Source organism: Gordionus sp. m RMFG-2023, chromosome 1 (assembly GCF_954871325.1).
Source record: "Gordionus sp. m RMFG-2023 chromosome 1, tfGorSpeb1-WG-v2, whole genome shotgun sequence".
Taxonomy (NCBI): domain Eukaryota; kingdom Metazoa; phylum Nematomorpha; class Gordioida; order Chordodea; family Parachordodidae; genus Gordionus; species Gordionus sp. m RMFG-2023.
The window spans coordinates 21,006,657-21,150,835 of record NC_088775.1 but is presented as its reverse complement, the minus strand read 5'-3'; the positions used below and the strand labels follow the sequence as shown (position 1 = coordinate 21,150,835).

The window sequence follows — 144,179 nt, the reverse complement described above, 5'->3', positions numbered from 1 at the left end:
TCTGGAGAGGAAATAATTAATATATAATTTTATATCATTTAGGGTTGTAGATGAAAATAATGACCGATTAACATAGCAGTGTACAAAACACATTGCGTCCGGATAAAGATGATATGTCTATGCCTTGGGATACTGGTAAAAGAAGAACGCAAAACGATAATTCTGTCAATGTCAGCATTGGTATCCCCTTCTAAAATAGAATCCTGAACGACAATGTTAACTCAACCATAAAACGGTCGTAAGTATTGTTATAAAAGCCACGACAGAACTACTGCTTATTTTTTCATTAAAGTTAATGAAATTGGCTGTACTGTACATTCAAGTTTGAACATTCCTCTAAATATTCATGAAAGTTTCTCAGAGAATCGGATAAAGTAATCTTTATATTAACTCCTGTGAAATGAATGCTAGTACAGAATTAAATGTTTATATTTGTTAAAAAATAGGCGGAGGTGGCATAGGGATTGTGGTAGTGGTGATAGAAATATCATTTGGAGAACTGGATGAAAATAAAATAAACATAGATATAAAACATAAGATAAGAAAAAAATAAACCTCCAGATGAGTTCATTTCAAGCGTAGTTCTTTATTATTTTTTCTACCAGTAACTCTAGAACGGGTAAGGCGTTTGTTTAACGTCATTATTTTCTTTGCTTATCTTTAATAATAGATTCATCATGTTTTGTAGCAATGTGAGGGATTAGGGTTAGCAGACAAATAAAGAAATCAGGCAAAAATATAAATAAACTATTGTTGAAATTAAACAAACATTAAAATAATGTAACTGGTAGATGGGTCAATATTAGATGCATATTTCTAGTAGTTGGAGGGCTATCATGAAAAAAAATTTTTGGGGGACTTATCAAGCCTATTATGATATTTTAAAAGTTAAAAAATAACATGATGAATGTAATGTTATTAAGATTAAGTTTAATTAATTGTAAGGTACTAAAAAAATAAGATTAAAAAAGGGGGAAAAAAGAAGGTATAAATTATTATATTATAAAAATAATAAAAATTAAATTAAATTAAAGGAATTGATAAGGTTTTGAGAAATAGTGGTTAATAGATAATAGAGATTGAAAGAAAAGAATGAGATAATAAAATTTAGTGATAAATAAAAATGTTTATATTTGTTAAAAAATAGGTGGAGGTGGCATAAAGATTGTGGTAGTGGTGATAGAAATATCATTTGGAGAACTGGGTGAAAATAAAATAATATATAAAACATTAGATAAAAAACATAAGATAAAAAAAACAAAATAAACCTCCAGATGAGTTCGTTTCAAGCGTAGTTCTTTATTATTTTGTCTACCAGTAACTCTAGAACGGGTAAGGCGTTTGTTTAATCGTCATTATTTTCTTTGCTTATCTTTAATGATAGATTCATCATGTTTTGTAGCAATGTGAGGGATTAGGGTTAGCCTAGACAAATAAAGAAATCAGGCAAAAATATAAATAAACTATTGTTGAAATTAAACAAACATTAAAATATGTAAAACTGGTAGATGGGTCAATATTAGATGCATATTTCTAATAGTTTGAGGGCTATCATCAAAAAATTTTTTTAGGGGATTTATCAAGCCTATTATGATATTCTAAAAGTTAAAAAATAACATGATGAATGTAATGTTATTAAGACTAAGTTTATTTAATTCTAAGGTAATTAAAATATAAGATTAAAAAAGGGGGGAAAAGAAGGTATAAATTATTATATTATAAAAATAATAAAAATTAAATTAAAGGAATTGATAAAGTTTTGAGAAATAGTGGTTAATAGATAATAGAGATAGAAAGAAAAGAATGAGATAATAAAATTTAGTGATAAATAAAAATGTTTATATTTGTTAAAAAATAGGTGGAGGTGGCATAGGGATTGTGGTAGTGGTGATAGAAATATCATTTGGTCAACTGGGTGAAAATAAAATAAACATAGATATAAGACATAAGATAAAAAAAAAACTAAATAAACCTTTAGATGAGTTCATTTCAAGCGTAGTTCTTTATTATTTTGTCTACCAGTAACTCTAGAACGGGTAAGGCGTTTCTTTAATCGTCATTATTTTCTTTGCTTATCTTTAATAATAGATTCATCATGTTTTGTAGCAATGCGAGGGATTAGGGTTAGCCTAGACAAATAAAGAAATCAGGCAAAAATATAAATAAACTATTGTTGAAATTAAACAAACATTAAAATAATGTAAAACCGGTAGATGGTTCAATATTAGATGCATATTTCTAGTAGTTGGAGGGCTATCGTCAAAAAAAAATTTTGGGGGACTTCTCAAGCCTATTATGATATTCTAAAAGTTAAAAAATAACATCATGAATGTAATATTATTAGTATTAAGATTAATTAATTGTAAGGTAATTAAAAAATAAGATTAAAAAAGGGGGGAAAAAGAAGGTATAAATTATTATAATACAATAATAATAAAAATTAAGTTAAAGGAATTGATAAGGTTTTGAGAAATAGTGGTTAATAGATAATAGAGATAGAAAGAAAAGAATGAGATAATAAAATTTAGTGATAAATAAATTCATTAAGGGATGGTAAAAAAATAAAGAAAGAGTTATTTATAAGGATTGGAGATTATAAATAAGTTAGGATAAGAATATTTAAATATACTTGATTATCTTCTTAATTATTGGTTATGAAAGAAAAATATGAGTATAAAAAGTTGTAATGTAAGTACTGACAAAAATTGTGAGTATGTTCAAAATAAATATACAAGTTGAGTATCTTGTAGAGATTTCATTAATGTGTAATTGATAATATGAGATGAAAATTGATAAGGTAATCTAAAAAATAAAGAAAGGATTAAGTCAAATATTGAATCTTTTTATTCACATCATTTATTTCATTCATATTTGGAAAGTTGAGGGAATATTGTTTATATCAATTCAAAGATGATTTTTCAAATCTCTCAATTCATGTTAGGTATGTGTACACCAGGGACGAAGCGTCCATGGAAGCAAGGGAAGCATTGTTTCCCTTGAAATTTTTTTTACAAAATTCTTAGATAAACTAAATATAATCTTTATACTATGCTAAAAAAAAATAAAATTACTTCCTTAAAATAATTAATATATTTTTTATAACGTTAAAAAGATTTATAATATTTTACTACGATAAAAAATTTACGTTGATTACTACGTAAAAAAATTTACTATTATATTTACTATGTTAAAAAATGATGGAAGCAAATTTAATATTGCTTATTTTCCTATAATAAATATACTAATAAATCATGATTCAAACGATATTTTTTTGGTGTAATTTTTTTATTACGTTAAAAAAAATTTACAAGAGGGAAGCAAATCTAATATTGCTTATTTTTTCAATAAATAAATAGAAAATCATGTTATGATATTGTTTAATTTTACGATTAAAAAATAAGCATTGGGGAAGCAAATAAAAAATTGCTTATTCTTTTATAAAAGAAAAATAAATTTTTTATATTAAATTTAAAAAAAAATTTTTTTTTCTTTAAATTAATGTTTAATAATTGTAATTGTATTATTGAAAATTTATTAATATTATCATTTAGCTCAAGAAATTTTGATACCAAAAAATTAATTATTGAAAAAGGAAGACCAAAGCCAATTTTAAGAAATTTAAAAAAAGAAATAAAATCTTGCATTCGTAATTTTTCTATCGATAAATATGATAAATATGAATGGCTCACTGGATGTGAATTTTCTAATTCTCTATATTGTTGGTCATGCTTATTATTCCCAAAGGAAAAATATGTTTGGAATGATAGAGGATTTTCGGATATGAATAATTTTTCAAAGGCAGTTAAACGACATGAAGAATCAACAGCTCATTTGCAGTCGATGATTCAATTAAAAACATTTGGCGAAATTCGTATTTAAAATATGATAGATTCGATACGCAAAATATCAATCGAACAGCATAATTCGAAAGTTAAATCAAATAGAGAAATATTGAAAATTTTAGTTAATTTTATATGTTTTCTTGGAGTTCAGCAGCTCGCATTCCGTGGTGATGATGAATCACCTAATTCAGTAAATAGAGGAAATTATATTGAATTAATTTATTTACTCGCGGAAGAAAATTTGCTATTAAAACATCATTTAGAAAATAGTACAACTTTTATTGGACTATCAAGTGATATCCAAAATGATTTAATTAATTCCATTTCATATGTCTTACACCAAAAAATATTAGATGAATTGGGAGAAACGGAATTTATAACAATAATATTAGATGAAACAATTGATATAAATAATAAATCCCAACTGGCTGTAGTTCTTCGATATGTTTTAAATAACGGGACATTATATGAAAGATTTATTGAATTCTTTGATGTTACAATGCATCGTGATGCTAATTCTTTATCAAAATTTGTCATTAAATTTTTGAATGATAAGAAAATTATGAAAAAATTGATAGATCAAAGTTACGATGGCGCAGCTGTTATGTCAGGTGATTCACATGGACTGCAAGCAAAAATTAGAGACGTCAATCCTTCTGCACTTTATATTCATTGTTTTGCCCACAAGTTAAATCTTATATTATCAAAATCTTGCAGCAAAATTAAAGAATGTAAGGTTTTTTTGCAACTTTATCTGGTTTAGCCAGTTTTTTTAGTACATCATCTAAGCGTACAGCAGAATTTAATAAATATGTTAAAAAAAGATTACCACGAGTAGCCCCAACAAGATGGGAATACAATGGTCGGCTGGTTCAAACAGTTTTCAATTATTTAAAGGATCTAGTCGTTTTTTTTGAAAGTATGATTGATGAAGAATCTGATATTGTTTGGGATAATGATGTTCTAATAACATCTCGTGGCTATTTAAATATATTAAATGATGCAAATTTTCTGATTTTGTTATATTTTTTTCAAGAGGTTTTTCCAGAATCTGATTTATTATTTGATATACTTAAAACTAAAATTAACGATGTATCATATTGTCTTAAAAGTATTTACGATTTCAGAAATTCAGTTAAATCTAGCATAGAAAACTTTGATGTTTTTTGGAGAAATTTAAATGTAAAGGAAAATATTGAAGACAATTTAGATAAAAAACATAATAGATCCGGATTGCCTAATACAAGAGAATTTTATAAAAATTTGATAATTAAAATAATAGATACTATAATCAATGAAATTGATTTTCGGTTTGATATTAAAAAATATCAAATTCGTCGAATTGTTAGATATTAGTAAATTTCAAATATTTAATCAAAATTTCCCAAAATATTTATTAGACAATTTAAATGACACTTATTCTCAATTTTTCGACTTACACAAGCTGGAAACCGACGATGAATTTAGAAAGAGAAAAAATGTTTATGAAATACTTGAATTTTTAATTAATACCGATTTGATGAAAAGTTTTAAAGAGTTTTTTAAATTATGCAAATTCATTTTAACTTTGGCTGCAACAACAGCAAGTGCAGAACGGGGGTTTTCATCTTTAAAAATAATCAAATCTTATTGTAGAAACAGAATGAGTCAAAATCGATTATCGAATCTAGCTTTGATTTCTATTGAAAAAAAATTATTGAAAAATTTAAAATCTAGTAATAACTTTTATAATTCAGTACTTGACCACAAAGACGAATTCCGCTTATTTATAAATCTTAATTTTTTATGGTTTGACTAATAAATAAAATAAAATTTTTTGATTGCTTCCCTAGTAGTAAACTTGACGCCTCGTCACTGGTGTACACCATCAATTCTCTAAATTCCATTCATCTGTTTGTATAAAGTATATAAATAAAATCAACAAATAAAAAAAATAAAAATAAATACGTAGCGATGACATGACGTCACGATGTAGTGAGGACATCGGATAATTATAATATAGATGTATACTTACTTTTTATAAATAAATCTCTTATACTTATTTGGATTAAGACCTTGAAAATAATTTTAGGAAGAGACATGATAATTAAATTTAAAAATCAATATATTTGATTAGAGATTTTGAACTCGGCTAAAATATTAAATTATTAATTTTCAATTAATAAATAATTATATTTATTTAATTAGGGTTATATATTAATTTAAATAATAAAAGTCAATTAAGCTTCAACTGTTAATGTTAAATTAATATTTAGTTATTGTTATATTTTTAACATAGAATTTGATTGCAAGCGGACATAGCATAATTTATATGTAATAATCGAATCTAATATTTAAAATAGTATTCATTTAATAAAAATTAAGATAGTCTTATTAGTTTTTTAATAAAATTAAATCTATATATTACTCATTAGAATTATAAAAGAAATTATTCAGAGGGCAATTAAAAACATTTATTTTTAGCTCAAGGGGATATTAAGGAGCCATTAAAAAAAATTTTTTGCTTCAGGGGGCTATTCAAACTTTTCAGGGGGCTCGAGCCTCTGCGCGCCCCACCCCCTAGCGACGCCACTGCCTTTCATTTAATTTCTCTTATTACCTCTTTCTTCTCTTTTCCTTTTCCTTTCCTTTCCCTTCCATTTCTTTTTTATCCTTTCCCCTTTTCTCTTTTAGTTTATTTTTCAAATTTCTTTTTCTTTCTCTTTTCCTTACTTTCCCTTTTAATTCCTCTTATTAAATTCCCCTTTATTCCCTTTCATTTTTCCATTCTCTTGTCTTTTACATATATATTTCATTTTTTAAAATTATTTTATATAATAACGAAATCCTTTATTAAAAGTAAAAAATTTAATAAATTAAATAATTAAATTTTTGATCTTTTGATTTTTACCTTCTTAATATTACTTTTTATACTAATTTTAAATAATAAAAGCATCCTAAAAAACCCTTCAATTATCATATAATCAATTTACATTTTATAAAATATGACAATCGATAATCTATTTACATTTATTTTTTACGAGATGGCAATCACGGCAATTTATTTATATTATATAATACTCCGATTCATTGTTTAATATCCCACTCAATTCCCTTTGAAGCTGAAATGGTTACATTAAATTGAACATAGACTATGATTACTGTATTGTATGGGTTGAATTTAAAAAAATAACAGTATATCTACTGTTCAGGCAAATTTTTTTTCTTTATATCATATTTATTTACAGATTCTATGAACATTAAATCTCAATAGTGATAGTAATCATCAAAATTTACATTAAAGAATTTTAACTTAAAATCAGCCACCACCCACCTTTAAAGTAATTAAATCATACTGTAGTTCTCGGGTATAGGCTCTTTTTTATCCCACTCCTTTTTACTAAGCCTATAGAGGTTTAAGAAACTTTTTTCTAAATGTTGTGCCTACAAGTACGTGCGGCTTGCCCACAAACGTGTGAATAGTGTTGTTAATCGACTGTCAAGTCGACTTAGTCGAAAACTGAGTCTAAGTTTTGGGTCGAAAAAATTGACCCAAACTGACTTGAGTTATGAACTCAAGTCGTGAACTCAAGTCGACTCAAGTTGTGAACTCAAGTCGACTCAAGTCGTGAACTCAAGTCGTCAAGTCGTGAACTAAAGTCGACTCAAGTCGTGAACTCAAGTCGACTCAAGTCGTGAACTCAAGTTGTGAACTCAAATCGTGAACTCAAGTCTATATACTTGAGTCGACTAGAGAACGAATATTTTTATAAACTTGAGTCGTTGACTAGAGGACGAATATTTCAAATTAATTATTAATAATTAAGATTTGTTCTGTTTTTTACATTTTTTTATTTTAGACTTCCAACTTGAGATTTAAATAGGAATTATATACTTTAGGTAGTCAACTAGAGGACGAATAGTTCTATGAACTTGGTTCGACTAGAGGACGAATATTTCAAATTAGTTATTATTAATTAAGATATTTGTTTATTACTTTTTTTTTATTTTAGACTTCCAACTTGAGTTGCAAATAGGAATTATATACTTGAGTCGACTAGAGGACAAATAGTTATACTTATATGAACGTGAGTCGACTAGAGGACGAATATTTCAAATTTTATTAATTAAGATATTTGTGATCTATTTTTTACATTTATTTACTGTAGACTTTCAACTCAAGACCATGAATACGATATATATAATTGAGTCGACTAGAGGACGAATATTTCATATTTGTTATTATTAATTAATTTATTTATTTGCTCTGTTTTTACACATTAGCTGTTTTAATTTTCCACCTATTAAAATAAGCTTAAAGTTTTAATGTAATGTGCAGATACACATGGTATGTGTACCTGGACCACCTGCTAAAACACAGTTTTTAGGTAGTAAGAAAGCAAATCTACTCAGATCTAACTGTATATCGTTATGAATCTCTCTAAAGTGAATGAAAAGTTCTTTAATAATACATAAAATTAGCCTTTTCTGCACTTGATATTTTCCTAGTTACATATAAAATTATTTTTGCCTGTATAAGTAATGTTGTTAATTGGTTGGTTGTGTAGAGCCCAGATCCGGGGTTTGGGTCTAAAATATCGACAAAACCAGCTCTGAGCACGAACCCCGAGCACAGACCCGGCGTTCAGACCTAAAGTCCAGATCTGGATAGATGGCACAAAGGTTTAGACATTATCGAAAACTCGATGCTTAGATAATTGTTTTCTGGTTAAAATATTGATTTAGCTGTTTTTAGAAATCTGCTCAAAAATAGCCGTTTAACAACATTAATAGAAATCCTGATCAAATTATTTAATAAATATATATTTTATTATATCATTGAAAACAAACTCCCTTTTTTGCTTAAAAATACAGGTAAAGCATTATAGGTAAACCGAATGTTAAAGACTCCATTTGGCGCCAATTTTTATTATTTTTTGATAGCCCTTTAGAGAATATTTTTACTTACAATATGATATATAATTAGTTTTTGAGATATAAGCATTTTAAAAATTTTACAGATTTGAGCCCCTATATCTCAAGAACCAGGTGTTATAGCGAGCTAAAATAAACGGCTTTCTCATTTATTTACCCTTCTAAATAATTCCAGAAAAAAAATGAAATAAAGGCGTGGATAAAATTTATTTTTAACTATTATATATAATTATTTTTACTTTTTGCAAAGTCCTGTCTGATACATTTTTTATATTTTATATTTATTTTATAAACAGACAAAGTTAGATCATGTTTTTTTTAAAATAATATTTTATTTTTTGTTTATTTACATAAAAATATAAAAAATTCTTTGAATCTCCTACAAAAATACGAATCAAATCATATATTTACATAATTCTTGTTTTCGAATCGAATAATTATATTATTCGTATTAGTACGAATTAAATAATTCCTTATTCGTATCGGTTCGAATAATGAAAACATTATTGGATTTGATTCATCGAATATTCGATGCCAAAAATTAAATTCTTCAGAAATATATTCAAAAATGATATTAAAAATTAATAAGTGATTTATAGATGTTGAAAAAAAAAGTAAAAACTTTTCAAGGAACTTTTAAATACTTAAGAATCATGTCAAATACTTCTGGGTTTGAAATCTGAATAATTTGAAATATTAACAAATAATTTGAAATATTTATTTACGAATAATTTATAATATTTATAAATTATTTCAAATAATAAGAATAATTCGATCGAATAATAAATAGATAAAAAAAAAATATTCCACAGATAATATATTTTCTTTATTCGATTCGAATAAAATAATTTTTTTATTCATAAAATACGAATCTTATGAAATAAAATCGTAGAGTGAATAATTCGTTTTAGGTATAATTTTATTTTTTGTTAAATTTTACTCAATTTTCTACAAAAGAAAATGATGAAATTAAAGTTCGAATCAAATATACTAATACAGAATTTTATTTAAAAAAAATAGTTTCTCGTTTTAGAATCATAAAGACCCCAATATTGTCGTAATTTTTAATAGGATCAAAACTATCCGGGATCATCGCGGGTTTTTAAGGGATCCCTTTATACAATGAATTATTTTAATAAAAATATAATCAATTATCTTCATTTGAACATTATGATATTTTTTTTGATTTTATACAATTTGTGAAACCTTAGATAAAAGCTGTTAAAAAGCTTATAATCTTATATTAAATAGATTTTTACCACATATCTTCAAATTATTATATAAATTACACATTATTTATTTATTTTGTAAACATAAAATAACTTTTTAACATAATACAATAAATAAGATACAATATAGATAATAAATAAAATATTTTATATTATATCTCTAACATCCCAGTTATTAAGGCACATACAATATTTAACGGTTGTCCCCGACATCCTATTTCGTTTCTTCGTTAAAAAATCAACGGCCTTGCTAAAGACTCTTTCACTAGGAACGCTTGTTGTTTGTTGTGCGAAGAAATCTTTAGCTATGAGCGACAACGTTGGGTAAAAATCACTATTTTTGGCCCACCAATCAAGTATATTGGTTGAAGCTGGTGCAACCGGTTCTTTGATGTAATCTATAAATTCATCTCTACTGAGATCTAGATATTCATAAGCCTCCCTAAAAATTATAAATTAATATATCAAACATTTATAATTACTTTCTCATTTCGTTATGCATGCAAACCGAATAGGGGTGTGTTTCCATATCATCTTTTGAGAAGTCATAAACATTCGCTTTTTGCGATGGCCAACCATAGCTTTTATATAATGATTTAAATTTTTCATTATAATCCTCCTTTGCTATAAATTTAGGCATATATTTTAATTTAGTTTTAGGATCTAATAGTGTAGATACAAAATTGCTAAATGAACTCATCAAATTTTTATATGTTGCACATTTTATCAACATTTTACTAGCCGCATTTTTAAGATCGCTATCGGGATGATTTTTCGAAGTTTCGTCTAAAATCTGCTCTATCTTTGTCATAAATAAAACTGAGGTTCCAATAGTAGAAGTATCTGACGATATTTCAAGTGTTATTTTATAAAAAGGTTTTAAAAAATTTTCAATTTCGTTTAAAGATCTCGCCTCACTATCATTTATATCGAAAGGCGCCATATATTTTTTCCCAAGGTCTTTAATTGCATCTAAATTCTATATAAATTAAATATATTATTATGCAATGTTATATCTCTAAAATTTCAAAATTGTAAAACTATTATCTTTGAATATTATTGAATAAAATAATTATATTATGGTTTAAAAGGTAGGGAAGACTGGGATTTGTAAAAAAATGGTTCGACTAGACCTAGTTCCCTTTATATATAGTCAAAATTTTGAAAAATTAATTACCATTGACCATATATCTTTTAGTAGAATGTAAAAGACATTATAAAAAAATTATATTATAATTTACTTTGTTCACTGTTGATAGCATTATATATTTTGAATTCCATCTGGTTATCACATCCAACGGAATCCTCGTTCCACCAGATAGCTGCATGTATTTTTGTAAAAGTTTGGGGGAAGAATGTAGTTTCTTTACAACGTCAGTTATTTTAATTAGCTTTTTGTCTAGGTATGAAAATCCCTCTTTTACTATCAAATTTATAACATGTGCTAAACATCGGTGGCTGTATACGCCTGTTTTATATTTTTCCTGATAAATTGTATTCATTTTTTCAACAGCTTTTATTACGTTTAGTGCATTATCATGCGTAATTGAGATAATTTTGTCCTGAATCTCAAAATCATCAAGAGATTCTAATAAACATTGTGATATATCCTCACCACTATGAGGATATGGTAACTCAATTAAATCTAAAAGGAAACTTTCCATTTTCCATTTTTTATTAATATAATGGCATGTTATTGCGCAAAACGATGACGAATTAATTGAGGTCCACATATCAGTGGTGATGGCTATCTTGCTATCAATATTTTTTAACTTAGTGATAAGATTTAATTTGGAACTTTTATATAGCTTTTCAATATATTTACAGGCCGTTTGACGAGTCCAAATTTTTTCATTTTTAAATATATAAGAAAATATTCCTCTGAAAAAATCACTATTCAGTGAATGGAAAGATATATTATTCTTTATTATATACCTGAGAATTGATTTGTTTAGATGTATGATCACCTCGGGTAAAAGTTTCTTTATGCCCACTAGATTTTTTGGCATTTCTGTCTTCTCAATCCGTATCATATCAGTATGATGTCTTTTTACATGATTTTTTAAATTCGCTGTTAAAATAAATGAATTTTTACTTTTCTTTATAAAATTAAAACATAATAGTTTTTAACCCTCAGTCGCACAAGTGGGAAAAAAATTAGGGGAGACCGAACAACGATAATTACTTTTTAACCCTTGAGCACAAAGATTTTAAATTTGGTGTGAAGATGCATTTTTATATCTAATTTCCTACCTATGTTCATCTGTTAAAAAACTTACCTGGTTTTATATATTTTGTCAAAAAACTATTTTTACCCAAAAAATATAAAACACATGGATGAGAAATCATGTGGGGCAAAATTGAAGATTATGATATTCCAGGAGTCTTAAAAAATGTATACCGAGGACAGTGACACCAAATAATATATTAAATGGATTCTCAGCTTGTGGCATATATCCTTTAAACCCAAATATATTTACAAATCAAGATTATATCTGCTATACTAATATTTCAAATGCTAGTTTAAATATTGAAATTGAAAATAATGAGGAAAATCATACAGTGAATAATATAGAACTTATGACTCAAATAATGACAGTAATTTATCTGTATTAATGATCGAAAATGTCATAAATGATATTGATGAACCCAATAATACCTATTCCGAAATTGTTCAACATTTCATCCGATAAAATGTCTAAAAAAAGAACTCAGAAATACTAACATCTACTCCTTTATTAAATAAAATTATTAATTCAGAAAAGAAAAAAGAAATCAATAAAGAATTGTTTATGTGTTATTTGCAATAAAAACTATAAAAATAGTCGCGAGGGCGATGAATGGTTAAAATGTACAATGTGCCTTGAATGTACACATTCTAAATGTGCTAATTATGATAAATACTTTACATGTAATATTATAGATATAGAGTTACACTTTTTTTTATCTTATAGATGAAGGATAGGATGGCTACAGGTAAATATGCACAATACCTATCGTTTTACCCCGGTCTCCCCTATCTAGCTCACATTGCCTAAAATTTTATATATAATATGAAAAAAATTCCAAAATTTAGGGGCTATTTATATTTTTCAGGGGACTAGAACCCATACTTATGCTACTGTTAAAGTGACTGAGGTCTACAATGTTCCACCACTTATGCAACAAAGGGTTTAATTTATGTATTAAGATACAAATATTTTGGGGAAAAAATGACGAAAATTTTTGTAAATTTATAGAGTACTATAAAATTTAAAATATTACTTGATGCGGTGTGTATACTGAATATTTTAAAATATTGTGCATCTTCTTTTTGTTTTTTTTGGTGATAATTCAAAAATCGTTTTTATATTAATGCAACTATTATTTTGAGATGTGAGGTAGTATTAGTAGATATATCTGACATTTGGCTTATATTTAACTCTTCTTCAGCCATAAAATCCTGGCTTAAGTCCGTCTACATGTATTTTAAATATACAAATAAACGGGAAAAATATATAATTTTACCTCCGAATCACGGTCTATCTCTATATCATCAGGCACGTCTTCATCACTTTGGTTATTTTCAGAATTTATCGTGTTAAATAAAAAATTCATATAAGAAGAATCCATATTTAAAAAATTTAAATTATTTAATAAAATTATATTTGTATATTTAAATAAAATAAAAATTATATTTAGAAGAAAATAAATAACCAATCCCTCCTTCCTCCGTCTCTCTCTCCCATTATTGTTATTATTCTTATTCTTAAGCTTATTTTTTTTGAAATATTATATTTCTTATTGTTATTTATTAGTTTTTTTAAAAAAAACACAAATCAATCTTAAAATTTACCCGCCAAAAAAATGAAATAGGTTTACCGTCTCATCCAAAAATTTTTTACAGACTTATCCTAGCCCACAATAGGAGTATCCAGGATTTTTCAAAGTTCAAAGTTAGCGGTGGGTTGTAGGGTAATAATTATTATATAGCAGCTTAAGTCAATTTTTAGCAGGCTAAAAAAAATCGGCTAAACCTAGTTTTTAGCCTAAAGCTATCACTTTGACCTTGGGATAATCCTTTGCTAACTGCTAGTGCCGGCTAGTTTCAGAAAAATGGGATCCCTAAAAACAGTTTCTGACGGAACTCACTACCTACCAGATGTCAATTAAATAACAACTTTTTTGTATATCTTTTTTATTAATTATTTATCAAACTGCAAAAAATTTTCATTGGGTTGTGTCCTAAATTATCAAAAATTAAATTCACAAACTTTCGAAACTTTATTGAAAATATATAAATAAGATAAGTCTATATTTTTAAACATAAAAATAAAAACATTTACAAAACATACTTGACAATTTTCTAAATTTTAATACTTAAACATACAATTTTAAAATTTTTTTTAAAAATTTTGGATTATAGCCTTTAAAACGAGTTTTATTTTGTAGTCACAAACTTTAAATAACAATATCCCATTAATTCACATATGTGAACCATCTTTAAAAACCAGCGAAAACTGCTACAACTTATTAACCAAATATTTTTTTTTAGTGAATGTATGGAATTTTTTTTAAACTTTCCCTTTTTCTTAACATTTAAAAAAAATGATTAAATGGTGTCTTTTTTGTCCAAGAGTCTTTACTCTTTATTTTATATTAGAAAAAATCTATTATATGCCATTATTTTTTAATAATATCATATTTGCTACAATTTATATAAAGTAATTAATGAGAATGAGACAGTCAAAAAAAAATCTAAGAATTTATTAATATTCTTTTTATTTTTACGGTTTATATTTTTTAAAATATATTTAGCCTTTTCAATATTAAAATTTATTTAATTCATAAGGCAAAACATTAAATAAAAATAAATAAAGGAGGGAGAGAAATAGACAATGGGAAAAACGAAAAGAAAAGAAAATGAAATGCATTTTTTATACTTGATTTTTTATAAATATAAATAAAAAAAACATTAAATAAATATATCCCACCCAAATTTATAAATGGGGGTTTTATTATAAAACAATTATTTTATTCATTTTTTTTATTTTATTTAATGTTTTGCCTTATGAATTAAATAAATTTTAATATTGAAAAGGCTAAATATATTTTAAAAAATATAACCGTAAAAATAAAAAGAATATTAATAAATTCTTAGATTTTTTTCTGACTGTCTCATTCTCATTAATTACTTTATATAAATTGTAGCAAATATGATATTATTAAAAAATAATGGCATATAAAAAATAAAGAGTCGACTAGATAACGAATAATTTTATGAACTTGAGTCGACGACTAGAGGACGAATATTTCAAATTAATTATTAATTTTAATTAAGATATATGTTTATTACATTTTTTTATTTTAGACTTCCAACTTGAGTTGTAAATAGGAATTATATACTTGAGACAATTAGAGGACAAATAGTTCTATAAATTTGATCGACTAGAGACTAGACTAGTATATTTCAAATTAATTAGTTATTTTTAATTACGATATTTTTGTTTATTAATATTAAATTTAAAATTAGATAGTCGAGTAATCCTGACTCCGTGTCGAAGTAGCAATAACTAGAGTCATTTTTACTACTCTAGTTCTGAACTTGAGTCGTGAACTCAATAAATAGGTTAATTTAAATTTTATGAAACTTTATTACTTATTATATAAGTGTTATTTATTGGTTGTTTTTGTAGGGGCTTGGATCTTAAAATCGACTTAACTTATGAGCACGAACCCCTTGCACAGATTAATATATCTTAAGTTGATTTTTCTTGACCTTATTAATATATATAAATATATGGTTATTAGAGGTATCAATCGCTAGCTAATTAGATCTATTGAATAGGTTGCAAACCATGTCTAGATGAGTGAAGCTATTTCTACGTAGGTCAGGAATTATTTTATCAGCACCAAATATTGATATGATAATGGGTGGGTATCAAATAAGTATAGTTCTACCTTTATATGGTGTATTTGACATGTCTATATCTTAACATTTAATTATTAAAAGATAAAAATATCTGCAAGATTACCAAAAATTAGGGTTTAATTTAGGTTCAGGATTTTTAAATTCTATATAACGTAAATTTTGATAACGTGAATTTAATCGAAAAAATCAATTCCTATATAATTATTGGAAATAAAAAAATGTTGCTCGTAACATCAAAAACCGTTTGAAAAAACGTTATGTATGTAAATTGTCGTATTTATTATTACCTCTGTTTGAAATTGAAATATAAAAGATTATAATCTTCAAGGATGAGGTAATAAGAGGCAAATTTTGAGGTCAAATACTCCTCCGGTCAATTGACTGATTTTGACCGGTCAATTGACCGACTAAAAAGTATTCAAAAATCATCTTTAAAACCTAGGTTTTTAATTAATTTATGACGATTTACAAAGTTAGGAATTTATTGAATCCTTTGGATGTGCAGCACATGGCTAGAATCTGTTTATTAAAAATTTATGCCAAATACGTTTTATTGAAAGAAGATCATCAAAAAAGCCAAACATATAATTAAATTATAAAATTTAATGATATTTTATTGGTAACTTTAAAAAAAAGGCAAATATTGAAAGGATATAAGTCTTCCTTAACCCTTCACTACAAAGGTGGGGTAAATAATACCCCACGGCTTTTATAATGTTGGTAATAAAAAAACCTGAAGATATTTTGACCTAGTTTTTATAGTAGTTTAATATTTTCTTATAAAGAATATATCTACCAAATTTCAAGATAATTGATTTGATATTTTTTAAAATATTTGCAGTAGTATAGGTCCCACCTTTGTACTTGAGTAATTTTTTTTTTTCACAATTTTTTTTTATTGATAAATATTATTGTATATTACAAACTAAATTTTATTTAGTGATAATACCATAATTAAAGGAAGTACTCAAAAAGAAAATTTTATTTTAGTAACTTTAGGAAAATTTGTCTAACTTTTTTTTGGAGGTAAATATTAATCTAAGATTTAGTATTTATTATCTCCTATATTTTTTAAATATATACTCATAATTTTAGATCTCAATTTTTTATATGTTCTGAGATATAGCTATTTTTATTATAAATTTTACATTTTTACAAAATTTTAAATAAAAATATGGGTATTGTATTATATATATTCTAAAAATAAAAATTAATGTCTTTTCTTTCCTTAGGTGGTCTCTGGTATATTCTAAAAATTAATAACTTTTCTTTCCTTAGGTGGTCTCTGGTATATTCTAAAAATTAATAACTTTTCCTTTCCTTCATCATTATGCTGGAACGAAGTAAAATAAAAATACACCGCCTCCCCCCCCCCTTCCCCCTTTGTTAACTAAAATAAATTTATATTTAACAAAAAACATCTGGGGCTGGGCATATAAAAAATAATTTTAATAATAAACAACATTAAATTTGATACAAAAAAATAAAATTATTCCTCCGCTTCTAAATGATGAGGTGCCAGCAAGGCGTTAATGAATTTAAATTTATTTTTCAGAGAATTATTTAGTATATAATAATTTTTTATAATTATAAAAAAAGCTTTTTTCTTTACTTATTTTTTTGGATTATATTTTTTCTTCAATATGATGATAATGGAAACAGAAATAGAACAAGTAATAACAAAAAATACTATTAAGTAATATAATAATAAGTTTGAGGTGTTTAAAAAAACAGAAATACCACATTTATGTAATAGGAAAAAAATAGTTAAAGTGAATATTTTTTCAAATTTTTACAATAATTTTTTTTAAAAAATATAACATAAGAATTTACCTATGAAATGTTTATAGAATATCGTATGTAATTGGAAAATTAATTTTTTGGAAGTGTAATACTGTATTGTTAATGATCTTTATTTCAGATTCTATCCTTAAATAATAATCTATAATTACAAATACAAAAATAATAATTTACATAATGATTTAATTTTGTAAGAAAATATTATATTTTAAATTGCATTCTCGTTTAGTTTTGAGTGTTCCGAAATTGGCATCTTTATTTTTATATTTTTATTTTTTCCATTTCAGGCTGGGACAGCAATTTGGTTACTATGTCAATTTTCTCTTTATTCCAGCAATTAAATTTTCTTTTTTGGTTTTGAATTGCCGGTGAGTTTATAGGGTTTATTATAGTAAAATTGGCACTTATAGCAGATTGCGAAAATGATGTGGAAAAGGAATGATTAGATAAAAAGGAATTATTATTATATAAAGAAGAATTTCTAAAACTATTATTGGTATTATTGGATAATATATTAGGGGAGAAGTGCCATGAATGGCCATGTTTTTGCTTTTTTGAAAAAAAGGTATTAAGAATAGGGTTTAACCAAACAATTTGATATCAATGTGTAGCCAAATTATTAATCTTTAAAATAAAATTTGAATTAAAGCTCTATCTATAATTGTTTATGAGCTAGATGAGGTTATGTGAAAGTTATTTTTCTGGCCAGTCAATACATATATGTATTGACTGGCCATATACTATGTGTTAACTGGCCATAATATATTAATTAAGAATTTTATTATAAATATGAAATATTACAATATGAAATATTACAATATGAAATACTTGCAAAAGACCTATCTTATATATTTTTCCATTTTAGGTATATAAAAATTTAATTATACACTAATTTAATAAGTATAAGCATCTAAATTTTTCATCATCCATTTAATGATACTTTATAAATTAATAACTTAATTATCTTTTTGTTAAAAAGTTTAATTTCAATATAAAATTAACCACTCTATTTAATGACTTTATAAATTATTATCTTAATTATCTACATGTTATAGACTATTTTAATAATTTAATCATTCATCAATTTATAAATTTATGTTTAATAAACTTAGTTAAACAATATTTTATTTAGAATTTTATTATAAATATGAAATATTACAATTAGAAATACTTTATGTTAATATTTCTTAATTTTTAGGCAATAAAAATTTAATTATAAGTATTAACATCTAAATTTATCATCATCTATTTAATGATAATATTTTATAAATTAATATCTTAATTATCTTTTTGTTAAACATTCTTATTTCAATATAAAATTAATCACTATCTATTTAATAATTTTATAAATTATTATCTTAACTATCTACATGTTAAAGTGATTTTTAATAATTTAATCATTCATGATGTTTAATAAACTTAATTAGGCAATTATTAATACACAACAATAATGAAAACCATTTTATTAATTTATAAATGAAACAATTATAGTATCTTTATTTACATACATAACAAACAAATAAATCATTGTTATTAATACATTGAGTATGGGCCCATTCTTCACATTGCAGGCATTTAATCCACTCTTCACCTTTCTTGCTTTTTGAATATGCCTTCTTGCATATTATGCAAAGCCACTCATCATTAGTTTTTTTTAGATTTTTTTTTTATTGTTTTTTTTTAATATTTGTTAATTTATGTTTTTTATAAGGTGATGAGGTTAAAATTTCTGATTTCTTTCTCCTCTTGTCTTTTTTGATAATATTATTGCTATATAAAATTGGATGTGATAGAATAGATTGTGAATTCAAATTACACTGCCAGAGGAATTGGATAATTCTGACATATCATCATCATTAGATATTAAATAACTATCTTCAGAGAATATATCAGGATTGAAGGGATATATCCCACAGGATAAAAATCCATTCTGAATATTTTTGGGGGTTGTAGCTTTAGGAAGCTCCATTTTAATAATTGATGGTATTTCATATATGGTAAATGATTTGCCTACATGGTTTCTCATCCAATTGTCAATTGTCAATGCTGTTATTATAAAATTTTTTAAATGGTCCAAAGACTGATTTATCTAGTGGTTGTAACTTGTGGTGGTAGGGTGAGCAGGATAATTCCATTGTCTTGGCAAAAATTTATTGATCTTAGTGAGCAATGTGAACAATGATTGTCTAATATTAATAAATTTTTATTTGTTTTGGATGCTTTTGTTAGTTTGTAAAAATTTCAATATGAATGAATGATTTTGGCCAGTCAATGCCTGGCCAGACAATACTCACCTGTCTATTATTAATAAGCGCCTCTATATGTCTATTAAATAAAATTTTTAAAGTCTTATTTTTTGTGTGAATAATGCTAAATGCCTAAGGATAATATTTATATAAAATATCAGTAATCTTAATTAGTAATTTTTTCACCAAACAAAAAAATGTGTAACGTGATTTTTCCAGAAAGAGGTACCAAAAACAGTTTTTATAAAATATTTTAATATTGGATTGCTCTATTCAATAAATGAACTTAGGTAAGGTAAATATCATAAATATACACATTTTGACTAATTTTGAGAGAAATCGGTCCAATAGAAAAAAAGTTAAAGGGTGGTGGCCAGTCTTCAAACATGGCCATTTATGGCACTTCTCCCCTATTAATATTAAACATTTTAAATTTAAAAAATTATTTTTTTGTAATTAAAAATTTTTTATTAATTGTTAAATTTTTTTCCTAATACATAAATGTGGTATTTCTGTTTTTTTAAACACTTCAAACTTATTATTATACCACTTAATAGTTTTTGTTTTTATTATATCACCAAATAAAACACATGCAACCCTGTAAATTAAATGATCTATCCAAATATTTATAATCTTTTATTAGCTTTTAAAAGTAATAAATTTGTTAGGCCCGGCCTGGCCCGGATCTATTAAAAAATTTTATAGGCCCGGTCCCATATATTTAAAAAAATTGAAATACGGCCCGGCCCTAAGCTCGGCAGGTCTATGATATTTTATTTATTACTAAAAACATAATTTTTATTAGGATCAAGAGGACAATGACTTGAGTCAAACTCAAAGCTCTTTTTCAGAAGCTAATACGTCTTCTTCTTCAATAATACAAAATAATAATTTCAATATTAAAGATATGTTTATAAACACACCTAACAAATCTCGACGGAAATGTGTCTACTGTGATAAAATCTACAGTCTTCATACGGCTACAAGTATTATATAAATCCTTTATTAAAAATTTTTAATATTTTTTAGCCAACCTTAAAACATATAAAGATATGCCATCCTGATTTAATTTTCCAAGCTAAAAAAATAATGCCCAAACATTTATCGGGTATCAGAAAACTACAACCCGAGGAAAACAAACAATTGAATAAGCTTATACTAAGATATATTATAAAAAACAATCTACCATTTAATCTATTTGACTCGGAAGAATTCAAGGATATCTTTAAATTTATATTTAAAAGTGAAAAAATCTGGTTAAGACAAACTGCCAGAATTTATTTGCATTCTATATATGAAAATGCTAAATTCAAACTTATAGCTAAACTAAAAAATATAGACGGAAAAATATCCCTCTCTACTGATATTTGGACAGGGATTAATTCCCTGTCGTATTGTGCAATCACAATACATTATATTTCCAAAGATTGGAAATTAAAAAACCATCTACTAGATCTTATAGAATTGCCGCACCCTCACAGTGGGCAAGATATATGTTATTATTTAATAAAATCTATAGAAACATTTGAGATTGAAAATTTTTTTTTAGCATTAACGCATGATAATGCTAAAAATATGATTAGTGCATCAGATTTAATCATTAAACATTACATGGAAAAATATAGTATACCATTTTATAGCCATAGATGCCTGGCTCACGTTATTAATATTATAGTTAAAGAAGGACTAAATATTTTTGATGCAAAATTAGAAAAAATTCATAAATTGGTGAAATCACTTCACCTTTCTCCCAAGCTAATGCAAAGATATATCAAAATCTCGGGTGGCACTCGATTACCACTCGACGTGGTCACTAGGTGGAATTCTAAGTATCTTATGATTTCTACTATAAATAAAGTAATTTAAGCAATATCTTAAATGTTATTTTTATAATATATTTTATTTTATAGAATTTAGATTTTATTAAACGATTGGGGGAAGAATGTCTTCCCAAAGATGAATTTTACATAAATGTCAATGAGGCAAAATATTTAAAGGAAATTGAAATCTTCCTTAAACCATTTTTCCAGATTACATGTGAAGTTTCATCGGAAAGTACAACTATTGGGACGGCGGTTTTATTCGTCGCTTCGATGGGGAATTTTTTAGAAGAAACATCTAATTCACATGATAATGAGGATATCAAAAAAGCAGCTAAATTGATGCTGACTAAATGTGAGGCATACGAAGGCTTTTTTTGTACCCTAACAAATTACATATCTAGCTTTCTAGATCCTAAAACAAAACAAAAATATATGCCAAAATGCATATTAAATAAAAAATATGACAAAGAATTCAAAGAAATTCACAAAGTTTATGCCTGGTCAACATACCAAGCAACGGCTTATGAGTTTACTGAAGATATTGACTCGCAACCTTACTCAGTTATTATTCATAATAAGCTGCGAAAGTAAATATAAATACTTAGAAATATAATTAACCTTGTATTTTTATATTTATTTTCAGAGAAGCTATTGATAACCCAAATCCCACGAGAGATGAAATCGTGGAATATCTCAAGGAGCCCGTTGCGCCTGCATCAACAAATATATTGGATTGGTGGGCAAAGAACGCCGAAACATATCCCACTTTGTCGTTAATGGCTAGGGATTATTTAGCTCAACAAAGTACAAGTGTTGCAAGTGAGAGGACTTTCAGCAGGGCAGTTGATTGTATGACAAAAAAAGAAACAGGATGGCTTCACAAACCCTAAAACAATGCCTGTGCCTGAGTTATTGGGACGTAGATCTTTTGGAATAAATGTAAATATTAATGTATACTTTGTTGTGATTGTGTTTTTAGACCATTTTAACATATATTTAGTCCGAATAATATTTTTTTAAACTTTAAACAATAATTTTTTTACCTTCTCTCCCCTCTCCCCAAAAAATTAGTAAAATTTAATGATTATTTAATTCTATATTTATTTTTAAGCTTTCCGGAAGAAAAAGATTTGGCAAATGAAGATGAACAAGACGATATTTTTATATATTTTATTCGATTTTATTCGATTTTTTAATATATTTTATTCGATTTTTTAATATATTTTATTCGATTTTTTTATTGTAATTGTATAATTTTATTTACCATGATTTATAAAGATTTAATTAAATAAAATGAAAAAATTTCAAAGCGTAGTGAACTAAATTTGAGTTATAATTTTTTTTAATAGACAAGCCCTTACTGTTTTGAAGAAATCGATAAATTACTAAATTTGAGTTATAATTTTTTTTAATAGACAAGCCCTTACTGTTTTGAAGAAATCGATAAATTACTAAAATTCAGGTCATTATTTCAGGAAAAAAAAGAAGATAGTTTGGGGTTCATAAATTCTATGAGTTTTTTAAAAAAATATATATCAATATTAAACATCTTAATCCTCAAAATTTGCCTCTTATTACCTCATCCTTGAAGATTATAATCTTTTATATTTCAATTTCAATCAGAGGTAATAATAAATACAACAATTTACATACATAACGTTTTTCCAAACGGTTTTTGATGTTACGAGCAACCTTTTTTTATTTCCAATAATTTTATAGGAATTGATTTTTTCGATTAAGTTCATGTTATCAAAATTTACGTTATATAGAATTTAAAAATCCTGAACCTAAATTAAACCCTAATTTTTGGTAATCTAGCAGATATTTTTATCTTTTAATAATTAAATAAATAGATATAGACATGTCAATTTTTTTCACGAACAAATTTGAGATCATATTTTTTACCCCGCTCCCAGGTCAAAATTATATACACCATATAAAGGTAGAACTATATTTATTTGATACCCACCCATTATCATATCAATATTTGGTGCTGATAAAATAATTCCTGACCTACGTAGAAATAGCTTCACTCATCTAGACATGGTTTGCAACCTATTCAATAGATCTAATTAGCTAGCGATTGATACCTCTAATAACCATATATTTATATATATTAATAAGGTCAAGAAAAATCAACTAAAGATATATTGATCTGTGCTAGGGGTTCGTGCTCATAGCTAGTTAAGTCGAATTTAAGATCCAAGCCCCTACAAAACCAACCAATAAATAACAGTTATATGATAAGTAATAGAGTTTCATAAAATTTAAATTAACCTATCCTATTTATTGAGTTCACGACTCAAGTAGTAAAAATGATTCGAGTTATTGATACTTCGACACGGAGTCATGATTACTCGACTATCTAATTTTAAATTTAGAAAACAAAAATATCGTAATTAAAAATAACTAATTTGAAATATATTAGAGTCTAGTCGATCAAATTTATATAACTATTCGTCCTCTAATTGACACAAGTATATCTATTTACGACTCAAGTAGGAAGTCTAAAATAAAAAAATTATATCTTATATAATAATTAATTTGAAATATTCGTCCTCTAGTCGTCTACTTAAGTTTATAAAACTATTCGTCCTCTAGTCGACTCAAGTTCATAAAACTATTCGTCCTCTAGTCGACTCAAGTTCATAAAACTATTCGTCCTCTAGTCGACTCAAGTATATAGATATGAGTTCACAACTTGAGTCGACTTTTATTCACGACTTAAGTTCATAATTTAAGTCGCGACTTAAGTTCACGACTCAAGTTCATAACTCAAGTTCATAAGTTCACGATTCAAGTTCATAACTCGAGTCGCGACTTGAGTTCACGAATCAAGTTCATAACTTAAGTTCATAACTCGAGTCGCGACTCAAGTTCATAACTCAAGTTCATAAGTTCGCGACTCAAGTTCATAACTCGAGTCGCGACTTGAGTTCACGACTCAAGTTCATAACTCGAGTCGCGACTTGAGTTCACAACTCAAGTTCATAACTCGAGTCGCGACTTGAGTTCACGACTCAAGTTCATAACTCGAGTCGCGACTTGAGTTCACGACTCAAGTTCATAACTCGAGTCGCGACTTGAGTTCACGACTCAAGTTCATAACTCGAGTCATAAAAACAAGTCGACTTATCAACTCAAAACTCGACTTGAGTTTTGAGTCGATTTTTTGACTAAAAACTCGACTTGAGTCGTAGTTAAGTCGACTCGGCTGAGTTGTTTAACAACACTAACTCTTGGACAAAAAAGACACCATTTAATCATTTTTTTTTAAATGTTAAGAAAAGGGGAAATTTTAAAAAAAATTTATTAATTTTTTCCATACATTCACTAAAAAAAATATTTGGTTAATAAGTTGTAGCAGTGTTCGCTGGTTTTTAAAGATGGTTCACATATGTGAATTAATGGGATATTGTTATTTAAAGTTTGTGACTACAAAATAAAACTCGTTTTAAAGGCTATAATCCAAAATTTTTAAAAAAAATTCGAAAAATTTTAAAATTGTATGTTTAAGTATTAAAATTTAGAAAATTGTCAAGTATGTTTTGTAAATGTTTTTATTTTTATGTTTAAAAATATAGACTTATCTTATTTATATATTTTCAATAAAGTTTCGAAAGTTTGTGAATTTAATTTTTGATAATTTAGGACACAACCCAATGAAAATTTTTTGCAGTTTGATAAATAATTAATAAAAAAGATATACAAAAAAGTTGTTATTTAATTGACATCTGGTAGGTAGTGAGTTCCGTCAGAAACTGTTTTTAGGGATCCCATTTTTCTGAAACTAGCCGGCACTAGCAGTTAGCAAAGGATTATCCCAAGGTCAAAGTGATAGCTTTAGGCTAAAAACTAGGTTTAGCCGATTTTTTTTAGCCTGCTAAAAATTGACTTAAGCTGCTATATAATAATTATTACCCTACAACCCACCGCTAACTTTGAACTTTGAAAAATCCTGGATACTCCTATTGTGGGCTAGGATAAGTCTGTAAAAAATTTTTGGATGAGACGGTAAACCTATTTCATTTTTTTGGCGGGTAAATTTTAAGATTGATTTGTGTTTTTTTTAAAAAAACTAATAAATAACAATAAGAAATATAATATTTCAAAAAAAATAAGCTTAAGAATAAGAATAATAACAATAATGGGAGAGAGAGACGGAGGAAGGAGGGATTGGTTATTTATTTTCTTCTAAATATAATTTTTATTTTATTTAAATATACAAATATAATTTTATTAAATAATTTAAATTTTTTAAATATGGATTCTTCTTATATGAATTTTTTATTTAACACGATAAATTCTGAAAATAACCAAAGTGATGAAGACGTGCCTGATGATATAGAGATAGACCGTGATTCGGAGGTAAAATTATATATTTTTCCCGTTTATTTGTATATTTAAAATACATGTAGACGGACTTAAGCCAGGATTTTATGGCTGAAGAAGAGTTAAATATAAGCCAAATGTCAGATATATCTACTAATACTACCTCACATCTCAAAATAATAGTTGCATTAATATAAAAACGATTTTTGAATTATCACCAAAAAAAACAAAAAGAAGATGCACAATATTTTAAAATATTCAGTATACACACCGCATCAAGTAATATTTTAAATTTTATAGTACTCTATAAATTTACAAAAATTTTCGTCATTTTTTCCCCAAAATATTTGTATCTTAATACATAAATTAAACCCTTTGTTGCATAAGTGGTGGAACATTGTAGACCTCAGTCACTTTAACAGTAGCATAAGTATGGGTTCTAGTCCCCTGAAAAATATAAATAGCCCCTAAATTTTGGAATTTTTTTCATATTATATATAAAATTTTAGGCAATGTGAGCTAGATAGGGGAGACCGGGGTAAAACGATAGGTATTGTGCATATTTACCTGTAGCCATCCTATCCTTCATCTATAAGATAAAAAAAAGTGTAACTCTATATCTATAATATTACATGTAAAGTATTTATCATAATTAGCACATTTAGAATGTGTACATTCAAGGCACATTGTACATTTTAACCATTCATCGCCCTCGCGACTATTTTTATAGTTTTTATTGCAAATAACACATAAACAATTCTTTATTGATTTCTTTTTTCTTTTCTGAATTAATAATTTTATTTAATAAAGGAGTAGATGTTAGTATTTCTGAGTTCTTTTTTTAGACATTTTATCGGATGAAATGTTGAACAATTTCGGAATAGGTATTATTGGGTTCATCAATATCATTTATGACATTTTCGATCATTAATACAGATAAATTACTGTCATTATTTGAGTCATAAGTTCTATATTATTCACTGTATGATTTTCCTCATTATTTTCAATTTCAATATTTAAACTAGCATTTGAAATATTAGTATAGCAGATATAATCTTGATTTGTAAATATATTTGGGTTTAAAGGATATATGCCACAAGCTGAGAATCCATTTAATATATTATTTGGTGTCACTGTCCTCGGTATACATTTTTTAAGACTCCTGGAATATCATAATCTTCAATTTTGCCCCACATGATTTCTCATCCATGTGTTTTATATTTTTTGGGTAAAAATAGTTTTTTGACAAAATATATAAAACCAGGTAAGTTTTTTAACAGATGAACATAGGTAGGAAATTAGATATAAAAATGCATCTTCACACCAAATTTAAAATCTTTGTGCTCAAGGGTTAAAAAGTAATTATCGTTGTTCGGTCTCCCCTAATTTTTTTCCCACTTGTGCGACTGAGGGTTAAAAACTATTATGTTTTAATTTTATAAAGAAAAGTAAAAATTCATTTATTTTAACAGCGAATTTAAAAAATCATGTAAAAAGACATCATACTGATATGATACGGATTGAGAAGACAGAAATGCCAAAAAATCTAGTGGGCATAAAGAAACTTTTACCCGAGGTGATCATACATCTAAACAAATCAATTCTCAGGTATATAATAAAGAATAATATATCTTTCCATTCACTGAATAGTGATTTTTTCAGAGGAATATTTTCTTATATATTTAAAAATGAAAAAATTTGGACTCGTCAAACGGCCTGTAAATATATTGAAAAGCTATATAAAAGTTCCAAATTAAATCTTATCACTAAGTTAAAAAATATTGATAGCAAGATAGCCATCACCACTGATATGTGGACCTCAATTAATTCGTCATCGTTTTGCGCAATAACATGCCATTATATTAATAAAAAATGGAAAATGGAAAGTTTCCTTTTAGATTTAATTGAGTTACCATATCCTCATAGTGGTGAGGATATATCACAATGTTTATTAGAATCTCTTGATGATTTTGAGATTCAGGACAAAATTATCTCAATTACGCATGATAATGCACTAAACGTAATAAAAGCTGTTGAAAAAATGAATACAATTTATCAGGAAAAATATAAAACAGGCGTATACAGCCACCGATGTTTAGCACATGTTATAAATTTGATAGTAAAAGAGGGATTTTCATACCTAGACAAAAAGCTAATTAAAATAACTGACGTTGTAAAGAAACTACATTCTTCCCCCAAACTTTTACAAAAATACATGCAGCTATCTGGTGGAACGAGGATTCCGTTGGATGTGATAACCAGATGGAATTCAAAATATATAATGCTATCAACAGTGAACAAAGTAAATTATAATATAATTTTTTTATAATGTCTTTTACATTCTACTAAAAGATATATGGTCAATGGTAATTAATTTTACAAAATTTTGACTATATATAAAGGGAACTAGGTCTAGTCGAACCATTTTTTTACAAATCCCAGTCTTCCCTACCTTTTAAACCATAATATAATTATTTTATTCAATAATATTCAAAGATAATAGTTTTACAATTTTGAAATTTTAGAGATATAACATTGCATAATAATATATTTAATTTATATAGAATTTAGATGCAATTAAAGACCTTGGGAAAAAATATATGGCGCCTTTCGATATAAATGATAGTGAGGCGAGATCTTTAAACGAAATTGAAAATTTTTTAAAACCTTTTTATAAAATAACACTTGAAATATCGTCAGATACTTCTACTATTGGAACCTCAGTTTTATTTATGACAAAGATAGAGCAGATTTTAGACGAAACTTCGAAAAATCATCCCGATAGCGATCTTAAAAATGCGGCTAGTAAAATGTTGATAAAATGTGCAACATATAAAAATTTGATGAGTTCATTTAGCAATTTTGTATCTACACTATTAGATCCTAAAACTAAATTAAAATATATGCCTAAATTTATAGCAAAGGAGGATTATAATGAAAAATTTAAATCATTATATAAAAGCTATGGTTGGCCATCGCAAAAAGCGAATGTTTATGACTTCTCAAAAGATGATATGGAAACACACCCCTATTCGGTTTGCATGCATAACGAAATGAGAAAGTAATTATAAATGTTTGATATATTAATTTATAATTTTTAGGGAGGCTTATGAATATCTAGATCTCAGTAGAGATGAATTTATAGATTACATCAAAGAACCGGTTGCACCAGCTTCAACCAATATACTTGATTGGTGGGCCAAAAATAGTGATTTTTACCCAACGTTGTCGCTCATAGCTAAAGATTTCTTCGCACAACAAACAACAAGCGTTCCTAGTGAAAGAGTCTTTAGCAAGGCCGTTGATTTTTTAACGAAGAAACGAAATAGGATGTCGGGGACAACCGTTAAATATTGTATGTGCCTTAATAACTGGGATGTTAGAGATATAATATAAAATATTTTATTTATTATCTATATTGTATCTTATTTATTGTATTATGTTAAAAAGTTATTTTATGTTTACAAAATAAATAAATAATGTGTAATTTATATAATAATTTGAAGATATGTGGTAAAAATCTATTTAATATAAGATTATAAGCTTTTTAACAGCTTTTATCTAAGGTTTCACAAATTGTATAAAATCAAAAAAAATATCATAATGTTCAAATGAAGATAATTGATTATATTTTTATTAAAATAATTCATTGTATAAAGGGATCCCTTAAAAACCCGCGATGATCCCGGATAGTTTTGATCCTATTAAAAATTACGACAATATTGGGGTCTTTATGATTCTAAAACGAGAAACTATTTTTTTTAAATAAAATTCTGTATTAGTATATTTGATTCGAACTTTAATTTCATCATTTTCTTTTGTAGAAAATTGAGTAAAATTTAACAAAAAATAAAATTATACCTAAAACGAATTATTCACTCTACGATTTTATTTCATAAGATTCGTATTTTATGAATAAAAAAATTATTTTATTCGAATCGAATAAAGAAAATATATTATCTGTGGAATATTTTTTTTTTATCTATTTATTATTCGATCGAATTATTCTTATTATTTGAAATAATTTATAAATATTATAAATTATTCGTAAATAAATATTTCAAATTATTTGTTAATATTTCAAATTATTCAGATTTCAAACCCATAAGTATTTGACATGATTCTTAAGTATTTAAAAGTTCCTTGAAAAGTTTTTACTTTTTTTTTCAACATCTATAAATCACTTATTAATTTTTAATATCATTTTTGAATATATTTCTGAAGAATTTAATTTTTGGCATCGAATATTCGATGAATCAAATCCAATAATGTTTTCATTATTCGAACCGATACGAATAAGGAATTATTTAATTCGTACTAATACGAATAATATAATTATTCGATTCGAAAACAAGAATTATGTAAATATATGATTTGATTCTTATTTTTGTAGGAGATTCAAAGAATTTTTTATATTTTTATGTAAATAAACAAAAAATAAAATATTATTTTAAAAAAAACATGATCTAACTTTGTCTGTTTATAAAATAAATATAAAATATAAAAAATGTATCAGACAGGACTTTGCAAAAAGTAAAAATAATTATATATAATAGTTAAAAATAAATTTTATCCACGCCTTTATTTCATTTTTTTTCTGGAATTATTTAGAAGGGTAAATAAATGAGAAAGCCGTTTATTTTAGCTCGCTATAACACCTGGTTCTTGAGATATAGGGGCTCAAATCTGTAAAATTTTTAAAATGCTTATATCTCAAAAACTAATTATATATCATATTGTAAGTAAAAATATTCTCTAAAGGGCTATCAAAAAATAATAAAAATTGGCGCCAAATGGAGTCTTTAACATTCGGTTTACCTATAATGCTTTACCTGTATTTTTAAGCAAAAAAGGGAGTTTGTTTTCAATGATATAATAAAATATATATTTATTAAATAATTTGATCAGGATTTCTATTAATGTTGTTAAACGGCTATTTTTGAGCAGATTTCTAAAAACAGCTAAATCAATATTTTAACCAGAAAACAATTATCTAAGCATCGAGTTTTCGATAATGTCTAAACCTTTGTGCCATCTATCCAGATCTGGACTTTAGGTCTGAACGCCGGGTCTGTGCTCGGGGTTCGTGCTCAGAGCTGGTTTTGTCGATATTTTAGACCCAAACCCCGGGTCTGGGCTCTACACAACCAACCAATTAACAACATTACTTATACAGGCAAAAATAATTTTATATGTAACTAGGAAAATATCAAGTGCAGAAAAGGCTAATTTTATGTATTATTAAAGAACTTTTCATTCACTTTAGAGAGATTCATAACGATATACAGTTAGATCTGAGTAGATTTGCTTTCTTACTACCTAAAAACTGTGTTTTAGCAGGTGGTCCAGGTACACATACCATGTGTATCTGCACATTACATTAAAACTTTAAGCTTATTTTAATAGGTGGAAAATTAAAACAGCTAATGTGTAAAAACAGAGCAAATAAATTAATTAATTAATAATAACAAATATGAAATATTCGTCCTCTAGTCGACTCAATTATATATATCGTATTCATGGTCTTGAGTTGAAAGTCTACAGTAAATAAATGTAAAAAATAGATCACAAATATCTTAATTAATAAAATTTGAAATATTCGTCCTCTAGTCGACTCACGTTCATATAAGTATAACTATTTGTCCTCTAGTCGACTCAAGTATATAATTCCTATTTGCAACTCAAGTTGGAAGTCTAAAATAAAAAAAAGTAATAAACAAATATCTTAATTAATAATAACTAATTTGAAATATTCGTCCTCTAGTTAACCACAACCAGAGGGCGAAAACGCTTTTATCACGTATCACGTATATAATACCCCATCTAAATTGACATCTATTCAGATTACTTTCTGACATGCCAGATGGCAAGATGATAATATCATCGAAGAAGTTCTGATATTATGAAATCGATTTTTAGCAGATGATATTTTTTTTAAAACTCATATAAAATGCATATTTATAAGATCTTAACAATTATAATTTGCCTTTTAATTAATATTGTTTATATTAACGCACTATCCTCTCTATTGGTTAAGCGTTGGGCAAAATTGTTAGGTGAAGAAATAGAAAAATTAATGGAGAATGGATTAAAGTACAAAGAAATACAAAAACTTTATGATGATGCATTTTATCAACAAATAAATGTAAATTGGCTGGAAAAGGCAAAGGAAATCTATGGCAAACTTGGTATATTTTTATTTAATAAACAATTCTAATAGTTTTTGAAGGTATGAGTTTTGTTAAAAAACGTGCAGCATTAGAGTTATTGGCACAACAAGCAGCAAATTATCATGATAATGCCGAATCTACAGGTATACCAAAAACAGCAACTAAATTAGAAGATTTAGATTCATCTATATATCTAGATTCAGATAAAATCAAAACATTTTTTAATATTTCAGAATCAAAGTTAAAATTAATAATGATTATGTACAATATTTAATATTTAGGTACTCACATGATCATAGTCATTCTGTTTTTAATCATAGCTCTGTTAAGTTTCCAACCTTAGTGCCTAAAACTAATAAAAAAGTTATTCAAACAGTATGGTGGTCTTCTAATTTAGAAAAAGTATTCCATGATAATTTTAGAAGAGACCATGATATAAGGTACTATATATAATTATGTGAAAACATGAAATATTTTTATCATGATTATTTGTATTAAAAATTTTAAGGTTGGGTTGGGAAATACTTTTGCTTAGATTAATCAAACTTATTCAAAAAAAGAGTAATGGACACATTTTTTTTCTCTCTTTAGCTTTCACTTTTTATAGTGGTAAGCTCCTTCATTATCTCTCCCCACTTTATGTTATTCATACTATCTCTTTTATCTAATTTATACTTCTACATATTGGCTCTAACTTTATGGTCTCATTGAAGTTTTGGCCTTCCTCTTTCATCACTTCCAAACTCTCAACCTTATTTCCTATGTAGTTCATAGGCCTTCTGATTGTGTGCCTATAACACCTAAGTCTGTTTACCATTATCTTAGTCTTAATGGGCACTACCTTTAAACTTCCTAGTATAAAGAGGTAGTGCCCATAAAATATTAATGTTATATTTCCTCCTATTTTTCCTTAGCCTTTGATTGTCATAATTATATAGTTTTAAAAGAAGCAAAGGTGGGAAGTACGAATTATATCTTCATATCATATTTTGTAATAAATAGTATAAAATTTATGAATAATAAATTATCAAAGATATTGATAAATATTACATCTATATTAATTTTTTTATATATATTCTATTTATACAAACTATATATTAAAGAACATACAAGAGGTTATAATTTAATAAAATTTATTGCTTATAATTTTAAATCAGTATTCTGATTATATTTTTACATTATGATTTTTTTAAAATTTTATTAGTTATCAACTATTATTATTGAAGATATTATGCAAAGGCTCTGCTGGTTGTTAAATGTTATTAAATCATGAAATTTTTTTGCTGAAAAACCATCTGGTGGAATATTTAAGCTGTCTCAAAGGTTTTTTATTACCATCTCTACAATATCTAGACAAGATATCTTCTAGAGATGCTAAATATAATTCTTGGCTTTTGAAAGTTTAATCCTGTTTGAGCATTCTCAATTACACCTTTTTAGAGTTTAAAAGTACTATTATATGTACCTATATTATATTTTATACACTGCTTGATTTCATCATAAAGATTTTTTTTACAAGAATAATTTGGAATTATAGGTAATTTAACATTCTCAAAAAAACGTAATAAAAATTTTCAGATATTGAAGATTTTTTATCTTTGAGCAATTGTAATAGTTTTACTCTACCTTTTTTAAACAAGCTTTTGGATGACAATACAGTGTATACTCTGGCTGCAAAATGTTTTCCTATATAAATTCTGTAAAAATATAATAGAAATAATCTTTAATGAATGGTTATCTTAATCCAAAACACCCCCAAATATAGATGATAGTTTTTAAAAAAATGCATTAGGAAAAGAAACAAGAATATAGGAAATATAAAAATATCACTGAAGATTCAGAGAAGAGAAATTCAAGTATTAGATTATTTGATTTGGGCAAATACTAGACTCATGCTTAAAAATCCTACATTTTAAGTTTGGAAATACCTGATGCCTATTTTGGGAAAGTTTTTAATATTATAATTTTTTTTATATTTTCTGTCTTTATATAAATATGTAGAAAACCGATAAACGCCAAGTCTAGTATAAACGCTTATTATAAGATAGGAAAATCTTCCATAATTAACAAAGGATAAAATTCTGATTCACCCATCATTATTGACAGATCGTTATAAATAATTATTTTGTAGGATGAGGCTACCCATGAAACTAATGTAATTAGCCTTATGAATAGCAATTGTTAGCCTTTACCTCGAGAAAAGGCTTTCACGAGGTTCATCCGAGAGTATACGAATGGGAGAAGTTCTTTAAATATCATAAAGCGCGCGAAGGTTGTTAAAGTAGTGCAATCGGAACGAATGTGTAATCTTGTGAAATTTCTGAATTTTTTGATATTTTTAATTGCTCCTTTTCTCGATGTTAAGAACTTGATTGGAGGGAGCCAATACATAATCTCTGGCCAGGAATTGTCATCTTTTTTAACCATTTGACACCCAATTTTCAATATTATTTTTATAAATTATTTATTTATACATTCCATAGATGCCTAAAATTTTTTCCATCTTTATTTTTAAATACACAAGTAAAAAAAAATGATGATTGACATCAAGACGCATATTGTAATACAAAGAAATACAAATATCTATTTATTATGAAAATCTCGAAAACAATTTCTATATTGATTAAAGCATAAATATATATTACATTTTGCACATTTTGTTCTAAAGTATGCCTATATGCATAACTTGCATCTTTGCCTCGTTTCGCAGGCATCCGTCCGATCAATGTTGTCATATATGATATCAGATATAGGAGCCATTATAAGAGAATTTTTTTTTAATTATCGGCATTCAAAGATCTCTCTGATTTTCTTTTACTAATTTTGCCTGCCAATAACAATGCGATGACAATATGTGTTTTAAATTTGATAAGTTTCATGAATTTAATCTCTTTTTCAAGGCATATTTGCCGCCTATACAAAAGCCATGGATTTACTACACACATATTAATGAGATGAAAAATTATTCTCAGTAGAACCTTTTACCTTTAATACCTTCTCGATAGCATTCAACAAGCATATCATGTAAATTAACTCCTCCCATACCTTCATTATATATTTTTAATATATTTGGTTTTGGTACTTCAATATATTCTTTGCTATTTAATGATCATCTTTTTACATTTTCAATTGGATGAACACCAACAAAGGATGAAATGACGGCACAAACTTATTGTCATACCATTTGACAATTATATTTTCTTTCTTATCAACTTTATATACATAGCTCCCGCGACATTCTTTTTTTAAAAGTCTCTATCGCATTTTAACTTGCAATCTTTTATCCGATTGCTTCTAGTAGTCGCAACCATAAATATACCGATTTCTTTTAATTTTTTAGCCAATGCTATTGAAGAAAAGTAGTTATCGCAAAAGAGTTTATGATTTTGATATTTCGGGAAATTTTTTGTCAATTGGAGGACTATATCACGACTTATCCATAATTCAGATGGTGTTGGATTAGTTTGCTTTCCCGCATAAATCTTAAAATCATATACCGGATCTGATTAATGCAAAAACTTTGATGCCCCATTTATGAAGCTCCAATTTTATATATTGTTTTAAACCTTTGAACGGGATGATTATTTTATCAACACATTCTTTCCTTCATTTCTAATTTTCGCATATTGTTTTGAATCCCTGAAATAAAGGGTATAATTTTAAAACATTTATCATATTCATCTTGATTTCTTTGGATAAGTTGAGAATTATCGTTAAAATGTAAATATTTTCGCAATATTTGAAACCTGCTACGAACATAGTTTCCGTAACCTGAGGAAACGCCAATTTCATAGACCAATATTGTCTATACGAAGGAACTCTAGCTAAAGAAGTAAAAAGGTGTATGCCTAAAAATTGTCCCAATTCATTTATATCAAGATTTAGCGATCTATTTATTTACTGAAAACTGTATAAATTACTTTGTTCACATATATTATTTAGTATATTATCTGAAATAAATAATTTAAAGTATTGATATGGAGTTAATATATTGGTTGAAGTGGAAAATTTATTAGTATAATTTGTGTCCAATTGATGGATATCACCTGCTCTGCATTTCATATTATTTTGGATGAAAATATTATCATTATTTTCTGTATCTTCTATCTCGACTTGAAGATTATTATATGTCGGAGTTGATGAAGTTGTAGGAGAATTATCTTAAAGATTGTGTAAAATATATTCTTCATTGTCTGATTCATCGATCGAAATGTCTATGACTTATTTTGACATCATACACTTTAAGTTGATATAAAAAAGAGCATATTCATTTTTAATAAAATAATTATTTATAATATTATACTCTTACCTTTAATAATGAATAAAAAATTTAGAATAAAATCATATAATTCGGTAAAAAGGTAAAGATAAATTATGAAAATATAATGCGTTAATAATTTTAATAAAATACGAAAGTATTTTTATTATATTTATATCATATGATGTTAAATTAAATCTATAAGCTTTTATAAATTTAAAATATATAACTATATTATATGATGTCAAAACAAATCGTGAGACGTTAAAGAGTTAAGAAATTTGGGAAATCTCATATGGACGTTTCCATCAAGAATAGATGGAATTTGAGCTTATCTCAAAGCTCTTAAGATGATCGAGTTACATAATCCCTAACAATTCGACCTTTACAAGTACGACAATAAAGGCTACGTATTCCATTACTCTTGTTAGGTTATTAAACAGTTTAAACGAATACCAATGGCGTGAGTGAGCTCATATTGGTTAATTTATAACTAGGTTAACTGGAGAATAGTTTCAAGAAACTAATAACCAGATCCATTAAGCAGCGAAGAAAATAATTGATTGTCAGATAATTGCATTTTCGAAAGGAGTGATTTAACGCAGCTTACAATTATAGGCCTATCCCAACCTTTCTGCCTATTTGTTTCTGGAAGAGGGTGATCAGCAGTAATTTGAGATTTCTAATCGACAATAGCACCATCAAAGGAAGGATCAAGTTTTATAAAATGGGAGTTTACTATATTTTCTTTAGTAAATAACTAGTTTGAAAGCAGTTAAGGTAAGATCGGAAAGATATCTGATGCCTAATCCACCATTCTTGGTAGGTCCATAAGCTTGAATCCAAGCCATTTTATTGAACTTATGGTTTACAATGTTTTCAATCAGAACTTTGACCCCATTTTCATAAACGCCAAGGGGTATAGGATATTTAAAATAGGAGTCGACCTTAATCCGATGAATATTAAAGAAATTTTTCAAGAGGAAGGTTTATAGGAGAGAAGTAGGAAAATAAATCCGCTACCTCAAAAAAAGCCTCAAGAATGGTACATGAGAAGGAAGAGATTGCTGCGTTACCACCAACAATGGAGTCTAAACGATTTAGTTCCTCTTGGGTGGTAAGTTTGAAGTTGTGTGAATTATGTTCAATAATTCAGATTTCTCAAATCGATAGAGAATCCAACAGCAGTCCCAGTCTCCATTATTAAATTTTCATGGATTCATCGATGATACCATCATTAATATACCAGGCATGCAAGAATAAGGAACACGTCGAAATAATAGATTTAGCGATGTCATTGAGAGATCCAAGCTGATTACCTGTTGAATACCCTCAATAGATGGAATTTTATAAATATCGAATTGTAGGATAGAGGGCACATTAATAAGTATGAAAATTTAGTGTAACCCTAAAAAAGTGTACAAGAGGAACTTCCGAGAAAGTCTATTATAAGTATTGGAGAAGTCAATTTTGATAAGACTTGTTGGCAGGCATTTTGTATTATAGTTTAATGTACAGCAACTTCACAGACACCAGAGATCCCAACATCTAGTTCGAAAGGACTGAGAAACATGATGCTTCATCTTTTATTCTTTTGAAGATATAATTTTAGTACTAAGCATCAAAAGATAGAACGTACCGCAATAGGCCAAATATCATCAATGGGCTTCTTAAGTGTAATCAACCTAGTCCCAAAAATGATTGGAGAAACGAATCTAGGTACTTTACTTTAAACAAACATAAAAAAAAGAAATCAAGAGTTATTTACATCTGGCGACAGCCAGGAATCTTTAAATAATTTAAAATTATATCGTAAAATTTCGAAACTGATTGATTGTTTGATCAAAAAAGCTCTCGAAATTGTTGTTTTATGACTCTTTTGATTGATTCGTTTGACGAGAGATATAGCCTGTTTTCCGAGTTATGATAATAATATATTTTTTTTAGGATAGATATGAATATTTTTGTCATTTTCTTTTCTCGGCAATACCTAATAGATTATGATTATTATTAGAGAGGGCAAAAAAATTTATACACATATAATTCCATTATCCTAGGGAATTAATGTATGTCCAACAGGTCGTGAAATATATAACATAACATTAAAATTGAAGTTAATTTAATATTTTGAGTTTGAGATTTCTTCCCTATATTTAAAAAAAAATTTATCTGCCATATGCCAGGCTATCTAAGACTATTTTGTAATTGACCATTGGTTTCATCTATTTTTTTTCTTACCTCGTGCGGCGATGAAGTAATGCGGAATCTTAATGGTTCAAGCCCTGGTTGTAAATCTGCTAATATTTACTTGGTTTAGTTTGTTTAAGGCGATAAATTGAAAGGGTAGTAAAAAAAATGTTTAAAAAAATACTGGGCCTGCATTGATGGCGCTAGTTTTTATCCTATTTTTCAGAAAATAAAAACAGAAAAATAAAATAATTTTTTGTTTTTCCAAGTTTTAGTATTCTTTTATTTATATTAATATTTATTTTTCAGCTAGATTAAATTGCGATATAAAATTTCAACATGTTATAAAAAAATTAAATAGGTTATCTCAATCATTTTAACTATTTAAATTTAAACCTAAATTTTAGATTAGATGAAAATTGATTATATCAAATAATTATGGTTTCAAGGTTAATCAAAGCATCCATAATTTTAAAGATATAATATATTCTTATTGTATTAATTCCAATTTACAAATTGATGGATATTATTAATAATTAATAAAAAATATTAATCTATAAATTTAGACTATAACTTGGAAGAAAAACAAAGTGATCTACAATTACTTGCCTTGTTTCTAAATAGCCGTTTTTATTTTTGATTAATATTTTCGAATATTCATAAAAAAATTGAGCCTGATTATATGTAGAATTGTTTTTTTTTTCAAGAGTTTATTGATGGAACCTAATACTAGCCGAACCTCGCGTTTTAAAATCGGCTTGATATAGATAATTCTTAGCAATAAATTAGAGGTTAAGTATAATATATTAAATTAGTATCATGGAAAATCAGTTTTAGAATCTCAAGTTAGATAATAGCAAATAATCAATTTCTTACACGAAATATATTTCTTAAACCAGTTTTAAGAGTTAATTTGCAATTTAGGTTAGAGGTCTGCATTGGGCGGGGTTTCAACCCGCCCGATCATGCTCGTTCATCAAAGAGGGCGGGCAAAAAATCTTTTAAGAACGGGCAGGCTGGCTGGCGGGTTAAAAAATTTTAAACTATGGGAGGGTGGATGGACGGGTTAAGAAATTTAAACAATGGGCGGACGGGTTAAAAAAATATAAAATCATTTAAGTAAATATTAATAAAAAATTGCTCCTATGAACTTTTTGGATATTAAAAATTAAAATGTCCATTTTTGGTATCATAAAAACTTTTTTCTTAAAATAAATAAACTTTTTTGTACATTTAAAACTACTTTGGTGGAAACGACAAGAAAGAGATTTGCCAAAGCTATCAAGATTAGCAAGAAAAATATTGGCAATTCCTGCAACTAGTTCTTCTTCTGAACGAGGATTTAGCATTGCTGGAAGGTTTTTAGAATAAAGAAGAACGTGTTTGAATCCAGAAAATGTCGATTCATTATTATTTTCGCATTAATATCAATTTTATATTTATATTATTTTCATATTCATAAATATTTTATATGATCAAATAAATTATCCATAATTTAAATTGAATATTTTTTTAAGCTTAATATAGTAATTTCCTAAAAATTTTTGCAGAGGTGTAATGCTGAATTTTTTTTTATTAGATGCTTAAAAAATTGAAAGAATGGCCATAATTAGATTTTATAATAACGGGCTTGGGTTAAATTTTTTTTATAAATAATGGGTAGGCAGGTAAAAAATTTTAGACGGCAGGCGGGCTTATTTGTTTTGAAAACTATGGGCGGGCTGGGCGGGTGGGTTTAAAACATTGGGTGGGCGGGCTTATGGTCCAAAAACCCGCCCAATGCAGACCTCTAATTTAGGTTTTCTTTATAAAATATCATTTTACTTATAATCTAACGCCAACCAACTTATTTGTTTTAGGTTATTTTTAAATAACTTTTGGGACATTTAGAAATGATTTATTACACAGGTTAATAAAAGAATCCCGGACCTAAATGTCCTGGGCACAAAGACCCTGACAAAAAGATACTGGACATAAATACCTCAATTTTAATAATTCATTTAAATGCTTGGAAACGGGCATTAAATTTTTTATTAACACCGAATATAGTGGGTTTGGTCTTTAATAAAATTAGTATTTCTCATCATATAATATAAACATTGATCCTCATTGCATAGCCCTAAGCTAACGCGGTTCACGGGCTTGGTATCAGACTTTAACTTGAACCGTGTAATTTGTTAAAAACGTTAACACTAGCTAGTGTTGATAAACGGTTCGATTTTTAAAACCGGCTAATCCAATATTTTGGCCAAACAAATTACGCAAGCTTCGAGAATTCATAGATGTCTAAACCTTTCTGCCATCTATGAGCAAAATATCTAGGCTTGCGTAATACTTTTGGCTAAAATATTCAGTTAGCCTTTTTTAAAAATCGAGATGTTTAACAACTCTAACACTAATATCTTTGTTGCAAAGCCCTAAGCTAACGTTGATGCGCTTTACGGTCGTATTAAGCCTTACCTTGAATAGCGTAGTTCGATGAAAACAATAAATTTATTGACTTCCAAGTATCTATTAGATTTTGCCGAATGTATAATACAATTAATATTTTTCCTCATCTATATAAACACCAACCCTTATCTTTGTTGCATAGGCCTCAGCTAACCGCTAACATGGTCCATGAGCTCGATATCAGGAATTAGTCTTGTGTAGTTCGGTTAAAACTAAAAGAAACTTATTGGCTGCTTCACGCTGCTCAACAGCCATAAGTATATATTAGATTTTACCGAATATAGTGCTTTTAGTTTAATAAAATAAGTATTTTCCACATCTAAAATAAACACCAATCTTTATCTTTGTTAAATAAGCTTAAGCTAACCGCTAACATGGTCAATGAGTTCGTACCCGCCCTTATGAACCCAGTAGTTAGGTAAAAGTGAAAACTTATTGGCTGCTATTACCGAATGTAATGGGTTTAGTATAATAAAATTAAGTATTTCTCATAACTACTTTTATGTTTATATTTACCCTAGCCCACTACAGTCCTTGCCATAAACTGCTTAGCAATACAAGCCAGCATCTAAACATTTTCCCAATACATGGTTTTTTGTAAAACAGCAGCTATGTATGATTATTAGTTAAATATTTTTTAATGAAGAATGAAATATATATGAGGAAGAAATGAATGTTTTTTAAAAAACTTTCTTCATTTGAAAAATTTTTTAAAATTTGGGTACATTTGTCCGAGGTATTTGACCGATGTCTTTTTGCCAGGGGGTATTTTTCTAGGGATTTATGTTAGAGGTCTGTGATGGGCGAGTTTTTAAAAAGTTCGCCCACTCTTTTTGAAATTTTTTTAACCAGCCCGCCCACTTATAATTTTTTTAAATAATTTACGCCCGTCCATTTATCTATAAGTTTTGTTTAACCAGCCTGCCCGCTTAATTATTTTAGGTTAGTTTGGCTCTTTATTTATTTGTTTTAATTAATATAATTTTTAATTAAACATATATAAACATGATGAAATAAAATAATTTTTTTAAATAAATTGAGGTCTGTTCTGCTCATGTCGCCTGATAAATATTAAAAACTCACCTGCCCATTACTTAAAATTTTTTTAATCCGCCCGCTACCCGCTTAATGTTTAAAATATTCTAAAAAACCCCTCAACGTCCGCCCGAAGTATGGGCTGGCGAGGGCGCAGACCTCTATCCAATATCTTTTTGTCCGGCTGCTTTTGTCCAGGAGACTTCTGGCCGACCTTAATTAAACGAGAAAAAGAAACAAAAACGAACTTTTAAAAACATAAAAAAATGGAACAATAAGCAGACTCAAATAAGATTTTTAAAAATTTTGAAATGCAAAAATTAAATTTATAAATTAAATAAAGAATTTTGTTTTTAATTTTTATCAATGACCTGCAGAAGTCAAAATTTTAGACCTGGTCTGAATTCTGAAAAAAACTTAATTTCAAACCCGGACCAGTTCGAGTTTGGGATTTTTTTTGTAAGTTTTTTGGCCTGACCCGGAATTTTTAATAATTTTGGCTCTATTTTTCAAATTGCTTTTAAGGGAAATGGAAAGTAGCAGTAAATAAATATTGAACGCGCCATAAGACATGTAATTAATTTATATAATTTTTTTTTAAAAATTATAAACGACTCGGCCCAGATTTTAAAATTTTAAGCTAGACCTGGATTTTGGACATCGACTACGACTGAATCGAGTGTCTCCTTTTCGAGCTCTTCCGCTTAAAGCGGTTTCCATCACGGTACTTGTTCGCTATCGGTTTCATATCGATAATTGGTCATGGAGCTAACCATCCGATTTAGGCTGCAATCCCGAGCAGCTCGACTGCCAAGAACCTATCCGTTCAACACTTCCATATATCCTACACAGGTATGAGTCGCTATCTAACGAATAAAATGCTGGTTGAATATCGTTTTCCTTCACACCACATTTCTCGCTACTCGTTACGAATGGGAGATTCGGTGCTGGATTTTTCCAATTTTATTCGCCATTACTTTAGGAATATTTTTGGGCTTATAAAAAGTTATGATGATGAAGTATTTACAACAAAACATTGATAGATTATATCATAAGGAATATATAGTAGTAAAATAAATACGTTTGCTTTTTTCTCCTTTCACCTTAAATAAAACAAATATTCTAATCTACACAACCCAATATTTGTCGCCATTGTCACCAATAGTTTAGGAATTTTATTCAAAACGCTAGGGGAAAAATAGCTACTAATAAGGGAAATTCCCAATGAGGAGTTTTACCTCTTCCAAGTGATGATCTTGGAGATTTGTCACTCCAATTTCCTAAACTTAATGGTCTGTTATAAAATAATGGATGAATCATAAATTTCTCCCTAATTTGATGAGTTGTATCAGATAATTTCCCTTAATTTGATGAGCGGAGAACAGAAATTTATATTTATTTTGGTGAAATATTTAAATATGTTTATCATTTTAATAATATAATATGTATAACCTTCCCTAACGGGATATACATTTTAGATCCTTACTATAAAAATGCTTAAATGAAAATATAGTTGGAAAAAGTTTATACTGTACTTGTAATAACAATTTTTTGAGATATAATGAAATCGATATCTTAAAAATAGGTTTGAAGGATAATTTGTGCATAGTTTAAACTAGGGAAATCCGGAGCACGATAAGTACAGGGGAACGTTAGTCCACTCCAATTATAATTAAAACCATTAATTTATAAGATTGGAAATTTAAGCCTAATATAGATAATTACATCATCTATGATTGGCTAAAAAAGATTTGGATTTTTATAAAATTAACTAGTTCTTTTTCATATGAAATATTTGAAAACATGAAAATTCCAGAGTTTTACTATTCAAAACAGTTTAGTATATGCCTCTATATATTTAGATCCTCGATATCAAGTTCTATTGCATATTAAGCAGAAACAGATGGCTAAAGACTATCTTAAAGAATTATAGTATATGCAACTCCATTCTTTGCAATATATTGGAAGCTACCAACGCATCTACGGTTGTATTGATAATAATGATGTTTATGACTTTGAAAATTTACTTTTAGAGAGACAAAAAAAAATTATCATCAGACAAAAAGGAGGAACCACAAATTTCTATTACATCTTTAATCGAAAAGTTCTCACAGGTTAAGAAAATAAATAAGGACCCAAATATTTTAAAATTTTAGGAAGAATATTCTTCAATATATCCACAACTATATATCCTATTTAGACTGGCGACACATTTATAGTGTATTATAAAGATAGCTATTAACTTTAGGTCAGAATAGATTGTGCATATTATTCTTTATAATACATATTGTCAGATTTGCATGGAAATCTCAAAGGTGTTATTTTAGAAGATGTTATGATTATGCGATTAAGTCAAACATTTATTTAATTAATTATACATGAATGAAAAAAAAATGTAAATTTGAATCAATATTTTTTTATGTTCTCCAAACTCTGAACCTGGACCTTTTTTTTGTCGAAGGGTTCACATCTCTGGTTTAAGTCCTATTTTCTATTCTGACAATTTTTCAGAAATATAAAATATGAATTAATATGATTCTAGATGATATTTATAATATAAAGTTAGTGGGCTGGATCATGGTTGGTCATAATATAATTTGTCCTCTTAATTATTGTACATTTATTTTCTATTTTGAATAAAACAAATGCGAATAATTTTAAATGAATATTTATCAATCAATATTTAATATAATATAAAGAAATAATATTTTTTTTGCAAAATCCTAAAATCTCTAAATTCAATTTAATATACCTAATTATAGTGTAATATTACCAATAAATTAATATACTTTAAAGCCTCTAGTATTATAACAATATTTTAAAAAAAATTAATTTTATATTTAAATCTCTATTTTATTAGTGGTCCTCTACTAGCACATATAGGTTTTCCAACGTACCAGAGTATAGCATGATTGGAACAGGAATATATTTTTTTAAGTTTCAATTTTCTAAAAATTTATATTTTATATAAAATATTTATATTAATTATTTCAAATAGTCTATATCTTTGGGCTTTAGAAGATGTTTTATTTATTCAAATTAGTCTAATATTATCGAAATTATATAAGTTTAAACGAAAAGAGTCCTAATCATCCCTGGTTTTCCCTACTATCCTTAATATTTGACCAAGATAAATAAAAATTTCTGATTCGTCGTAACGAATTATCTAATTCATTCCTAAAGGAAAATTTATGACTCACTCACTCTTCATCTTTGACACGTTATTTGCTAGTTAATTAAATAAATTTCGTTTCTTATTCATCTATAACAGATCGTTATTTGAAATTCTTTTAACGAGATTAAATTAGAAAGATGAAGCGAACAGTGTGCAAAAATTGTAATAATGAATTAGAAGGACTTATATCTCAGGAAACATTTATATACAATATAAACCAAAGAGTAGATGATGCTATTGAAATAATAAATCACTAAATACCAGCTGAATTCCCTTATTATTGTTTAAGTTTGAAAATCAAATAATACTAAAACAATCACCATATCTAAATATATAATAAAAACCAGAGACCTGCAGAGGTACCATTTGCACGGCCCGGTTTTAAATTTTTTAGGTCCGGCCCGGCCCGGATATTTAAAAAAAATTTTTTACGGCCCGGCCCGGATTTAAAAATTTAAGGCCCGGCTCGAAATTTTTTAAAATTATATTCGACCTGGTATATACAAAAATTCACCTATGAGGTATTTTACCATATTTTTCAGCGAGTATTATCGCTTATTATTTAAAAAATACATGTAAAAAGCTAATATTTTGAGAATATTATATTGAATTTATAAAAATTATAAAACTGTTATTTATAAAAATGGATATTTTGAGCATATACTATATTTTATATTGCATTGATAAAAATAAAACTAATATTCATAAAAATGGTAATAATATTTGTCATATACTATATTTTATATTACATTTAAAAAAAATAAAACTAATATTTAATTTATAAAAATGGAAAATATTTTGAGAATATAATATATTGTATTTAATTTACTATTTAATTTATAAAATAAAAATAAATCGCTATTTAAAAAAATGCATGTATAATAAATAGTATTTTGAAAATATAATCTTAATTGCACAATATTAATATATTTTATTTTATAATATAAATTTTTAACAAAAGAAGATAATTGTATTATATAATATTGTAAAAAAAAATAATGAAAAATGTTGGATTAAAAACTTTCATGACTCAAGGTAAATATAATAAATGCAATAAATATTTGACAGTTTGCAAAGTAAAAAACCAGCATGATTGACGAAACCCTATACTCAAGAAAGATATTAAAAATTCACAAATTATCATGAAGAAAGAGAAGCATATCTACCTTTTCAGGTTGAAGATTACTTCTTCTTTCTTCAAGAATTCTCGTAGTGCAAAAATTCCGCTCACAGCTTGCACTTGAAGCAGGGCCAATTTTGCTAAAATTGGAAATTCGCTTTGATTAGCCGCCCACCATTCTAACAAATTATCCACCTTAAATGTTTCATCTATTTTTTTATTTATGTAATTATAATATTCATCATCGGGTATTGACATATTACCAGAATTACCATCGCCCCATTTGTCATAAAACGATTCAGTTTGCAACAGTCGTAATTTGACTGGTCGATGGTATTTCATTTACTTCCTGAGCCTCTTGTAATTTAATATAATCTTTTATATAGTTTTCCGTCATTTTGCGATCTGTCCCTGCCTACTTACGTAATTGCTTGAATTTGGGACAGAGAAAAAGAGAAATAAAATGATACTTGTGTAAAACAAATTTTTCAATTAAAAAATGCTTTATATTAATTAAAATCAATTACAAACTTTAAGAAGTGATATTCCTTTATTTGATTGTTTTGGTAAAATATATTCTAAAAATTTAGATATGAATTATAAAAAAATATATTAATAATACTTGAATATTGGGGCTTATTTAAGATATTCCTATATTTGATTGTTTTGATAAAATATGTTGGAAAAATTTAGATATGAATTATAAAAAAATATATTAATACTTTGAATAAATTTGCAGTAAATTAATAATTAGATCGATCTGTGGGTTAGGTAGTGTTAACCATCACCCAATATTATATTAATCATAACTATAATATAATATAATCTTATAACCATTAACTAATAATGTAAAAATTTTTATAAAAAATATTAAGGCCCGGCCCGGGTTTAACAATCTTAAGCCCGGCCCGGCCCGGATATATTTAAAAAAAATTTTTTAGGCCCGGCTCGGCCCGGATATGTTTAAAAAATTTTTTTTAGGCCCGGCCCGGGTATATTTTAAAAATTTAAAATACGGCCCGGCCCTGCCCGGGCCGGGTTTAGGGCCGGGCCTGCAGGTCTCTGATAAAAACTAAGGAATCAATAATCGCATTTTCCTTGATAAACGAAAGTAGTTGATTGCAAATGTCTATAAATGCTACTCTCATACTGTCACTTACGACACATCCCCTTTCATTGGAAAACTATCCGGGGGGGGGCAGATACAATACGACTAATAATTATATAAAATTTATATATTGCAAATAACAAAAAAAATTATTTGATAAATAACAAATAAGAATTATTTCTATTTTATTTTTCTTTAGTAGTCTTTCCAGAGGGTTTTATATTCATTCTTTATCGTCTTATGATAGCAGTAGCATCGTTGTTGTCTTTTTATCTTGATATCGGTCATTCTTGTTTTTTATCCTTATTTTATTGGGTATTGTTAGGGGAGAAGCATTGTTATTTGGTCAATTGACCGTTGAGATTTATTATTTGGCCACTAACTCTTTTATGTCAGTTTACTAGTTTCGTTATGAGTTAACCTTATTCTACATAATAACTAATACCTAAAAATAGGATGTTTAGAATATTATTGAATTCAAAAAATCGATTTATAAATGACTGATTTTTAAAATAAATTACTTAATTTAAATCATATTTATTATTGTGTAATTTAATATTATTCCTTAATAGAAAGTTAACAAAAATTAAGCAAAAATTAGAGAATCTCGATGTCTTTCGGCTGCAATTTTTTTATTGAAAAATATTAATTAAAATAAAAAATCACTAAATGCTTTGTCCTAATTCTCGAAAATATTATAGACTCGATTTAAAAAATAAACCTGGACAGATATTTTTTAAATTTAAATCCCGAGCCTGGCTTCTGGCCGACTTTCAAAGCTACAGTTTAAACCATATAATAATGTTGTGCCTATTTTAAAATATTAAATAGTAAATTTAAGAAATTGTAGATAACTCTTATTTTTCCCACTTTAATAAAATTTACTATTAATACGGTAAGGTATCAATATTTTGGTTCAACAACAGGTATGTTTCGGAGTTTTCCCGTAAGATCCTTCGGAACGGGCTCTAAAGATCTTGGACATGATTATGACCCAAGAGTAAGACCTTGGTATATAGCAGCTATCACTAAACCTAAGAACGTTATCATCATATTTGACACCAGTTCCACTATGGCAAAAAGGTAGAATTTTTTTTAAAATTTTCTTTTGTAATAAAAAATTAATTATTTCCTGTTAAAATAATTTATAAGTTTGTTTTTATATATTCAAAAACTAATAACAAGCAAACCTCGCGCACTCGCTGTAACTCAAGCAATATTAAATACATTGACCAATAGAGATTATGTATCAGTAATAGTCTCGAGATCTTCTTATTATGATGTGAATGGCAAATACTTTGATTATAAACCCTACGTACTGGGATGTAGCAATCTGTCAGCCCTTCTACCATCTAATCCTAGTTTTTCCTTTAAGCTATTTTACTTGTTGGAAAAACTGAAGATGGATGGTGCCTCTAATCATACGTATAATATTTAATAAATTCAACAATTTAATCATTTCTTATTCTATTATTTTTATAAAAAAAAGAAGAAAAGGCATATCGATTGGTGTTAATGTTAGTTTTAATGTTTTGTGCTGTAGCCTATAAATATTCATATTGATTTCAATGGTTAATTCAAAATTATTCAATTATTTTGTTACAATAATAAATAATCTTTACAAAATTATTCTTTCATTAATAATAATTTAACACGAGTATGCAAATTCATATATAATTTATATCGTATCAGGACAATTAAGCTATCTCTTATTGCTAAACTTTTATTGCGAAGGAATTTTATAGCGAAGGTAAAATCTGAAAACTAATTCCTCTAATTTTTTTGTGCGAAACATATACAAACTATATCGGGAACCCATTATTCCCAATTTATTTCCGCGAAACATTAACCGTCAATACTTTATAGCGAATATATTTTAGCGGAACATTTATCACGAACTCGTTATGGCTAAACTTTTACTGCAAACCCTTTATAGCGAATTTTCTACCGCGAATTATTTGCGAAACAATAAATATATTGCGAATGCTTTATTTAAAGGAAAACAACATTTTAATATTAATTTACCTACCAAAGTTCCTTAAATTATATACTCAAAATGTTTTAAGGATCTTTCCTTTATCTGATTGATAATAAATTAGCCAATTTCTTTCTCGTCTCTCACAATCATGGTTGTAAATATGGAGAAAGCATTTTGGTTCGGTTTTTACCTCAATAAATACCCCCCCCCCCCCCACATCATAAAATTTTAAAATGTACTTTATACTTAATTATAAATTTTAATAAATAGCTTAGTATTTTTTCTAATCAAGATAAAAATAATATTGAAGGCTAAGAATTTTTAGATTCTCTCAGATTATTTTTAAAAATAATAGACGATTTTGCTAAGTAATATTTTTTAAATTTTCTTAAATTTTTTGAATTAAATTTTCTGAGTTAATTTTTTTAAAAGATTTTTTCAACCTGTTATGTAAATAATAAAAGATAATCTCATTTTAATGAAAAATTTCTCTAGTAGATTATTGTTCCTAAAAACCTGAAAGGCAAATTATATATAACATCTAATAATACCACATTTTTTATATACCTCCCAATCACTATTATTTTTATACAATGCACATTGATATAACTTACTGATATATTAGTAACTCACATTTGGAGATTTTAACATCCCCTCTCTCTTCGTTCCGTACAATATATTAAAATAACTTTAATTATAATATCAAATTATCTCTACAATTCTCCTTACCTTGATTCTAATCGTTAGATAGTTCAAAGTAAATTAATGCTGGTTGATCTTTATTCTCCATATAAATAAAATTTTAAAATATAATTGATTTTATATTTATTTGGGTTTCCGGTGTTCCAATGTAGGACCATGTATTATTAAATTTTAGCACAAATGAATATGAACACAAATATTTTTATAGTGTAGTAGCTAACTAAACAATATAAAAAATTAAAAAACGTAAAATAGTATTTTATTTTTCACCATTTTTATAAAATAAATAACAATTTAAACAACAGCATTTTTAGGAAAACAACTAAACGCTTCTACTTAATTTGTAAGCACTTTTACTCAATTTTTCTAATAAAATGGAATTAAAATAATTTTTTTAATTTTAAATGAATTTATAATATTATTATAATCATATTCCAAATTTGAATATTTTGCTTAAGTAATAAAATTCCTTTGGTTCTGATTCATTTACCGCTTATATTTAAAGTTACGCTTGACATATGTCCAAAGAAAGAGATAACGATTGGTAAAAAAATATAATTTGTTAATTTCGAATGTTAATTTTTTATTTCTCGGCTATATCAACCGGCCGTTGGGATTTACATTTTTTTTTATAAATGAAGAGACGCATGTGAAGCCCCAAATTAAGAATTTAACTAAAAGACCAAGGTACAGAAGTTAAATTATGGCCTTAGGCCATCATCTGATGATAAATTAGCAGGCTCCAAAATGTTTGGTATTCGAGCCTTCGTAAAACAACGGCTAATGACTAATTTAAACGTTGCATGTCTAACATGCCTATATATATAATTAAGACCATGGCTACCTTTGGAATCAACTGATATTTTTCATTTTATGCATTGTGGTTGAACTATGTTACATCCAATTCGATGGCCCATGGCAACTCTTAATTGTTCATCTGATAAGAGGTTACCTAGGTTCAGTGACGTAGAGAAGGGGGGGGGGTTGTGGCTGACCCCCCTCTCATAACCTTCGAAGAAAATTTTTTTCATATTGCGCATAATTTTATTTAAAAAACGGTTTCAATTTATAAATAAATTTATATACGATATCAAAATGAAATATATTAAAAAAAACAAATAAGAATTTTCAATTTTAAATGATCACATGGTTTAAAAATATATATTAAAAATTAAATAAAATTTATATTTTTAAATTAATTAGATAGTTATAAAAATTTTAACTAATTTTTTATAATTTTTAAGTAAAAGAAAAATCATTTAATTTGATGAATATAATTAGAAAGTAAAGGTAATCGCTAATATGTTTGAGATTAAAATTTTTTAACCTAGAATAGTTTCTAGATAGTCCATTCGCTTAAATATTGATGTATCTACGATTGAGGATTTTTATAAAATAAATATTTTTACTCCCCTTATTTACATTTATATTTTAATTAAAGGAAAGATTTATTAGTCACAATTTTATTTTAAACAGCTTTTATTTTCTTTTGCCGGTTGAGTCTGAATACACTTGAAACGCGAGAGGATATTAAGAAATCTCAGAGTTTTATTCTGACAGGATATTATGATAAGTTACTTTGTGATGTTGAATTTTGATATAAATTTGACAGAATAGAGTACTCTTTGAGACCAAAAAATGCTTTGCAGGCCCTTTCCATGTGTAATTCACTTTAGATTCCTTGCCTAATATCAAAACATTGCTTTTTATTTTAGCTACCTTACCGATTAGCACCTGCACTAATGAAAGGTCTTTTTCAACTTTGAAAAGTTAAAAACCTATTTAAGAAATAGCACCGGTGAAAGCCGTTTAAATGGTTTCGCAATATTAAATATTTATAAGGAGAATATTCTAGATAAAAATTTGATTCTAATGAATTAGTCAAATCTCAGAGAAAAGTGGACCTAATAATATAATTGCTATACTCAAAACGTAATTATAATGAATTCTTAGTCATAATATTTATATATTATACTATTTTTAATAAAAATATTGCATTTGCAATTAGAATTAGTTATCTACATCTGGCCTAATTTTTCAAGCCCGGCCTGGCCCGAAATTATTTTTAAGTTTTGCCGACCCGAACCCGAAATGTGTTTTATAAAGTTTTGTCGGCCTGGCCCGAATTTATTTAAATATAGAAATTCATTTTTATAATTACTCAAAATAAAAGATATATGTTATATGGCGTCTAGTTTTTATAAATAAAATCAAATATTTTTATTTTACATAAAAATTGTAACATAAAATTGATATATTTAGATATATTTAAAAAAATTATCAAGACCTGACCCAACCCGGCCCGATTTTTTTGAAAAATATTAGGCCCCACCCAACCCGAACCTGATTTTCCTACTTTTGCAGATCTTTAATAAGAATTATTTATGTTTTATTAATATACTCATTTGTATTAATTATAATTGTTAAATTAGATTTTTTAAAATACCGTATAAGAATTACTCATATTTTATTGTAATTTTATTTTTTTTAAATATAGTTTATAGAATAAATTTTTAATATAATCTGAAAAAAATTTCTACATTTTGAAATTTATTTTATTGTATATTATCATTAAAATAAATACATAGTTAAATAAAGAGTGTGTTATTTATACTAAAGTATTTTAATAATAAATAAAATCTATAATGAAATTCTCTGCAAAATTTTGTTATATGCAAAAATTTAATTAAAATAATTATTTTTAACATAGAATAAAATATATTGAGTGATCATAAAAAATGGGAGGTTTGGGGGGCGATTTTTTTCTTCTTTATACACCGAATGGATTGAATTAATTTATGACTATACATTGATAAAATTTTCAGAATAATGCTTTCAGTCGCGTATTGTTACTAATATTTTTTTCATTTATGCTGGCAATTATAGTGGTTAGGCACTAATAAAGCACAAAATATTGGCAAATTTTTAAAATGTGGTTTGGGGCGAAGCTCCCAAGGGAAATTTTAACCCCCCTCCCCATGGATTAATCCTGGCTACGCCACTGCCTAGGTTATGACTTGTTAATTACTTTAAACCATTCATAATCACTAGTAGGATCAGCATTTTATAATAGTTGAATATATTCCAAAGGGGGTTTTGATGAGAGTATTTTAAAATTTTTTTTTAATAAAAGGTTCAAAAATTGATTGATGTGTTAAAACTGTGGGTAAAACAGCTTTAGATAGAACTAAAGATATCCAAGCAGTCAAGGCCAAATTTAAGGTGATCTTTAAAAGTGATTAAAGAAAATATCATGGCGTTGTTCATCAAACTTTATGCCAAAATGAATAAAGAGATATAAGATTTAATGGATATAAATATAAACCTCCCTTTTTCGAGAGTAATTATGAGAAGCTCCTGTTAAAATCTTTCAATTTAATATTTTAGATAATTTCTAATATTCTTCGGAAAAATTTATGAAAACGATTAATAGATTTAAAAATATGAAAAATATTTTTTTAAAAAAAAATTTTGGTGTGAAGGTATTTCTTTATTTTCAAATCCTAATAAGTCTTTAAAAAATTTTTCTATGAACACCTCAGTTGAAAAAGCTGATTAACCAAGAAAATTAATTTCACTTTCTTTAATGATTTTAAACCCCAGGACTTCGAGGGCATTTGAATTTAAAAAGCATATTTCAGATTTAGTTTTATTTAGAGTATGACATATGTTTAGAGAATTCAACTCTATATAATCTATCGCTGCTGTAATATTTTTAGGGTGCCATCATCCAGATACCATATTTTATGTCTAAGTTAAAATGAGTTTTGTTCTAGATTCTTTATTAACCATACATAACATGCAATCACGAACGAAAATGGATATTCTATCGCGATATTGATTCCCCGATATAGCTATTTCTATATTTGAGTTTCGCGATAATGACTTCACTATATAATTTTTTCGCGATAAAAGTATCGCTGCAATATATTCGCGATAAAGGTTTCGCGATAAAAAAATCGTGATATTCATTTCGCGATTTATTCTTCGCCGGATAGTATTCGCTATTGTGGATTCGCGATAAAATGCATTTGGTAATAAACTTTGGCGATAAATATTTGCCTGAATTTGCATGGAACCAATTTATATCAATTAAATTACTTATTGATATGTATTTTACAAAGGTTATTTTGAAAAATTAAAAATTGATATAATGTCAGTAATATTAATTTATAATCTATAAATACATCTAGTATATTATAACTATTTTTTTACAGTTAATATAATTACTATTATTTAATATTAGGGCGGCTTTTAAACTGGCCTTCGATATGTTGAGTCAAGTGAATAACAGACTATGCCACAGTTTGATATTGTTTGTAACAGACGGAATAACTTTGGATGGCTCTCAAAGATGCAATTCGGGACAATATTATTATGAGTTCGACGGAACTAAACGATTCGTACCTGGTAGTATTTGCATATTTGATCGCAAACGCTTCGAAGCTAATGTCAAGTATTATCAAAGCTTACTCGTAGCTCAAAAGCTTCCAATTGTAATTTCACTTTGACAATACCACTTATTCATTATCTTATGTGAACTTGACTAAGCTTCTGGTCGGTCTCATTGCAAGCAAAACCGTCGTAATCTTTTATAAACATTTTGCATTACCAGAGTTGTTAAATTATACTTTTCAAACGATTCTAGACACAGATATATCCAAAAAAGGATCTAGATACCTATACGTCATTTAAAAAGTATCGGTACACAGATACAATTATTTACAAATGTATATAGATAATTTTTATTATAATTATGCAAGATGTGCATAATTCCTAATTTAGAATTTTGTTATTCAAATTTAGGAATGAGTTACAAAAAATTATTGAATTTAAAATATATAATTGAACGATAAATTATAATTTTTACATTTCATAGGTGTAGCCGGAGGGGGGGGCATGGAAAAATTCCCCTTCGGAAATTTTCTTGTTTATAGAAATATCATTTTGAGCTAATAAAAATTTCTTCCTAAACTACCTATCACCAAAAATGTTTACAATTTATCACTTCTTCCTCGTTTAGTGGCCCTTTCCCAGGTTTACCCGGGTAAGCTATTTTCCCTTCTATTTGCCTTTCTACATTCGCGGCCCAAGGCGTCGTCCTGGGTTAAAAATAACATTTTCATGTCATTATCTAGAACTTTCATCCAGAATACCAGTTATATTACAATCATTTTTCACTTCTTTCACACACTACATAAAAACGACGCTCTTGCCCACTGTTTCCCTTTACATCACTACCTATTGTGAACCGCTAGCAGGTACAATTGATGGAGTTTCTAGCAACACCTTACCCACATACACCACATGCTTGTCTCTTCGATCTTTTCTACACATTTACCTCCCAACATCACCTTCATCGTTTTTATGTTCATTTTTAATCCATTCTCCATCTAACTATTTTATCCTTCAATTCTGTTTTACTTTTTGCTATCACTACTAAGTGATCAGCATACAGTATTTCCCATGGGAGTCCCTTACGAGTTCCTCTAGCCACAATTCCATTACTGTAATAAAAAATAATGGACTCAAGACCGAACCCTGACGAAGCCCTACATTTACCTCGAAACTATATGACCACCGTTCTTGCATCGGCATCAGAGACCTTCATGGGCCTTAATTTTTTGACCAAGCCCGGCCCAGGCCCGCAGTAAAATTTTTTTTTAGGCCCAAGCCCGGCCCCCATATCTAATGTTAAAAAAATTTCTCAAGCCCATGATTAGTTTCAAAAAAAATTCCCAAGCCCATTAAATTATTTTATGAATACTCATGCTGAAGTAATACTAATGGAAATATAATATTTATTTTTTTCTCTTTAGCTTTCACCTTTTCTGGTGGTAAGCTCCTTCAACATCTCTCTCCACTTTATGTTATTCATACAATCTCTTTTATCTAACTTATACTTCTTTATATTGGCTCTAACTTTATGGCCCCATTGAAGTTTTGGCCTTGCTCTTACGTTTGCCCATCACTTCCAAACTCTCAACCTTATTTCCTATGTAGTTCATAGGCCTTCTCATTGTGTGCCCATACCACCTAAGTCTGTTTACCATTAACTTAGTCTTAATGGACACTACCTTTAAACTACTGATCTGCATCGGGCCTAATTTTCAAGACCGCCCCGGCCCGAAATTTTTTTAAAATGGTTTTGCCCGCCCGACCCGAACCCGAATTTTTTTTAAAAAAGTTTTGCCGTCCCGGCTTGAATCCAAAAATTTTTTAAAAAAATTAACCGGCCCGGCCCGAATTTATTTAAATATAGAAATTAATTTTAATAATTACTCATTAGTTTCAATAAATAAAATCAAAATTTTTTATTTTACATAAAAAATTCAATATAAAATTGATAAATTTAGATATATTTAAAAAAATTTCAAGGTCCGACCCGACCTGGCCCGATTTTTTTATAAAAATATTAGGCCCGGCCCGAACCCGATTATTTAAAATATAATTACTGGCTTCGGGCCGGGTACGGGCCGGGCCTAACTTTGCAGATCTCTACTTTAAACTACTTAGTATTCTTGTAATGCGCACTTTATCCTTTCTGGTTACCCCAGCAATCTCAGCATTCTCATCTCCATAGTTTGTAGAACTCTCGTCTGATTCCTTGGTTGGCCATGTTTCCGAACTATATAGAATAGTTGGTTGTACTGAACTGTTAATTTTTCCCTTTAATTTGTGTGGGATCCTTTTGTCAAATAGCACTCCAGATAAAGATCTCCACTTTAACAACTCCTGATTTATTTTACTCTTTATCTCCTTTTCTATTGTGCCGTTTGTTTGTATAGTGGAGCCCAAATATTTGCAGCTTTCAATTGCTGATATCTGCCATTCATTTATATCAATACTCTCTGTTTCATCTCCTTTAGTCCATGCTTTTCTAGGATATTTATCCAACTCACTAATCTTTCTTTCATTTCATCCTTGGATTCGGCAAGTATCACAATATCATCTTCAAATATCATATTCCACGGGACTGTTTGAGGTATAGACTGTGCTAATACATCTATTACTGTAATGAAAAGAAGTGGGCTGAGAGCCGACTCATAATGAACTACTTCGGCTATTGTGAAGCTTGCTGAAGTACCTGTTGTGCTACGGACCATTGTTGTATGGCCCATATACATATCCTATATTATTCTTATATATTTTTTGGGAACCTTTTTGTGGCGTAGCGCCCACCAGATAAGTTTTCTTGGGATTCTATCAAAGGCCTTTTCTAGATCGAGAAAGACCATGTGTAGCTTTTTGTTCTTTTCCCTGTATTTTTCACTCATTTGCCTAATTGCGTGGATAGCATCAGTTGTTGATCTTCCAGGCATAAAGCCAAACTGAGTCTCTCCTATTTAGATTATGTCTCTTAATTTTTTTATATTATTTTTTCGTATAGTTTTAGACAGTGTGACATTAGTTTTATGCCCCTGTAATTTTGACAATTGTATGGATCCCCTTTATTTTTAAAGAAAGGAACTAGATAGCTCTGCCTCCATTTTTGAGGGATCTCTTCATTTCTCAGTATTTTATTGTACAGATTTGTGAGGAGGTGTATTCCCTCATCTCCTAGTGCTTTAAGGCTTTCTATTGGAATTGTTTTTCATATGCTTGAGGCAAGTGATTATTTCTTGTTCTGTTATAGGTTGTACAAGGTTTTGACATGGGGAGTGTTCGTCTAGATGTAGTATGTGGACATTAAAGTTGAGAAGCTCCTGAAAATATTCTTTCCAACTATTCATCTTTTTCCTTTATTATCAATTTCCCATCTTTGTTTTTGATTACTTTCGAAGCTCCGTTTATATCACTAGAATTCTTTTCTCGCTGTTTGGCTAATCTGTATATTTTATTTTGCCCTTCTTTACTTCATGCTTTAAAGTTCTAATTTCATCTTTGTCAAATCTACATCCACCTTTGCCCATTTCATATCATTGTCCCATTCATTCTCTTCATTCGATAGAATTTCCATATACAACTTCCAAACATTTTTAATTTCATTACTAGCAATCATTTCCCTTAATGTTTTTTAAACAGTTCACACCCATTACATCCTATCTCTTTCACCCTCTGCTTAGCAATCCTAAACATATTCCTCTTCCCTTTCTCATTTTCCAACTCCCCTGCAATCTCCAGCCTTTTAGTTTCTTGCATCATTTTCGCATCTACTTTTTTAGCATTTCTTTTTGGTATCTTATATTTTTATATGTCAATCTCCGCCATAGTTTTTATCCATTCCTTGAAGCATCTTTTTTTTCTCATCAATTGTCTAGGATACGTCAAGTTTCCACTACCACGTTTCTTCATGTTTCAACGGTTCCTTTGTCAATCACAGACCTTTTCCGCTTCCATCAACCAAATCTTTTTTTTTATCATTTCCCAGTTGTTATTTAAAACTGTGTGAGGTAATAAATTTATTTCTTTAAATCTCCTTTAACTTCCAAACTTTTAGCCTCAGACTTTTATTTTCTTATGCTTTAACTATAGATATACACTCCTCCTCCGATAAAACCTTTATATTTTTTTACTATGCCTCGATCTCATTCCCTCTTCAACAAAATAACCCACCACACTTTTTTTACCACTAAAATCATACACCAAATTCTCTCAAGGAAAGTGTTACATACCACCTTGCGTCACCTAAAGTAAACTTTATTGTGTAATCATTTATTCCACATAACGAAAAATATGTTAACGCTATCAATCATAAAAGCATGATAATTATCATAATATAATCCAAATAGAATGTAATATGAAATGTATGAACTATAATAATATCTTATGTAGCATTTATCACATTTCTCCACACTTTAAAAACTCCTCAATCAGACGATGTGTAGGCTTCCTCGGTCGATGTGTTTTTCTCTTCATTGTTGTTTCTAATTCTCGAAGTAATAAAAACATATTCTGTGGACCCGAATTTTCATCAGTCTTTTCCATTTCGCCGTTATCTCTCTATATAGGTGGTCCTTCTACATTTTACAATTTCTCAACTATTTCCGACTCCATATTTTCTTTATTTTCTTCCCCCCCCCCTGACTTCTCCATTACTTTCGCTATATCCCATTTTCGCAGTTGATCAGCGTGCTCTTGTATCGTTCTATCTTTATTTTCTACCAAATAGGAATATCTACCAGTGGATTTTATAATTCCTTCTCTCCAACCTGAATTCATTAAGTATCTATGCAGGTTAGGAAACCTCTAATCCCCTCATTTGAATGTGCTCATCATGCGCTGTCTTTGTCGCATATTAGATCGTTCAATCTCATCCTTAGCATTTGGGTGTAACCAATCTAATCCTCCAACAATAATTTTGCCGATAAACGTCCAGTTGATTAGTGCTCGCCCATTCTGTATGCCGTCAAACTTCTCCCATAGCTTCCTCTGGTTCCTAAATATCTTTTCTAGTGGCAAAATATCCACTCTTAAATGTTCGTATTATTTCAGCTAACCCATTCGTTTTGGGATGGTAAGGCTAAGGTGTTGAATGTATTAATTTAATATCTTTCTCAAAACAGAATCTTCGCAATTCTCCAAAAATAAACTGAGGGCCATTATCTGACACAATATGTCTTAGCTTTCCATAACATAAGAACCATTTCCTTATAATCCTGATCATTGTTGTAGACGTGATCTCTCTCATCAATTCGACCTCAACCCATTTAGAATATGTATCAACTCCTACTAACCATGAATACGAATCGATAGGTCCCGCGAAATCTAGTTGAATGCGTTTCCATGGCATATTATAGATGTTCCACTAATATAAAGGAACCTCCATTTTATTCGACCGGTTACTTTGACATGGAATACATAAACGAACATTTTTCAATGTCTATCGCAATTACGCCACCAACAAATAGCATTTATTTCTGGATGTCTATTGTGTATAATAGTTAATATGGCTTCCTCACACGGTTGGAATTACCAACTTTCCATTCCATTTAATGACATCACGATCTACTGACAATTCCTCCCAACTCTGCATCATTTTTCGATCAAACCCTACCCATCCTCGCTTAATGTTTAATTACTTTATTTGGCAATCTATCTTTCCTTTTTTCTTTCTGGAGTTCAACCTGACCAAGATTTATACCGAGCAAATTTACAGCTCTAATTTTTAATCCATGTTTCTGGTCGTTTTTTGACTCCATACTTGCTACTGGCAGTCTAGATAATGCATCAGCCACTAAGTTTTCTTTTCCTGGACGATATTCAACTTCAAAATCATATGCGGACATTTTACTTGCCCAGCGTGTTAAACGACTTTTGGATGTTTTTGGTAGTCCCGTTTATCAGCAAATATTTTTTCCAAAGATTTGTGATCTGTTCACTATATAAATTTTCGTCCAAAAATGAAAATATGAAATTTCTCCATTCCACAAAAGTGTGTGTGCCTCTTCTATTGGTGCATAATTTTTCTCTGACTCCAATGTTCGCGAAGCAAATGTGATAGGTCTGCTAAAACCAAACTACGTGAAGTAGCACAGCTCCAAAACCAGTGTTGGAGGCTTCACATTCCAATATGATTGGTAAGTTTGACAAATAAGGAATTAAAGTTTTATCTGTTGACAAAAGCTGTTTTATTTATTAAATACATCTTGTTCTCTGTCATGAACTTTTAATGTGTTAATTTATGCAGTGGAGCGGCTGGGAATCTCTCTTGATAATTCACAAGTCCTAAAAAAGATCGCATTGGTGTATATTGTTAGGAGTTTCGCTGGGTGCATGCCATTTTCACCTATAAAGAAACTGATTCTTTTAAAAAACGTATTTTCGCCCATTTTGCCTTCATATCAGCCTGTTTTAATTTCATTAATACTTTTTTTTCACATTGTTCAAATGTTCTACATCATTTTTTTTCCCTTTATGATAATATCCAGGTATACTCCTGTCATTTTTCAGTCCTGTAATAAATTATCCATATATCGTTGGAAAATAGTCGGCGCACTAGAAAGGGCGAAAGGCATACATTGATATCGAAAAACCCAATATGGGTTGATATAGTTAGGTATTCCTTTGAGCTCCTTTTATTGGTAGCTGCAAATAAGCATCTTTTAAATCTATGACAGTAAATTTTAACTCCCCCCCCTCTTGTAATTTGGCCAATAGATCATCCACTGTTGGTATTATATGGTAAACATGTAAGATAAATGGGTTTAATGTAACCTTAAAATCCGCACAAATCCTGATTTCTCCATTTGTTTTACGCACTTTTGCTGTTGGAGTAGCCCATGTCATACAGTTTTTCTTGGGTCAATCTCCTTCAATATCCTGATTTAATAAATAAATCAGGTTCCATTTCAATTGGTTTTCGTAATGGAAAAGGTACTTTACATGCTGGATATGATTTCGGCCATGCTACCTCACTAAGATGTATGCTAACTTCAAAATCATTAACTAGTCTTGACTTATCATCAAAAACACTGATAAATTCAGTTAGTAGTTTTTCTTCTTTATTCATAGAATCCTTCGTCGCTATTATAGTAAACTTTATTATAATCATTTATTCCACATATCGAAAAATATATAAACTATAAAAATAACTTATATAGCATTTATCATATCACCAAATTTTAATAATCTCTCGTCTTCCGAATTCCTTATACTAAAATAAATCCTAATCTATGAGCATCTGACGAATGACTGCTGAGTTTTTAGAAAGGTAATCATATATCTATTTTTTTTAAAAAAATCTCTAATTCTTTATCGATAGTTAGTCTCTAATATGATATTTTAAGAAAGGCTCTCCAATATTCTTTAACTGTTAGTATTTAATAAATGATATCCAGCTTCTATATAAATAATGACGGTTGAGAGGAAGTTACTATAAGAAATGATATTGTTTCTATATAAATGAAAACTGATTGAGAGGAAGATATTTTTAGAAATGATATTAAGATACTTTAGTTCGAAATTGATATTATCTAGTTCCAATTTTGCTACTGATATAAAGTAATAATGTATAAGGGCTATTTTAAGGTCATTCGTTGTGTAGAAGTATAATTCATCATGACTAAGGATATATAAACTCATATAAATGTAGATTAAGAGATCTCTATAGGCCCTAATAAAGTATGACTCCAATTATATAGTGAAATTATAATATAAAAGTTAGATATCCCATCATAATATTATAGGTCTCCAATACTAAGTAAGATAACCTATGTGTCCTTTACGGATTATAGGAAAATTACTAAATAATTATTAAATACTAATTATAAATACTTACAACACTTAAACAAAAATTAATTAGGCTTTTTATAACGTCCTTAGACAAATTTCTCAATATCTTAAACCTAACTAATTAAATAATAACTTTTTGTATTTGGAAGAAATAGTTTTCTTTTTTCTCGCTCTTTTCTCCTATACACTCATAACTATACTATACTTTAATATTATAATTAGATAGGGTATAGTTCCACTCATGATAAAACACATTTGAGTTACAAGGTTTGTTGGTATCCTTGAGAAAAAAATCGGCATAATTATATGGAGGGCTTCCATATAATTCACGTTCGCTCATTTTGGGCAGGTCCATGACCAACGTGCTTGATATGATATAATTTGGACAGATTGTGATAAAAAAATAATTTTTTTAACTTATTCCCCAAAATATTTAAAATTTTATGTAAGGTCATTTTAGCTACTAATAATAGGACATTTTTACAAAAATTCTGGAAGATTTTTAATTATATCATTTAAAAAGGATAATAACGAATCTAAGACATTGCCGGGGTTTATGAAAATCTGGCAAAGGTGTAATTTGCAAGTTATACATGTGAACTGCTAAAAATATTATTTACCCCTTGTTTTCATACCAATAAAAAGTGTTACATCCAGGGACCCGAAACAAGGGTATTTTGGTCCCGTTTCGGTCAAAAAAATTATTCAGTTCCCTAGCCGTTCCATCCGAACGCTAGAAAAAATATTTTTTAAATCTAAACATTTTAATTAACCATTATTTAATCATTAATTGAATCAATTATTATATCAAACAATAACATATTTTCTAAAAGATTATCATTTATATTGGTTCTTTGTGATGTTAGTATAAATTGTCGAAAAACAACGTTCAAAACTTACCTGGCTATGGATGATTTTTTATTATCATCAGTCCATTAAAATTTTAGAAAAAAAATTAAAATTAAATTTGATAAAAATACTTCTCTTCTTTTTAATTTTTTAATTTACTACTTGTTTGCTAATTGTTATTACTTTGCTAGTTATGATTAATGATTATTTATTATTATTAAAAAACTATAAAAGAAAATAAAAAGAACTTAATATATGCAATGCAACACTTGATGGATTAAAATTTTTTTAATTAGAGAAATAAATAATAAATTTATATATATTTTTAGGAACCTTCCAGGAAAATTCCGGAATGCACGTTCCGTTCTATAAATTTACTCAAGTTCCGTTCCTTGTCCCTGGGTTTATATCATTTCATACCAAATTATAATAAGACAGATTTGGTAGTCACGAATGGTAAAAGCACTTTCTAGTCGTAAACTTTAGTAAGCAAAATTGAGGTAACTATTAGAGAATAGATTGAAATAGAAAGAACTGAATAATCAGAATATATATAAACATAAATAAAATAATTTTATTATCACTTTATTAGATAATTATAAGATAATCAGATATAAAAATTAAAAGGTAAAAGGTTAAAACAAAATAAAAATTAAGAAAGAATACTTTCCTAAAAATTGGAAAGTGGTATAAAATTCATAAAATCTCAATTATATATCTTTTCTTTAATAATCATTTACTGAGTCTATAATATTGTAATAAAACTTCTAATTTGAATAATACATATTTCGTTTTCATCTAAATATTACAACACCCTTCCACTTAAGTTAGAGAGCTTGCTTTTCAACAATTCACAATTGCTAATCAACAATTATCGATTGATACTATTTTTTCTTTACAAACTTTGTTCTTCTAAAGTCCATCGTAAATTCTTTTGATGAATTATCCTATTCTTTGCTTGTTTTCTAAGATTCTCTTGTAACTAATAGCACTTTATCGTGTAATTGACTATAACTGGTAATTGATTACGATTGCTTTTAAACGAATATCTATGAATTCAACTTTTGTTTCTTCTATTACCCATCTGAATTTCTTTACAATTTATCCTAGCTTGTTGCTTGTTTTTACCATTCTCTTGTAATAAATGATTAGCGCTTTATCTCGGTAAACGATTGACGATACTTGATCTGCGATTAACGATTGCAGCTTGAACGTCTTGACCATTTGTTGTATCTAGCCGCTTGTTTCCAACGTCTCTGGTAATTGATTGGTTCTTTGCATCTAAATCTTGTAACCATATAGATCTTTTAGACTTCCGGGTCTTCTACGACAGTTTGCAATTGCCGAGATATCGACTTTATCTTAAGGTCTCTATGCCCTTTTGGACCAGTTTTTAAAGCCAAACATAATATCTATTTTTCTTCTTACAAACCCGTTGTTAAAAAACTGCTGAAATATACATCTCTTTTTTCACACATACGTTGTTGAAAAATCAATGAAATTTAATCATTGAAGTTTTCGCAGCCACGTTATTGAACAACCACTGAACTCTAATCATTATGGTTTTCACACCCACTTTTCTGAACAACCAATGAGATCTAATCATTATAGTTTTTCGCATACACTTTGTTGAAAAGTCACTGACATGTATATTTCTAAATGTTTTTCTTTCTGCTATTATTAGAATAAAGTTGCATGCTTGCTCTCAAATCTTATTATTGATCAAAATAAAACTGATCTATAATTGAACTCGATTGCGGCATAAATTTTCTAATGATGAAAGTCGTTTTTCTTTATGAAGATTTTGGTTAATCAACAACCTAATATTTTACTAAATATTATCAAATTATGCGTATCTTATTCACATATCAGATCATTGAGGCTGTTTTATCTCTCGCAGCCCTTAAAATAAAAGCTAAGCATCAATCTTTAATAAGAATTTAATTACAATATCAACATATTTCCTAACAATAATTGTATATTCTTCTTAGTCTCTAATCTGCATCAACTATCACACGAAGGCGGCTTAAGATTTGATGGTTTGACAAGTATTCCGTGGGTTCTCGATAAATCTTTAATATAGGACTACTTGCTTCCCTTCATTCCCTTCCACTAACCTCAATCCGCTTATTCAGATTGAAACCAAATAATATAAGGATCTCAACAATTTTATTTCCATTCCAATTTTCACATCAACTAATGATTTTTTTTGGCTATAATTTTTAAAAAGTCTTAGCGGTAAAATTAGGCATTTTACCTAAAAAGCCAAATAATTTTTAATATATTAGACAAAAAAACAAAAAGAAATTTTAAATATAATTATGGTTTTATGGGAATTAATTGTTAAATCCATAATTTTATACAACTTTTTAATTTCATTTTAATATGTTATTTTTTAAATAAAAAAATACTAATGAAAAATAAAAAATTTATATATTCTTATATAAAATTATAAGATGATTCACATGATCTAACTCATGTGTCAATTATTAATTGCCAAAATAATTAATAATTTTTTTTGTTAATTACTTAAAATGCTCATCAGAGGGCGTCTATAAAAATTCAATTTAAAATTCAAATCATAATCGTAAAATCACATGCACATCAGTTAGTTATTAAGTTTTGTATTGAGACCGACGATATGTACGGAGGAAGATTGAATGTAGCCAATTGCTTATATTAAAAGCAAGGTGTATTTCAATCATTGATTTTTTTAAATTCCAAATATTCCTTATAAAAATTTTGTTTAAACCAAATTTTAAATGAAAATTGATGACCATTGGTGAAATTAAAATTATACTTTTTTTATAATAATTTTAATTTATATTTACTTGATTAATTTTATATTAGAACGTGAATTGTTTCTTATTCATTTGTAGCTGGTCATAAAAAGGAAATTATTTGTGTTTCTATAATGAGATTAAATCATTGGAAGGAAGAATCAAACAGTAGAAGGATGAAATAGATATATTAAAATAAACATAAAATTGTTGTAGTAAGCTTTAAAAACATGTAATAGACTATATTTAAATTATGAACACAAAAAATTGATTTAAATCAATGATTTAAAAAAAATCTTGATTTAAAGCGATTTAAATCAAATTGATTTTTACATTAAAAGGCATTCATATTTACATTCACTGTTTCTGAACACGCTCATTCTTACGTTAAAAAATTTTCTTGCGAAAATTATGGATTAAACATAGAAGCTTGGGATCACAAGATACGCACTTTCAAAGCCCTTTCCCCTTATTATCACTTTTTGCAAAGCCTATTTGATGCTCGTCATGAATCATCCGAACAAATATGGATATCCCCGTATTTAGATGCCCTTAATTCCGAACTCATTATTACAGCATCAAAGGCCGTTTTTAGCAACAAAAACGGAAAGTAATCAAAAATAAAATACTCATAATATTTATAAAGCCCACATTTATAATAAGTACGATGATAGTTAGGATGTTTATCACTAATACCTATGCTATTTCCCATTATTTTTGTATTTTAGGCCGCGATGCGATGCCTTTATTTTTGTGGTTGCTATAATGATTTATAAATTACTAATTTTGTTGCTTAATAAGATAAAAGTTAGATCTTTTGAATCGGTTTAAAATATTGTTTGTTTATGTTTATATATATAATTTAGATTTATTGGAGTGGTAGGAATCGATGTAACCTTAGATTCGATTGAAAAAATTCTATCAAAAGAAACGTGGAATTCCGTTTCTTATTTTATTATCGATAAATATGGCCATGCCATATTGCATCCTCTTATCAAGCATAGTGAGGAGGTATATCTAAATTAATAAAATTAGAGCCGGGAAAATTAAAAACATTTGGAATTTTTAAGTCATTTTGTTGTTTTAGATTATTTAAAAATATTAATTTTTGTTATTATATAGTTTTTTCCATTCACGTTACTACTAATTTCAAGCAAATTAGATTTAAAAAAAATATAATACAAATTCCTTTTTTTCAAATATTAAAAAAAATGTAGGTATAGTTTTTGAAAATTTGAGTTTGTTTTTGTTTGGATATTAAAACAAATTTGTTTCTGAACTTCAAATTTTTTTTTTTGTTTCCCAGCCCTGGAAATACATACAAGTTAAATGCAATAATTTAAGAAAATAGTTTGATTATAAAAGTTAATAGGTGATCCCATTTTCGTGCACATATCATTGTTGGAGCAATTTGATGGCAAGCCATCCAAATTCGATAACGTAGTGAAACGAATGTTGGGAAGAGAGGTAGGAACCGAAATCATCAAAAACAATGCTTTATTGGCCATCTATAATGGTGAATATCAAGAGGGTCTTTCTTGGAAACCCATTCGCCAAATTGATTACACTTTTGGACCTCTTCAGGGTATTTCCCATCTCTTATTTATTTTTTTTACTTAACACATTGTTATAATATTGAATAGGGTCTGATTTTGCGTTTGCTTTCAAAATTCCATTCTCCGATAATTTATTCACCATTCCAAGTGCTCCTCTAATTGGGCAGCCCAACGCCTTTTTGACGGACTATAATGGATATTTAAAATTAGCAACTCAAAATATATTTAATCCATTGTTGACGAGAGAAATATCATCATTTATAGATTCCTTCCTCACGCATAAATTTAAAGGTACAACTTTGAATTTATTAATATTATTATTACTAGTAGCTAACCAGGTATGAGACCAACCAGACCTTCATTTGATGATGAATCAGAAATTTTACTTTTGCCTAAAATATTTACCTCTTTATTTGTAAAATATTGTTAGATGATGGTTTTGCATACCTTAATATAGATTACTTGTTGACGAATTATTAATGCCCTACATCATTATTTGTTCATATTGAAGGTACTAATATACTGTATTAAAGTTTTTTTTTAAATAATGGAAAATTTAGAAACCACCTCTCATTAAAATAAAATAAAATTTTGGGTTCACACCTCGTGAGATAGACAAATTTATAATTCATCCATCAGCAATGGGGAAATATCTGATTAACCCTTAATTCTACGGATTATATGCTAGTATAGATATAAACAACACGTGAATAAGTATTAAACTAAATCCTTATTAAATAAAATGTAAAAATCATTAAAATGAAATAAAATTTTGAGTTCACATCTCGTAAGATAGGCAAATTTATAATTCATCCATCAGCAATGGGGAAATATCTGATTCACCCTTAATTCTACGGATTATATGCTAGTATAGATATAAACAACACTGGAATAAGTATTAACCTAAATCCTTATTAAATAAAAGGTATAAATATATATTTTGCTACCATACCTTATAAAAATAAAAGAAAATATAAATCACCTCTCATCAAAATATAGGTTCATTAATTATTCATAAAATAAAGGGAATTTTTGGCAGCCCAGTGTGATGAGATACTCCAATTTACCTATTTAAAAAAATCATAAAAAAAGAACTTCTTCAAGAATATGTAATAATCAGTTACCTATTATTACTATCATTCAAAACAAGTTCTAAATTTGATTTCTTACTTATTTTTCGGTCTGTTAAATTGAAATATAATCAATATGAAATTAGATTATTCATGAAAATAAATTACCCCTTACTCCTATCCTTCTAGTCCAACTTGTAATAAATTAGTATTTATTATATATATAAAAAAATAGAACCTCGGCGACTGAGTGTGCTCTATATACATCATTTCAAGGAGAACATTTTCCGGGACAGGCGAGGGAGGGGTGCACGTATAAATTAGTCGTTGGCAAAAAAAACATTTTATTCTCCGATATTATAGATCTTACTTGATTTGGTCAGGCCGGATTGCGGCCCTGATTAGCCGGGTGGATAGATCGAAAATTTAGTATTAGGTGTTTTTGAAACTTTATTTATTACTAGTAGATAGCCCGCCAAAAATGATCGGGAATTAGAATTTTCTTCTTACTTTTATGATAGTTGCTACCTGTTATTTTAAAATAATATCCAATTTTTATTCTTTTTACCCCCTCCCCTTTTTAGGTTAGGTCATTCCATTAAAACTAAGTGTAAATACTATGGTTTGAGTAAAAATAATTTAAAGCTTTTACTTGATAATAACAATTATTTGTTAAATATTACTGATCACTTATACATAATATTTAATAAAAATTCCCAGGCAAATTACAAAGCCATAATAATTTTAAAAAATTCTTCCAAGCCCAATGAAAGGACATAATAATTTTGATAGTTGAGAACTGAAATAAAATATTTAAATAATCATAATGAATTTGAAAATACAATCAAAATCAGATTTTCATGTGCCTTGATTTTTTAAAAATTTGTTTTAGGCCAATGTCTGACCCATAGTTACAAGGTAGCATGCGTTTTATTTGGTGATATAATAAAAACCTAAACTATTAAGTGGTAGGGGAGACCGGGGTAAAGCGATTGACGGGGTAACAATGTTAACGCAAATAACTTTTTAACCATTGAGTATAAAGACCTTAAATTTGGTGTGAAGATGTATTTTTATATCTAATTTCTTACCTATGTTCATCTTTTAAAAAACTTACCTGGTTTTAAATATTTTGTCAAAAAACTGTTTTTTACCCAAAAAATATAAAAATCATTCTCTAGTATATTTTGATTTTAGTAAAATTTACATATTCTCAGGATTCAAAATTTGGCACACATGTTCCTTAATGTATTAGCTATAAAATAAAATTTATCTGACATCTTTAGCTATATTAGAAGTCACGCAATAACGATATTTATAATATATGTCACCTAGGGGTAAAGCTGTTATGGGTAAAACGGTTAAAATATAAAATTATTCACATTAATTTTTCATTAATTCATTTATTATAATTTTTATTTTATCAATCAAATAATGAGAAATTATAAAAGAAAAACCATATACAGAGATGTAAATATAATAAATGAAGCCATAAAATATAAAATAACAAATAATACTTCATTAAATTTGTCTGCTAAAAATTTAACATACCTTATACAACGTTGAGAAGGAGATGTAAAATTGGTATTAAAAGTTCAGATCATCATAAACAAATATTTACAAATGAAGAAGAATCTAGATTGTGTGACTACATATTAGAAGCAAGTAGGTCATTTATGGGATTAACGCCTAAACAAGTAATTAAATTATATTGTTTGTATTATATTGTATTTCATAATTTTAATAACTCAATTTAAATATCAATATTAATTTTGTAACTTTAATAAAAATGCTCAATTGAAATTATATTGTATTTCATAATTTTAATAATGCTCAATCTAAATATCAATATTAATTTGGTAACTTTAATAAAAATGCTCAATTGAAATTATATTGTATTTCATAATTTTAATAATGCTCAATCTAAATATTATTTATTTGGTAACTTTAATAAAAATGCTCAATTGAAATTATATTGTATTTCATAATTTTAATAATGCTCAATCTAAATATTATTGATTTGGTAACTTTAATAAAAATGCTCAATTGAAATTATATTGTATTTCATAATTTTAATAATACTCAATCTAAAAATCATGTGGGGCAACAATTTCAGATTTATGATATTTCCAGGAGTGTTAAAAAATCAAATACCAAGGGCAGTGACATCAAATAATATATTAAATGGATTCTTAGCATGTGGCATATTTCCTTTAAACCCAAATATATTTACAGAACAAGATTATATCTGCTGTAATAATTCAAATGCTAACTCAAATATTGAATTTGAAAATAATGATGAAATTATTACAGTGACTCAAAATCTTACAGTGACTCAAAATAATGATAGTGATTTATCTATATTATTGAACGAAAATGTTCCAGATGATATTGATGAACCTTATCATGATATGTTACCACCATGCTCAATAAATTATAATAAAGTATTCAATCCTTCATCTATAATACCTATTCCAAAATTATTCAATATTTCATCGGATAAAATATCTAAAAAAAAGAATTCAGAAATATTAATATCTACACCTTATAAAAAAAAATTATTAATTCAGAGAAAAAAAAAGATATCAAAAAATAATTGTTTATGTGTTATTTGTAATAAAAACTATAAAAATAGTCCGGAGGACGATGAATGGCTAAAATGTACAATGTGCCTTGAATGGGCACATTCTAAATGTGCTAATTATGATAATTATTTTACATGTCCTTATTGTATCGATTAGTTTTTAAATAAAAATCATAAATAAATCTTAAATTTGTAATATTTGTTAAATAAAACAATAAATATGTGTCAAATATTATTTTAACCACTTTACCCTAGTGCTTATCCATTTTACCCTGTACCCAGGGTAAAATGGCCAAAATGAGTAGTTTTACATAACTAATCATAGCTCCTAAAATATTATAGGTAGAGGGCTACACTTTTTTTTATCTTGTAGAAGAGAGATGGGGCTACACATTGATCTATAATTTGTTGTGTTTGACTCTTGTTTAAAATTTTTATGGTAAATATGCAAAATGCCTATCGTTTTACCCCGGTCTCCCCTATAATAATTAATTATGAAGTTTTTAAAAAACATAAATTCCTCATTTATGTATTAGGAAAAAAATAGTTTAAGTGAACATTTTTTCAAATTTTTACAATAAATTTTAAAAAAAAAGTAACATAAGAATTTACCTATATGAAATGTTTCTAGAATATCGTATGTAATTGGAAAATTAATTTTTTGGAAGATTTGGTATAAGTGATAATACTGTATTGTATAAATCATCAACAAAAAATAATACTAGGTATTTAATGATCTTTATTTTAGATTCTATGAACCTTAAATCTCAATATTGATCATAAAGACTTACACTAAAGAATTTAAACTTAAAATCAGCCACCACCCACCTTTAAAGTAATTAAATTATATTGCAGATAAATGTAAATGCCATTCTTTTTTTTCTATAGAAATGAGCTCAGAAGAACGAAATATAAAAATTATCAACCAAAGAATATTTTATTTTGTATATATTATAATAATCTATAATTACAAATACAAACACAATAATAATAATTTTCATAATGATTTAATTTTGTAAGAAAATATTATATTTTAAAATTGCCTTTTCGTTTAGTTTTGAGTGTTCCAAAATTGGCATCTTTATTTTTATATAAATAGAGAAAAGATAAAAATATATTTAAAATATTATATAAATTTATATTACCTTTAATTGATTGGTTGCTTCCGAAAACCAAGTTCCAAAAAATCATGCATACGAATATAAAAGTTTGTAAAATCGTACGGAATGTACTGATTTAATATCGAAGTAACATTATTTATGATTTGATCTCTATTGTTTGGCCTTGGTATAGACCTATATTTGTTTTTCATGACTCCGCAAAAGTTTTCAATAGGATTTAATTGAGGTGAATATGGCGGAAGATATTCAATTCGATTTTTATAGCTATCAATAAGATGACACTTGTGTATTGCGGCATTATCCATAATGATAATTGCATCATTTGGAAGAATTGTTACTAATTTTCTCAGATAATCAAGGAAAAGCAACCCATTAAAGGGCCCTTCAATAATTCGATAGGTTATAAGGCCACCAATTCCTATTGTACATAAAATGCTAACATTCCTTTGGAAGGTGGAACTATCACAGTTGGTGTGACGTTGTAAGGGGCCCAAGCATACACAGGTACAACATGTAGGTTTATGCCTGTTTCATCTAGGAAGAACATTTTTTCCATAGGAATGTTTAGGAAGGCAATAAGCCTGGCGAATGCGAATTGCTCCTGGTGTATTTCGTCGATCGGGCTCTATTCCAGCCCTTTTTTAGACCATCCTATTTTTTAATATATTTTCGGATGGTCCCCTCATTTTTTGGGAAACCTGGAGGCAAATTTTCTATGATATCTTTGATAATCGAGGTGTTGTTATCCATTAAAATATTTATAACCTTTCTTTCGATTTCAGATGTGTCTTTTATTTGCATCCCTTTTTTTGAATTTGATATTGCTTCAATGGCCCCCCTATAAACTCTGAAAAATTTCTTGCCTTAATTTGTTAAACGAGGCTATTGATATATCTGTCTGGCAATGTCCTTTATTTTCATTCTTTCCATTTCCGACTGGGACAACAATTTGGTTACTATGTCAATTTTCTCTTTATTCCAGCAATTATATTTTCTTTTTGGGTTTTGAATTGCCGGTGAGTTTATAGGGTTTATTATAGTAGAATTGGCACTTATAGCAGATTGCGAAAATGATGTAAAAAAGGAATTATTATTATATAAAGAAGAATTTCTAAAACTATTATTGGTATTATTAGACAAAATATTATTAATATTAAACATTTTAAATTTAAAAAATTATTTTTTTGTAATTAAAAGGTTTTATGAGAAATTTTTATTAATTGTTAAATTTTTTTCCTAATACATAAATGTGGTATTTTAAACACTTCAAACTTATTATTATACCGCTTAATAGTTTTTGTTTTTATTATATCACCAAATAAAACACATGCAACTCTGTAATAATAAAAAAAATTATCAAGCGTCCAAGCTCATAATAATTTTGAAAAAATTTCCCCAAGCCCAGCCCAATATAATTTATAAAAATATTTTCCAAGCCCAACCCAACCCATAATAATTTTATAAAAAAAATTTCTCGAAAAATTTTTTCCCAAACCTGTAGATATTGAATAAAAATATATATAATAGATTTTTTTTTTTATCGTTTTTGATGAAAAAAGATTTTTATAATAATTAATTTTTTCATGAATATTAAAGAAAATAAATGTGTACAAAAAAACCATACGTTTCTTTGCGATTTTTGTAATTTGAATAAGTTATTTCTATATTTAGATCTTTGCCAGTTTGGATTGTCTGCTCAATTTTCATAGTTCTTTTTATTTAGTTTTCTAGTTTGTCATTTCTATTTCTGTTTTTTATTAATTTCGTCTTTTTTTGACAGTTGTTGACCGTGACTACAGGATAGTCTTGATACCTAGGTTATTCGTTATTATAAGGTAAAAACAATATTTTTATTTTATATTTATATCTCTCCTCAGGACACAACGCCATTTTTGTTTAGATATTTTTTAGAAATTTAATTAATTTTAAAAAAAAAAGTTTAAAAAAAAGAACGTATTTTCAAATATTCTAAAATTACTTATTTACCACGGTCGATTTAAAGTAATATAAATTTTCCATATAATGAGATGGGCTTTATGTTTAATTTTGATATTGAGCCTAGCTTATTAATTTCGGTCTTGGAAAGTAATTTAAATGAAATCAAGAACGGCAGACCATAAATGGTAGAAACTTTGAAATGTGATAACGATGATCGTTTGGATATTGTGGAGAGATCTGTAGTTATCCTCCGAGAATTGAAAGAAATTAAAGAAGTGATTAAGATTATATATCAAGATATAAATAAATTGGTTATTGCGAATAGTAATGGTAATAAAGGCCAAATATGTGGTCCGACATGGTCAAATGGGAAAAATATCTCCGTTGAAAAAAATGGTTTTTCTGGTCATAAGAAAATTTTAGAAGATTTTGAAATGTACCCGCTGTGGGTATAGGGGCCGCAAGGTAGTGACCTGTGTGGTCAAAGAACAAAATTTTCTTGAGGGTTTTCCGTTAAAGAAATTGACATTAGAAAATTCTAATGTTAGAAAAATTTCTGGTACCAACACGAATAAATGTGAAGTTCTACGATCGAATTATGGTAAATCCCGTTTGTGTTTTAAATGTAACAAACCGGGACATGTAGCCATAAATTGTATCGAAAATTGACTATATGATTGCAAGTGTAATCATATAGTAAGTAGAAGATCGGGAGGTAGAAATAGTAATCAGGTAAATAACCATGCTGAAATGAGATATGATTCTCGTAAAAGCCGTGGTTTTAACATAAATTTTTTTTATCTTGATAAGAAAAATAAAAATAATGAAGATTCTAATAATTTTAAATGAAAGAAATATCCTAAGGGTATTGTTAAATATTCCGATAAAAGGGATGTTAATACTTTCAGATGGGAAACATATCCCAGTGATATTGCAAAAAAATATATGAATATTGTTAATGAACCACTAAATTCCGAGTTGAATTTATGTTCAAATGGGAATTCTCATGAAACTGATATTTCAAATGAGATAAATATTGATCAGTCAATTAAAACATATGAGATTTTAATGACTGAGAGATTAGTCGAACCTTGTCCTTGTCCAAGAGTTACTATAAGAGTTGACTCGAGGGACATGTTGTTCGACACAGGGGCTAGCATTTCCATAATGTCTAGAAGAAATTATTATAAGTATTGGCCTGGGGGTAAACTTGAAAAAGAATCTATGAGTGTCAGACAATTTGATGGGTCTGAAATTGTAGTTTTGGGAAAAATTAAGTTGGGATTAATTCTCCATAATACCACATTTTTCCTAGATTTATAGGTAGTTAAGAAAGATGTGGAAACCATCATGGGGTGGGATTGGATTGTTCAGTTAGGTCCTTTCAATAATTATTGGAATATTTTTGCCATACATAAGGGTTCGGCCTTAAATGAGATTAAAAATAAAAATATTGCTAATAGTGCTCGAGAAAAAATTTATGAAATAGAAGGGATGGAATTAACCGTAAAAGAAAAGAATTCAACCCTTAATTCTGATAGATATGTAAATTCCACGTAATTAATGGTTGAGGACAATATTAGCATTACTGAAAACACAATGGTACTATTGGTATTCATGATTTACATAAAATGCGTGAAAATATATCTCTTTTAATGAAAAAATATGAAATAATTTTCGAAGACAAGTTAGGATGTCTTGATGATTATTAAGTGGATGTAAAATTAAGGGAGGGATTTTCACCTATTTTTCTAGCGTGTCTACGAGTTCCTTTTGAATGGAAAAAGGAAATTGACGAAGAGTTTGATCAATGGGTTAAAGATGGCATTAGTTCCAGTGGAATATAGTGTATGGGCAACCCCGTTGGTACCGGTTAAGAGATCAAATGGAAAATTGAGGCTCTGTGCTGATTTCAGCGTAACCTTAAATCGATGGGTAGCAGAGGTTAAATATCCGTTGCCTCGAATTGAGGAAATTTTGGCTCAGTTAAAGGGGGCGAAATATTTTTCAAAGGTTGATTTTTCGTCAGCCTACCTACAATTGCCTTTGAGGGAGGAAATTCGTAAATTATTGACGATAACGACTCCTAAAGGGTTGTTCGCTTTTTGTAGATTACCATTTGGGTTGAGTGTGTCGGCCCCTATTTTTCAGCGTACCATGGCGTCCGTTTTCCAAGGACTAGAGAGGGTATTTTATTATATGGATGACGTACTGTTACAGGGATGACGCCTGAACAGCATAACCAACGTTTGGAGGAAGTTTTTAAGAGAATTCATGGTAAAGGCTTGAGAGCCAGTAAGAAAAGCATTTTGGGCGTAACGGAGGTAGAATATTTAGGCCATCAAATAAATGGGATTGAGGTGAAGCCATTACAAAAAAATTTGAAGAATATATTAAATTTGAAGCAGCCCAATAGTAAGGCTGAGGTGCAGTCCTTTTTGGGTATGGTAAATTACTACCATCGTTTTATCGAGGATTTTGCAAAGGTAGCTGCCCCGTTATATGAGTTATTAAAAAAGGGTGTTCATTTCGATTGGAAAATGGAACAACAAAAAGCGTTTGAAATTTTAAAGGGAAAGATTGGGGAAGAGCCAATTATAGTATGTTTCAACAATGATTTCGAAATCATATTAGCTGTTGGTGCATCTAACAAAGGTGTTGGAGGAGCCTTATTACATTTAATTGATGGTGTGGAAAGACCCATCCTTTTTTCTCACGAGTTTTTTGGGATGTAGAAACGAGATATTCTGTGATTGAACAGGAGGCCTTGGCCGTGATTTTCGGTTTGACAAAATGCCGTGAATATTTGATTGGTAAAAAATTTGTAATTTTTACCGATCACAAACCGTTAATCCACTTATTCCGAAAGGATAATAGGGAGTTAATGTTATCTCCCCGGTTGCAGCGTTGGTTATTATTAGTGGGCAGTTTTAACGTGGAGGTTAGATATCGTCGAGGCAAAGAGAATCATTTGCCTGATATTTTTTCTAGGTTAGGTTCTTGCTGTGCAGATCCGGAAATAAGTGATAGGATAAGTATTGATAGAGAAAAGGCCTTAGTGCGTACTCTCACGTATATTTTAAAAGGGGGTCCTACCAATTGGGAGGATTTGAAAACAAATACTGTGAACGACAAAGATCTAAGTCAAGTAAAATTGAGTTTAACAGGAGAAAAACCTTGGAAAAACAAATATGATTCCTATAAAAAAATCCCTCGACAAATATTGCAGATAGAAATCCTGAAATCCCTATTTCCCAACCTCATAGGATTTTCCATCCTATGTTTATCATTCTTTTCAATTTTTTTATAGGAATCATATTTGTTTTTCCAAGGTTTTTCTCCTGTTAAACTCAATTTTACTTGACTTAGATCTTTGTCGTTCACAGTATTTGTTTTCAAATCCTCCCAATTGGTAGGACCCCCTTTTAAAATATACGTGAGAGTACGCACTAAGGCCTTTTCTCTATCAATACTTATCCTATCACTTATTTCCGGATCTGCACAGCAAGAACCTAACCTAGAAAAAATATCAGGCAAATGATTCTCTTTGCCTCGACGATATCTAACCTCCACGTTAAAACTGCCCACTAATAATAACCAACGCTGCAACCGGGGAGATAACATTAACTCCCTATTATCCTTTCGGAATAAGTGGATTAACGGTTTGTGATCGGTAAAAATTACAAATTTTTTACCAATCAAATATTCACGGCATTTTGACAAACCGAAAATCACGGCCAAGGCCTCCTGTTCAATCACAGAATATCTCGTTTCTACATCCCAAAAAACTCGTGAGAAAAAAGGATGGGTCTTTCCACACCATCAATTAAATGTAATAAGGCTCCTCCAACACCTTTGTTAGATGCACCAACAGCTAATATGATTTCGAAATCATTGTTGAAACATACTATAATTGGCTCTTCCCCAATCTTTCCCTTTAAAATTTCAAACGCTTTTTGTTGTTCCATTTTCCAATCGAAATGAACACCCTTTTTTAATAACTCATATAACGGGGCAGCTACCTTTGCAAAATCCTCGATAAAACGATGGTAGTAATTTACCATACCCAAAAAGGACTGCACCTCAGCCTTACTATTGGGCTGCTTCAAATTTAATATATTCTTCAAATTTTTTTGTAATGGCTTCACTTCAATCCCATTTATTTGATGGCCTAAATATTCTACCTCCGTTACGCCCAAAATGCTTTTCTTACTGGCTCTCAAGCCTTTACCATGAATTCTCTTAAAAACTTCCTCCAAACGTTGGTTATGCTGTTCAGGCGTCATCCCTGTAACAGTACGTCATCCATATAATAAAATACCCTCTCTAGTCCTTGGAAAACGGACGCCATGGTACGCTGAAAAATAGGGGCCGACACACTCAACCCAAATGGTAATCTACAAAAAGCGAACAACCCTTTAGGAGTCGTTATCGTCAATAATTTACGAATTTCCTCCCTCAAAGGCAATTGTAGGTAGGCTGACGAAAAATCAACCTTTGAAAAATATTTCGCCCCCTTTAACTGAGCCAAAATTTCCTCAATTCGAGGCAACGGATATTTAACCTCTGCTACCCATCGATTTAAGGTTACGCTGAAATCAGCACAGAGCCTCAATTTTCCATTTGATCTCTTAACCGGTACCAACGGGGTTGCCCATACACTATATTCCACTGGAACTAATGCCATCTTTAACCCATTGATCAAACTCTTCGTCAATTTCCTTTTTCCATTCAAAAGGAACTCGTAGACACGCTAGAAAAATAGGTGAAAATCCCTCCCTTAATTTTACATCCACTTGATAATCATCAAGACATCCTAACTTGTCTTCGAAAATTATTTCATATTTTTTCATTAAAAGAGATATATTTTCACGCATTTTATGTAAATCATGAATACCAATAGCAACCATTGTGTTTTCAGTAATGCTAATATTGTCCTCAACCATTAATTCCGTGGAATTTACATATCTATCAGAATTAAGGGTTGAATTCTCTTCTTTTACGATTAATTCCATCCCTTCTATTTCATAAATTTTTTCTCGAGCATTATTAGCAATATTTTTGTTTTTAATCTCATTTAAGGCCGAACCCTTATGTATGGCAAAAATATTCCAATAATTATTGAAAGGACCTAACTGAACAATCCAATCCCACCCCATGATGGTTTCCACATCTTTCTTAACTACCCATAAATCTAGGAAAAATGTGGTATTATGGAGATTTAATCCCAACTTAGTTTTTCCCAAAACTACAATTTCAGACCCATCAAATTGTCTGACACTCATAGATTCTTTTTCAAGTTTACCCCCATGCCAATACTTATAATAATTTCTTCTAGACATTATGGAAATGCTAGCCCCTGTGTCGAACAACATGTCGATGTCCCTCGAGTCAACTCTTACAGTAACTCTTGGACAAGGACAAGGTTCGACTAATCTCTCAGTCATTAAAATCTCATATGTTTTAATTGACTGATCAAAATTTATCTCATTTGAAACATCAGTTTCATGAGAATTCCTATTTGAACATAAATTCAACTCGGAATTTAGTGGTTCATTAACAATATTCATATATTTTTTTGCAATATCACTGGGATATGTTTCCCATCTGAAAGTATTAACATCCCTTTTATCGGAATATTTAACAATACCCTTAGGATATTTCTCCCATTTAAAATTATTAGAATCTTCATTATTTTTATTTTTCTCATCAGGATAAAAAAATTTATGTTATAACCACGGCTTTTACGAGAATCATATCTCATTTCAGCATGGTTATTTACCTGATTACTATTTCTACCTCCCGATCTTCTACTTACTATATGATTACACTTGCAATCATATAGTCAATTTTCGATACAATTTATGGCTACATGTCCCGGTTTGTTACATTTAAAACGCAAACGGGATTTACCATAATTCGATCGTAGAACTTCACATTTATTCGTGTTGGTACCAGAAATTTTTCTAACATTAGAATTTTCTAATGTCAATTTCTTTAACGGAAAACCCTCAAGAAAATTTTGTTCTTTGACCACACAGGTCACTACCTTGCGGCCCCTATACCCACAGCGGGTACATTAAATCTTCTAAAATTTTCTTATGACCAGAAAAACCATTTTTTTCAACGGAGATATTTTTCCCATTTGACCATGTCGGACCACATATTTGGCCTTTATTACCATTACTATTCGCAATAACCAATTTATTTATATTTTGATATATAATCTTAATCACTTCTTTAATTTCTTTCAATTCTCGGAGGATAACTACAGATCTCTCCACAATATCCAAACGATCATCGTTATCACATTTCAAAGTTTCTACCATTTATGGTCTGCCGTTCTTGATTTCATTTAAATTACTTTCCAAGACCGAAATTAATAAGCTAGGCTCAATATCAAAATTAAACATTAAGCCCATCTCATTATATGGAAAATTTATATTACTTTAAATCGACCGTGGTAAATAAGTATTTTAGAATATTTGAAAATACGTTCTTTTTTTTTAAACTTTTCTTTTTAAATTAATTAAATTTCTAAAAAAAATCTAAACAAAAATGGCGTTGTGTCCTGAGGAGAGATACAAAATATAAAATAAAAATATTGTTTTTACCTTATAATAACGAATAACCTTGGTATTTAAGACTATCCTGTAGTCACGGTCAACAACTGTCAAAAAAAGAAGAAATTAATAAAAAACAGAAATAGAAATGACAAACTAGAAAACTAAATAAAAAGAACTATCAAAATTGAGCTACAATCCAAACTGGCAAAGATCTAAATATAGAAATAACCTATTCAAATTACAAAAATCGCGAAGTAACGTAAGGTTTTTTATATACTTTTATTTTCTTTAATAATCATGAAAAAATTAATTATTATAAAAATCTTTTTTCATCAAAAACGATAAAAAAAAATCTCATTTGAAATGATTGACATTTCAAATATATATAAAAAAATATTATTATTTACGACAGTTTTTACCTGATGAGCATATAAATATTCTATGTTAAATATTATACCTATGCCAGTCCACACACTTAGGAAAATTTTCTCAAACCCGCCAAAGACCATAATAATTTTGATAGTTGAGAACTGTAATAAAATATATAAAAAGTCACAATGCATTTAAAAATACAATCAGAATATGAAAGTTGCATGGGCCTTGGTTTTTGATCCGGCCTAGCCCTATTTTTAGAAGAAATTTTCAGGCCAATTTCTAGCCCATATTTAAAATTAAAAAATTTTCAGGAATATATTAATTTTGAAATATGTTTCCCAAGCTACGTCCAAGCCCATATTAATTGTAATAAATATTTCCCAAGCCCAGGAAAACCCAGAATAATATATTTTTTCCTTGGATCTAGAAAATAGTTCTGATGTAAGAGGTTTACAAGAATTAAATCTGTCTAATATGTACATTTTTTTTGCCATTTTATATTGGGAAAATTCAAAATTATCATCAAATGAAGGGGAAATATCTGATATACCTATCATTTATTTATATGAAATTCATGAATACATATTAAAGTACCATGCTGAAAATATGTTCATCCTAATTTAAATTTTATACAAACCACCACCCTTCCAAATGATTTATTACCTAGTTACTAAATATAAAATTAAATATAAGACATTGTCATTAAATTACAATAGAAAAAATAACAAGATATTCTAAGTTAACAAATAATAGGAAGTTAACTTCAATCATAGTCAAATTATATATAAGTAAAATAAAAAGGTTATACATTTAATCAAAAATGTTATAATAAGTTATGAATAACATACATTCTACAATTATGAAGTTATGAGAAAATATACAACACTATGGAATGCATGTAGAAAGGCCAAATTTTTAGAAAAGATAAGAGAGATGTAAATATTTACTTATGCATAAAAATTATCTAATTAAAAGATAGTTAGTTGTATAAAATTAAATATGGAATGGATCATTCCTTAAGGGTTTTTAATAATAGAAGTAGTGTTGTTAAACGGCTCATTTTGAGCCGATTTTTAAAAACGGCTAACTCTATATTTTAGCCAGAAAAATATTGTCTCAGCCTCGAGATTTTAATAATATATGTCTAGACCTTTGTTCCTTCTATGAACAAAATTTTCAGGCTTGCGTAATATTTATCTGGTTAGTTAGCCGTTTTTAAAAATCGGCTCAAAACGAGCCATTTAACAACACTAAATAGAAGGTACAAAGCACACCTTGGTAACACAAAACTCTCATCTAGCAAGAATAAAATTTTAAATTATAAATTACAAATACAAATGAATAAAAATTTAGTTTAAAGGATTTTTTAATTGTGCACATAAATTAAAATTACTAAATATATACTTCATTAACATATTTTATAAAAATAATGGAAAATTAGAATAACCCCAAAAAATATAAATTTTTAAATAACAAGTCATAAGATAGAAAATTTCTGATTCATCCACCATCAAATAAAGGAGAAAATTCTGATTCCCCAATATAATGTTATAAAATTTTAAATTATACATAAATTCAAGAATTAAAATAGTATTTAAGTAAATCTCCTCTTGAATTAGTACTTGATGCATTTAAAGTTCTACTGATCTCTAAATATTCAGGAATAGGTATAATAGTAGGTGTGTATTCAATTCAATGCACATTCTAGTTTTTCTTCTGGACTGATATTTTTCATATAATTACATATGGAACAATGATATTAATTGGCAAATTTAGGAGAAGGAATAAAAAGTGTGTGATTTTCTAACTCTAAAATAATTAAAAATTATTCATTATATTAAAAATTTACTTTGATATAAACTACTATTTCTGAAAGTGCCACCATCACACCTATATATATAAATTTGCAATTGCTATCAGCTAAACCAAGCATTTGATTTAAAAGATCTATAATTGAAATGGATTCCAGATTTTGCAGGACTTTTTATTTTTATGTGCTTACCATCTAATGAACCAAGGCAGTTTGGAAATCCATGTTTCTCAAAATATTATTATGTAATCTAAAATGTAAGATTTTCTAACTCTAAAATAATTAAAAATTATATATTAATATTAAAATTTTACTTTGATATAAACCACTATTTCTGAAAGTGCCACCATCACATCTATATATATAAATTTGTAATTTCTATCAGCTAAACTAAGCAATTGATTTAAAAGATCTATAATTGTAAAAATAGGTTCCAGATTTTGCAGGACTTTTTATTTTTATGTGCTTGCCATCTAATAAGCCAAGGCAGTTTGGAAATCCATGTTTCTCAAAATATTCTTGTGCAATCTAAAATTATATTAATATCTAAATTTAATACCTTTTCACAATGTTCTCTGGAACTGGATATCTTTTAAAGTTTTCCATATAGCATCACATACCTTTGGAATGATGGTAGTTATGCATTTGAGTATATGCGCCATATTATAAATCACATGGGAATTGCTATTCGCTTAAAATTGCTATGATGATTATCATTGGACAAATATTTTTTAAAAGAAATTTGATTGACGCTTTTTTAGGATTATTTATTTATATTATGCCAGAATGAAATATCTTCTTGTAATAAAAATTTCTACATTTTAAATAATATTTTCTATATACATTTTTATAAACAAACTAGATTTGTTATCTTACAATTACTCCGCTATTCATTTGTCACCCAAGGCTTTTTGCTCTCCCGAAGAATATATGTTTCACAATAACCCATCTTTAGAAACATTGCATATAATTTTAAATACTCCTCATCAAACCGAACCTTGCACTTCAGACAGTGGAATAATTAAGCCTTATATCAAGTTTATAATACCTTTATTTATATATATTAAAATTTTAATATTTAATCATTCTAATTACAAAACTACAATTATGTTCTTAATTTAGTTTTCTAATTTTCGAATAATATAATAATTTTAAAATAACTATTTTAAATTTTTCTAACAGATCCGATATAGCTTTAACATCTAAGATGGAGAATGTATGGAAAGCACGTGATACAGATATCCAAAATATAATAACGTCAACATTTATTAGTACATTCAGTGGGGTTACCCGGGTATATCCGGCCATGCAAGTCGTCAGAAGTCTAGAACCTCTCAAGTTAAATTTTGACTTACATTTATATTTCTATAATAATAGCGATTATAGGAGAGTACATAGGGTTGATAGTGTTGTAGGTTTTACGGGTAGCAAAGTGGTTGAGGCACTCTATTAGAGTTAAAGTACTTATATGCAAAAATATTGTATTTGTATCTTATCTGATACATATATCGGTGTCTAGATATATTATAAACTGTATTTATTAATAGATACATTTTCTATATTTTATTTTATCAAAAATATTAAATTTAATCTTATTTTTTGTAAAAAGGATTAATATTATTGATGTTGATGAATAAGAAATAATCACCACCACAATAACAAATTTTCAAACATGATTGACTTCATTTTTTAAACTTTTTTCTGCTTTTATATATTTTACCTTTCTAGAATATAAAAATTTAAGGAAAAAGTAAGAATTTGCACGCTATACAAATGTTACTTGAGATAAAATTGCAGTAAAAAAAGATATGGATAATATAAATTTTAACACCCATCAAACTGTGTGTTTGTATGTTTATTTTAAAAAAGGAGTGTCGTGATTTTACTATATTTAAATATTAAAAGGTGTTCCTCATAAAGTAATAATACTACGCTTAGAGATCTACAAAAGTAAGCCCCAACTCGTTCGGGTTGGGCCTATTTTTTTGAAAAAAATTGAGTTCGGGCTAGGTCGTGCCTAATATTTTTAAAAAAATTAGGCCGGATCGGGTCGGGCCTTGGAATTTTTTTTAAATATATCTAAATTTATTAATTTTATGTTGAATTTTTTATATAGAATAAAAATATTTGATTTTATTTATAGAAACTAGACGCCATATAACATATATCTTTTATTTTGAGTTATTATTAAAATTAATTTTTATATTTAAATAAATTCGGGCCGGGCCGGTAAATTTTTTTAAAAAAATCGGGCTCGGGCCGAGCCAGCAAAACTTTCTAAAAAAATTTCGGGCCGGGCTTGAAAAATTAGACCGCAGATCACTAACTACACTAAGCTCACCAGTTGAAAGATCTTTTAGTTTTACTAAAAATTTGTAATATAAAAAGATGCCTTAGTGATGAAAACTTTGATATTATATTAAAAGCTAACAATAATATTTTATTTATAAATTGTCACATATGGAAAAGTTGCCATATTGAGAAAAGTTGGAACCTAAAAAAATAAAATAAAATTAAATACTAAAATCTGATACTAAATCTTTATTAAATACTAATAATTAACTATAATTAAATATAATTTGAAAACATAATCAAAATAAAAGAAAAATAAAATAAAATAAATATAAAATAAAAGTAAAAATTAAAATTATATGTAAAAAAGTAAAAAAATTAAAAAAGTCCTTTAAATTATAAAAATTGTGTCTTTTATATCCGATATAACATAATAAATTATTATCAACTTTAAATCATTATTCAAATATTTTTTCTTTATATAATACCATTATTAACAATGTAGGGGGGACCGGGGACGGTTGGGACACTTTTCGTTCAAACCTTAATAATTTTAATATTAATAGACTAATCTGAATAATTAAAAAATCTTCTGAATCCCATAAGTATAGGCTATTTGAAATAATATATATTTTATGAAGATTATATTTTTTTAGAAATTTGAATTAAAAAAAAAATTTTTTTTGTCCCAACCATGACAGACTCTGTGTACGTTGGGACACACATATGTGATAGTTGGGACACTCGTGAAATAGAGGTCTAAATAAATTTAAAATCAGTAATCCAGTAAGACTAGAGACTATGACACATATGATTTTATTTATAATATTGTAATTCATAATCAATAACTATATAAAAAATTTTTTAGCAAAATTTAGGAAATTTATTTTGTGGAAAAAAAAATTGTAAAAAAAACAATGTAAAAAAATTTTTTTTTAAATCATAAACATAGTGAAAGATAAGTATTTAATTACATTTATTGCACATTATAAAATTATCAAATTTGGCACAACTTCCCTGTGCCCATCCATTACAACCCATGCATTGGTACTAATCTTCTTTTTCATAATTTTTTTATATTTTTTTGTGACATAAAATGCAAATATTTTCATTTATTTTTTTAATATTTTTTGTTTTGTTTTCATTCTTTTTGTTATTACCCAGAGGTAATATAAGTTTTTTTGAGATTTTAGCTCTACTTTTTTTTATTTATATTTGATAATAGTATCTTTTTATAAGGCGAAGATGTAAATATTTCAGATTTTTTTGTTCTTTTGTTGTCTATATTTCTCACAATTTCGGGAAGTGGATATATATTCTCAATATCAAATAAATTATCTTGTTTGTATTGACTATTATCATTATAATTTAGAGAAGTTGTAGCCTCTTGTGGCTCTGACTCTGAGGCCAGTAAGGTATTATTTTCTAAATTTACAGGGGGTTCAGTTGTTGATTTTTCTAATGATGTCTGACTAATGTCTTTAAAAATTATGGGTAAATAATCAATTTCTTCAAATATATTAGAATTACTCAAATGATTTAATAATATTTTTAATAGTTAGGGCTTGAGGTAATATATCTCTTGCTATTTTTGGAATGTTATAAATACTAAATAATTTATTTGGATTGCTGCGCATCCAGTAGCCTACAGAGTTATTATAATATTTTTTTAATGGCCCAAAAATGCACCTGTCAAGGGTTTGCATTTTATGAGTGGTGTGTGGAGGTAAGGAGAATAAGAAAATACCAGATTTTAAGCAAAAATCTATGGCACCAAGAGATTGGTGCGAACTATGATTGTCTATAATCAATAATACAGGCCTTTCAGGTAGTGGCCTTGCATGATCTGCAAAATGTTCTAAGTATACCATAAATTCAGCTTCTTGCATCCAGCCGGACCCATTTGAGCGACCTATACAACAATTAGGCCCATCTCTTCTGCATTAATAGCGAGAGCTATTGTTACAAGCGTTCCTCTCTCAGCAGATGTCATAGCTGCCACTTGCTTTTGACCTCTGTGAGCTATTATTTTACTAGGATTTTGTACTGTTGTTAGCCCATTTTCATCCATATTATATATCGCGAATGGTGGCATCTTATGTTTATCAAGAATATCTCTGTAAAGGCTAAAAAATAAATCTACACTAGATTTATTAAAACCAGAGGCCCTAGCTAAGCTTGTAGCTTCTGGAGTTCGTATAGATATGTAGATGTCTTTTCATAAATCCAGAAAACCAATCATCTTCGGCCATTTTAAATTCGTCCCAATTGGGTGGAATTTTTTTATTATATTTTATTGCTAATTGATAGGCCAATTCTTTAACCTAAATAAAATACATAATATATAAATTAAATGATTTATAAAAAAAAATTTTAATGGTGAAAAATAGGATTATCACAATGATATCATTGATAATCCTATTTCTCAAATTAATAATAAAATGTTCATTTAATTGAGAAAATTATCATAATGAGAATCTATAAACCAGTGACGAAGCGTCCATAGAAGCAAGGGAAGCATTGCTTCCCTTGAAATTTTTCTTGCAAAAATTTTAAATAGACTTAATATAATCTTTGTACTATGCTTAATAAACTAATCTGACTTCGTTAAAAAAATTAATATAATTCTTATAACGTTAAAAAGATTAATATAATTTTTATAACGTTAAAAAGATTAATATAATTTTTATAACGCTAAAAAAATGATATTATTTTTCTATATTAAGAAATACTATTATTTTTACTACGTTATAAATGTTACTATTATTTTTACTACGTTAAAAAATTTACTATTATTTTTACTACGAAAAAAAAATATACATGAGGGAAGCAAATTTAATATTGCTTATTTTTTTTATTAAATAAAGAGAAAATCATGCCATGGTATTGTATAATTTTACCTTTAAAAAATAAGCATTGGGGAAGCAAATAAAAAAATGCTTATTTAATAAATAAAAGAGAAAGAAATTTTTTTATATAATATTTTTTTTCCTTACTTTATTAAAATAAAAAAATTTTCGTTTTTAAAATCCTTAATTAATGTTTAATAATTATAATTGTATTATTGAGAATTTATTAACATCATTTAGCTCAAGAAATTTTGATGCGAAAAAATTGATTATTGAAAAAGAAAGACCAAAACCAATTTTATAAAACTTAAAAAAGAAAAACTTGCATCCATAATTTTTCTATCGATAAATATGAAAAATATTAATGGCTCACTGGATGTAAATTTTATAATTCTCTATATTGTTGGTCATGCCTATTATTCCCAAAGGAAAAATATGTTTGGAATGATAAAGGATTTTCGGATATGAATAATTTTTCAAAGGCAGTTAAACGGCAAAGAATTAACCGCTCATTTGCAGTCGATGATTCAATTAAAAACATTCGGCCAAAATCGTAATGAAAATATGATAAATTCGATGCGCAAAATATCAATCGAACAGCATAATTCTAAAGTCAAATCAAATAGAGAAATATTCAAAATATCGATCAACTAACTCTATATGTTTTCTTGGAATTCAGGAGCTCGTATTCCATGGTGATGATGAAGAGGAAATTATATTGTATTAATTTATTTGCTCGCGGAACAAAATTTACTATTGAAACATCATTTAGAAATAGAGCAGTTTTTATTGGACTATCAAGCAATATTCTAAATGATTTGATTAATTCTATTTCATATTTCTTACACCAAAAATATAAAATTCGCCGAATTGTTAGATATTAGTAAATTCCAAATAATTAATTACCCAAAATATTTATTAGATAATTTAAATGACACTTATTCTCAATTTTTTGACATACACAAGCTGGAAACCTAATTAAAGGTAGTGTTTTGGGATGTTCAATTTAGAAAGAAAAAGAATGTTAATGAAATACTTGAATTTTTAATATGCACCAATTTGATGAAAAGTTTTAAAGTTTTTTAAATTATGTAAATTCATCTTAACTTTGGCTTCAACAACAGCATGTGCAGAACGGAGTTTTTCATCTTTAAAAAGAATCAAATCTTATTGCAGAAACAGGATGACCCAAAATCAATTATCGAATCTATCTTTGATTTCGATTGAAAAAAAATTAGTAAAAAATTTAAAATCTAGCGATAACTTTTATAATGCAATACTTGATCATTTTACTCAAAAACAAAGACGAATACCACTTATTTGTAAATCCTAATGTTTTTATGGTTTGAGTTTGACTAAAATAAAAATAAAATTTTTTTTTTGATTGCTTCCCTAGTAGTAAACTTGACGCTTCGTCACTGCTATAAACAAGTTAAGAAAATTTAAGTATGAAATGAACATTTTATTATTAATTTAATATTGTGATTAAGGATATTCATTTAAATTATGAGAAACAAGTTAATAAATTTTAAGTATGAAAATGAATATTTTAAATGATTGATTATTCACAATACCAAATGATTCATTATTCACAATGCTAAATTAATAATTTTAAATGATTCATTATTAACAATACTAAATGATTCTTTATTCACAACACTTAATAATATATTATTCACAATCCTAAATAATTCATGATTCACTATGCTAAATTAATAATTATAATGATATTCTTATTAACATTAACAATTTTATAATTTTATTATTAATTTAGCATTATGAATAATGTATAATTTAGTATTGTGAATAAAGAATCATTTGGTATTGTGAATAATGAATTATTTAGTATTGTTAATAATGATATTATTTTAAATGATGAGAAATCTCATGAAAAGAATAAATAAATTTCATTAAGCCTCTAAAGGAATAGAATATAATTTAACTTTAATAATTGCATATTAAATTAAAATCTAGTAATTAAATGCTCTTATTTACCTTTTTTTTTTGTAAGTCCCATAAAAATTTTTAGAGGATTTTAATATATAATTAGCTATTTTATCTTCCTCCACTTTATTAAAAACACATTTGTGATTTGAATATCCCATTATGGGTATTACATTATTTTCATTTTTCCTCTTATTTGATAAATATCTTGCTATATTAGATTTTGGAATGCCTAAATAATATATAAAATATATATAATAATATAAATAATCTTACCTGTAAGTAATGATAACTTTCTGATTGAGGCTGTTGGATATAAAATTAAGGCGTTTTGATAATCTTCTGTACAAAAGATTTTTCTTTCCTTTTTATTGTAATTCCGCATCACTAGTAAATGATAAAATGAGCTAAAATGCCGTGTCCCAACTACACTATTACCAACTATGACCGAGCCCACTAACTTTATAAATATCATCCAAGATTATATTAATTCATGTTTATTGATTCTGAAAGTTTGCCAGATTAGAAAATAGGGTTTTAACTTTCCTAAAATTATTTATTATGATTTTTAAAGCTTTATTTATAAATATAAACGATAAAGTTTGCAAATATTTTTTATTACTTTTGGTATGCTAAAACATATTTTCTTCTGTATAAAATACTAAATATTTTTCAAATCTTTTTTAGCCAATCATGTATGACGTAATTACCTATGTTAGGCTCAAATTTCTACTCTTATAAAATAATAGCTCAAACTATAATTAGAGTGTCCTAACTTTCCCCTATACTCAATGTACCCCTGTCTCCCCTATATTGATTTTACTGATCAATGAAGATAAGGTTATTTGAATTTGCAGTGTCTTTTTATGATAACCATATAAGGTATACATGACAAAATTGAAAATCTTTAGTTAAAACTCAAATACTGAAGGGAACCAAACATTTTTCATTCAGTTTTATATTTTATTTATGTAGTGATTGCATTATTTTGATTTGCATTTATTTAAAATTTTGTGTATATAAATTTGAATATTCACTGAAAATAGTTTTTTTTATATATAAAATTTTAATATGTAGGGGAGACCGGGGTACATTGAGTACAGAGGAAAGTTAGGACACTCTAATTATAATTTGAGCTATTATTTTATAAGACTGCAAATTTGAGCCTAACATAGATAATTACGTCATACATGATTGGCTAAAAAATTTTTGAAAAATATTTAGTATTTTAATTTTTACAGAAGAAAATATGTTTTGCCATACCAAAAGTAATAAAAAATATTTGCAAACTTTATCGTTTATATTTATAAATAAAGCTTTAAAAATCATAATAAATAATTTTAGGAAAGTTAAAACCCTATTTTCTAATCTGGCAAACTTTCAGAATCAATAAACATGAATTAATATAATCTTGGATGATATTTATAAAGTTAGTGGGCTCGGTCATAGTTGGTAATAGTGTAGTTGGGACACGGCATTTTATCTCATTTTATCATTTACTAGTGATGCGGAATTACAATAAAAAGGAAAGAAAAATCTTTTGTACAGAAGATTATCAAAACGCCTTAATTTTATATCCAACAGCCTCAATCAGAAAGTTATCATTACTTACAGGTAAGATTATTTATATTATTATATATATTTTTTAGGCATTCCAAAATCTAATATAGCAAGATATTTATCAAATAAGAGGAAAAATGAAAATAATTTAATACCCATAATGGGATATTCAAATCACAAATGTGTTTTTAACAAAGTGGAGGAAGATAAAGAAGCTAATTATATATTAAAATCCTCTAAAAATTTTTTATGGACTTACCAAAAAAAGGTAAATAAGAGCATTTAATTACTAGATTTTAATTTAATATGCAATTATTAAAGTAAAATTATATTCTATTCCTTTAGAGGCTTAATGAAATTTATTTATTCTTTTCATGAGATTTCTCATCATTGAAAGATATATTTTGGGACAGTCTATTGGGGGTGACATCGAGACTGGCAAATGAAAAGGGGATTATCCTGGCTGGTGATCTGAATGAACATGGAGCGAGTAATGAAGGTTTTGAAGGAGTACATGGAGGGTACAGTTACGGCATGAGGAATCTGGAAGGGGAGAGGTTTTAAGATTTTAGTGATGCTATGGATATGATTGTCTGTAATACAATGTTTAAGAAATAATCAGAAAAGCTTGTGACTTATAAGGCAGGTAGTACCAAAAGTGCGGTGGATTATTTGTTATTAAGGAGATGTGATAGATGTATAGTAAAAAATGTGAAAGTGATATCGGGAGAGGAATGTATTAATCATCTTCGACTAGTTATAGGAGATCCTTTAAAGGCACCAGGATCACTAAACGAAAGATTGGCGAAAGAGGCGGAGGGCCATCTGGGGTAAATGATAAGTGGGAAGCCATCAAGAAAGCTTGGGTAATGACAACTGAGGAGGTATGTGGATGGGCAAAAGAACCGCCTAGACATAAGGAGAGTTGGTGGGAGAACCCGGAGGTAGAAAAAGCTGTGGATAAGAAACGGAGGTGCTTCAAAGAATTGTATAATAGTAAAGAAAATAATGATAACGATATTACAAGATGGCGAAAAGAAATGCTAAGAAATTAATAACGAAGGCGCAAGAAGAAAAAAGGCAGGAGTTTGCTAAAGAAATGGAATGCGCTGAAGGAATAGGAAATGTGGTTCGAATGGCAAAGCAGATGGCAAAAAAAGGCAAGATGTGGTAGGTGTTAAATGTTTGAAAAATATGGAAGGAAAAATGGTAATTGATAGTAATGGTATTGAGAACACCTGGAAGATCTACATGGAAGGACTTTTGAACGAAGAAAATGAATGGGATAATAATGTTAGTTGTGCAAAGGTAGAAGGTCCAGGGTGTAAATTTGGCAAGGATGAAATTAAGAGAGCAGTGAAAAAGATGAAAAAAGGGAAGACATCGGGTTTAACGATGGTGGTCTCTGAGATGTTTAAAGGTTCTGATGACTTAGGGATTGAATGGTTAATGAATTTGGCAAATCAAATTGTCACTGAAGGAACTATTCCCGAGGACTGGTGAAGAAGAGAGTTATTAAACTCATGGAACATGCAATGAAGGTATTTGAGAGAAGCGAATAAGGGAATAAACTAAAATTAATGAAATGCAGTTTGGTTTTACATCGAAAAAAGGCACGACAGATGCAATTTTTGTGGTGAGACAAATGCAGAAGTATCTTGCGAAGGAAAAGAAACTCTATTATGCGTTTGTTGATTTGGAGAAAGCATTTGATAGGGTGCCGGGTGAGGTTACTAGATGGGTCTTGAGAAAATCAGGTGTGGAGGAATGGTTGGTTATCGCAGTGATGGCAATGTATGTTGGAACACAAACAGCAGTACAGACAGATTATGGTGATAGTGACAGCTTTGAGGTGAAGGTAGGACTTCATCAAGGATCCGTGCTGAGTCCATTATTATTTCTCTTAGTAATGAATGTGGTGGCTAAAGAAATGCGTGAAGGACTTCCCTGGGAGCTATTATATGCAGATGACCTTGTATTAATGGCAAACAGTGAGGAAGAATTGAGGGATAAAATTAGTAAATGGAAGATGACTATGAAAGCAAAGGGCCTGAAAATGAATGCATCAAAGACAAAGGTGATGATTGGTGGGGAAAATCTAAAGATGGAGGAATCCGGTAAGTGGCCTTGTGGTGTATGTGGGAAAGGAGTTGCTATAAATTCTATCCAATGCACCAGATGCCAGAAATGGGTACATAATAGATGTAGCGGGAAAAAAGGAAGTTTGATGTTAAGAAGAATGACCTTTATTTGTAGAACATGCATGAAAGGGATACATAATAATGATAACCTGGAAAATGGTGGTTTGGATATTGGCAATAAAAAAGTCTCTCTGAAGTTAAAGGGGAAAGTTTACGTAAGCTGTGTGAGGAGTTGTTTAGTTTATGGCGGCGAAATATGGACAATGAAAGCGACTCACGAAGCCAAATAAAAAAGAACAGAGATGAGGATGATAAGATGGATGTGTGTGGTATCTTTGAGAGAGAGAAAAACTAGCAAGGAATTGTGAGCAAGATTGGGTATAGAAATGATTGGAGTAGTAATGCGACGAAATAGACTGATGGTTTGGGCATGTGGAACGTATGACAAAAGATGACTAGGTAAAGAGATGCACCTTGATGGAAGTAGAGGATCAAGACCTAGAGGAAGACCAAAGATGACGTGGATGTGATAGCGACGGATATGAGAAGCATGAATCTTACAAATATTGATGCTCAGGACCGTCAAAAATGGAAAAGAAAAATCAGAGGGAAAACTGGCCTACTCGGGTAAACCTGGAAATCGCCATAAAACAAGGAAGAATATATATATGGTGAATTCCATATCAAATCAACCAAAGTTTCAACCCGACCCCTTTCAATTTTTTAAAAATTTTTCATACTGGTAGTATATACTATAACTAAGAAAAATAATGAAATTTTACATTCTAACGTTGTTTACCCGCTAAAATATGGGTGTTTAATACATTTTTGACAAAATGCACCTCATTTATTTTTAAATATCTCGAGAAATAATTATGTTAAAGAAATAATTTAAATTTTAATATGTGGCTTAATAATAGTTCTATAATATGACTCAAAAATAAATATAATAGAATCAGATTAATGTCGAAAACTCGATGTATAAAACCGAAAATAGCTATAGAAAAAAAGGTATTTTTTTCAAAATTTTTTTTCTAGACTGGGATGAACATCGGTCTAGGAGTTATGACTCTTTATATGGCTTAAATTGTTCAAATTTAACATAAATATCATCATATTTAAATTTAATGAATAGTTAATGTTTATTAAAAATTATGTCTAAATGATAGGCCCTTACTTTTTTTATCTTTAATGTGAGGTGGCTGTGATAATGTGCTTTATCTAACACTTTAGTAAATTTTGTCTCGAAATTACTTGACAAAATAATTTTATTTATTTAGAATAAAATAATCTACCAAAACTAAACAATATATTTTGCCCCGCATCAAAAATAAAAGAAAGACTTAATATATATTTGACTCTAATTTAATAGATTATATAACATTCAAACAATGAATATCAGCTGATCGAACTACCCTCAAAACACTGACAAAATCCGGCGACGAATTTAGATTATTTAATTGGAAAATTAAACTATTTGATTTTTCATTCGTTCATAGCTTCACGATAATCATTTATTCGAAACTTTTTAAAATCCAATTTGAATGTTAGCGAATTTTTAGTTATTGCGGACTTTTCAGAAAACTATGCATTTATAGTACTGGGTCATGCACAAGGATTTTATTGGACCAATAATCAGACCACTATCCACCCTTTTATGTTTATTACTGCGAGGACAACATAAAAAAGCATGTAAATTTAGTGATTATATCAGATTGTTTAAAGTACAACGTATGTGCATTTTATTTATTTCAAACAAAATTGATCCTATTCTTGAAAGAAAGAGTTGATAGAGTGGCTAAAATTTATTATTTTTCTGAAGGGGCAGTAACCCAATATAAAAATTAAAAAGACTTCATTAATCTCTATAATCATGAAAATATTTTTGTGAAAAAGGCTGAGTGACATTCTTTGAAACCGCACATTGTAAAAGTCCCTGCGACAGTTTAGGGGGCGTTACTAAACGGTTGGCAGCTCGAGCAAGCTTGCAACGCCTATTTGAACATCACATATTGACAACAATGGATTTATTTAACTATGCATGAAATAATATACATGGGATAAATTATATATTTGTGAGCAATAATGAATATATTAACATATAAAATCATCTTAAAAACAGGTTTTTGAGAGCAAAGAGAATCTGAAGCACAAAAGTTTCATACTTTTATTCCCCTAGGCGAAAACAAAGTTCAAAATTTATTCAAATTCTTTGGATGATTTATATGATATATTTTATATATAAATTTTTGATTGTATTATATTTAATTATTCAATTTGAGGCAAATAAAGTTAAAAATATGTTTAGAATTATTTTGTCACATAATTTCGAGACAAAATTTAATAAAGTGTTAAAGCACATTATCCCAGCCACCTCTTAAAAATTTTGTTAAAGACAAAAAAAGCAAGGGCCTATCATTTAGACATAATTTTTAAATAAGCATTATTTCATAACTATTCATTAAATTTAAATATGATGATATTTTTGTTAAATTTGATCAATTAGAGGCTTAAAAAGAGTCATAACTCCTAGACCCATGTTCATCCCAATCTAGGATTTGGTACAAATATAAAGCAGTGTGATATCTACAGGAAAATTTTTTTTAAAAAAAATCTTTTTTTTCTATGGCTATTTCCGGTTTTATACATCCGGATTTCGACATTAATCAGATTTCTATTATACTTATTTTTATGTCATATTAAAGAACTATTTTTAACCTACATAATAAAATTTAAATTATTTTTTCATAATTATTTCTCGAGACATTTGAAAATAAATGAGGTGCATTTTTCCGCGCTTTAAACGGCAATATCTTAACGGGTAAACAGTGTTGGAAGGTAAAATCATTTTTTTCTTAGTTATAATATATACTACTTAGTATTCAAAATTTAAGAAAAATTGAAAGGGGTCGGGTTGAAACCATGGTTGATTTGAATTCATCATATATATTTTAGTCTTAATATTTTTATAATATATATTTATTTAAATTATAGGCTCATACATATGAAATAAAATTAGCACTTAAATATTTTTATTTTATAGATAAAAATATCAAAATATATTTTAAAAGTATCTGTAAACAGATACAGATACATCTGAAATGTATATAGATACCTATACTTTTTATACAACTCTATCTTAATTATTGTTGTTAACGGCTCAATTTGAGCCGATTTTTAAAAACGGCTAACTCAATTATCGATGGCACATAGGATTGAACATCTATTAGCGAAATCTCGACTTTTAGGCAGTTTTTAAAAATCGGCTCAAATCGAGCCGTTTAACAACACTAATCTTAATAAATTTACAATAATATAGTTACAATTATTAAACATTAATTATTGCTTTTAAAAAAGAAAAAATTTTTTATTTAAAAAAAGTAAGAAAAATAAAAATAATATATAAAAAAAATTTTTCTTTTATTTATTTTTAAAAAATAGGCATTTTTTTATTTGCTTCCCCAAATGCTTTTTTTTAAACGTAAAATTACACAATACATTCGCATGATTTTCTCTTTATTTATTAAAAAAAATAGGCAATATTAAATTTGGGTAACTCACTGATTCACGGGGAAATTTTTAATATTATATTTTTTTTATTTATTTTTTTTTTATTTTTTTTTTAAATATTTTTTTTTTATTTATTTTTTTATAATATTTTTTTAAATATAAAAAAACAAATTTTTTTTATAAAAAAACAAATTTTTTTTATAAAAAATAATAAATATAAGATCGTTTGGATATTTTTTTGGTGCAATTTTACAATAAAAACGGAGTATATTTTAAAATTTAAAAAACGGAGTAAATTTAAAAGTTAAAAAACGGAGTTATTCAAATTAAATTTTGGTGTATTTTTACAATAAAAGAGTATATTTAAAATTTAAAAAAAAGGACTGTATTTAAAAATTTTAACAAACGGAGTATATTTTAGAATTTAAAAAAACGGAGTATTTTATTTGTGAAAATTTTCATAATAATAGATAATTAATCTATTTATTTGAATAAATATAATATATACAATGATAATATAGATATATATATTTTTAAGGAAAAACAAAAATAGTTCTATACAAATTTATATAAATCTTTATTACGTATATTATCTTATTTAATTTACATAAAACCTAATTAAAAATATTATAATTTATACATTTATATTTATAATTATATAATTAAAAATAAAATTCTATAATTGAGTCCCCAAAAAGGAACCATAAGTGTGTCTAAAAAGTTCTATTTGAATTTTTTGTCGATAAAAAGGAATTCTCTTGGTTCATTTGTGAAAAGTCATATTTTATTAGCAAGATTTTTTAAAAACAAAAATGTTGAAGGCGAAAAATGCCCGTTAGTAGAAGTCACTACTGGAGTGAATAAAAAGTTTTTAAAATTTTTGTATTTGTTTATCTTTTAAATTTCAGCCTGTGTTATTAAATTGAAATTTATGTTTGAAGGGAATGATGAGACACACATGTAGTCCCATATGAGTGATTTGCCGAGGGCCCAAGGTATGGTTGTCATACCATCATGTCTTCAACCATCTACTTGAGATAAATTTGATGGTTCGAGATTGTTTGGAATGAGTGCACCTGTTAAGCTTCTATTTATTATATGGTTTACAGCTGAGTGGCGTTGATGTCGCCCTTGACTAAAAATGCAATTTAAGCCATGTCTACCCTTTGAATCAACGGGTGATTTGCATTTGATGCAGGCATGAGGCTGTACTATATCGCAACCTAGACGTAAACCAATGGTTACTCTCAGTTGTTCATCTGATAAAAGATTACCAAGGTTGCGGCTAGGGAGTGATTCTAACCATGACCACCAAGTCTGTCAGATAATTGGAGGAGTTGAATGCAATCTAAAGGTGGATTGACTGATATATCTGTCTGGTATTTAGAGATTAAAGGTATGAAAATTTTTTTATGATTGATGGTAATACGGTGTTAATGGGTGTGTTTGCCTTCCATTTGTCAATGGCGTCGTCTAATAAACGAACGGTAGGGCATATGAAGCCAGAAATCATAGAATTGTTAGATAATCTAGATGATACGAATGATGATAAGCATAAAAGATTGAGTGGAAAATAATCTAAACCGCCAAGTTTAGAAGGTAGCTGAGCAAGTGACCAATTGAATGAGTTTAAATTTATGTTTAAAATTTTTTCCAGAAATATTTTAAATTTATCTTGAATTTTAGATATGAATTCATTGTTTTTGAAAAAAGATGATGATCGGAAAATGTGCATAAATTTAGGTATGTATGTACAGGCATTTGCGAATTAAAAATAAAGATTGATGAGCTGGTAGGAGACTTAAAATGTGCTCCATACTGTAAAAGCTTTTAAAAATCTCGTGGAGAAAATCTTCCGACTTGGTCGCATTAGCTAATGGACCCAAGTAAGGTTAAGCTGTCAGGAGCAATGATTTTGTAGCCTTCCAACTTTTGTGGCTTATTGTTTAAGAAACATAATTCTGTTTTATTTATGTTGAGTACCAGGCCGATAGCTTGGGAATTGATTTCTAGGTGTTTTAAGGCGCTTAGTACATTAGCTGAAGGGCCACAGATGGTCCCATCGTCTAAATACCATAGATTAAGATCTAGGTTGAAATTTTGTTTAATTTATGAGCCGCTATTTCATAGCCACCCTTGATCCCAAAACCTAGTTGATAAGGATTTAATATGTTGACAGATGTTTGATGTATTCGATTATGATTTTGGCTATTAATCTTTTGAAAAAGGAGCCTACTGCAATGGGACGGGTACCACCATCTGGCTTAGATAAAGCAATTAGACGTGCACCAAAAAGGATTTGGTGAGTTTGTATTGGAATATCATTATTTATTATGTTATTACAAAAAGTTGTTAAAACCTTGATGACAGAACTATGGGTAGAATTTTTTGAATTAATTAAGTATTGAAAATAGGAGGGTCTGAAACCATCAAGACCACCTGCTGAGTTTTTATTGAAAGAATTGATAGCATTGACTATTTCATCACTGGTAAAAATTACAGTCTGGTGGATTGGAGAGATGGGTAGATTATCTGTAGAAGCTTCAGGATGTAGTTGTTTTAATAGTTGTAATGTTTCTTCATTGATAGGAGAAAGATGGTTATCTGAGGATATGAGTTTAATTGCACCACCTATGTCACCTTGATCTATTTTATTTGATATTATTTTGCATTTGTGTGTTATATCATCTACTTGCTTTTTAACATTATGATTGTAGTTAATCATTTGAATAGTGTCAAAATTATCAATGTTTGATTTTATTTGTTCATGTAATGGGGTCTCTTTGTTAGCGGGACGTATAAGATATTTGTGAGAGAAGGTTAATAAGTCTTCCCATGATTTTAAACAATTTAAGTTATCATTAACTTTTGTGATAAGATTAATAACAAAATTTGAAATTAGGTTTCTAGATTTATTTGGTAGATGTGTTAAAGTGGGTCCTTTTTTCCATTCAAAAAATCTGTGTTAATAGGGGGAGGATGAGGCTCAATAATATATAATAAGGGTTTGGGTATTGTTATAATTTCATTGGTTGGAGATTTTTGAGTAAAAGGACATGTTGACCCTTTGTAACTATGTTTGTATAAAAGATTGCCCTTTGTCACTTTAATTAGTTTAGCACAGATGTTGCAAATTGTTGACATTGTTTTATATTATTTTTTAACATAAGAATATTTGTATTATAAAAATTAAAATTTCTTAGCAAAACTATGTATATAGGATTATGAATATTTAAATTGATGTTACAAAATTGCTTGTTACAAGTTTGAGGGTATGTGTAATGTGCAAGAAAACTATGAGAGGTATTGTTTGTAATTTTGATCCTGCACATCTAGGCAATGATGGGCCAAAGAGACAGTAATGATTTTCACGTTTGTCGGCAAGTAATTGGATTAATTTTATGAATGATAAAAATAATTAAAAGTAAATTAAAAAATTAATATTTTCGTTTCATGGATAGATGATTAGTATTATATATTAGATATATTTTTAATATTACGAAAATAGGAATATTCACATATATATAAATGAGAGGAAGATTTTCTTCCATTTCTGGGGATGCTTGCCTTAAGATCCCTCCATAAACGTTCAATATGTTGAGTGTGGGTTGATATATCATTAGGGTCTATAAAGTTTTTGCTATGATTGACAGAGTAATGATCATATCCATTTTCATTCAGATTGTTATAACTTGGGAAAATATGTAATTTTAAGATTTATCAATATTTAATTTACTCCTTCCATTAAAAAATTTCTACCAAAATCCAGACGATCATATATTTATTATTTTTTTTATTAAAAAAAATTTTTTTAAGAAAAAATAATATTAAAAATTTCCCCATGATTCACTGAGTCCCCCTCATGTATATTTTTTTAACATACTAAATATAATAGTAAATTTTTTAACGTAGTAAAAATAATATTAATATTTTAAACGTTTTAAAAATTATATTAATTTTTTTAACGAAGTCAGATTAGTTTTTAACATATAAAGATTATATTAAGTTTATTTAAGAATTTTGTAGGAAAAACTTCAAGGGAAGCAATGCCTTGCTTCTATGAAAGCTTCGTCACTTTTATACATAATTCATTTGCAGAAAAAAATAGGGCAAAGGGAATAATAACCAAGAATAGTAGTCAATATTTCATGATATTTAGACCAATTAATAAATTATTATAATTTTCTTCTTCCATATTTGAAATTTCGCATGTTACTATTGTAGTACAATGACTGCGGCACTCTGAATCACAGTCATTATTAGAGCGATATAAATGCGAATTTACGAATCACAGTCATTCTACAACGTTACACCGTACAGTTGTGTCCCGAAAAATATTATTATTCCTAATCTTCATTTTTTTTGCCTGATTGAATATCACAATTATAAAATGAATTTAAAAAATTGTAAATGTTTTTAAAAAATCAGGAATTGGAAAATATTTACTATTCCTTTTTATATCATATTAATGGAATAAAATAAATAAACATCTTTATATTAACAAAGTTGCTGAATATTTAAATTTATTTTATTACATTAAAATAAAGTATGATATATATTTTGAAGTTTTATTGCAACTTCAAATTAAGTTTCCACCAAATCGTGGCCGGCTGGAGCCGAAAAATTATTTGAGGTCTTTAAGTCAAGGGGATTTCATCCATCGTGCTTAGGGAGATTTGTTATGTGTAGCTACCTGAATGGACTGTTGGATTCAGTGTTGATGAAGGGGTTTAGAGTGCTTTAATTTTGCTATTAGAAATATTGGGCCTTAAAATCTTTTGTTAAATCATGAAATTAGCGCTCTTTAGGAACACATTTACTTATTGGCCTCACGGATAAAATTGTAGCGATAATCACATTTACAAGAGAAGAGTTAACATCTTAATTGTTGAATATCTTATAGTTGGAGGTGCAAATAAAAGTTAAAGAAAATATGAAGCATAGAATAGATCGGAAGGCGAAGAGAAAAATTGAAGCACTACCACAACATCGGATGAAGTTCTTCAAATATTAATGAAATGCTAGAACTCACGAAAAAAGTCAACAATGAAGGTTGGTGACTGGACAGAATGCCGTCAATCAAAACATAATTTTTCATATGAGAAGAAATATGGGAGATTTGTCAAAATCAGAAAGGAAATCGATCTGTAAGGAGACAAAGTGGAATGCCATGAAAATAGTTTTAAAGATGTCATAAAAAATTTTTGAGAACGAATAATAACATTAAAACTTGTGATAGCTAAGATGAAGAAATGTAATGTAGACGGTTCAACTAGAGCGGTAATGGGAATGAAGAAGACAATTTAAAAATTTGGTGAATGACTCACAGACTTCTGCAACCAGGTTTTCGAACCAAACCGCACTGAACCGTTATAATTTTCTGATCCGTAACCATAACCAAGCCATTATAAAAAAAATATAAAAAGAGCGAACCGAGCTGTTATAAATATTTAAAACCGGTTCAAAACGGTTTTAAAAAATAATTAATTTTAAATTATTAACCTAAATTTGAAATTTTAATTTTCCTTGGGGGCAATTTTTAAATTCGTGATTTCTTCAAATTAAACTTTTTTATATTATCTACATATCAATCAATACCAAGTTTATTGTTTTTACTTTAAATACTCAATTTAATAGAGATTAGACAAAATACCAGTTAATTAGATCAGATATAATCTAAAAAGAGATCGCCAAAAAAACATCAAAACATCTTTCTAAAACTTGAAACTTAATACTAAATTTAAATAATCAGAATATTGAAATTCTAGATACTATGCCTACCTGTTTATATTCGAAAGATAATTTAGATGATGATTTTGAAGATTTATTAAAGTCGCATGAAAGCCTAAATAAGAATAATTCTCAGGGCATAGAAATTATAATAAATGTATAGAAATAGAATATATAATTCGGTCATTTGATAATATAGAAAGATTAGAAAAAGATACTAATCTTTTGAATTATTGGGAAAATTTAAAGAATAGTATGCCAGAACTTTATAAGTTAGCTTAACTGTGCTAGCAGTTCCAGCTACGTAGGTATCCATAGAAAGAGCATTTTCTAGCCTTAAGTTTATACTCTCTGCGCAATTAAATCCAGAAATATTAAAAAATATTGTAGCTAATTGTTCTTATTCTCTTTTTAAACATAAATAGTATAAATTTCATTATATTTATGCGTTATTTTATTCCTCATTGTATTTGCGCATGTTTGTTTTATCTTAGGCTGTGTCAAAATCTAAAAAATATAAATAAATAAATTTTGAAGAAAAAAATAACATAAGCTATTTTTAATATAAAAATAAAATAGTGTCCTATATCATTTTTCGGTATTTATAAAAATTTATCTTTTTTAAAAAAATAATAAAAATTAAAAAAATTCGAATAAAAATTTCTTGAAAATTTATTTATTTGGGAAATTTTATAAAAAAATTAGTAAGTACAATTTTTAAATAATACTGACCATTTTTATAAATTTACTAGCCCAAAGTATAGCCATTTATTTATATTATAAATATATTTTTTAGTGTCAGAAAATAATTTTATGAAAAGCATAAGAGAGTACAGGAACCTCTGATGCAAAAATGACTTAAAATTTAGAGATTCTGTTGAAGATAAAATTTGGGAAGAAATAGGAAATACATATAACTTGAATTATGATTAAGTGAAGAAGAAATTTTTAGCTGTAGCTAAATTTAATAAATTATATGCTCTCACCCAACATATAAATAAAAATCATATGTATAAATTATAAAATATTTTAATCTAAGGTGCTGATGATATTAATATAAAGGATCTACTATATGTTGAACAATATTTGTGGTTAAAAGAAAATGTTGATGACATTACCAAATAATCTAAGTCAAGTTAAATTGCCACAGACAAATGTAAAATATTAAAAGACAAAAATAAAAAATAATTTTATATTTTAAGAATCTGAAAATTGCCATCTGGGGAATATAAAATTAATATATTTTAATAGGCTGCATCATATCTTAATGCAATTACTAACCCACTTAATGATATAAATACTGGGCAAAATATATCTATTGATTCTTTTGATGATACTGTAATTTCTGTACATTATATAAGGCCATGTCAATAAAAGATATTTTTAAATTTAAAAAACTATTTTGTGAAAATCTAGCCTCATTTACGTAAATTATCCCTATTTTTATATTATATTATTTCTATTACAATTTTATTATATATCAAATATAATAATTTATAGTTATTATTGGTTTTTAAATATTTATTAAATATTGATACAATTATTCAACATATATTTATTTATTAAGTATATAAATAATATTTAAATATAACCATTATCAAATAATAAGTTCATACAAAGTTTAATAACTAGGTAATATATAATAATAAATACACTTAAATTTTTACATATAATAACTAATAATTGAATCATATCAATTATATTTTAATTTTTATAAAACTTGAATGTGTCTAAAATGTTTTTTTTATTAATTTGCGAAAATTTTAAAATTCTAAGGATTTTTTCATAACATTTTTGGACAGGCTTATTTATTTATGAAATAAAGAAAAATTAATTTGTCTAATTTATACTTACTAAGTTTAATAAGAATATTTATTAGAATATCATAGTTAAATTAAATATGAAATTATAAAAATATAAATTAAAAAGATTTTTCTCCAAGATTAATATATATGGTTTATGATTAATTTTATTTATAATCAAATTAAAAACCGAAACAAACCGAAAAAAACCATTATAAATTATAAACCGAACCGATATGAATTTTTTCAAAAAAGCCGAAATGGAACAAAACCTTTATTAATTTTTTTAACTAAAAACCTAAATGAACCGAACCGCTATACTTAACAGTTCGAAACCCTCTGTAACATAATTGTGTATGAAATAACTATTCATGTCTAAGGCCATTTCCAAACAAAGTATAATAATTTGTCGAATTATTTAAAAAAATAGTTATGATTAAAGATTTCAAACGCCATTTAATCATTAATAAAAATCAAATAGCCCGGAATGGAAGTGATAGACCGATAGATACAATTTAGTTTCAGTCCTGTAAGTACAATTTAGTTTCAGTCCAGTAAGAGAATGACGCACTTGGTTTTCATTATTAGACAAATACAAACTAAGTTTCGGAAAATGCAGATTTAGAATAGATTAATTGATAAGGTATACACTCCACTATGCAATACTGTCAATATTCTTGAAGACTTGAATGGTAGTCAACACTTCCAAGGATAATGAAATTGTGAGGTGGATCTGGGGTTACATTAAGATCTGTTCAAGTTCATTACTACAGGTACCTATGCAATTATTCAAAGCGCATAAAATGTTATAAGGCGCACTAATTTATGATTGACAAAGGTTGCCATATTTATTTATGTACATATGGTACAAGGAATTGAATAACAAAAGTCGTACTAGTTTAATGGGATGTCTTGTAATAAGTGAATGAAAGGAACAGGGTGGTAATGTTATAAATATAGCCTTTCCTTGGATATCGGCAATGGAGTTGACTTGGATAAAATGAATCATGGAAATGATTTAACTGTCTCTTTTAACCCAAAATGGAAGAACTCTCTGGATATGAAAGAAAGGGTTACGAAAGATGTGTGTAAAATAGAGAAGATTTAGTTGCGTGTTTAATAAATGTAATTTTATATTGCCAAAATTAAAGTTATATTTCTTTTATTCAATGTCTACCGGATGTCGCAATTTTTTTTTACTATGACATGTTTGATGATAAGAATCATTATGATGGTGAATAGGGATGATATATTATAATTGAAGCTTTAGGAAAGAAATATATATTTTATAAGACTATTTTTTAAAATAACAATAGTTTATCATATTACATTATCATATATTTAAAATTTAGACAAGCCTGGTTTAATAAAGCTCTATTAAATATCGGTAAAAACGTTATCAGTCCAATGTTTAAGACATATTTCAAAGTAAATTCTTACCGAATCCTGACAATATCCAGAGCCATAATGCTTGGAAAGCCGCAATGTAATATAGGTATGCACCATGCATTAAATAATAAAAAAAAATTTTTTTATTTCAATTATTTAATATAGTAAATGAGTGAACGGCAATTTTCTTTCTATAATATAATTTTATTTATAAGATCATGACAGAAACTATAATGATCGAGACATTATTAGCAACGATGGATGTTCTTGCAAAAGGAACAGTGATTGTCATTCTAAATATTGTTATTTAGGTTCCTGGTGCGCTAATTCAATAACACATGCTGTAGCAGGAATTAATGTTATATTTGATTCTTTAAGAGATCAGCTCTATCAAACAATAAAGAAGAAACTATCTCCTGATAGACATTGTAATTCTATTTACCCTTGCCCATCTGACCCCACTACTAGCTGCACTATTAGGTTTAATATAACTTTAGTAATTACGAAGCTGTAGCTAATTTTTTGGTTAAATTTAGGCCTATTTTCCTTTTTTATAAATATAAATTTGATCTGATAATCAATCTTAATTTAAAATAATTGAACACATATATTTTTTAAAATATAGCTGTATTATAATCAACAATTCAACCCAAATAGTAATTCACCCAAACTTTTCATCGCACACAATTTCGAATAGTGAAAATGATTTATATGAAAATTTGTATTTGGAAACCAATGAACCACTTTTATTTTATCATCTTAGTCGAATGCGAATTATATATCATTTTTTCTCAACCGATTTTCAAGCCGTGTGTGTTGAAGACTCCAATAGTCCTTTGGTAATTAATTTTATTATTTTTGTATATTCAAATAAAGCATAATCCTGTCACCATCCCATGAATATCACTGATTTAGTTTATTATTTAAATAAATGTTTTATGAAAATCAGTTTATTTCTAAATAATGTATGTTTGTTAAGTGTGAAGCAAAAAATTGATTATAATAATTTTATTCTAACATTTTTTATTCCATTATAAAATGAAAAAAGCATTTTGAATTTCAAAACACGGAATCTACTACTGAAAAACAGAATGGGAAGCATACATATAACTGTATTAAACAGATTACTTTATATGCCGTCAATCATTCTTATATTCAATCCTTGTCATCTAACGTTTTCTCTCTAAATATTAATGAATCTTCGAAATGCCTTTATAAGTTATTTTACAATAATTACATTTTTTTTCATAATGGATATGTTAATATAATAATTATTGTTGAATTTAAAACCGATTCATTATTTTGATATTAAAATTGTTTTTACTACCATATTAAGAATATTTACATAATAACTCCTTAAATTTTACACAGAATTTTCATTACCTACATTCCCAACTCGAATTTATATTTGATTGTACAAGATGATCTCCCGCTAGTTAATCTTTGCTCCTTCGATTCGAAGTTAGTGCCTTTACAAATATGCATTTGATAATGATGGGTTTTATTTTGGATACTAATTGTTAAATATGACCAAATTAAGATTAAAATTGAATATTATTTTTTTAGTTTAAAAAGTCAGTGTAATAAAAGATAAAAAAAAATTGGTAACGCAAAATGAAATTGTAAAGGACATATGACTTTGTTAACATGTAAATTCGCTGTTATAAAAAATGTATATAATGACAAGAATTTTGTATATAGATATAAATAATAAAATTAGATTTTAAAATCAAAGAAGAGATCTCCCGTTGCCTTCCATTAAATTAAAATGGTGGCAGCGTCGTTCCAAAGAGCCAGATATATGATTATTTTTTTAACACCGTCCAAATATACTATCAGATTTATAAAAAATATACCATACATACATCAAACAATTACGTTCACGTTGCTTATTATGACGATATTGAAGGTGGCAAGAAGTTTACGACTCAATAAACGGTCAACAAGCTGAAGATGATGAAGGAAACAAATTTATTATAAATGCTAAAAGATATGAAAAATTTTAATCATTATAGAACAATTATTGTAAATTATATAAATTAAATAAAGGTAACAATAAAATATTTTATAAATTTATCATGACAAAATCGTTATCAAATGTAAAGAGTAATGTAGAATATCCTACATTCAACAACAACATAGATATACATTAAAAAGTTTGAAAATTTATTATAGGACACGCAGGTTCCCTAGGCAGAAAAGGCTAATGCGTTCATTCAAAGATTACCAGAAGAAGACTATTTGGACCTGGAATCCATTTGCGTTCCATCTGATTACAACGATTTGAAAACTTTACTGGAAAAATACAGGCTAATACATCCCGATAAATCAATAGACACGTACAAAACGGAATTTAACGCAGCCGTTCAAAATAAAGGGGAAACATTCGGTAAATGGGTAACTAGACTATGTAAGTTGAATAATAAATGCAATTTTAAGGATCAAGAGAAAATAATTGAGAAGATAAAAATATCGTCAAGTAATAAAAAAATTCGGGAGCAGATATCGAAATTAGAAAATATAACCATTACAGACATATTAAGAATTGGGAGAGAGATAAATGATGAGGATGATTATGAAAATATAAATATTAAAATGGATAATATAAAAATAGAAGGTGAAGCAGCATCAACTTCGACGATAAAGTTAGTACAAGAAGAAAAAGATGAAAAGAGAGAATCAAATAAACAAATAATAAAATACAATTCAAACATACCAACGAATAGGAGTTATGGACAATCCTGGACACCTAGATACAACAATCGTCAACAATGGCAAAATAATTACATTTACAGATATCAAGGTAATTACTATCCAAGACATCAGAATAATTATGAACCAAGGTATCATTGTCAAGATAATTTTAATAATAGATTTTACAACGACAGAGGATATTACACACCAAGATCGTATAATAGATTTTCGAGATTTAAAAATAATTAAAATAATAATTACAATTTTAATAAATATTATGATGAGCTCAGGTTTAGACCTAAATACAATGAATATCAACATTATCGTCATCAGAATTTCGATCAATCACGTAACAATCGATATCAAAACTATGAGAACGATGAACAAAGATACACGAATAAAGTTAATACAGTGAACATAGAAGAAATAAACGAGGAAAATAACGTCAAATCAGAAAACAAAGAAGTTGAGAAAATAAAAAACAAGGAATACAATCTATTCAGCTTGGATATCAAAAATTTAAATGATAATAATAACAAAGAAAATGATGCGTATAAAGTCACGTTATATTTAAATGACATACCAACTGTGATGCAAATGTCCCAAATGTTTTTCTTAAACGTTTTGTACCAAATTTTATCTCCTTTTTCTATAGTTCTATTTGATGATATTTTGCGATTAATTTCGTTGTTTATGTCTATGTTTGGTTTAACTAAGTCCCATTTTGTTCTAATATCTCTTGAAAACATTAATTTGTTCGGAGTTATATTGGTTGTAGCGTTAGGTGTGTTTCTATAATTAAACAAAAATTTTTCCAAAGCTATGTCTAAATCTATTTTTTTGTTGGTTTTCATGTTCCTTATCATGTTCATTTTCATTGATCTTATCATTCTTTCACATTGTCCATTTGACTGTTGATGATGTGGAGCTGTAAGTATGTGTTTGATACCATGATCTTCACAGAATTTTTTAAACAAATAGCTTGTGAAGTTCGTTCCATTATCGGTTACGATTATGTGTGGTATTCCAAATAAGCTAATTATTTTCATTAATTCTATTACTGTCAATTCTGTTGTTATATTTTTCATTCTTTTAATTATGGGAAATTTGCTGTAAGCATCGACGATTATCATGTAATTATTGTCTTCAAATTGAGCTATATCTATGTGTATTCTTTCGAAATTTTTCGTAGCTGTTTGCCATGGATTTTGTATGTTGTGTGGATTATCTGCTCATTTGTTGCATGTTTCACAATTTTTTATTTCTTGATCAATTTCGGTATTTATTCCAGGCCACCATACATAATCTCTTGCTAACAATTTAGTTTTGCCAGCTCCTAAATGTCCTTTATGAAGTTCCTCTAATATCACTTTTCTCATTTTGTGAGGTATGATGATTCGGTTATCTTTAAAAAGACAATCTTTTATCAAACTTATTTCTACTTCCATATTTTTATATGTTTTATTCTTTATGTATTCTCCATTCCTGATGGTATTTATTATTTCCATTAATTCCTTACCATTATTTGTTTCTTTCGATATTCTTTTGAAGTTTATTGGTATATCCCATAAATCATTATTTACATCCTCATTTTCTATATTTTGTACAATGTCTTTGGAGTTAATTTGTGGTAATCTAGATAAGCAATCTGGTACTATATTGTATTTCCCCGGTCTGTGAATTATTGTAAAATCATGAGCTCCCATTGCTAAGTTCCATTTTTGAAGTCTCATTGATATCGTGTTGTTATCTTTTAATCCTTTAGTAAATATGTATATGAGTGGTTTGTGATTGGTGTAGATTTTAAAGTTGGTGCCTATTAAGTATTCCTGAATTTTTTTTATTGCATATATTATTGCTAATGCTTCTCTTTCGATGTTCGTATAATTTATTTCCGCTTTTAATAGAGTTCGTGACGAGAAAGCTACTGGTTTTTCTTTACCATCTTTCTCTATATGAAATAACACGGCTCCTAAGCCTTTTTTTGAAGCGTCTGTTGCTATGCCTATTGGTAATTCTAAATTATAGAAATTTAATGTTGGCGGAGAACTTATTAATTCTTTTATATCATCGAAACTCTTTTGATGTGTTTCTTCCCATATCCATTTATCTTTGTTGACTATTTTGTACAAGGAATCTGCTATGTCTGCGAAGTCATGTAAAAATTTTCGGTAATAACTTGCCATGCCCAGAAATGTTGCTAATTCCTCTTTGTTTGTTGGTTTAGGCATGTTTGTAATTGCTTTGATTTTGTCTCCGTTTGCTCATGTCCTAAAAAACGTATTTCTTTTTGAAAAATATACTTTTGTCGAAATTTGGTATTAGCCCATATTTGGAAATTCGGTCAAAAACTTTTTTCATATTATTTAAATGATCTTGATCGTTATCACCCGTGATTAATAAATCATCAATGTAGAAAATAACATTTTTCATATCACCAAATATTTTGTCCATTGATTGTTGAAAAATTGCCGATGAAGTTTTTAATCCGAACGGTAGTCTTTTAAATCTGTAATATCCTTTGTGTGTCGATATTGTAAGTAAATCACGCGATGTTTTGTGTATAGGGATCTGAAGGAACACTTGCTTGAAGTCTATTTTTGAAAACTTCTTCCCTTTAGATAATTTTGCAATCAAGTCGTTGATACGTGGTATAGGATATTTAAAATCTTCCAATGCTGGATTTATCGTATTTTTGAAATCTGCACAGAGTCTTAGCGAACCATCTTTTTTGAAAACTGGTGTGAGTGGAGTTGCCCATCGCACAACATCCACCGGTTCTATTATTTTATCGTCGATCCATTTTTGTAAATAAATCATAACGTTTGTACCACGTCTTGGTGCTATAAATTTTGGTATTGCATTTTGTTTCAAATGTAGTTTGACGTAGCTGTGATTTATTGGTTTCATATTTATTTTTGATTTACATTCGTCTATCAGTTTTTGAATGTCTTTGTTGTTATCTTCTTCTACTAAATTCACAAATTGATTACACGTCCTTCCCAAGAGTGCAATCTTGTCACTCTGTACTACATATGCATTCAAAATTTTGGTTTTATCATCGTATTTGGCTTTTACATTGGCATTGCCCATCACTTTTATTGTTCTTCCGTCATATCCAGTTAATTTAGTATCTGATTTATTTAAGATCTTTATCCCAATCTTTCTTGCAATATTTATCGGTAATATTGTAAATCGCGATCCTGTATCTATTTGCATCACAGTTGGTATGTCATTTAAATATAACGTGACTTTATACGCATCATTTTCTTTGTTATTATTATCATTTAAATTGTTGATATCCAAGCTGAATAGATTGTATTCCTTGTTTTTTATTTTCTCAACTTCTTTGTTTTCTGATTTTACGTTATTTTCCTTGTTTATTTCTTCTATGTTCACTGTATTAACTTTATTCTTGTATCTTTGTTCATCGTTCTCATAGTTTTGTTATCGATTGTTACGTGATTGATCGAAATTCTGATGAAATGTTGATATTCATTGTATTTAGGTCTAAACCTGAGCTCATCATAATATTTATTAAAATTGTAATTATTATTATAATTATTTTTAAATCTCGAAAATCTATTATACTATCTTGGTGTGTAATATCCTCTGTCGTTATAAAATCTATTATTAAAATTATCTTGACAATGATACCTTGGTTCATAATTATTCTGATGTCTTGGATAGTAATTACCTTGATATCTGTAAATGTAATTATTTTGCCATTGTTGACGATTGTTGTATCTAGGTGTCCAGGATTGTCCATAACTCCTATTCGTTGGTATGTTTGAATTGTATTTTATTATTTGTTTATTTGATTCTCTCTTTTCATCTTTTTCTTCTTGTACTAATTTTATCGTCGAAGTTGATGCTGCTTCGCCTTCTATTTTTATATTATCCATTTTAATATTTATATTTTCATAATCATCCCCATCATTTATCTCTCTCCCAATTCTTAATATGACTGTAATAGTTATATTTTCTAATTTCGATATCTGCTCCCGAATTTTTTTATTACTTGACGATATTTTTATCTTCTCAATTATTCTCTCATGATCCTTAAAATTGCATTTATTATTCAACTTACATATCTACATACCCATTTACCGAATGTTTCCCCTTTATTTTGAACGGCTGGGTTAAATTCCGTTTTGTACGTGTCTATTGATTTATCGGGATGTATTAGCATGTATTTTTCCAGTAAAGTTTTCTGGAACGCAAATGGATTCCAGGTCCAAATAGTCTTCTTCTGGTAATCTTTGAATGAACGCATTAGCCTTTTCTGCCTCGGGAACCTGCGTGTCCTTTAATAAATTTTCAAACTTTTTAATGTATGTATCTATATTGTTGTTGAATGTAGGATATTCTACATTACTCTTTACATTTGATAACGATTTTTTCATGATAAATTTATAAAATATTTTATTGTTACCTTTATTTAATTTATATAATTTACAATAATTGTTCTATAATGATTAAAATTTTTCATATCTTTTAGCATTTATAATAAATTTGTTTCCTTCATCATCTTCAGCTTGTTGACCGTTTATTGAGTCTTAAACTTCTTGCCACCTTCAATATCGTCATAATAAGCAACGTGAACGTAATTGTTTGATGTATGTATGGTATATTTTTTATAAATCTGATAGTTGGACGGTGTTAAAAAAATAATCATATATCTGGCTCTTTGGAACGACGCTGCCACCATTTTAATTTAATGGAAGGCAACGGGAGATATCTTCTTTGATTTTAAAATCTAATTTTATTATCTATATCTATATACAAAATTTAATCAAAAATGTTTTAAATAGGAAATTTAGAGTGGTACTCTGCATAGTTGAATATTTATTTAAAAATTTAGAGTATATGATTATAAATATCAGTAAATCTAGCATTTTTAAATAATTTAAAAAAAAATCAAATATAAATAAATTTGAAAACAATTTATGGCTTACATAATAAACATCTGTTTCCTTTTTATTAAATTGTTTTGTTTCTCAAATTAATTTTAATGCTTTTAGATTCATCTTGATGTCATTATATATTTTTCAGGTAATGAAATTTAATGTTTTTACCAGGTTGGAAAAACATTTTAAATTTTGTTTAAGGATATTTATAACTAAATTATTCCATTATTTTTTATGATATTACTTTTTTTTACGAATGTTGATTGCCACAAATTTATTTTGCAGCGAATTTTGGAAGTGATATATTCATGAATCCTATTTGACCGGTCAAATGCACAACCCTGATAAACAAATAGCGTACTCATGCAAACCACTTTAATTATTTAAAATCATGCCAAAACTGATTTAGTTTTAAATTTTGAACAAAAGCATTTGCAAATCCTTTAATCTTTGGACTTTGAAACTTTCAACTTCTTCAATAACAATGAATATTCTCTTATCAAAGGATATTTTTATATTAAAAAATAACTTTCCTTGGACATCTGCTTAGGATTTCACATTTAATAATAAATAAATTGCGGGTGAATAATTCCTAAAATTAATCACATTGTTAGGTAGAAAGTTAAGCGAAATAGATAACGATCGTAATGAAGCCTTCTATCGAAAGCAGGCCATTGCGATGGCCATTCATCAAAGCAATTGCAATGATATTCATGGTTCTATATATATGCAATAAAAATAATCTCACTTTTTTATGGTCTAATTTTATGGTTTTTATGCACTGTATTTATTTTTGAAATATTTTTTATAATCATCTTTGTTCTAAATTCGTTTTTAATAAACGTTGTTAATAATAATGGGAAAAAAATACAATAAAACAAATTATAAGATATAACATTTAAATCAATTCTAATTCTAACAACTATTTCAAGTCTTATTTTACAAAAGGACGATAATTTCATTCTACTATTTTATTTATACATAATCGCGTAAAAGAATTAACACGTTATACTCTAGTCTAATTTATCAAAACCAATATGTTTACAAAATTACATTATTAATCTAAAAAAATGGATTTGATAATGCTAATCTATAGACCTATTAAAATTATTGACATAATAAACCTAATATTATTTATTATACGCCTATCTTCATCTGGGAGTTCATTTTCAACTGTTAAACGTAGGCCTACAAAAAACGAATCGAATAATTTATTATTCATATTCATATAAATAATAAAATCATTATTTGACTCGATTCAAAATTTTTTCTAAAGATTATAAAAAGTAAATTTTTAGCAAAAAAAATTATAAACAGATGTGGATGTTTTAAAATGATGCTTTTAAGGATTCTCTAAACTAATTGTCATTAGCATATCAAAATTTATAGAAAATAAACGAAATAAAACCCAATAATTTCATATAACGTTATCCAAGCAAATTGGCCAAAAACATCCAATTTTAGAATAAGAATTGCTTATAAAAATATCTAAATTATTTCTTCAATGTAATATTAAAATTTTCTAAAAATATAAAAATCTCATTTTATAAACATAAAAATATAATTATGCTAGATCTTTGACAATAACCAGTTCTAGCATAAAGTTTTTCTAATGGTTTCTTTCTTCGAAGACATTAATTTCTTCATTATCATATTTTTCCCTATTGAGAATAACTGCTCACATGATGCCGAAGATCCCTGAATGAACAATATATCAGTTACCATTTTCGACAACATGGGAAAACGATCCCCATGCAATTTAATTTAGTTATTCATCTGTCAGGAATAAAGAATATTGGAAAGAAGCAGACACTCCAGAAAAATGTTATGACTTGTTCATAACACCAAAAATGATTGAAGAGATTATTTATCATACCAATGAAAAATCAAAATTATAAGTAAAAACTATACTGAGAATATGAGTTGATGTAACAGAATTCAAGGCATTATTGGGATTTCTTTATTTATCTGGAATTTTTAAATCTAAACATCAAAATAAAATAATTATATTTATTATTTTACTTTTTCCATTAAACTTCTTATCAGAAAATATAACTTATGATTTGATTTATGAATATATAGGAAATAAAATAAAGTAAAACGAAATGATATCCACTAGGAAAATTTAATTACTTCTACTTACATTTAACGAAAAAATAAAATATTTACGAAATATTTCGGATATTTATAAATAAATAATCGAATAATTCAAATAATTTCAAATGAATAATACAAATAATTCGAATCGAATAATAAAAAGTTTACTATTTGACAAATATTTTTCCTCATTATTTATATTCGATTCAAAATTTTGATATTTGTGCTATTCGTATTCGTTAAATACGAATCGAATCGAATTTCGAATAAAAAATAATCGTTTTAGACCTAGTTAAACGCATAAAATCTAACAAATTACTTTATATTTTAGATAATTTTATACATTTTAACGGTATCGAAATTACGTTTTAAAAACAAAAATTATTTGGCAGAAATGGATCTACAAATCTATATTAAATTTAAATATCATATATATTATATTTAAATATTTTTATAGTTTCAATACATCGAACGAGAAAAAAAAGGAATTTTCCTTATGCAAAGATTATAGTTATGCCAAAACATTTAGTTCAAATAAAATCAACGAAAAGAATCCAATCACATACACTCAGACTTGTCCTTTGCCTAAGCTGGATTTCAACGAAAAGTTCTGCTCCGGATCATTTTCTATCTTGTTTTCCAGCTCCTTTTTTAAACTAGTAGCTTTATTTTTGTTAACAAGGTATCTTAATTATTTTGTGTAAATTGCTGAACATATTAGGAGCACTATTGTTTATTAAAATTTATAATGTTTCGACATTGAAAAATTTGTATTATGAAAATTTAAAAAGTCAAAATATAAAAAGCTCAATTTTATTTATATTTTTCTCACTCTTCCTTTTTTTTAACAAACAATTCACGAATTATTTTGATTTAGTATATCTATATGTATCTTTGATCAAATATTTTTTAAAGTAATTGATGTATAGTAAAACCGGTGAAAGTTTTATTATAGTAACAGATTTATACTTAAAAATTGTAACTTTTAGAAATTTTTATTTAATCTTTTGAACATTCGTAAATTTTTAAATTGAATTGTATATTATTAAATATACGGGTTATTATACTTTTTTAAACTTTTTTTTTGAATTCAAATTCAGGTAAAATTGTGAAATGAATGTATTTATTTTATTTTTTAATAATAAACTATATTATACTAAATCGCAACAGTCAATAATCAAATGTGACTATAAATAAATATTTTTATCGATTCCAAATTAAATTTTATCTAAAAAATAAATTATTATATTCATAATGCATTAATAAATTTATCATTCCATTTATTATTGCAGTATTTTTTAATATAAAATTCAATTAGAATTTGTATCATATTTCTGTGGTTGGTTTCACGACTATAACTAATTTTATCCTTTGATTGCAGGAAGAAAGATTCCAATCTTTGTAGAAATCTAATAGTTCAAAACTTTCACACTCCGTAAAATCGTGCATGTATTTATATTGCTTGTAATAAAAGCCATCGCGCTTTTTGTGACCAATTAAAAATGCTATTTGCACATTGCGCTTGGAATTTTGAAGATTAGGAGATGTTGTATTGAGAGATCCATACGAAGAACTTGAATTGCAAACAGTTGAATTTATCGACGAATTCCACAAATATCCTTTAAGAATTCAAATAAAATTATCACCAAAACACTTCCCTAATTAATAAATTCATATTTTACCCTGCCTGCAAAATTATTTCTTATAAAAAAAAGAATAAATCACGAATATAAAAATTAAAAGAACAGAGAGTTAGTTATCTTGTTTTTGTTATATAATATGCCTTAAGCTTAAATTAAAAAGGCCTTAAAAAATGCGATGTTATTTTGAAAGAATACCTTGTTTGTTATACACATCCGATACCGATATTTTTAATTTATTGTTGTTAGTGTTATTAGGATTGTAATATAATTTTAGATTCCAATGCCATAAAGCTTGATCCAAAAAAGAGGAACTTTTGGAAGTAGCAAATGTAAGTGGGCCATAATGATCACCTTCTTGTTTTAACTCCAACGAAAAACAAAAATTTTTATTAATATAAGTTCTCATTTTGTATTTCATCTCATTAAATGCTAAATTACCGACCAAAAAATCATTCGCTTCAACTTCATCGGTGGACAATATATCCGATTCCGTTTCGCTCACATTATTACTCAGTGTGATAATCATACTAGATGATTGAAATGTTAGTAAAGATAATCTATTCTCTAGAGGTAATGATTGGTATCTATAAGCATCTAATAATTCTGGCATCATTAGTTTTTTATATCTTTGAAATATTTCTGAATGTTGTTCTAGATGGCTCAATTGTATAGGCCAAATTTGTGTCAACCTCAGAAATGGAATTAGGGATTTTAATAAAAATCCTAAGCATTCTTTTTCTTTATTTAACAACCATTTTTCGACAGCTTCAAATACTTCAATTTCCTCCTGTACAACTAAATCCGACGATTTCAATATATTTATTAAATTATTGATATCAATTTCTAACCATTGGCATGAGTTAACTACGACACCAAAGTTATTAATTATAAAATTATAACATTTTTTTTCAAATTCGGCATTTCTGCATTCTTGAGCCCAGAGCAGCCAGTTTAAAGTTTGATTCGCTCTGCTGTTTGTGGCTATATGGTCAGACATATATTGCATAGTTGAGGATCTTAGACATTGAATATTATATTTATCAGCTAATGTGTATAACCCTGCCACATTTGTCAATTGCAAATTCACTACACCGCTATATATATAATACAAAAAATCGTGAAAATTCTCCTGAGCTTCCACGGTCTCTTCCAATTCGAAATTTTTTGTATCTTTTTGATTCCATTTATCAGAGAGCATAGCTTTAAACACTTCACTTCTAGATGCTAAAACCAAACGGTGTGAATGATAGGTATTTTTAGAATTCACGCAAATTACTAAATCACTGAGTTCAGGGTTATTGAATAATGAAGCGAAACTTGCATCTTTATTGTTGTTTATCTTATAACATAGAATTTATAAAGCCTTTGAATATTGTTAATATATTTTTAAACCTTTTCTGTATAATTTTCCTCCAATGTATCAATAGTTTCTTCAATCATCTCATTCATTTCTCTAATACATTAAAAGATTATATAATATTCTACACATTTTTTTTAATATATATAATACAGGACTCTTAATCCAATTAATTAATTAAAACCATTCCGTTTAGCCAGAGATCGGAATCTTGAAGAACCGGGTAAATATAAAATACCCAAAACTAAAAAAATCGTTTTGGGGTTCCTAAATTTTATCTTCGCTAGCTAAGAATATATTTGAAAATACTTTAGACTGTGTCCAAAATATTAAAAAATTCTCGCAAATATTTGAAACTTTATTATAAAGAAGAAATATGCTATTTTCATTACAAAAATAAAACATGTCCAAAATATAATTCTGAAAATTTTTAAAAATTTATCATAACGATTTTATATGAATTTTAAAACTTCAAATAAAATTTTATTTATAAAAAATAGTTTAACATTTATTTTTATATGGATAATATTGTTTAATTTTTATCAAAAAGTTTAAAAAAAATCAGTGCCGGAACTCAAAATCACAAAGGTTACGATCTCTGCAAACAGCGCCATAAATAGCAACCTTTATAGGGTGATCATGATTTGGGGAGAAAAAAATCTATAATTTATACAATATGGTATCATTGCTTACATTCAATGGTGCATGCTTATATTTGAATTATATTCCATTTAATTAATACTTAAGTGCTCACTAATTTTTATGATTATTGATACAATTAAAAATAGGGTTAATAACTTACTGATATATGTAATCAATCGAATATGAATTATGCCAAAAATTAAAAGCTAATATTTATGTATTAATAAAAATTAGCCGTTCACTTCAAGGCTGCATTTCGCATTCGATGTTATAGAACATTTGTTATTTTTTTATATTTTTTTAAGACGTTTAAAAAGTATATAAATGAGATATCACAAAAGCTTTATACATTTATTTAATACCAATTTGTCATAGATGATCTTATAAACTTGCTAGCTACATGATATCGTTTTGAATTTTGATTATGAGGAACATTAAATTAAAAGTATTTAAAATAGTTTTAGAAAGATTCAAACAATTTGTACAAAATGGGATAAATGGTAATTTTATTTGCTAATAAAAAAATTATGAAAGCTAAATTATAATCTCTTAAACCGTTATTGAAGCCTATAGAAGGCCACAAAAAGGAGCTTACCGATATTTTAAAAAATTGGGGCTAATTTAGAATTTATCATTGACTTTCAGGTAGAAATTTTGATCGGTAAGTAATAAAATTTTTTATAAAAATTTAAAATTTAAAAAAAGTGTAAATAACATTTAATTTTATATATAGATGTCCATCTGAATAATTATCTGAATTGTAGATAAAATTTTATAACCATCGTTTAAGAAACCCTTTACTGCACCCATCATATAGATTACAATAGTGTACAAATTAATTAATAGATAATTTTTTCCTATTCTCTATTTGTAGTAACTTATTTAATTTTACCTAATTATTTCTTCCACTTTTTTATACATAAGTATGATAATTTTGTAACTCAATGAAACTTAGATTTAACGTTCCCATCCATTTTATCGTTTGGAATTCCTGGTTTCCATATCTTATAACTGAAATAATTTTATGTTTTTACTAAGCCGCTTATCCCTTTCGATAAAACTTACCAACCTATCCAATATCCAAATTTTCTTTACAAGGAACCGAGTTTGATTTGAAGAGGAAAATTAAAGAACGATTTTGAATTGTTAAAAGATCGATATTTTAAGGAAAGCTGAAAAATTATATAAAAAAATGATTGTTATTCTCGAGAAAAATATTGCTAAAAACATTAGGAAAACAAAATAGTTTAAATTTTAAATAAGTCCAAGTCCGGCCTGAATTAAAACTTTTAATCAAAGTTCGACCGACCCAAGTTTGTTAGAATAGTACTCATTTAGAGCTCTAGTTTTAGAGGATTCAATCCTCCTATATCATTTTAACACTTATAAAATAATATGGTGCCTTTATTAAACTAACAAAAAAAACTTTCCCGCTTATAACGTTTTACTATTTTCATAGAAACATGCATTATACATAACTATTTGTTGATAAATTTAAATATGATATTTTTACATCTACGATACGATTAATGTTTGAAAAATAATGAGTGATAAAGAAAATTCAAAATATCCTATATTCTAAATAAAGTTGACAAAACATTTTTTAAGATGACTATTTGTTGATAAATTATATCTGATGAAATAAATATTTGAAAAATAAAATTGTAAAATATTTTTCATTTAATAAAAAGAAAATTAAGTGGATAATATTTAAAAAAATTCATATTTGCTTAATAATCAATTTTTTTAATTTGCATGGCTCTGCGCCGAACCTGGGTTCAAAATACCTAACTCGTAACAAATTTACTAATGACAGTTAAAGCGATCGGGTCTAAAAAATATATACTGGCATATTTTTAAAAAAAATTGAATAAGTATTTACCTTTTTTATAAAGGATATTTTAAAATAAAATTTTGTCTATTTCAGTCCCTATACTTGTATATCTATTGATAGTATTGCAGACCAAATGATGATATAATATATTTAAGACGTTTAAATATGTGGAATGCAGTAATAATTATTTTTATGTAATTTTAATTGTATTTATTGGATTAATTTATGTGGAGAAGAAATTAAAGAGTATATTAAAGAAAAAGATTATAAATGAAAAAATTGATGAAAGGGAAAATATTATTGATGATATATTTAAATTTAAAGGTGAAATAATAGAAATATGGAAAGTAAATATCACTAGCTATATTTAAAAAGAAATTAATATCGTTAGAGATACTGTAGAAGAAAATAAATTTGAAAAATTAATGTGGGAAATGGATAAATTAAAAGAAAAATAGGAGAAGAAAAAAATAAAGGGATCGAAACAAGTAAAATGGAAATAAATAATAATGAAATAGAAAAATTTTAAATAGAGGAAAGGGGAATTAAAGAAGTAATAAATGAATTGGAAAAATTAAATTGGAAATAGTAAGAAATGAAAAAGAAAAGGAAGAAATGAAAAGATAGGAAATTGAGGAAATAAGGAAGATATTGAACGTAAAAAAAGGGAAGAAGAAGAAATAGAAAATAAAAAGAAAGAAGAAATGGAGAAAGTTGAGGCAAAAAAAAGGAAGAAAATTTTTAAATTGGAAGTAGAAAAAATGAGAATAAAAATAAAAGACATGGAGGAGCAAATAAAAAAAAAGAAAAATGAATCTGCATATATTGAAGATAATAAAAGAGAAAATATTTATCAAAGAGAAGATGCAGAAATCGACAGATAATAAGGGGGCCAAATGGACCATGTTTTATTTGCTGAAAATATGGTCATATAAGTCGAGATTGTAATGAAAGAATTATGCAGGAAGCTCTACCAATTGTTTGTGGAAATACGGGTCACAATACGGAAAAATGTTATATTTCAGCTTTTAAAATAGAAGAAAATATACAAAGGGTAAGGTCATGTTCAAATTGTGGAAGAACAGGACATACTTCGGATAAATGTTTCAGAAGAGAACAAACAGGTATCAATGTGTTTCCATCAGTTGCGTTTCCACTTATTAAAAATGGGTTATCAGGAACGAATATTAAAAATGAATATAATAATGTAATACCCAAAGAAACGGAAAATGAAGGAAATAATGCTCAAGTAATAACTTGTTTTCGATGTAGAAATATTAAACATTATGCGCGGGATTGTCCTGTAGTATGACTATATGATAGTAAAATAAAGACATTTGGAGGAGTTACGTTAAAAAATCAATTGGATCAAATGAAAGAAAGTATAAATAAAAATAAGGTAAAAGATAATAATCAGAGACCTGCAGGCCCGGCCCTAAGCCCGGCCCGGCCGTATTTTAAATTTTTTAAATATACCCGGGCCGGGAAGGGCCTAAAAAATTTTTTTTAAAACATATCCGGGCCGGGCCTAAAAAATTTTTTTTTTAAATATCCGGGCCGGGCCTAAGATTTACATTATGAGTTAATGGTTATAAGATTATATTATATTATAGTTATGATTAATATAATATTGGGTGATGGTTAACACTACCTTACACCCACAGATCGATCTAATTATTAATTTCCTGCAAATTTATTCAAAGTATTAATATATTTTTATATAATTCATATCTAAATATTTAGAACATATTTTACCAAAACAATCAAATAAAGGAATATCTTAAATAAGCCCCAATATTCAAGTATTAATATATTTTTTTATAATTCATATCTAAATTTTTAGAATATATTTTACCAAAACAATCAAATAAAGGAATATCACTTCTTGAAGTTTGTAATACCTTTCAAAGCGAAAAAGGAGAAATAAAATTGATTTTACTTAATATAAAGCATTTTTTAATTGAAAAATTTGTTTTACACATGTATCATTTTATTTCTCTTTTTCTCCGTCCCAAATTCAAGGAATTACGTATGTAGTCAGGGACAGATCGCAAGAATACGGAAAACTATATAAAAGATTATATTAAATTACAAGAGGCTCAGGAAGTAAATGAAATACCATCGACCAGTCAAATTACGACTGTTGTTAAACAAACTGAATCGTTTTATGACAAATGGGGCGATGGTAATTCTGATAATATGTCAATACCCGATGATGAATATTATAATTACATAAATAAAAAAATAGATGAAACATTTAAGGTGGATAATTTGTTAGAGTGGTGGGCGGCTCATCAAAGCGATATTCTATGCTTCAAGTGCAAGCTGTGAGCGGAATTTTTCCACTACGAGAATTCTTGAAGAAAGAAGAAGTAATCTTCAACCTGAAAAGGTAGATATGCTTCTCTTTCTTCATGATAATTTGTGAATTTTTAATTTCTTTCTTGAGTATAGGGTTTCGTCAATCATGCTGGTTTTTTACTTTGCAAACTGTCAAATATTTATTGCATTTATTATATTTACCTTGAGTCATGAAAGTTTTTAATTCAACATTTTTCATTATTTTTTTTTACAATATTAGACAGATCTCAGGGGACCCCAATGAAGGATTTTACCTTCGCCAGCAGATTTCCCTGGAAATTTGCCGGTCTAATTTTTTAAGCATTCACTCTTCTCTTGGATGATATATCCACCTTTTTTTTTTAAATATATATATATTTTTTTTATAGTATCCATTTTAATATATATTTTTTAATCCTCTGTAAATTATATAATTTATTTTCTAATATTTTTTTTTAAATAATAAAAAAGTCGAATTAAAAAAAAAATATTATATAATACAATTATCTTCTTTTGTTAAAAATTTATATTATAAAATAAATTATATTAATATTGTGCAATTAGATTATATTTTCAAAATACTATTTATTATACATGCATTTTTTTAAATAGCGATTTATTTTTATTTTATAAATTAAATAGTAAATTAAATACAATATATTATATTCTCAAAATATTTTCCATTTTTATAAATTAAATATTAGTTTTATTTTTTTTAAATGCAATATAAAATATAGTATATGCTCAAAATATTATTACTATTTTTATGAATATTAGTTTTATTTTTATAAATGCAATATAAAATATAGTATATGCTCAAAATATCCATTTTTATAAATAACAGTTTTATAATTTTTATAAATTCAATATAATATTCTCAAAATATTAGCTTTTTACATGTATTTTTTAAATAATAAGCTATAATACTCGCTGAAAAATATGGTAAAATACCTCATAGGTGAATTTTTGTATATATCAGGTCGAATATAATTTTAAAAAATTCCGAGCCGGGCCTGAAATTTTTAAATCCGGGCCGGGCCTAAAAAATTTAAAACCAGGCCGGGCCGTGCAAATGGTACCTCTGCAGGTCTCTGATAATAATAAGAAAAAATGAAGGAAATAGAAATAACACTTATGGGATTTTTAAAAATATGTTGGGAGATGTAACACAAAAGAATATACAAATATGCAATTTACCGATTTTAAAGTTGGAAGATAATAAAAATTTTGGTCAATGTCCAAGAGTAAAAGTGAATGTAGGAAATAAAAAATTTCGATGTTATTGGATACAGGGGCAACAATATCTGTAATGGGGTATGATAAATTTTACAAATTATGGCCGAATGAACCCATAATTAAAGATAAAATGAGGGTAAAACAATTGATGGTTCAGAAATTATGGTATTGGGAAAAGTAAATTTACCGGTATTAATAAATAAAGAATTAATAAATTTGGATCTTTGGATATTGAAAGAAAAAATTGATACAATTTTGGGATGGAATTAAATATCAAAATTTGGATTAGAAAATATTATGTTGAATATATTTCATGGGAAAAATGATAATAAAAATATTGAAATATTAAAAAAATATGTAAAAGAGGTAGATGTTAAAATTTTGGGAGATAAATTGATGGAAAATGAAATTTTAGAGAATATTAAAATTCAGAATATGGTAAATAATAATCAAGAAATTTGTGATAATGATTTTGGAAAATAAAATGTTAAAAAGTGGTGAGATTAAAAATGTATTAAATAATCTGAGGAAAGTAAAATAAAAAATTTATAAGTGATAAAATGAGTCAGGAGAAGCCTGATATTTTGGATAATAAAATTGACATAAGTATAATGCCTGAGACGGAAATTAAAAAAAATATTGATTTGGAAATTGATAACATTTCGGTTGATCTAGATATTTTGGAACTAGTGACGAGGATTTTAAGTTGAAAATAGAGAAGAAGATCACTGGGAAGAATCTGGACTAGAAAATAGTTTTATAAGAATCGATGAAATGTATAAGGAATCAAATTTAGAGAAAGAAAAATTACCTATATATCATAATTTTCCTGTGAAATTGGTAAAAAAAAATTAAAAAGTGAAAGTGTGGTAGAGGAGAGAAAAGGATGTGGTTCTATTAAGGAATGATATTGTTGATTTAAAGAATAAATATAAAGATTTATTTGATGAAAAATTGGAATGTTTCGTAGATTATAAGGTAGATATTTGTTTAAAAGAAAGTGGAGGGTAGTAAGGGGGTCAAAAAGCATCGAAAGTAATTGAGAACAAGAAGGGTATGAAAATATAGTTTAAAAAAAAGAATTAAAGGAAAAATTTGAAAATATATATTTAGGGAAATGTAAATAGTAATTTCCTGAGTTATAAGGAATAAGTTGAAATAAAAAAAAAAGAGGAAATAAAAGTGTGAAAAACAACGAAGAATTGAAGGGGAAAGGATAAACCAAATTATTTCGGAGTTATATGTTGATTTATCATGTTAATACTTCATGTTATATTGTAGGGAAGTTGGAAAGTGTAATTGATTAAATTGAGGCGTATATGGTAAAAGGTTAGTAATAAAATATAAAAAAATGGGAAAACACATGAGTTGAGTAAATGTTAATATAATTGTATAGAGAATGTAAATTCATTTTTTTTTTAATATTAAAAATAAAAATAGAAGAAAGGAGTAATAATTAGTTTGGAAGATAATAAGAATATAAAATGCGAAATAGAAAAGAGGTTAGAAATAAAAAAAATTTATTTTAAGGAAGGTTAACAAAATCATTTATTTTAAAAAAAATATATTTTATTTAAAATATTCAGATTTAAATAAATGAGTTCACACATAAATCAAAGAAAATTCAAATAGAAAAATTGGAAATATTTTTGGGATCAGGCATAAATCAAAGAAAATTCAAATAGAAAAATTGGAAATATTTTTGGGATCAGGCATAAATCAAAGAAAATTCAAATAGAAAAATAGAAAATATTTTTGGGATCAAGGATAAGTTTGGTTTAAAAGAAAAAAATTGTACATTAAAACGCCGCAATCCATAATACAAGTGAACCAGGCTAATCTAGGGAGTCCATTGGCCGTTGCTTGGTTAGATAGATGGTTGTATGATTACACATAAGCCTCAATTTTCAATAAATGGAGACGAGGGGCTCCGTAAACCTTACCTTCAACAAACAATTATAATACGATGCTATGGGAGAAGAAGATTTAACTAATATGCAATGATGAGAGAACGATCACAAATTCCTATATACAATATACAATGTTTTTTATGTGGGAGATTAGGACATAAGATTATAAACTGTCGAGCTTACTTTGGACTATTACCAAGAAAAAGGATATGGAAGGTTCCAAGTTTCGTATCCAAAGGAATCGTCTCAAATTCCACACGAATAATTTTATGAGGCAAGTATCCGAAGAGTCCCGAACAATTTTTTTCATGGGATCTGGGGCTAAGGATCACTATTCAACATCGGAAGCTGAAGTCACCTTGAGAGAGATAAAAAAGATTGAAGATATGCTATTAGCCAACCCTGAAGAAGAAAAATTAGGAATTAAATCTATATCTCATCCCAAATTAAAGGGTGAGATGTTGTAAATAATGATAATTAATTTTAAAATAATTTTTTTTTTAAATATTATTATTATTTTTTTGTAGAAAAATCAATATTAATATTTTTGTTTGGAGTTTTTAAAAAAAAAGTTTTCCGTTTTTGTAATTTTATATTTATTATTTTCTTTGGTGAAATAATTTGAATAAATATAAATGGCAACAATCCATTCTGGAATAATTTAAATAAAAATAAGTCGTAACAATTTACAATTTATCCTAGAATAATTTAATTTAAAAAATAATTTGCAAGAATTTACATACAATCCATCCTGGAATAATTTAAATAAAAATAAGTCGTTACAATTTACAATTTATCCTAGAATAATTTAATTTAAAAAATAAGTCGCAACAATAACCTTATTTTCTTGGTTAATGATTGTGTTTATTTTCCACAAAATAAGTCTTTTAAAACATTTTATTGTGCACGGATATTTCTTTGATAAAAAGTGCATGTATCTTTCATATTCTTTTACTTTAATATGTAGACTAGACGGTATTCATAATCATCAAGGAAAGTTTCAAATTTTTTTAATTATATATTATTTATGAATTTTAAAAATAAATTCTTTAATTAGATTATGTTAAAAATCATTTTTAAAAAATTTTGGTCATCATTTATTTTTTTCTTTTTTTTTTGGGGGGGGGGGAGGCTATATTATTTCATTTTTTTAAATGTAATTTTTATATTTTTAATATTACTAAGGGATTGGTTGATGATTAGTTTTACTTTTATTAAATATATATTTCTTTAGAAATTTTTAAAATATTTTTTTTGAAGTATTTTTTTTTAAAAAAAGTTGTTTGAGATATCTTTTAATTGATTTGAAAATTATTAAATAAAAATATTATCACATCCTAGTTTACTTAGGAATACAACATAGTTGATGCAATTTCATAATGATGGCAGAAAATAATAAAAAAAGTTTGCAACACTGATTGTAATATGCTTCATTTAATCTAAAATTTAATTAATAACTCTTAAATATTTATACCCTATTTAGATCTACCCTCTTCAAAAATTTTTTAGTCCAAATGCTCCTATTCCACCCTCCCCCTTTATCTAGACGCTGCATGCCCCTCTATTCATTCACATAATTTAGATAAAAACCCAAAGAAGCGACGACTGAAATTTTTAATATTTAATAAAATTATATTAAGTTATTAAAATTTTCTAGATATTTTGGATATTTCTTATTTTTTATTAAAAATTTCGATTAAGTTTCGAAAGTTTGCGAATTTAGTTTATTGATATTTAGAATATAACCTTATATAATAAATAAAAACTATAATAAAAAACTTGCCCATTTATTTTTCAAAAATTTATCTTATCAGATATGATAATATCCAATTTAAATTTATCTACAAATAGTCATCTTAAATATGTTTTCTCCATTCACTTTAAAAGCTAGTATTTTTTATTTCATGTGTTATATATTCTTTTCAATAATATAGATTATTTTTCCAGCGTTTCTTATTTTTTAGTTTATTTTTCCTTTTTTTCCTTGATATTTTTTTACAGTTTTTTTTCCGTCAGGTTTCGTTTCCTAGAGATTATTTTTCCGAGGTTCAAAAAATGCTATAGATGCTTGGCATAATTTTTAAAATATTTTAGATTATTTTTCTAACATATAAAAATTATTATATATTTTGACAACTCTAATTAATGGTACTTTTGCCAATGAAAGAACATTTTCTTCTTTAACTAGAATAAAAACATACCTGAAAATTAATGTTGTTAAATGGCTCGATTTGTTCCAATTTTGGCTAACATAATATTTTAGCCAGGAAAATATTGCCTAGCCTCGAGATTTCTATGATAGATGTACAAATCTTTTTACCATCTTTGAGCAAAATCCTCCTTGCATAATATTTTTCTAGATTTAGTTTGCCGTTTTTAAAATAGACTCAAATCTAATTCAACGATACTACTAAGAAGCACTACCTCTGAAAATAGATTGAATGGGTGTTAACTCTCTTTAATATACACAGGAAATTGACGCCAAGCACTGATAAAATTATAGAAATAGCAGAGCGTACTATGAAAATATTGATTCTGTTGAAACACTATATTGAGCCAAAAAAGGCCAATTTGGCAAATTCATCAGATATTCTTAGAGATTGGTATTTAGCAAATCTTAGCGCATCCGATTATCCACAAAAAAGTGCAGCTGAAATGTTTTAAAAAGGAAACTTAATGTTGATATATTTGAATTATATTAACTTAAATTTTACCTTACTGACTTATTATATTATTTCTTTCACTTAACATAATATTAATCTAATAATTAAATTGATTGTTATTTACTTTTGAAAAGTATATATATAGAATTTATTAGGTTAATAGGGAGTTAGTTATATTTTATAATAAATAAAATTAAAATAAAGTAATTTTGTATCGATATCTTTTTAATTACTACACCATATTAGCATGGTGGCAATAGAGGGATCCGACACTACTTATAGTTAGGAATCAAATAATAGATTAAAAGAAATATGTAAAATATTATATCTAAATTAACTTCGTAAAAAAACAATAAAATCCAATAAATTAGTCTGCAGATCCTATCTAAAAAAATATATAAAATAAACATGCTGGCTTCTCAATAAAAAAAAAGGTAAAACTATATAAAACATATATTTATTATTTTTATGATATTCTTATTATCATTCTTTTAGTCAATTATTTATTTGATTTATCAAGTTAGTTAATATTTAAGGCAATGTCATGGCCATATGGATATCTTTTTTTAATCGTCATAGGTCATTGTTAAAAAAATAAATATGATACAGATAAATAAAAATAAATAAATATAATATAACGAAATAAACATCTTCTTAACCTTTAAAGACTATAATAAAAATAGTTCAAAGTCCAAGGTCGATGAACTCGTTTAAAAAATATATATATATGGTGAATTCCATATCAAATCAACCAAAAAAAGTCGATTCTCAACCCGACCCTCTTCAATTTTTCTTAAATTTTGCATAATGGTAGTATAAACTATAACTAAGAAAAAAATGAAATTTTACCTCCCAACAAGGTTTACTCGCTAAGATATGGGCGTTTAAAGCGCGGAAAAATAGTACATTTTTGACAAAATGTGCCTCATTTATTTTCAAATATCTCGAGAAATAATTAAGTTAGAAAAATAATTTAATTTTATTATGTAGCTTAATAATAGTTCTTTAATATGACATAAAAATAAATATGATATAAATTTGATGAATGTCCAAAACCGGATGTATAAAACCGGAAATGGCCATAGAAAAAAAAAGGTATTTTTTTTTTCGAAATTTTTTTTCCGTAGATAGATATAACACTGCTTTATATTTGTGCCAAATCCTAGCCTGGGATGAAAAAGGGTCTAGGAGTTATGATTCTTTATATGGCTTAAATTGATCAAAAATATCTTCATTTAATGAATACTTATGAAATAATGTTTTTTTTTAAATTATGTCTAAATGATAGGCCCTAACTTTTTTTTATTTTTAATTGTTAACATATTGTGACTGAAAATTACTTGACAAAATAATTCTAAACCAATTTATAACTTTATTTTTCTGAAATGCATAATTACATATAATATAATAATTCATAATTATGTACAATATATCATATATTAAATTATCTAAAGAATTGGTATAAATTTTGACTTTAATTTTATTTTCATCAAGGGGAATATAAGCATGGTATTTTTGTGTTCCCGGAATTCTTTTTGCTCTCAAAAATCTGCTTTCTAGATGATTTTCCATATTATTGTATTCATTATTGCTTACAAAAATGTAATTTACTCCATGTATATTATTTGTTGCAAAGTCGAATAAATCCATTGGTGTCAAAATATGGTTTTGATATGGCAGTTGCAAACTAGCTCGAGCTGCTAGCCGTTTTGTAATACCTCCTAAACTGTCGCACGGACTTATTCCATGAGCTGTAGCAAAAAATCGGCCTTTATACCAAAATCACATTCATGATTATAGAGATTTATGAAATTTTTTTTATTTTTATATTGGATTACGGCCCCAATCAGAAAAATAATAAATTTTGGTCAATGTATCAAATCTTTCTTTTAAAAATAAGATCATTTTAGTTTGAAATAAATAAAAGGCACAGGCATTGTGCTTTAAGCAATCTGATATCACCACTAAACTTATATGTTTTATAGTGTTGTCCTGACGATAATAAATGATAAAAGGGTGAATAGTGGACTGATTATTTGTCCAATGAAATCCCTGTACATGGTCTTGCACTATAAATGCATAATTTTCCGAAAAGTCAGCAATAACTAAGTATTCGCCAACATTTAAATTAGATTTTAAATTGTTTTGAAATAATGATTGTTGTGATGCTATAAATGAATGTGGAATCAAATTGTCTAATTTCTCAATTAAATAATCTAGGAATTCATAAGCTGATTTTGTCAGCGTTTTGAGCGTAGTTCTATCTACCAACCATTGTTTAAATGATATATAATCTATTGAATTCGTATCAAATAATATAATAAGTCTTTCTTTTATTTGGGATGATCCAGGACAAAATTTACATTTATTGAAGTAACATCCAGGCTGGGCAGGATTGCAAAGACTTTGTGCAATACAATGTTTATAATCGTTTATTGGAGGATAATTATAATGATCATTATTGTTTGTAAGCTGTTTTAATTTTCCCCCTATTAAAATAAGCTTAAAATTTTGGTGTAGTGTGCAGATACACATGGTATGTGTACCTGGACCACCTGCTAAAACACAGTTTTTGGGTCGTAAGAATGCAAATCTATTCACTCACAATATGTTAACAATTAAAAATAAAAAAAAGTTAGGGCCTATCATTTAGACATAATTTTTAAAAAAACATTATTTCATAAGTATTCATTAAATGAAGATATTTTTGATCAATTTAAGCCTAATAAAGAGTCATAACTCCTAGACCCTTTTTTATCCCAGGCTAGGATTTGGCACAAATATAAAGCAGTGTTATATCTATCTATAGAAAAAAATTTTCGAAAAAAAAAATACCTTTTTTTTTCTATGCCCATTTCCGGTTTTATACATCCGGTTTTGGACATTCATCAAATTTATATCATATTTATTTTTATGTCATATTAAAGAACTATTATTAAGCTACATAATAAAATTTAAATTATTTTTCTAACTTAATTATTTCGCGAGATATTTGAAAATAAAGGAGGCACTTTTTGTCAAAAATGTACCATTTTTCCGCGCTTTAAACGCCCATATCTTAGCGGGTAAGCCTTTTTGGGAGGTAAAATTTCATTTTTTTCTTAGTTATAGTATATACCACCAGTATGCAAAATTTAAAAAAAATTGAAAAGGGTCGGGTTGAAACCTTGGTTGATTTGATATGGAATTCACCATATACATATATAATAAATGATACTGTTAATTTGAGCAAAGAGAAATTCATATATTATAAAAATAAATAAATAAAGTGTATAAACGAAGCGATAAATGATTATTTTAATATTAAAACAATTGTAGAAATGATGAGATTATTATCGAATTTCTTAAATTAATCGTTAAAGCTCAGAGGCTGAATAAAAAAAACTTAAAATTTTAGTAAAGTCCTAGAATTCTATAGAACAAGTTAATCTGACGAAAAATTAAAATAAAAGATTTAGATAAAATTAATGAGATGATAAAAACTGTATGTGAGGCAGAAGACATCGATACTAACGTTATAACCTAAGGATGGTTAGATATAAAAAAAAATGTGTTATACAATAATATAAAAATAAAGAAATAACTTAAAGATCAAAATAGAAATGTATTATCCAAAGTGGGATCAAAAACATAATAATTTTCGATCTAAAACTTATAATTACAATAATAATTATCATAATAAAATTCAAAATAAATCTTGCAATAAAATTACTGAGAAAAATAAGTTAGTCGATTTAAACATAATACCACATTTATTTGAGTCTGATTATGATTCAGTCTCTTATCAAAATTGGAAAGACGTTAATAAGAAATTTTTTTGTGAAATTAAAAATAAAAATATAAGGGACATATTTCGTACTAAAATATATAAAAATTTAAAAATTATAACTAAAAATTTTAATGTAATTTCTTTACAATTTTTATATGAAGACTGTATAAAGTCTTATAAATTAAAATGTATAAATCACATTATAGAATATAAAGTAAAATTAGTAACAAAAAAAAATAGGTGATTCAATTAATATACAAAATGATAAAAAATTTGTGAAGAAAAAAAGTATTAAAAGGAGAATAGAAAATAATATTATAACTAGGAATTAAAGAGATCATTTACTAAATATTTAAGACTAGAGAAATTATTTTTTACAAAATATAATTTGGAGAAAAATTATTATATTAAGACGCTTTTTAAATTAAAAAACAAAGACGTGTTAAATTTAAACTTTAAAATAAAGAGAGGGAAGTGTGCATAATATTCTACTTGCACATTTTAAACCTCGTGGAAATCATTATTAATATATAAAAATAAAAATCGATATACATATATAAAAATTATATAAAACGCAAAATATAAAAATAAATTTAAACGCCAAACTAAAACGCGAATCACATATCAATTATTCTATTTGAATATTATTCTATTATTCCAATTTTATCATTCTAATTCAATGATTCCTATTCAATTCAATATTCTACTAAAACATTCTATTATTCTTATCTGACACTCAACAAAATTCTATACTAAACGACGAATTATTGATAACGATTTGAACAGAACGGGATCGAGGACAGGATAACGTACAAAAACAACAAACGATTGGAAGCGAGTTCTACAACGACTGCCAGGAACACAGAAAGATTGAAGAAAGAACAGAAGGGGGAATGTTGATATATTTGAATTATATTAACTTAAATTTTACCTTACGGACTTGTTATATTATTTCTTTCACATAACATAATATTAATCTAATAGTTATATTGATTGTTATTTACTTTTGAAAAGTATATATGTAGAATTTATTAGGTTAATAGGGTTAGTTATATTTTATAATAAATAAAATTAAAATAAAGTAATTTTGTATCACACCATATTAGCACTTACCCAGGGCCTAACCAATACAAATAAGATTGTCCGGTTAGTAAGTATCAAACAACTCTACGAAAATACACTCAGAGGCAGGATTGCCAGTCAAAATTTTCAAATTGCAGAAGAAATTTGGTATTTTTTGGGTGAAATATGAAAATTTCTGTAGAAATTTAAAAATTGCTAAAAATCGGCCGGGATTGTGAATTGGCTTAGTTAACCCCCTATTAATTCTTATAATTACTTCATATAAATATTAAAAAAGTCGGTAACGTTTTATAATTTCAAAATAGATAATATTTTTCAAAAGAGGTAACACACATGAAAATAATAAAATATCAATGAATAATGTTGATTTGTTATCGGATAAAAATAGAACATATGATTAAGGTAAGGATAGAAAGAAATTTACAAACTTGACATGTTTTTTGAATAAATATTTAAAATTTATTTAATAAATATAAAAATAATCAATTACTGTTTCTCTAAATTATTATTTATATATTATAAACGTTAAAATTCTAAAACAAAAGGGAGTAATTTAAAAATTACGATAGATTTTTGCGGTAGTTTTAAGGGAGTGAGATGAGATGTCTGCGTGTAAATTAAAAAAATTGCGAGAGTCTCTCGTTTAATAGGGGGAGACCTGGCAACCCTGCTCAGAGGTAGTACATTTATATGGTTTAAGGATGAAAATGTGTTGACAATAACTCCTGGTAAATGTGAAAAATGATAGTGAGTGTGTTGCAGTTTCAATGAGAAATAAGTTGCAGCTAATCATTAGTACAACTTGACTCAAATGAATAATAATGATATTTTCAAGTTTTTGTCAAATCGTAAAGGTTAATAAAAGATAAAATTTTATATGTTGAAAAGTTCAAATTTTGTTTGTCCAACTTTGAATGTATATAACTTTAGACCCTGTGGGTAGATAATGACAAATTTAGTGGAAATTAATCTTCCTTAATCTAATCATTAAATTTTTATTTTATTACTTTTAGAATTGACAGATTTATTGCTAAAACAAAAAAAGTATCAGTTTTACTAGAACACTGTATATAAAAAACCACCTTTAAAGGTCATGCGTAAAATAAACTATGAAAAAATAACCCTAATAAAAAATTTAAAAAAAATAACATTAAAATTTGCAGAGTTGTTAAAGAATCTAGATATAAAAATGTTGTAACTGTATCTAGATAGATTTTTGATTCTGTATCTGTTTTTAGATACTTTTTAAGATACATTTTGATAAACTTCTATTTAACGCTTTTTTATATTATAAATAAAAATACTTGAATGTAAAATTTATTTTATTTCATATGAGCATACAACTTAATATTAATATATATATTAAAAAATTATATATATATGTAAAATATTAAAACTTATATATAAAAAAGAATATATAAATATTAATTAAATATTATGTCCGAGTTATCAATAACAAGCAAATTCTGATATTACAATCCATCGAATTTGCCATTTTCAATTGCAATGGAATTGGTATTTATTTTATTTTATTCTATTATATTAATTACTAGTTGATGACCCGTCAGGAATGACGGGAATAATAAAATCTTGAACTATTATATGAATTTTTTTTAAATACATTTTTTATATAAAATAAATGAGAAATTTTAGTGATTATTTATTCATTTAATTAAATTTAGCGTAAAATATATGAAATTGTAATCAAAAATGTAGTGTAGATATTGATAAATTGGTATTGTATGTCATTTTCAGAGTTCAAATATTGTTGTTGATATAAAATTTTTATACTGGCATATTTTGGGGTGGTAATATGAGATAAATGTATTGGCTAAATATACTTTAAATTTATTTGTTAAATCTAAATTATAATAAGTATTTGGGATTAGTGAGGGAGGTTAATTTTCTGGCATTTTGATAAATAGATATTTTATACTATTTGCAGAGCTCCCATATTGTGTTTGAGATAAAAAAAAAATTTATTACCATATTTTGGGGTGGTAAATAATTTAAATTTATTTGTTAAATCTAAATTGTAATATAAAAATAATTTATAAAAATTAATAAATTTTACTTTGATTGAATATAAATACTTACGCTAAAATTAATATGAGATAAATGTTGATTTTTCAATCAGCTAAATATAATTTAATTTGCTATTTTAAATTTAATAATATTCATTCTTATCATAATTTGAGGTGAGGTTAGTATTCTTTTTAAATAAGATCTAAATTATATAAATTAATAGCAAAATAATAACATATATAAGATATATTACAAGATGTAATATAGAAGGTGGCTGAGTGGGAAGAACGTTTGCCTTTAAAACGTTAAATCATGGGTTCGAATCCCGTGTATACAAAAAAATTTCTTAAAATTTAACATTAGAGATATATAGTCTCCATCGATTTATTTAAGATTAAGAAGATAGGAAAGTTGATAGAAAAAATAAAAATTAACATTAAGATGATAGGAAAGTTGATAAAAATTAAAATTAACATTAAGATTATACGAAAACGTTCAATTCTTGATTACGGTGATTATATATAGGTTATATTAATTTTTAAGATAATATTGATGACGAAAATGATGACATTCTTCCATGTAGTGTTTGCAACGGTCTGGTTCCGTCCGGTCTCTTTTTGTCTAAAATAAGACCGGACCGATGGACCGTTAAGTCAAATGAGACCCGACTGTGGGACCATCGGTCCGGTCCAGTCCGGTCTGTCCGATCCTATCTAATTTTTTTATTAAGCTACAAAAGTTTATTTAGCATTAAATTTATTTCAATATTTTTAATTATATCAAATCATTTTTATTATATTATACAATACATGCCTAATATTACAATAGAATATTAAAATACAAATTTATTGAATACAATTTAAATCAATTTGATTTACATAATTAATTAGTTATATATATATATATGTCGTATTGGGATATGGAATCATGTGGGATTCAGAATCCCAACGTGGGGATTCAATCGGGATCTTTTTTTTTAAATATTCTTTTTAAAAATATTTAAAAAATATTGCGAATCCCCATGAATAAAAAATAAAATAATATAATTACTTTTTCTTCTCTTTTTTTGCGGCTGGCACCAAAGGCCAAAATAAGGGATTTAAAAAGAGAATTTAAAAAAAAGTAAATAGTATAAAATTAAGGCAAATAATGAATTAAAAGGGATGAGGTTAAGACTTTTTTGTTTTAAAAAATATATTTATAAAAAATCCGAATTATTCAATGCAATATAGCATTTCATTAAACATTTAAGCAGGGACCCGAACATTTATAACGGTTCAGTTTGGTTACGGTTCAGTTTGGTTACGGTTCAGTTTGGTTACGGTTCAGTTTGGTTACGGTTCAGTTTGGTTACGGTTCAGTTTGGTTACGGTTCAGTTTGGTTACGGTTCAGTTTGGTTACGGTTCAGTTTGGTTACGGTTCAGTTTGGTTACGGTTCAGTTTGGTTACGGTTCAGTTTGGTTACAGTTCAGTTTGGTTACGGTTCAGTTTGGTTACGGTTCAGTTTGATTACGGTTCAGTTTGGTTACGGTTCAGTTTGATTACGGTTCAGTTTGGTTACGGTTCAGTTTGGTTACGGTTCAGTTTGGTTACGGTTCAGTTTGGTTACGGTTCAGTTTGGTTACGGTTCAGTTTGGTTACGGTTCAGTTTGGTTACGGTTCAGTTTGGTTACAGTTCAGTTTGGTTACGGTTCAGTTTGGTTACGGTTCAGTTTGATTACGGTTCAGTTTGGTTACGGTTCAGTTTGATTACGGTTCAGTTTGGTTACGGTTCAGTATATAAAAATTTTAATGGTTTATTTGGATGTAATATTGAGTTTAGCTGTTTTTAAAAATCAATTATGAATAAGGAAAAATACTATGTATCTTTAGGTTGAGTCAAATAAGGTCAGACTCATTTAGAGATTGTTAAAACTAAATTATTTATAACAACGAACAAATTTTAAGTTGAGATTAATATATTTTTACATAGTTTTAATATTTTAGTGTTTTATCATTTTTTTTAAAAATATATACCAATATCAATATTATCAAAATAAAATTTTAAAAAATAAAATAAATAACAATGGCAATATTTTGAAGTTTTGGAAGCAGGAAAATTTATTTCCCCTTTTGAGAAAATTAGAAAGTAAAATTTTGTAAGCCCTGGCAAATTCGGCTTCTAGTGAAAGATTATTTTCTGAAGTCAATCGTCTATTAGAGGAAAGGTGTACACAATTGAAATAAAAAAAAATAGACATTCTTCTTTTTCTAAGTAAAAATTTGGATTTATAATATGTATTTATTTTTTATTATTATGGATTATGGAATTAAAGAAATAAATAGAATAAATTCAATAAAGTGTAAAAAATTATAGCAAGTTTTGAAATTTAAAAACACAGTGAATTTTCGGGGGTTAAACAAAATATTGCCTTCGTTCGAGTATTTAATGATTTAAAGCACAGCAATTTTCATATTTCACCCACAAAATACCAAATTTCTTCTGCAATTTTAAAATTTTGCCTGGCAACCCTTCCTCTGAGTGTATTTTCGTAGAAGTTGTTTGATACTTACTAGCCGGACAATCTTATTTGTATCGGTTAGGCCCTGGGTAAGTGCTAATATGGTGTGATACAAAATTACTTTATTTTAATTTTATTTATTATAAAATATAACTAACTCCCTATTAACCTAATAAATTCTACATATATACTTTTCAAAAGTAAATAACAATTTTTTTTAAAATAATAACGATTTCTATTTTTTAAATGGGAATTTTCCTTTTTTGATTGACATTTTTCCTTTCCTTTTGGAAATTTTCTTTTTTTGATTGACACTTTTCCTTTCCTTTTGTGAATTTATTGACACTTTCCTTTTTTGATCGAACCTTTTCCTTTTTTGATTAGACCTTTTCCTTTTATGATTAACCCTTTTCCTTTTTTGATCAAACCTTTTTCTTTTATGAATGAAACTTTTTCTCTTTTGATTGGGACTTTTCCTTTTTTGAATGGGAAACCCTGTATATTAAAAACTATCCTATTTATCAATTAATTCAGCTGAAATTTCACATATATCAGAATTAATGAGGGGATTCACTTCCTCTCTTATTAAATCCATCATTTCTATTTTACTAATTTTATTTCGAACGTTATCCGCAATAATTTTTCGTTCAGCATTATTTAATTTCAAATCACTATTTATTGTAAAAATATTCCAAATTGTGAGGACCAAGTTTGGTAATCCAATCTCAAACCCATATTAGTTTCAACATTTTCTTCTACCATCAAGAAAAAATGGTCTATCATTGAGAACCACCAATCTTGTTTTACCTAAAACCACAATTTCAGACCTATCAAATTGTCTTAAACACATAGATTCTTTTTCAAGTACACCCTCAGGCCAATATTTGTAATAATTTGCTCTAGACATTATTGAAATACTTGCTCCGGTATCAAATAACATTTCAATATTTTATCTATAAATTTTCACATTAACACGAGGACATGAACACTGACCATCTTCTCTTTCAGTCATTAGAATTTTATGCATTCTAATCGGCTGAATTATATTTATAATATTTGAATTTTCACTTTCAATATAATTAATATTCATGCCTAAAATTCGTCCCTGAATTTAATGGCTTCTGTTTATCAATAATTTTTTAATTATAACTCCATGGATATTTTTCGCCTTTATTACAATAATTTTTATTCAGATTATAATTCAATTTAAAACTTTTTATTTCATCTAAATGACAATAAAAATTTCCAACACTGCAACTCTTTTTATTCGAGTTAAAATTCAATTTAAGATTATCATTGTATTTTTTATTAAATATATCCGAAGAAATTTTACAACACTATATATGCTAAAAATTTTGCTATCATAAATATATGGTTTCTCAATTTTTATATGACTTTCTCGCAAGTCATATAGTCACTGCAATCCACTTATGGATTGAACACAAGTCATAGCAATATGACCCATTTCTTCACATCTGGAGCACATTCGAGCACTATCCATTATCTTTTTCACTTAGATTTGAAATAATAGGCTTATTAAGGTTGCGAACCACCGGATTTACCAAAACTGGTGGTCTCTTTTTTAAAATTTACTTCTTTCACAGTGCAATTTCTTTTTATATGACCTAAGATGCCGCATCGATGACAAACTTATATCATATCACTTATAGAGTCTTCATGTTCGATCACCTAAATTGTTATTATTATTTCTAAGTATATATATGTCTTTAGAAAGATTCTTTAAACTTTCTTTAATTTCTATGATCTCACATAGAATTAAATATTCACTTTAACTTTGCTTATTTTTATAACCTCCACAGGGTTATCAATCACAATCTCAGATATTTGCATTTTAATTTTACTCACAAGTGAATTTAAATTATCATTTATATATCTTTCGATATCATAATATTTTTACAGACAGGAAGTACTTCATTAGTACTTGACTCCTTTTCCCACTGGAATTATTTATTTTTTTAATATTTGAATTTTTAAGTTTAAATAAAATCACATTCAAACTATTTTTTATATCTTCAGAAAAATCTAAAGACTTAGGAGACGCCATAGATATTACATCTATAAAATTTGAATCATCTAACTTACTCGCTTTATTTGTAAAATATTTCTTCCTAATTTTCTTAACTAATTGTTGAACAAAAATTAATGATATATATATAATATGAAAAAAATTGAAGCTGTAACCATACTATTGGTCACATCTAATTTATCAAAATTCGAATTAAAAACTTAAAAATTTTATTCTCATAAATTTGCATTTTATTAAAAGTAGGACTACTATGAGAACTAATGAAATAATAAACCTTATTTTCATTTATGTACTTAAAACAAAATTTTACTACCAAAATTTTTAATTATTTTAAAAATTAATTATCTTCAGAAATTTGCGTTGTGTGTATATAAAAAATTACTTGTAAATCCTAATGATTATAATTTATTAGGAACCCTGTCCTATAATTCTTCTACGATGTGAACCTTGTCACAGAATAATATTTCTTTATAATAACTTCTTTAACCCAGAATAAGAAAATCATGTGGTAATGTGTTCCATTTGTTTAAGATCAGAATTTGAGTTCAGTATTTTTTTATTTAAAATCCTAGAATTTACAAAAAAAATAAAAATATTATCAATCTTATAATAATAATTATTTTTTAAAATATATGATTGACATATTATATAAAATATATATAATTATTTTTTAAATCCATGATCCGTGATAATTACTAGTAATTTTTAATGAATTCCCAAAAGATGATTTTCCTAAGTAAAAATTTTATGTTCTTGGAATTTTATAAAATATAATATATTGCTCAGAAATATTTACTATTTATCTTATTTAAGTGCATAAGCATGTTGAGTTTTCAAATTAATCACCATTCTGTGTCATAATAATATAATAATTCTGAGAAAATTTTAAAAAAATTACTTATTTAAATGCTTATTTAATAGGTAACAAGATCCATAAAACATTTCGTATTTATGATTTAAGGAACTTTTGTGAGTAAATTAATATTCAATATCTTCTTTTCCTTTAAATAAATGCATTCGCAATATATTTATTGTTTCGCGATAATGACTTCGAGCAAATACATTCCCGGTAAAAAATTTGCTGTAAAGGGTTTCAATAAAAGTTTCGCTAAAATGTATTCGCTCTAATGAATTCGCGGAATGACTTCATGATATTGTCTTCACTAAAAATGTTTCGCGGAACTGGTATCACGATATTACCTTCTCTATAAAATTTCTTCACCGTAAACGACATTCGCGATAAATGTTTCGCTGAATTGACCTGATACGGTTCGAATGGCTCCCCCTGCTATACCTTGGTCGGAGTCTATGATGTGTGGACAAATAGAAGAGGAATTATAATGCCATAACATGTTTGAAGAAGTTTTAAATAATCTGGGAATTTGTGATCACAAAAAGTTTAAGAAAGGTTAATTAAAGTAAGTTTCAGCATTTGATAGAGCTAATATATTTCAATTAGTGTTGATAAAAAGTTCGATTTGGGTAGATTCTGTCCTAAGCATTTTTGCCAGCTATTTGCCAAATCGATAATTACATAATGTTATTTTGGTTAAAATCTTAATCGGGTCCACCCGAATCGAACTTTTTAACAACGCTATTTTCTATAGATGTTAATTTGAGTACCTATATTTAGGTGACCCTTATTTATTTTTTTATATTTAATGGATGAAATAGATTGTCATTATCATTATCTGATTTTTAGATAGTGATCAATCATAAGGAGGAGCCATAGTTTTCCAAATTGCGTTTAAATAGGAAAATATTGTTGGATTTGGGAGGGATATAGCATTTGTAGGGAAAGGTTAAAGATTGCCCAATAATTTTATATTGTAAAGTCATTGTTTACATTAGATAAGAGTTTGATTATAAAATTAATGAGTAAATTTCAGCTATCTTTAGGAAGATGCTTTAATGATGGGACCAGGGTTGCCATGTCTCCCCCCATCAGCGGGTCTCGCAATTTTTTAATATCTCCCGCAATTTTTTTTATAGTATTTTAACGTTTTTAATATATAAATAATAATTTTGAAAGACATTAATTGATTATTTTAATATTTTTTAAATAAATTTTAAATATTTATTCGAAAAACATGTCTAGTTTGTAAATTTCTTTCTATCCTGCTTTATTTTTATCCAATAATAAATCAACATCATTTCATTCATATAATTCAGAACAGGGGAGTATATCAACATCGATTGCAATACAAAAATATTTTCAAAAATAATAAATAATACAGATGCAACTACATTTGCGGAAATCGTATACATCTATCATTTAGTTCAACATTCACAGAGCATAATCACAATGTGGGTCGAATTTTTTTCTCATGATATTTAACGACTCCAATATAAGTGCAAACCTTACTTGTGGCAGAACAAAAATGAGCAAGGCTATCACAAGTGTTTTAGCACCTGAATCCTAGAGGTTAATTCTAGACGATTTGAAAGATGGGCATTCATATGCAATTCTAACAGATGCATCTAATAAGGGAAATATTAAAACATTTCCCTCGATCCTTCGCTATTTCAACAAGAATAAGAACATTTCAATAAAACTGTTAAAATTTTTTCCTCGGATAGTGAAAAATCTAACAATGTAGTTAGCCACATAATGGTAAATATAGCTGATTCAGGGTTATCAATGATTTGCATGTCAGCCTTCTGCGCTAATGTAAATTTTGGCAAAAACCAAAGTTACCGAATTGAGGCAGCACAATAATGAATTAATACCAATTGGCTGTATATGCCATATACTACATAATTCTTGCAAGAAGGCAATGAATGTACTATCTGTGGATGTCGAAATAATTGTGATGAAATGTTTTAACAAATTTAGTTCATCAACTAAAAGAGTTAATGAATTAAAAGAGTTGGTGAAGTGGTCTAACTTGGAATGGTGTGAGTTGTTGCGATATATACCTATCAGGTGATTTTCATTAATATCTGCCATCGATAGAATTTTAAAATTTTACAAACCCTTAAAAAAATACTTCATAAATATAGATTTTAAAAGCTGCCCTAAAATTTTGAAAAATTTTTTCGAGTATGAAATGGCAGAAGCATATTTGGGATTCGTTTCTGTAGGAAATCTACTTCATGGAGTTAA

General features: G+C 27.2%; 5 protein-coding genes across 7 annotated transcripts; 3 read left to right on the top strand and 2 right to left on the bottom strand.

Moving 5' to 3' along the window:
• Positions 1 to 3,882: 3,882 nt before the first annotated feature.
• On the top strand, positions 3,883 to 4,605 carry LOC135922850 (zinc finger MYM-type protein 1-like). The gene has a single exon (XM_065457344.1). It carries the CDS (start codon positions 3,883 to 3,885, stop codon positions 4,603 to 4,605), a length of 723 nt encoding a protein of 240 aa, XP_065313416.1.
• Positions 4,606 to 10,132: 5,527 nt separating this feature from the next.
• Positions 10,133 to 13,597, bottom strand: LOC135922842 (uncharacterized). The gene is made up of 5 exons (XM_065457334.1): positions 13,493 to 13,597; positions 11,227 to 11,757; positions 10,724 to 10,964; positions 10,494 to 10,566; positions 10,133 to 10,427 (listed from the first exon to the last, which is right to left on the bottom strand). The coding sequence occupies exons 1-5, from the start codon at positions 13,595 to 13,597 to the stop codon at positions 10,133 to 10,135; spliced, it is 1,245 nt and encodes a 414-aa protein (XP_065313406.1).
• A 12,431-nt stretch (positions 13,598 to 26,028) lies between these two features.
• On the top strand, positions 26,029 to 29,493 carry LOC135922825 (uncharacterized). The gene is made up of 5 exons (XM_065457312.1): positions 26,029 to 26,133; positions 27,869 to 28,399; positions 28,662 to 28,902; positions 29,060 to 29,132; positions 29,199 to 29,493. Exons 1-5 carry the CDS (start codon positions 26,029 to 26,031, stop codon positions 29,491 to 29,493), a joined length of 1,245 nt encoding a protein of 414 aa, XP_065313384.1.
• A 2,490-nt stretch (positions 29,494 to 31,983) lies between these two features.
• LOC135931177 (voltage-dependent calcium channel subunit alpha-2/delta-2-like) lies at positions 31,984 to 116,973 on the top strand. Of its 3 annotated transcripts, XM_065468096.1 has the most exons (18): positions 31,984 to 32,285; positions 32,327 to 32,507; positions 32,549 to 32,707; positions 48,502 to 48,684; positions 48,787 to 49,026; positions 54,528 to 54,777; positions 66,426 to 66,694; positions 66,951 to 67,095; positions 67,450 to 67,669; positions 67,728 to 67,931; positions 83,967 to 84,141; positions 84,287 to 84,442; positions 106,285 to 106,427; positions 106,537 to 106,801; positions 106,947 to 107,160; positions 107,370 to 107,539; positions 107,693 to 107,782; positions 116,480 to 116,973. In XM_065468096.1, the coding sequence occupies exons 1-18, from the start codon at positions 32,048 to 32,050 to the stop codon at positions 116,724 to 116,726; spliced, it is 3,549 nt and encodes a 1,182-aa protein (XP_065324168.1). In that variant the 5' UTR covers positions 31,984 to 32,047; the 3' UTR covers positions 116,727 to 116,973. The 3 variants fall into 3 exon arrangements, with proteins under 3 accessions (XP_065324168.1, XP_065324170.1, XP_065324169.1); XM_065468098.1 differs by lacking the exons at positions 31,984 to 32,285; positions 32,327 to 32,507 and adding an exon at positions 42,823 to 43,050 and having other exon boundaries at positions 32,587 to 32,707; XM_065468097.1 differs by lacking the exons at positions 31,984 to 32,285; positions 32,327 to 32,507; positions 32,549 to 32,707 and adding an exon at positions 43,133 to 43,217.
• A 375-nt stretch (positions 116,974 to 117,348) lies between these two features.
• LOC135922816 (galectin-3-binding protein A-like) lies at positions 117,349 to 119,114 on the bottom strand. The gene is made up of 3 exons (XM_065457302.1): positions 119,058 to 119,114; positions 117,861 to 119,004; positions 117,349 to 117,641 (listed from the first exon to the last, which is right to left on the bottom strand). The coding sequence occupies exons 1-3, from the start codon at positions 119,112 to 119,114 to the stop codon at positions 117,349 to 117,351; spliced, it is 1,494 nt and encodes a 497-aa protein (XP_065313374.1).
• Positions 119,115 to 144,179: the final 25,065 nt, after the last annotated feature.

What these genes read in the sequence shown, in the direction of transcription:
- LOC135922816 (XM_065457302.1), bottom strand. Translation starts at nt 119,114, where the DNA reads ATGAATGAGATGATTGAAGAAACTATTGATACATTGGAGGAAAATTAT. An exon ending in AGGAAAATTATACAGAAAAG is followed by an intron (nt 119,005 to 119,057) that starts GTTTAAAAATAT and finishes CTATGTTATAAG; the next exon opens with ATAAACAACAATAAAGATGC. An exon ending in GGATGTGTATAACAAACAAG is followed by an intron (nt 117,642 to 117,860) that starts GTATTCTTTCAA and finishes GAATTCTTAAAG; the next exon opens with GATATTTGTGGAATTCGTCG.
- LOC135931177 (XM_065468096.1), top strand. Translation starts at nt 32,048, where the DNA reads ATGCATATTTATAAGATCTTAACAATTATAATTTGCCTTTTAATTAAT. An exon ending in CCTCACGCATAAATTTAAAG is followed by an intron (nt 67,932 to 83,966) that starts GTACAACTTTGA and finishes TAAACAAACTAG; the next exon opens with ATTTGTTATCTTACAATTAC. An exon ending in TCTTCGAAATGCCTTTATAA is followed by an intron (nt 107,540 to 107,692) that starts GTTATTTTACAA and finishes AATTTTACACAG; the next exon opens with AATTTTCATTACCTACATTC.
- LOC135922842 (XM_065457334.1), bottom strand. Translation starts at nt 13,597, where the DNA reads ATGGATTCTTCTTATATGAATTTTTTATTTAACACGATAAATTCTGAA. An exon ending in AGATAGACCGTGATTCGGAG is followed by an intron (nt 11,758 to 13,492) that starts GTAAAATTATAT and finishes CTTATCACTAAG; the next exon opens with TTAAAAAATATTGATAGCAA. An exon ending in TGGAAACACACCCCTATTCG is followed by an intron (nt 10,428 to 10,493) that starts GTTTGCATGCAT and finishes TATAATTTTTAG; the next exon opens with GGAGGCTTATGAATATCTAG.
- LOC135922825 (XM_065457312.1), top strand. Translation starts at nt 26,029, where the DNA reads ATGGATTCTTCTTATATGAATTTTTTATTTAACACGATAAATTCTGAA. An exon ending in TGCTATCAACAGTGAACAAA is followed by an intron (nt 28,400 to 28,661) that starts GTAAATTATAAT and finishes TAATTTATATAG; the next exon opens with AATTTAGATGCAATTAAAGA. An exon ending in TGGAAACACACCCCTATTCG is followed by an intron (nt 29,133 to 29,198) that starts GTTTGCATGCAT and finishes TATAATTTTTAG; the next exon opens with GGAGGCTTATGAATATCTAG.
- LOC135922850 (XM_065457344.1), top strand. Translation starts at nt 3,883, where the DNA reads ATGATAGATTCGATACGCAAAATATCAATCGAACAGCATAATTCGAAA.